General features: G+C 30.9%; 2 protein-coding genes across 12 annotated transcripts; both read right to left on the minus strand.

Annotated features, from left to right (window-relative positions):
* Positions 1-6054: 6054 nt before the first annotated feature.
* On the minus strand, positions 6055-109553 carry PAN3 (Poly(A) specific ribonuclease subunit PAN3). Of its 11 annotated transcripts, XM_065502935.1 has the most exons (16): positions 109420-109553; positions 101188-101349; positions 95874-96239; positions 23786-23862; positions 15717-15806; positions 14653-15093; positions 14081-14576; positions 12759-12875; positions 12567-12687; positions 9707-9829; positions 9504-9633; positions 9310-9446; positions 8781-8972; positions 8432-8594; positions 6505-6621; positions 6055-6244 (listed from the first exon to the last, which is right to left on the minus strand). In XM_065502935.1, exons 3-15 carry the CDS (start codon positions 95905-95907, stop codon positions 6511-6513), a joined length of 2232 nt encoding a protein of 743 aa, XP_065359007.1. In that variant the 5' UTR covers positions 95908-96239; positions 101188-101349; positions 109420-109553; the 3' UTR covers positions 6055-6244; positions 6505-6510. The 11 variants fall into 11 exon arrangements, with proteins under 11 accessions (XP_065359007.1, XP_065359008.1, XP_065359013.1 ...); XM_065502936.1 differs by lacking the exon at positions 95874-96239; XM_065502941.1 differs by lacking the exons at positions 15717-15806; positions 95874-96239.
* A 9913-nt stretch (positions 109554-119466) lies between these two features.
* On the minus strand, positions 119467-129310 carry DopEcR (G-protein coupled receptor DopEcR). The gene is made up of 4 exons (XM_065504434.1): positions 129179-129310; positions 120948-121091; positions 120250-120508; positions 119467-120179 (listed from the first exon to the last, which is right to left on the minus strand). The coding sequence occupies exons 1-4, from the start codon at positions 129183-129185 to the stop codon at positions 119603-119605; spliced, it is 987 nt and encodes a 328-aa protein (XP_065360506.1). The 5' UTR covers positions 129186-129310; the 3' UTR covers positions 119467-119602.
* Positions 129311-144179: the final 14869 nt, after the last annotated feature.

The following is a 144179-nucleotide window of genomic DNA, read 5'->3' on the forward strand; positions in this document are numbered from 1 at the left end:
AAAAGAAAACTGTTTATAAACATATACTTGATGTAGGTTATCATATGGTTCGGGCTTGCCCGACTATACTTACTTGTTTTAATAAAAATTGGTTTTCAAAAATAAATGGTATCTATCTATTTTTATACCCTTCACCTTCGTGAGAAGGGTATATATAAGTTTGTCATTCCGTTTGTAATTTCTACATTTTTCATTTTCGACCCTATAAAGTATATATATTCTGGATCCTTATAGATAGCGGAGTCTATTAAGCCATGTCCGTCTGTCTGTTGAAATCAATTTTCTGAAGACATTAGATATCTTCGGGCTCCAAATCTTCAATAATTCTGTCAGACATGCTTTCAAGAAGTTTGCTATTTAAAATCAGCAAAATCGGTCCACAAATGGCTGAGATATGAGGAAAAAACCAGGACAACCTCGATTTTTGACCTATATCTGGATTAATATAGACAATACGGATATCTAATGATAGATATTTCAAAGACCTTTGCAATGGCTTATATAAAACCATAGTAAGTTGGACCTACAGTGGGTAAAAATCGGAAAATTTTTTAACCCGATTTTTTTTCTCCAAAATTTTTTTTCGCTAAATATTTTTAAAAAAAAAATTAAATAAAATTAAAACAATATTTCGAAAAAAAATGTTCTCCAAAAAATGAAAAAAACTGCAAAAAAAAAATTTTTGTTTACCTAAAAATATTTAAAATTTTTGTTTTGAAGTATAATTTGGTGAAGGGTATATAAGATTCGGCACAGCTGAATATAGCTCTCTTACTTGTTTTAAGCTAAAATTATGAATCTTGGAACCAATTAAATGAGAATCAATACATATTTATGGAAAATCATGCTTCGGTTTGCATCGCGTTTCTACGATCGGAAAATATTACGACATACTACGATACAACGCTACGACACACGATTGTGAATTGCACAAATCTGTTCAAAATGATAAGGGATCTTCCTATGTTTTGAGAACAACATGAACATTTTCTTTTGGAAACGAAGTAACTGTAATCTAAGCTTTCAGGGGGTCGATTATGGTTCTGTGAAACGGTGAAATGTTTTTTCATATTTTCATTGAGTTTCCGATTCTCGTTTGGTGAAGAATGTTAAAGAAATTCAAATGTTTTCATATGAAAAGAATAAGTGGAATGAAACAACGGGAATCGCAATTTGTTTAATTGTGAAATGATAATGAAAAGTTCTTATGAAAACGATAATGAAAAGTGTTTTTTCATTTAACCTTTTCACAGAACAAGAATCGACCCCCAGGTGTCAAAGATAATGGGATAAATAAACCTACATCACGGCGCGACGTAAATGAACATTTCGAGATAAATCCTATTAGCTTTAAACATGACTCCTTGTCGCTTTTCGTTAAAAATTGGACTCAGGAAATAATCAATTTTGCAAAAGTATTTTATAAACTGTTATTGAAAATCACTCTCTAATGGCAATTAGTTTTAATACAATTTGTCCACAGTTTTTACCTGTTTTTTTAGTAAGGATATACTTACATACTTTTTTTTTCATTTTAAAATTTATTTATTTACAAAAGGTTTTTATTTAGTCGCTTAATCTTAGGAAATGGCAGGATATTTATAAGCTAATTGCTGCGCGCTTCTCGCACTATTTGGTTAAAATTTTTTGTCATAATACCATTTTTAATTCAACACCAATTTTTGATATACCATTTTATAACTCAACAGTTTTATATCTAGATCAGTGGTCGGCATAAAGATAGCATGGAATATAATAACATGTTATGTACTTTCTTTTTCTGATGTAATCTGGTCAGTTATTGATTGTGATATTAGTTTCTTATTTCATAATTTTTATGAAATTCATTGACATTCGTGATTACAGGTAAATAACCGATCATATTCGCGACCCTGGTGCCTACGAATGGTGACCAATAGTCTACACAACACATCAACAAAACCTAGGTATAGATAAAAATAATTTCTTTCTTTCAAAAAAACTTTAAAAGAATCATTTGAATAAACTCCAATTCAAGTGCATTTGATTATCCATATTATTGTTTCAGTAAATGCTTATAGAATTAAAACTGTAAGAAAGTATTATGATTAATTAAGTTAATGCTTTTGTTAAGACATATTCATTTGCCAAATCGATTGAAAATAATGTAAACAAAATATGGAAAAAATGAGAATATAAAACTAAATTCCGAAAATGGAGTTAATCGATTTGTCAACTGAAGCATTCATATAATGGGTACTCACGCAATGTAATTATTAATGCAATCGCACCGGTCAAAGCTAATATTGTTTTAATACGCTTTATCCTTTTTCTACGTCTAATCATATGCGCCGCAGTCTGAAATTCTTGCGCATTTCTTACCAAATTCTCGGAAATTTCATTTAAATCAGTTAAATTATGTTCACGTTCCAATGCTCTGCCAACATTGTCGAATAAGATTTCAATCAATTCATCAACTTGCTCCTGGGTCTGTTCTATTAAAATATTTGTTGGATTTCTGCAGGGGAATTACATTGTTGTATTTAACCATTTTTAAATAAAAGAACACTTACTCCTCGGGGATTTTTTCATAATTACTCATGTTTTACTTTGTATACAATTAAATGTTTAAATAAATTTACAAAGCGTACGCTAAATTTGTATGTTGCAATTGCTTAACATTTCTTTCAACTAAATTAAATTGTGTGCAATATTTATGAATGAACTATTTTAATGCATATCTAAAAGCTTTCTCTGACGGTGTGTGCTTAAATCAAACAAACTCAATTTGAGAGAAAGAGATTGCTGGCAAAAGCTGTTGCCAATTATCTCGATCATTTTATTTGGCTTGGATAACGATTAATATAAAATCAATTTGAAAGAAAAGAGAATCGAAAAACTGCATTCGAGTGCTTTTAAAGCAGTGGGGTCGATAAAAAAAATTACATTATACATATCTGAATCTTGTAAATTACTGTTCCGATTGCAAAATGATGTATGAAGGAATAGAAGTAGTAGAAGAGGACGTAATCTTTTAAAAAATGAGTGAATACCATAATTTTGAACGGTACAAGTTTTTCTTTACTTCTTTAATTTGAGCAAAAAAGTGCCGCTGAAGTACACCGATTGCTCACGAACGCTTATGTTGATGTGTTCCATCGGTTTCAACGAGCAATTGATGGTTTGTTCGATTCAGAAGTGGTGATTTTTACAAAGACCGGCAGCCAAAAAAGTTTCAAGACCAAGAATTGGAGACATTAGTCCATGAAGATTGTTGTCAATCTCAACAAGAGCTTGCAAAAGCATTAGGAGCTACTCAAGCAGCAATTTCGAAACGTTTGCGAGCAGCAGGATTCATACAAAAGCAGGGAAATTGCGTACCATACGAATTGAAGCCGAGAGACATTGAAAGACGATTTTTCATGTGCGAAATAATGCTTGAACGCTATAAAAGAAATACTATTTGTTTCAATCGTTGTAGAACGCTCTCTCTGAGATACGCTTCACTTCAGAACAGAGTATCCGAAATTTGCTTTTCGCGCGGAATCCATATGTTGCCAGAAACATGGGAAAAGGTTATAGCTAACAATGGCCAATACTTTGAATAAATTTATATTGTAAAAATGTTTCAAAGTAAAAGCAAAATCCTCATTTTTATGTCATGCACCTAATAGTATTTCTGGTATTGATTAAGAACAATCTATTAAAATTTCAACAATTATTACGAAAATTTCTGTATGAGCTTTCAAATCCAAAAAATAGTAAAAGAATATTCAAAATCCAAAATTGAATATCTTTTAAACTACAAAAGATAACTTAGTAAAATAAGCAAGCATTTATTTGCCTTCCCACTTGCTTTATAACAAAGTTTCATTCATATTTGTTCGAAGTAAAAGTGATAAAAATGTTCCCTAACCAGAGATGGTTGATTTTGACACTCTGTATTTCACAAATTTAATTTTCTTAAAGATTCACCCCTATCGCAAATCAATATTACACATGAAATATGTTCCCTTTTTCCATTTTTTTCGTTCATAAACTTTGTTCACGTGAAAAAATTTCCCATGTTGTGAAATTTTTAGATGGAATTTTGTAAACAATAAACAACTGTTACGAACAAAATCAACTATTGTGAATGAGAAGTTTAGGGGAATATCACGATAGCATTTTTCCCTTCGAGGGTAATGGATATTTCATTGGAACATAAATTTCACATGTTTTTCACGATAGGAGTGATTATGTCCTCCTCTAGGATTCATTCATTCCGCATTTGGACCCGTAATTTAGAAGATTTAGAGCTACTACCACTTATTTTTGATCGTTAAAAACTAAATTTGGATGCTACCTCTGCTACGTCCAAGAATAAGTAAAAACTCATTTATTTTTCTTTTTTCAAACATTTTATTATTTTTTTTGCAGATTTTCTTCACAATTTTTATTATTTTTTTTCTTTTCTTTTCTTGTTTTTTTTATTTTTTTAAATTTTCTCTTTTGTTTTTATAATTAAATATAAGTCTTACTTTCAAGTACAATAATTATAATTAATTAATAATAATTTAAAATTTCTAAAAAAAAAAGAATATGATGAGAAAGAAACCTATAATAATAAGAATAAAGAAGGGGGAGGGGACAAAGGGAGCACAAAAGGATTAAAGATAGTTACAAATACAATTAGGACAAAGTAATGATTAAAAAAATTAAAATACAAAAAATTACAAGAGGAAGAACACAAATAGTAACAGCAGGAGTAAGAGGAAAAACATGAACATTTTTTGTAACAAATAATAAAAAATATTAAATGAAAATGTGGATTTAAAAATGTAAAGTTTAAGCAACAGTAGCACAACTGATTTCTTTGTTTGTTTGTTTTTTTTTTTTATTTATTGATTTATTTATTTATTACACAATTTTGATTTTCCAAAAAACAATACGACAATATACAATTTTGAGTGTGTTTCACTTAGGTGGTGGGTGCTATTATTTGTTTGGTTTTATTTTCCATTTACCTTTAATTGGTTTCAATAAAACTAAAGAAATTTATTTAATGATCATTAAACTAAATATGTAATTGTATGACAAAATCTTAAACAAAAGTAAAAAAATATAGATAGATAGTAAATTAGCAATTTGCAACAACAATTATAGGATAACATTGTTTTTTAGTTTCTTTTTTTTTTGTTAATTTATGAATTAAACAAAATATTTAGTTTTTTTATCGAGTAAAAAAAAATTAGAAAACGCTTTTTGCTTAGACACGAGCCTTTTTTAAATGATATTTTTTTTCTTTTGTTTTTTAATGCATAAACAAATATAAACTAAATTATAAATATAAATGTAGTTGTTTTTTATCAGGATTTTTGTTACGTTACTTAATAATGATGATGATGATGATGATGACTGACATTAACTTGATCTGATAAATAAATTTCTTTAAGCCTTAATTTGTAAATAAGAATTTATGTTTTGTAAAAATATGTATGTAAGTAGGTTATGTTTCTTTTGTTTTCAAAATAGTGGGCTAGTTTTAAAAGTTTTTCCTTTTGTTTTCTTTTAAAATCAGTTGTCTTTCTTTTTTTGTTAATTAATTTTGTTTTTTTTGCAGTTTTTTTTTTGTTTAATTTGTTATAAAAATAGATACCAAAGTTTAGTGCTAACAATGTTTTAATTTATGTTTTTTAACTGGTTGTTTTCTAAAACTGTTGCCTGGTTCCTTTTTGTTCAATAATATTTTATGCGGAAAGTTCTTTTACAATTTTCTTGAATTCGCTGTTTCATTTAAGAATTTTCGCTTTTCCTCTTTTTTTAATTAATTTATTTTTTTTTTGTACAAATATAGATTTTTCGATTTTTATAACAATATTTTTTTTTTATCGTAAAAGAATTTTTTTTCAGTTTTTTATATATTTTTTTTAAAGAGATTACTATTTTTTTGTGTTTTTTTTCTTTCTTAATTTTTGTTTTATATATAATTGTTTTAATTAATTTCGTTTCGTGTGTGATTTTCTTCTTCAAATCTTGCCTTTTCTTTGAAATGAACAAACTTGTCATGCTTGATACACAATTCACTTATGGGGATTTGTTTTTTTTTTTAAATAAAACTTTTTTACCTTAATTAATTATTTTGTTTGTTTGTTATCCTTTTGTTTTCTAAATAATTTGGATTTTTGTTTCAGAATGGTAACATTTTCGTTGGGGAAGGGTAATTGTTGTAGTTGTTCTTGATGTGTAGAAAAGTAGGAGAGAGAGAAGTGATTAAAATGATAGTCTAGGGAAGAAAATAAACAAAGAAAATCAATTTGGTTTTATTTAAATATTAAGCATAGTATTTTGTTTTAACAATTTACTGTCAATATTTGTAAAACTATTGTAAAATAATGTTCAAACTACAATTTGTAAAAACTGTTTTTGAAACCATAATAAAATAAAGATCATTCTGAAGAGGTTTTTTTTTGTTTAAATAAATTACTTTTGTTTAAATCTAAAATATGTATACAATATTATAATAATAATAATTATAAAGTTTACCTATTATTATGTGGCAGCATTGGCCATCAATTCGGAAAATGCTTTTTCCAGGCAATTCTTGAGCTCAACATAAGTAACAATAAGAACCGATTGCTCATCGCGAGACATTAGTTGAACCTGAAAGTAGAGGAAATTATTTAATATTTGAAATTTGGTTAAAGCAAACACAACAATCCCCTAATTTCTGGACGTATTTGCCTGAAAACCTCTACATGAATTTGATTCAAGCTTGCTTCATATCTTCAATTAATTATTAAATACTAACCCCCATTAACACGAAGCCTGGTTATGGCCTAACTAATAGTTATACTGTCGGTTAAAAATATTTTTGTATGAAAACTGTCAGTTTAACTGTTAGTTAATACATAACCAGACTTCGTGTTACTGGGGGTAAGTAACAAAATATATTGGGCGTATGGCTTAAAAATGCGGGATTTTTCTAAAATTAACTGTTATTTTTGAACATTTGTATTGCGCGCCAAAAAATTACTCATCTTTTGAGGCCAATAACAAATCGAGTCAATTGCGGATACTCTGTTCTTAAGTGAAGCGTATTGCAGAGAGAGCGTTCTGCATCGATCGAAACAAATAGAAGTCGGACACTTCAAACGAATCAGTTGTGTTCAGTACAGTTTCCCTGTGATGGTTCGGTAATTTTTCAGCAGCTCATAATAGATAAGACCCTTTTGCTCCATACAGAGAATTACCTTAGCGTCATGGATATTTGGCTTTGGTGTCGATTTGGCTGGTTGGCCGGGCTTCACATACGATCTCTTACGTTTCGGGTTAACGTAATGGATTAATTTTTCATCGCAAGTAATGATTCTTAGACTGAGTGTGACTCAGTCTACTGAGTGTGAATCCGAGCAAAACTCAACTTGTATTATTCTCAACAAAATACAAGATTCCTATCTTTGTCCTACCTCGATTAACCTTTATTGAACTGACATTCTCGGATATCGCAATATATTTGCATATAATTCTGGACAAGAAACTGTCTTGGAAACTCAACACTTTAACTGAATCATTTAATAAATTGTATTAAGGTATATTGTAATGAATTTGAATTAAAGAAAATTGGATTCAAATTATATTAAATCTATTAAGAGTGAATTCAATACGTTTACAGTACTAAAAAGAATTAAGCCGGACTTAATTCGTAATGAAACGTGATTATTTTGTGTAATTTTTTTGTTAGAGTTTATTTCTACACCATTTCGAATTGTATTTCAGAAATTTCTAATTATATTTCAGAAAATTCCAATTGAATTTCAGAAATTTTAAATTATATTTCAGAATTTTCTAATTCATTTTCAGAATATTCCAATTATATTTCAGAATTTTCAATTTAAATATCAAATTTCTAAACTACACCATTTCCAATTGTATTTCAGAAATTTCCAATTATATATATTTCAGAATTTTCTAATTCAATTTCAGAATATTCCATTTATATTTCAGAAATTTCTAATTGTATTTCAGAAATTTCCAATTGTATTTCAGAAATTTCCAATTGTATTTCAAAATTTTCCAATTGTATTTCAAAATTTTCGAAATGTATTTCAGAAATTTTCATTTGTATTTCAGAAAATTGTAATAGCAATACCAATTGAAATTTTTGAAATAAAATAGAAATTTCTGAAAAACAATTGGAAAATTCTGAAATACAATTAGAAACTTTTTAAGTAAAAATTAAAAATTCTGAAATACAAATGGAAATTTCTGAAATACAATTGGAAATTTCTGAAATACAATTAGAAATTTCTGAAATATAAATGGAATATTCTGAAATTGAATTAGAAAATTCTGAAATATATATAATTGGAAATTTCTGAAATTCAATTGGAAATTTCTGAAATACAATTGGAAATGGTGTAGTTTCCGATCTATGTGTATTTATCTATGGTTAATATTTCGTTTTACTTACTCTTTCTAATGAGCCAGCATCTAATTTATTTAAACATTGTACAATATGTGCGTGATCCAACCATGGTCGACCATCCTCAGTGACGGAATGAAATAAATAATCACGGAATAATTTTAACATGTATCTATCACCTATTTCAGACCAAGTACAATCCAAATTGAAGCTAAAATGTATAAAAAAACAATGTTATAATTTATTTTATATTTAAAAACTCAAATGTTACTGATACCAGCTAATTAAGGGCCTTATTCAGAAACACGAACAGATTTTTTTCTTCAAATAATTTAAATGGAAATTGTTTTCTATAGGTGTTTCTGCATTAAGGGGTTAATATTTAAAAACTACTTACTCTGGCCTCTCGTTAATACAATTCAATTTCACCAATATTCTATAGAGACGTCCATTTTCCATTTCCTTAGCAAGTTCATCTTCTTGCATATCACATTGTGCTTGCAAGGCATCCAATTGTGTATAAAAGCGTGCACCAATCATTGGCATCAAATCAGTCACCGAACGTCTTTGTGTCGTTGTAAATAAGTAACTGCAAATGGATAAAAAGAAAAAATAAAAAAAAATTTACTTAGGAAATTGAAGATGTAATGAATTTATAAAATTTAAACGTTTTCACATATTTTGGTGATCTGTAAAGCGAATCCACAGGATTAGTTCTTTAACTTTCGAGTAAACAAAACTACTTCAATATACATTGGCATCTATTGGTATTAAGAACTAAATTTTCATAAAAATGTAACTTATAACTTGATTTCTAAGTAAATATTTGGAGAACATTTTAATATAGGTTTTAAAATTTACAAAATCACTTTAAAAAGCAACATCTATTAGATTAAATACTCGTACCTACATTCAATTAAACTTACACAATAAAATTTCTCAAATCGGAGGAGTAATGACGTGAGACCATTTCAATGCTTGATTGTACATTATCACGCTGTACCGACTGTAAACATCTGCAAGCCAATGCTAATACTAAACGACCCAAAGCAGTTAAATCCTCCTAATAAAAGCAAACAATTAATAACAAAATCGTTAAAATGTATATAAAAAACATTACCTGCTGGTGCATGCTGACAACAGCTAAAGGATTTGTAGCATTTGGATCAAACTGTGCGATATCACTTGTGCCACAAAAACTAAAACGTACTCGTTTACCAGTCACAATTATTTTTGTTGGATCTAAAACTCTGTTGAGATAATATAAAACATGATATTATTTACACCTTTTTTGAAGGAAATAAGGATTTTATATTAACTTACCTGCAGGCTAAGCCAGCTTGATGAATTGCACGTAAACCAGCTGTTAATTGCATAATTATTGACCAAATTGTTGCCTCTGATAATAGAGGACCATTGCTTGAACGTTGTAAATTGCTCTTATGACTAAAAAGTAAATTTAAAAATTGAAAAGAAATACAAAATAATTTGGTTAAACAGTGAAAGAACTAATATATTTTTAATTACAATGAAAAAATACTCGCTAAGCGAGTAAGTACAGATTTGTAACACAGTTGCTAAAATACATAAAATAAACCTAAACCATTTTGCGTTTTTTTATTTTCTGGCAGTAAAATTTTGAATGTAAGAAAATTTTTCAAAGTTTGAAGGAGATTTTTTGTAATAACTCAAATTCAGTTTTACTAAGTGCCTAAAGAACGTATGGGTAAGAAAATATGGAAAACGTGATATAAAAAGAAACGTTACTGAGTGACTAACTGATTCAACATCGCCCAGCCTAAATGCCAAATAGTAGAAACATAAAATTGGGACTTTGTGTTCCCCTCTCCTATGTAGATTCACTAAGGTATTTTTGGAAATTCTAAGGCTTAAGCTACGTTTCCTCATACACCGCAATCGGCACCGAAAACGAAATTCCATACATTTGCACCGAAAAAAAGTTCGTTTCAGAAATCGGCAACGAAAATTGGGAATGAAACGGCACCGATCAGTAACGAAAAACCTGTAATTTGAATAAAAACAATAAATTTTCTTTATTGGAAGAGGAAAAAATAATACATTTTGTCAAAAATGATAAAATTCTATTTAATGTGCGACATTCAAAATTAAAAAACTGAAACGAAAACAATTCAAAAACGAGACTGTGACGAACACCAACGTTTTCAGTTTCAGTTTTCGTTATCGGCGCCGATTACGGCGTATGCGAAAACCCAGATTTAGGGGGTAAAATCGATTGATTCTGTAACATTTTTTTGTATTTATTTTCAACAACCTAGCCTATAGGCCATAACCGGTTATAAATTTATACTTAATAATAGTTTACATAAAAAAATATAAATATAATTGGTCAATTCACAAGGTCTCTTATCATGTCATAATGTCCTAATATTTCACAATGGTTTTTATTGTTTTTCAAGTAAAAAGTGTCCTAAAATAATAGTACTCTGTATTAGGGATGCCAATCCCGATCCCGAAAATACCGGGATTTTTCGGGATCGGGATTTCCCGGATTAATAAATCCCGGAATATTGTGCGCAGCCAGATTTTTTCATTTGAATCAGGGAGCAGCACGTCTACCTTGCATTGATAGACTTTTACACAATTTACACTTTTACGAAATTTATGTTCAAGTTATTTTCTGAAGGGGACTAGGGGCAAATGTATCCCGATTTCCGCAATACTTTACAGTATAATTTCAGAGTACTTACAACTTATTTTGTGCAAAATTTTATAAGGATATTTAGGACTGCTCAAACAGTACTCCGGGGGACAATTGTATGGAGGTAGGGAAAATCATGGACCATTTTATTTTAATTCAATGCATTAGTTTTTGATTTGTTATATTTTTACTTAAATATATTAATGAAATTAATAGTTTTTATTCTTGAATTTTATGTTTTGACGTTTAACTAAAATCCCGAAAAATCCCGGGATTTACATTTCTAAAATCTCGAATCCCGGGATTTGTAAAACCCAGTCCCGTTTGGCATCCCTACTCTGTATGCTATGTTTATTGTGTTATCGTAACCAACCAGTAGAGACCTTCGCCGAATGCCTAAGTATCGGTTGAGCCGAGCTGCCGAGTCGAGATATATTAAGACATTATGACAATATAACTAATAAGAGATCTTGCGAATTGATCAAATATTTATTCGAAATTATCAATGCAATTTTGATAAAACTTTAAACATTGGTTCCTGCAATCATACAAAATTTAACTAACAGGATGGTGTTTGGATCTCGAATCCAATCCAAATCAATCTGTCATACCAAAAACAAATTTTTAGTATAAAAAAATTAAAAAATCTCAAATCGTTAATTACTTTGTAAATACTGCGATTTTAGGAAAAATAAACTCAATCTGTTATCACTCATATTTTATACCAAAAATCAGTATAAAAAAATCAAATATTTTTTTAAATTTATTTTATTTATTTATTATTTTCAATAACCTAGCCTATTAGCCATAATCGGTCATATTTTATAGACAAATCTTGATAATCAGTTTGGTACTTTTTTAAAATATGAATTAAGGTTTAAATGGTTTAAAATTTTTCCTAAAATATAGTTCATTGAAATCGCTAATTTGTTAACCACAATAAATCCAATCCAGAAAACTTAGTTTTACTTATATCCTTGGATGTGTTGGGTGTTTTTTACATTTAGAAGATTCGAAGTAATCACCCCTATCGGTAATAACATGTGAAATTTATGTTCCAATGAAATATCCATTTCCCTCGAAGGGAAAATTGCTATCGTGATATTCCCATGAACTTTTCATTCACAATAGTTGATTTTGTTCGTAACAGCTGTTTAGTGTTACCTAAAAATTTCACAACATGGAAAATTTTTTTATGTGAAATATTGATTCGCGATAAGGGTGAATAACTTTCCATCCATTCATTAACTTTTGCTATGCAATTGATGAACTGACTAACTCACCAGAATTTAGACAGAATTTCTTCAACAAAATTTTCAAATCAGTTTTCGTTGGTCTAATGTTAGCTAAGATTTTTAATACTTGATTAATTAGAAACGTGGGATTATTTTTTAATAAACAATCTAATAGTTTTTATTTTAATACCGCGTTTACATATTTCCATATTTGTTTACCCAAACGTTACACAAATACGTATTTCATTACACTATGGTTGTAACATACCTGAAGGGGCGTGCCTCGCCCTGGAATGGATCATTATAGCCATTGCTATCTGGCGTTGGTGTAAAATATTTCGTTAATAATGTATGTGAGTTTGGATGATAGTCGTAAACTAATACTAATGCTGTTTAAATGAAAATACAATCAATTATTTTTTAAATATTTTATGAAATGAATTTAATTTTGCAAACTTACAATTATCACCAAATGCTTTTGTTGTGAAGACTTCACGTAATTGTACCACATTTGAATGTTGCAATTTTTTCCACATTTCCACGACTGACATACATTTTGTCGATTGCAAACGGAAACCTTAAGAAAAAAGCGAAAGAATATATAAATATTTGGTTAAAAGTGAGTGATTTTTGGTAAATTCAAAGTAGGCGACCATTAAAACTTGAAAACTTTACCGCCATATTCATAAACCGGTTTTAATTTTATCAAAGGTTCATAAAACAAAATTGCCATGCAAAATTTGATAAATTTAAAAATAGTTTATGAATAAGGCCTATAAACTATAGATAAATACACATAGATGGGAAACTGACCTCTCAAAGACCTAACTCAGTTGTCAAAAGCGTAAGTGGCGGGAATGTATAAGTAAAAAAACTATGTGAAAGCAAAAACAACATTCGTATGTGTGATTATTTTGAGTAATTTTTTTGATTGAGTGTATTTCTCTATGCTTTAAACATCATTACCTTAATATATGTAGATACGCCCTAACTAGGGTTTTTAATTTCCCGACCTTTTTTGATTCCCGGGAATCGGGAAATTTTTTTCTACATTTCCGGGTACCCGGCTATTCCCGAAATATATAATGATACTGTAAATTAGGAATATTATAGCCAAATTTCATAGAAAAACTTAGTGTTATAATAATTAAATATCAGAGCTTCGAATTAATTAATAAAATTTGAGCTTAATTCACTAAAATCTTAATCCGTAATTAAAGAATGTCAGCCTTTCATTCCATAAATCATATTTAATTTTTTAGATTCATTCCAAAGCCTTTGTTTAAACTGAATTAATTTTAAAGTTAATTAATAACAGAATTTATTCAAACTTTGAATGATTAAATTTTTGTTAAATCAAATCATTTACAAAATTAATTGAAAAAATTGTCTTAAGTTTTTGTACTAGATTTGAATTAAAGAAAAATTTAATCATTTAATAAATTTTTTAAGCTATTTTGTTATGGATTTTAAAAATCGGGTAGTGAAAAATTTGCAAAATTCCCGGGAAATTTGTACCGGGAATTCCCGGGATAAAAACTCAAGCCCTAACTCTTGTTTTTTTTTGTAAGCTCAGATTTTCGTTTATTTCGATAAAAATGGTTATGTCTTTGACAGGGGAGTTTCCGATCTATGTGTATTTATCTATGGCTTTATAAGCGTATGTATCGAAAAATATTTGTCCTCGTCATAAAATTGTTATCAACTTAATGATATCTGCTATTTATTTTGTATAAATTCAGCTGTTTTCTTTTAATAATAAAAAAAAAATTAAAAACTCACCATGTAACCTTCTCAGACAATATTTGATACCAGTTGAACTATGTGTTGCTTTGTAGGTGGAAGAGGGCAGCGTTAACTTGGCGTGCAACGGTTGAACGGGCAACGCTTCCAGCGGATATAACGTATGATAATTATCAATTTCCATGGGTAGGGCATGTTGTGCTGCTTCGCTGGCATCTAACATTAAATTCGAGATCACATTGCGCGACAATATTTCGGCTCGCATTTCGTCGGGTAGAAAGAATGCCGATTCCAATTGTGTTTTCGGTTGCATTGTTATAACGTTGGAGGCAGGACCGGGATACACATGACCCGTATACATGAGCGATGGCTGGACGGGCGTTAAGGGCGGCATGCCAACGCCCACAACCGGCGGCCCGCCATGATGGGCGGACGTTGGATCCACAACGCCGCTGGGCACGCCGACGGTGTTGCTATTCTGGCTGGTCGTATGATTGGCAGTTGGATAAAAATATATAGTACCGCCAACATTTTCCTAAATGAACAAAAGAAAAAAATTAAATAACGATTTGAAATATTTTGGGGGGGGGGAGAATGGTATTTCTGCTAACCTGATGAACATTGGCTGGTAATGTGGTGGGTATGGGGGATGCGTGCGGTGTCATGCGTGGCGGTGATTTTTCCCCTATACTAGAGGGTGATTCGTTGCGCAGCAAACTATTGCGTCCACCTTTCAATGGTGTCGTTGTCATGCCTACGTATCCTTGTTGGGCACTCGGTTGACCGATTTGTTTTGTGCCACCGTTGACGAGGCTGTGTTTTTGCTGCTGTTGTAATTGTTTTTGTTGTGCCACGGCAGCGGCTGTTGCTTTTTGTAGACCCAACATAGAGGGTGTACCATTTACCGATTTAGCTGCTGTACTTGTGGGCGTTATACCATTAACGTTACTACCGGCCGCTACACCATTTAACATTGGAGTATGATATGGCGAATAGAAGTTGGGCGATGAATTGATACGTGTTGGAATGAATTCGGGCGATTGTGGTGTTACCTATATGGATTAAATAAATCGTTTTATTAATATAATTTAATTAATGAAAGTGCCCGTTTTTATAAAATGATTCTTTTTTGTTTGCAAAACTTTAGAATCGAATTGATTTAAAATTTTATAAAAACAAGCAGTTAATATTTTAAAAAAGCTTTACATATTTGAAAAATAAAATAGCTAAACAAATAATTTAAGTTGCTCTAATTCGGAAATTCTGTGATTTAGACTATTTCTACATATTTCACTACATACACACACACATTTTAGCCAACTTTTACAACACATTTAGTTTATATTCGTGTTTAAATTTTGATACAAAATTTGTATTTAACTTAAACTATTTCAATATTTACACACTACAAAGTTATTTGATAAGCTAGCTAGCTGCCTTTACATTATCTGAGGTTTACAACTGAGACGTATTTAATGAGTGCTTCTGCTATTTAAGAGCAGTTTACAGCTGCAGATTCGAGGCGAATCTGATAAATACTGTGATTTTTGAAATCAACATGATTTTGTAAAATTCAACTCAGATTAGAAAACAGATAGTGTAAAGTTAGCTTTATTATTTCTATATTTTAGTAAATTGTTTTACTAAATGTTCTAGTTTGTATTTTTTGGTTTACCTGAGACTTAATCGACAAAGGTGAGTCCATGTTTAGCAAAGTAAAGCCAGCATTTATACCGTAAGTAGGTGTTGCAACATTGTGTCGATTCTTTAAAAAATATTGTTGGTTGATGTGTTTTGTGTGTTTTTTTTTTATAAAATAAAATAATACAAGATAAATTGTATTAAAAATTACAATAGATTTAATATAAACTTGAAAGTTTTCTAATTTTAAGTATTTGTGTGGTTTTAATGAAAAATTAATTAAATTCTTTTAATAATAAATTATTGTTTATTATTTAAAAATTGCTTTCATTTCTATACGTGTGTCTATGTTGAATAGTTTTATAAATTCTTATTTTATAATTGTAATATGTAATTAAAAAAAAAAAAACTACTTTGACCTGCATTATTTACTAGATAATATAAACAAATAGAACTTTTACAAATATTTAAAAGAGAAAGTAACAGAAATTCAATAGAATTACTGTTGTAAACTATTCTCAAGCTTTTAATTTAAAATGCAAAGGGCTTTCAAATACATATTTAGAAATATTCTCAAGCATCTAATCAAAAATTCAAAGGTTTGAATAATTCAAAGCTGTATAAGGGGCGAAACGAAAAATTTCTATCAAAACAATTAATTTTTGAGCTTCTGAATACGAAGTATACAAAATACGAAGTATCACTCGCACGTTGCGTGCGGTTCAGAAGTGGTGATTTTGACACGGAAGATAATGATCTCCCAGGCCAGCCAAAAAAGTTTGGCCAATACCAAGAATTGAAAGCATTACTCCAAGAGCTTGCAAAATCATTGGAAGCTACTCAAGCAGCAATTTCAAAACGTTTGCGAGCAGCAGGATTCATCCAAAAGCAGGGAATTGAAGCCGAAAGACCTTGAAAGAGCTTGCATGTCGGAAATGATTTTTGAATGCTATAAAAGAAAATCATGTTTGCACCGAATCATTAATTGCGACAAAAATGGATCCATTAAGATAACCCGAAGCGTAAGAGATCGTATGTAAAGCCCGTCCATCCAGCCGACTCGATACCAAAATCAAAAATCCATGGCGCAAAGGTTATGCTCTGTATTTGGTGGGAGCAAGAGGGTCTTATCTATTATGAGCTGTTGAAATCTGACCAGACCATCACAGGGAACCTGTATCGAACGCAACTAATTCGTTTGAATCGAACATTTTCTGAAAAATGTCGCCCGACGTAATATTCCATCATGACAACGCTCCGCCACATGTTACAATACCTGTTAAAACGTATTTAGAATGAAGTGGTTGGACAGTTTTGTCTCACCCGCTTTATAGTCCAGATCCTGCCCTTCCCAGAACGTTTCATTATGGAACAGAGTATCCAATATTGGTTTGATTCGATCTTGGCCTCAAAACATGAGCAGTTCTTTTGGCTCGGAATCCATATGTTAGAAAGATGGGAGAGGGTCATAGCTAACAATGGCCAATACTTTGAATAAAATTATATCGCACAAATGTTTCAAAATAAAAATTAAAAATTTTTAAAAATCCCGCGTCTTACATCCATTACATAAAGTTTTATCTTTGGACTTCGATAAAGGATTATAAAATTTTAAGCAACTTCAAATTTTGTACCGGTTTTAACCTATTCGGAAAAACAAATTTCAAATATTGGAATGATTCGGTACCATAATATTTAAAAAGTTCATTTCAATATGTGCCCATAGTTTTATAAATTGTAATAATTAAGAAAATCTAATTTGACCTGCATTATTTACTAAAGAATTAATAAAATATACAACAATATAAATATTTAGAAGAGAAAGTAAAAGCAATTCAATTGAATTACTTTTTAAAATATTCTCAAGCTTCTTATTATAAATACAAAGGGTTAAACGATTCACAGAACTTTGACATACACATGTATGTCTCAGGCATAGAGAATTATACATAGAGACGACACTCCGATTTGTCAAACATAAATACAACAAATCATATTTTTCATACAACAACAAAATACATTGACTAACATGTATATTGTTGTTGCAAGAGATAGGTTTTTGACAACAGACTTATGTTTTTGACAATTACGTCTCGTCTCTATTTACCCTATGTTCTCAGGCTTCTTTCTAATTACAAATTCAAAAATTTGAATAAGTCGCAGCCGTATATAAATATTTATGGCCGTATTCATAAACAATTTTTAAATTCAAACATTTTAAAATCAAATTTTGTATTTAAGTTTTGCTTTAAAACATTGTTTAAATTTAAATGTTTTATGAATACGGAGGTTAGAATATAATAAATGTAACATAAATTCATTTGAATTACTTTTTGATATACTCTCAAGCTTCTAATCATAAATTCAAAAGTCTGAATGATTGGCAAATCTTTTACTAATTAAAAGAGAATGTAACAACAGATTACAAACAGAACTTTGAAAAATTTTAAGAAATGAAAATAACAGAAATTCATTTTAAGCTTCTAATTATAAATTCATAGGTTTGAATGATTAGCAGCCGTATACATACAAATAGAACTTTTACAAAAAACCAGATGTTTATTAAAGCGAGTTATTATTGGAGAAATGTTCTTAAAATTATCGAGAATTTTTTTAAAAATATAGATGTTTACAATTCCAGATAATTTATCGAAAGAAATTAAATAGAATTTTGAAAATAACTAATCTTTGTGGCAGTAAACAATCTCTATTGTTATTGCTAATTATTCATTATTGATATCGTTTTCGAACATATCTGTAGCCCACAAACTGGGCGACAGGTGTAGAATTTTTGAATATTAACTTATTCATTATGACTAGGGGGCGGATTTTCATGCATTTATTATTGGAAAATATGCGCCTAAAATATGCTTCAAAAAAATCAAAATATGACCTAAAAATTTAAAAAATATGCACTTATATTTTTGTGCAGAAACATAAAATAATTAAGTATGGAATTCGAAATGTCCAAAAAAATACACAACACTGTTGCCAGCAGTTAGAACTCTTTAAATTATACCAGGAATTAAACAATTAAAGTTCTAAAACTTGTAATATCTTGGTATGAATACTTGTTTAAAGCCATAATCTTTAGAGCTTCTCTATTTTGATCGTGCTGTAAAGTAGCATCCAACCTTAATTTTTATCTCGTAATAACCAAGCAATTAAGCAATTAGTAAATGTATCCCTTATAGAGGGAAATAATATCTGATCACTTGGCTGACTCCAATTTATATATTTTGGGTCATTTGACGTGCTATTTGTAATGCAGAGAGAAGTCAATTGGTTACTTTATACATCCCATGGAATCTAGCATAAAGACAATTATCACTTAAGTGTCTCTATGTAATCTATAGTGTCTCTAAGTTTTCCAAAATCACTAGTTTACGACAGTCTCGTAGAAATGACTGTCAGGAGCGGTAACTGTGTATGTGAATCTTTCGATAACGAAATCTCTTATAAATCGAATTTGCAATTAAAACAAATATGAATGTTTTTCGATACATTTAATGAATTTTTGATACTTAAAAAACTAAACTTTTTTGAAGAAAAATGTTTTGAAATGATAATTTTCAATTACTGTTAAGCAATGAAGAACTTAATGCCAGTTTCTCGATGTCGAAAGAAGTTAGTTAGTAAATGTTGTCTACTGCTATTTCTATAATAAATTCGACAAAAAATATTGTTGTCGAAACAATGTATTGCCCATTAATGACAAAAAAATATATTTTTATTAAAAATTGGCATAATATGCATATAAATATGCATTTTGAAGTAAAATATAACAAAATATGCATTATCAATAAAATATGCAAAAATATGCACTAATAAATCGATGCCATTTTGCAGCAAAATGTGCGATTCGGATAGATAATTGGTCTACATTGTATTTGCACGTTCTAGAAAAAACATGCATTTGCATATATATCCGCCCCCTAATTAAGACCAATTTAAAGGTAAACCAGCTCTTTAGAATTTGACCTGTTTAGTGGTAGACTGATATCAGAGTTTCCAATTAATTAATTCAATTTAATCATATTTCACTAAAATATTGATTCAGAATTAAAAGATAAGAGTGTTCCGCCATCAATATGTGACAATAAAAAAATTGTCTCATGGACCAATCCTCACAAAAGTTGGTCGGATGATTTAGCTTCATATGAAACATTTTTATGTCCAATTCAAGTAATTTTCTGGGAGGGGACTTGTATGGGGACTAGAAACAAATGTTGCCCGATTTTCGTCATACATTACAGGTTAATTTCAGAGTACTTAGAACTAATTTGTGCAAAATTTTATCAGAATTGTCGCATAATCGACATATTTATGACAGCTCAAACAGTATTATGGGTGGATACTGCCCATTTTCAATACAAAACAAACCTTGGGCCTTTTCGGAAATGCATCACTGCTCTGCATTTGATGCGCATCTGTGATTAGTTTGCGATGCTGATGCAAATCAGCTGATGCTGATGCGCAGACAATGCATCAGCCATTTTTGACATGCTTGTTTGATGGTGTTTTGCGCATCATCTGTTTCACTGTTGGTTTTTAGAACTCAAGACATTTGCAGTGTTGCATTTTAGAACGTACTGCTCATCAGATGCAGCGCAGTGATGCATTTCCGAAAAGGCCCCTTATCAACAGCTCTTTTCGTTTGGGCCGTATCGTGTTTTCAACAGACAGACAGGCGGACGGACATAGCTAGATCGATTATTTCTTTAATAGAATTGTTAAGAGATACAATTGCAATTTGGAAATTTGAATAAGGAATAAATTATTTTGAACCTATGATTACGATTTGTTGCTGCTGATAGTTCATAGGGGTAACGGTAGCTTAGCCGTAACGCTTTCGATTCGTTTAGCTAATGTGTTTTCGAATCAAAATAGAATTTACCACTACTTTTTTGTTTTGAATATCAAAATAAAAAATTCGCTGCCGGCAAAAAATTGATAATTTAAATATGCATAAACAATTTCTTGTAATTCAACTAACAAAGTATTTATTCAATACTGTTTCAGTTCATATTTTAGTAGTTGGTCCGCAGCCACATTAATGCCGCCGTTATACATTTTTATAACATTGATCGGCACTGAAAACGATTGAAATTAATATAACAGAGTTTGAATTAATATAAGGCTATATAAAGACCTACGATTGCAGTTAAAAAAGACTGTGTAAATAACTAAGACTGAAGCTAGTAAAAGCCTGTTCGATAGGGTGTGGCATGGTGCGCTCTTCTCGAAACTTATTGCTTTTGGTGTCGGTAACGACTTCTCTCGATTTATATCGAGCTTTCTTAGAGATCGCACTATACGAGTTGTTGTAGATGAGATCTCATCAAATGAGTTCAAGATTAATTCAGGGGTACCGCAAGGCACCGTTCTTTCTCCTACTTTATTCCTTATTTTTCTAAATGACCTTCTAAGTCAAACTTCCTATCTATTCTTTTGCAGATGACAGAAACATCTGCCATTCATATTCATTCAACTATAGGCCAAGCCTTTCGGAGATTGGGGCAATGAGGCAAAACATGAACCAAGATCTTGTGACAATCTCTGAATGGGGTTATGCGAACAGAGTTGATTTTAATGCACGTAAGACTCAATGTTGTATGTAAACACACAAACGCATGACAGATCATGTTGCTTCAACTGTTTCTATGGGTGGTGTAAATATTAAGGAATCAGAAGCTCTCGATGTTCTAGGCATGAGAATTCAGTGTGATGTTCGTATAAAAACCTCCGATTGAGACTAATACAATTCGACTGTTAAACAATTAAATTTGTCCTGCGGCTTAAGTAGTTGGACCGCAGTCAGGTTAATGACGCCGTTAAAAGTTTACGCCGTTGATCGGTACAAGTGGGTAATTTTGTTCAAAAAGGCCGAAAATTAACAAAGAAGTTTTCAAAATTGTATGGGAAAACCATAATTCAAGCCGAGAATGGCGCCAAAATGACATTTTTGAAACAAAAATAGTTCTTGTGAAAGACATATTAGAATTTCCATGAAATAATCATAAGGTACTAATTGAAATTTCAAAATTTAATTGGTGCCTCAGCTTGGACGACAGGTTTGTCATGTGTATAAGTACACTGCTCATACATAATGAATATACATATTCATAGCACTTATACATACAACATATCCATTTAAATATCTGTGTATTTATTATTAATATTAAAAAAAAATAAAAAAAATAAACTGTAAATAACCTGTTGAACAAATAATTTAAATACAAGAACAAAATAAATACAATTTACATACAAACAAACGAACGAACTCTCACTCGTACATAATAATAAATACTACATCTGTAGAAGAGAATAATATACAATAAATTCATTCGTTTATACAATATTTTTAAGATTTTATAATTATAAAATGAAATAATAAAAAAAAAAATAAATAAATTAATACATAACAACAAAATATGTATGTCAAGATTGCTGTTATAAACACAGGTCGTTAAAAATTAATCCACTTTTGTGTAAAACAAAAGTAATGTTAACAATGTAAAGATGTTTGTTTAATAATTTGTTAAACCAATATTTTTATAGTAAAGTTCTGGTACTTTTTATAATAGCGGTAAATTTAATTAAAAAAGTATTGAAATTTAATATTTTAAAAAAAATGGATTAAATTGTTATAGCGATTGCTCGGCGACAACGATAATTTCGGTTCAACTGATGTTATTTGTGGCTTTATATATATATGTAGTTAATGCCCTTCATCTTGTGTGGCAAGGTTATATATAAGTTTGTCATTTCGTTTGTAATTTGACAAAACTAATTTATATATATTTTGGATTCTTATAAGTAGGTGAGTCTCTCTGTTACTTTACAAAAAAAAAAAAGATTCGTAATAGCAACCGAATATAAATACCTTATATAATACTGTATAAGGACCTACGATTGAAGCTAATATAAGACAGTATAAAGACCTGTATAAGACTGTATAAGGACCTACGATTGAAGCTAATATAAGACTGTATAAAGACTGTATAAGGACATACGATTGAAGCTAATATAAGACTGTATAAGGACCTACGATTGAAGCTGACATAAGACTGTATAAAGAACTGTATAAGACTTTAGAAAGACCGACTATTGAAGCTAATATAAGACTGTATAAGGAGCTACGATTGAAGTTAATATAAGAGTGTATAAGGATCTACGATTGAAGCTAATATAAGACTGTATAAGGACCTACGATTGAAGCTAATATAAGACTGTATAAAGACCTGTAAAAGACTGTATAAGGACCTACGATTGAAGCTGACATAAGACTGTATAAAGAACTGTATAAGACTTTAGAAAGACCGACGATTGAAGCTAATATAAGACTGTATATGCACCTACGATTGAAGCTAACTTTACAAAAAAAAAGATTCGTAATAGCAACCGAATATAAAGACCTAATATAAGACTGTATAAAGTCCTACGATTGAAGCTAATATAAGACTGTATAAAGACCTGTATAAGACTGTATAAGGACCTACGATTTAAGTTAATATAAGACTGTATAAAGACCTGTATTAGACTGTATAAGGACCTACGATTGAAGCTGACATAAGACTGTATAAAGAACTGTATAAGAACTATAAAGACCTACGATTGAACCTAATATAAGACTGTATAAAGACCTGTATAAGGACCTACAATTGAAGCTGACATAAGACTGTATAAAGAACTGAATAATACTTTAGAAAGACCGACGATTGAAGCTAATATAAGACTGTATAAAGACCTGTATAAGACTTTATAAGGACCTACGATTGAAGCTAATATAAGACTGTATAAAGACCTACGATTGAAGCTGACATAAGACTGTATAAATAACTGTATAAGACTGTATAAGGACCTACGATTGAAGCTAATATAAGACTGTATAAAGACCTACGATAGAAGCTAATAAAATACTGTAAAGACATACAATTCAATTTAAAATAGAACTGCATAAACCCCTACGATTTAAGCTAAAAAACTCGGAACCTCTAAATTAGTTACTATTATCAGTAATTCAAATTCAACGAATTTAATAATGCTATTAAATTTGAAAAATAAGTTAAATTTTTAACTAAAATTCATTTCAAAACTTACCATATATGTTGCGAGTTTACTTTCAGAAGGTATGCCATTTGATGGGGAATAAAAAATTGGATCCATAGCAGCCGTATCTAAAAATGGTTATAGATAAAAAATAAAATAGAATTAAATAAAATATTAAATATGGTTTAAATTAAAAAAAATGTATATGTAAATATTCTTGCTACGTAATTAAACATCAAAAGAATTTAAAATTTCCTAATACATCAAAAAGACAAACCGTCATTTCATTTCTAAAACAAAAAAAAAAGCTTTTTAAGTGCAGAAAAACCTCATTATGAACTGTGAAAAGTGAAATTTTTTTTTTCGTTGGCAATTACACGTACGGTTGAAATAATTCTCATTTTTATTTTTATTATACGCTAATTGTGTATTTAGAAAGCAATCTTTGGCTTTTAAGCAAAAACAAATATATAAAAATAAAATAAAACTAAATCAAATTGCAATATTAATAATAACATTAAAATATTCCCATAGAACTTTTGCTTTTGTTTGTTTGAATAAACAAATTCTCATAAACTTTAAAATTGTTTTGTGGTTTTGAAATTATTTTTGTTTATTATTGTTTAATTTTTCATTTCAAACACACATTGCATTAAATTTTATTTATTTATTTGTTTAGAGTTGAGAATTATTAACGCATGGTTTTTGCTGCTTCATGTGATAATTAAATTGAATGAAAAATATTTTGTTAGTTGAAGGTAAAAATTTCTTAATTTATAATTTTAATATTGCAAAATCAAATAAGTGATATATATCTCACATTTCAACAGAAAATTACTTCCACAGAAGCGAAAAAATATACAAAATTTAGAAAGATTTTGAAGCTAAAATAAGACTATAAAGACTTACAATTGAAGCTAATATAGGACTGTATAAAGACCTACAATTGAAGCTAAAATAAGACTGTATAAATACGTAGAATTGAAGCTAAAATAAGACTGTATAAACCCCTACAATTGAAGATAAAATAAGACTGTATAAACCCCTACAATTGAAGTAAAAATAAGTCTGTATAAAGATCTACAATTGAAGCTAAAATAAGACTGTATAATGACCTACAATTGAAGATAAAATAAGACTGTATAAATACCTAAAATTGAAGTTAAAATAAGACGATGTAAAGACCTACAATTGAAGCTAAAATAAGACTGTATAACCCACTACAATTGAAGCTAAAATAAGACTGTATAAAGACCTACAATTGAAGCTAAAATCAGACTGTATAAACCCCTACAATTGAAGCTAAAACAAGACCGAATAACCCACTACAATTGAAGCTAAAATAAGACTGTATAAATACCTACAATTCAAGCTAAAATAAGACTGTATAAATCCTACAATTCAAGCTAAAATAAGACTGTATAAAGACCTACAATTCAAGCTAAAATAAGACGATGTAAAGCTAAAATTAGACTGTTAACCCCCTACAATTGAAGCCAAAATAATACTGTATAAACCCCTACAATTGAAGCTAAAATAAGACTATATAAAGACCTACAATTCAAGCTAAAATAAGACGATATGAAGACCTATAATTCAAGCTAAAATAAGACGGTATAAAGACCTACAATTAAAGCTAAAATAAAACTGTATAAAGACCTATAATTCAAGCTCAAATAAGACGGTATAAAGACCTTCAATTGAAGCTAAAATAAGACTGTATAAATACCTATAATTGAAGTTAAAATAAGACGGATTAAAACCTACAATTCAATAAAATAATAGTGTTTAAAATAATACTGTTTAAATAATTAATATATTGACACAGAAGATTTTGAGCCACTTTTGAAGTGATTGAAATGTAGTGCTCGAAGAAGTACTTAAATTTCATTTAGCTTTCTGAAGTTTTCAACTCACTAGAGTTTTTATTTTAATCTATAAGAATAGTTTCACTTAATCAATTAATTACATTCAATTAAAATATCAATAAAATCTTATTTAGATTCTTCTTAGCATACACAGCAATTTGAGTGAAAGGGTACAATGACCCTCCTCTCTATACTCCTCTATATTTCCATTATTATTATTATTAATTATTTTTAATGTGTAACCAACCCCCTTCCCCCTCAAAAACTTGTCTAGAACATTAAGCGTAATCAACACTTTATTGTAACCACATAATTTTCTCATTATCTTTCTCTCTCTCTCGCCTCTTTCAATAATTGATACACTAGATTCTAAAAACTAGATCTATTTGCATTTAATAAATTCTGATACATACGCTTTCACAGCAATTAATCAGTCAGTAATTATTAATTTAATAGATAATTTTACATATGAAATTTAATAAATTAGAACAAATCTAAATTGATTTGTAACGTACTACGTAGTAACACGTGATACACACACACTCAACCATACTTATTTACAAGTATTAGGGAGGCAGACAAAAAACAAGCAAATACTTTGAAATGAAATCAACTGATAAGAATTATAGGTTAAATCGTATAAAAAATGATCATGTATACAATGCGTAGCGGGGAAAATGTTGAAGTTAAAGTTGAATAATCAAATTAATGTATTGTAATAAAATATTGTAAACGAAGTGGTTGATCACATTACCATTCCATTAAATTATTTATAAAGAATTTATTCATACTCTTATTCCTTAGTACTTCAAACGCATTGGATTCATTTTATTGAGAATTCATTCGTTATAGAATTAATTCCTTATTAAATCATTCAAGTTGCCCCAAATATTTTACACAATAGTTTGAGACAATTCATTGAATGAATCCGGCATGTTGTAGCAGGATTGTGCATATTTAAATAAATGAGATTTTAAATTAAGCAGTAAAAATTTACTCCTTATCTTGCATAGGGATCACCATTTAAATCCCCTGTGAAAACCACACATTTATATATACATTTTTATGATTATAAAAATTATTTTAATTTACATTTTTTTTTAAATTTAAAATATTTATTTTTTATTTAGTCATATTGCACATGTCTCATAAATATTTTGAAAATTTAACAAATAAAGATTTATTGTCGTTGGGTGTAGTTCAAATTGTATTGACATTAATACCGTGCTGCTGATGTAAATGAGGTTAAGTCACAATAAATTGACTTAATTTGTATGGAAATAATAACAATAATAATTTGTATTGAAAACCAAAATTACAATGCCTAAACATTTACATTGAACTATTAATGATTGCAGAGATTTAAAAGATTTCAATCTAATTTAAATGATGGGAAATTTAAAAGAATTTATATTTGAAAATAAATCTATCTATATATGTAATTAATATCTATCTAAAATGTTAAAATATACCATTTAAAAGGTATTTATTTACAGATGAGCACAATATATGTTTTATTCAAATCGGTTTAGTTTTTTTAAGAGTTATGAGCGTTCAAATTTGTTGCTAACATACAACTGTAAAATAATAGCAACAACAATTCGACCGTGATTATTTCTCAGCATTAAATAGGTAGAGTTGTAGGAAAAGCTTAAGGAGAAAAAACAGCTTAATTGACTTGTTTATTTCAAAAACCAATCAAGCAACAAAAATTCCAAAATTGAGTTATTGGGCGATTACTGTTTTGTAAAGTTAAATTTGCATTAAACGGCAAACAAAAATTAATATTGCCCCTTATTACGGTGTGACCAAGACGAGAAATCAATGTTTAGTGCAGAAAGAAGTCAAGAGACAGCGATTGACATTGTTTCATAAATGTTGTAAGTCTTAATAAATTTGAAAAAATAAATGAATTACAAGCTCTAAAACTCTACTCGGTTGGATATAAAGAGTTTTATGGGAATATTTTTCAATGGCCTACAACGGAAGCAGAATGTACTGCAGAACGAGTATATGATGGCGAATAGTTATTTCAGAACAAATATGTACATATAAATGTATTCGTCCATATAGTTTTTGTAAAGTAATAGCAACAACAACAATTATTATTATTTTATTTTATTAATTGAATCGTTTATTTCAATAACCAGTCAAGCAACAAAAATCCAAAATTGAATTATGGGTCTATTACTGTTTTGTAAAGGTAAATGCATCGTTTAATGCAAAAAAAATAAATATTGTCCCCCTATTATGGTTTGGCCAAGACGAGAAATCCGTGTTTAGTGCAGAAAGAAGTCAAGTGACAGCGCTTGATAAATGTTGAACATAGGTCTCAATAAATTTGAAAAAAAATAAAAGATTACAAGCTCTAAAACCCTACTTGGTTGGATATAAAAAGTTTTATGGGAACATTTTTCAATTAAACTTTTTAAATTTCAATGTTAAACTCTTTAAAATGTTCATTTGTCATTTAACATTTGAAGTTCCTAATAAAAATTAGAATATTTCGTATGAAATTTACAACAGTGATGGTTGCTATTTTCAGAAACCAGTCAAGTGCAAACTTTATATTATTTTTTAAATATATGTTAATATAGATATCAATAATTTGTTGCTTGACTGATTTTAAAAATAAACGATTCAATTATTGTTTAAGGGTGTTTCGTTTCTGTATTTTACCATAGTTTTTATACCCAACATCAATAATTATTTTGTCATTCCGTTTGTAACATATCAAAATATTTGTCACGACCCACATTAGTATATGGTGAATTTCCTGTCAAGTGAAATCGATGTTTTCCGATCGGGATGAAAATTGCACCAAGGTTAGTCTTATTGGATATTAATTCAGACCAATTTTTCAACAAGATCGTTAGAGAACTCTCTGATTTAGAAGGGGGTAAAAATTGGACATTTTGTCCAAACAGGTGTTTTTTCTCATCCATGTAACTTATTACCTATTGTTCTTAGCAAAATGTGTCCCAAATAATTTAGATAGCTATTTCTTCAATCTTACGAAAAAAAAAAATTCAAAAACTTGTTTGACGTTTTTTTTTTACAAAATGGGCACATTTTTTCTCAAAATAAAGCTCATTTCCTTGAAGACATTTTTGGTCGCTTATTAGGATGGGAGTTGGATTTCTATCAAAATCAATTTTTTTTAACTCAAAACTTTTTATGCAAAATTAAAAACATTGTTTGTTGACTTTTTTATTTATTTATTTCAAAATGGACAATTTTTATACCCTTCACCTTCGTGAGAAGGGTATATATAAGTTTGTCATTCCGTTTGTAATTTCTACATTTTTCATTTGCGACCCCACAAAGTATATATATTCTGAATCGTTATAGATAGCGGAGTCGATATTGAAATCAACTTTCTGAAGCCCCCAAATAACTTACATGCACGAATGATACATCAATATCTCCGAAATTCTGGCTCGGTTGCTATTTAAAATCGAGAAAATCGGTCCACAAATGGCTGAGATATAAGGAAAAAACCAGGACAACCTCGATTTTTGACCTATTTTTGACCCATATCTGGATTACTAAATCATTATTATAGACAATATGGATATCTAATGATAGATATTTCAAAGACCTGTACAACAACGTATATAAGACCATAGTAAGTTGGACCTACAATGGGTCAAAATCGAAAAAAATATTTTTTAAACCGAATTTTTTTTTTCACCAAAATTTTTTTTCACTAAATATTAAAAAAAAAATGTTTAAATTTTAAAAAAAATTTTAAATTTTAAAAAAAAATTTAAAACAATTTCGAAAAAACAACTGGAAAAAAAATATTAATTTTGTTTACCCAAAAATATTTAAAATTTTTATTTTAAAGTATAATTTGGTGAAGGGTATATAAGATTCGGTACAGCCGAATATAGCTCTTTTACTTGTTTTTTTTTAATTTTGGTGCAAATTTCATCCCGATCGGAAGACATTGATTTCAAAAGTTGGTTCACTTGACATGATATCCCCCATATATATTCTGAGTCCTCATAAGATTCTAAGACGATCTAGCTATGTATGTCAGTCTGAATACTCTCACAAATGCTCTGTTTATAAGGTTTGTTTGGTATTGAAAATGCGAAATATCGGCCCATGATTTCACCTAGCCCTCATACAAATGTCCCCCCGGAATATTGTTTCAGCAATCATAAATATATTGACTATTCCCCAATACTGATAAAAATTAGTTCCAAGTAATATTCAATTGGAACTTTCTGAAATAAAATTAGAAATTTCTGAAATTTAATTGGAATTGTCGGAAACATAATTAGAAACTTCTGAAATGCAATTGGAAATGGTGTAGTATAAAAGGAGTTAGGTCAGTCAAACTTGAATACTTTATAAAATCCTATAACTTTGAGCTTTTATTAGACTGTTTTAGAAAACTTAATTTGTGAATTTGAAATAAATTATACTAAAATATTTCATTCTACTGTAAAAACAGGTTTTGTAAAAATTTAGGATTCCAAACTTCTGATCGTGTTACTTTGAAGATCTTCAATATTGTTTAATTGTTTTCTGTTTATTATGTTTAAACTATAATTAAGTTTAGATAATAATTTTGCGACTACAATTTATGTATTAATCTAATAAACATACTATAGTTTGTGAATATCCCTATTTTATTGTTTATATGCCTAATTCTCTCAAAAACTATAAAAATAAAACAAGAAACGAAAGTGTTTTTGTATTTTTTTTTTACAATTTATTTACAACAAATTTAAACAAAATTTGTCTGTATATTTCTAAATAAAAAAAAATTATTTAATTTTCTTTCCTTAATCTAAAGGCAATGTCTTTTACACATCTACATATATGAACGTTTATAAATTGACCTTGAAAATTTGAAAATAAAAACATTTTTACTTATTTATTTATTCATTTATTTATTTTCGTTTTTTTTTGCCTGCTGCTGCTGTTGTTATTATTATTTTCTAATGCTAAAATAAGAATAATAAATTGAAATAGAAATACGTATTCAAAGAGTGTGTGTGCTTGTCTACTGACTGATTAAATTAGAAGAAAAAAAAATATGATTAGATTTTTTTTCGTTACAAATACATTTTAAAAGAAAGTGTTCTAAAAATTGATAAATAATAAAGTGCATTTGTAGAAAATGGTATTAAAAAAAAAACAAAAAAATAGATGAAACATGTGATTTTGAAAACCAAAACATAATTTGTATTGCTTTGTATAATTATAAAATTGTTTATAATATAAACAAATAAGTGTTTAATTCGGCTGTGCGGAATTTTGTATAGCCACCATCAATGTATGACAATAAAACATTTTTCTGATGTATGGATAATATGGAGAGGGGTTTGGGTCAATTATAGACCGATCCTCACAAAAGTTGGTAGAAAGATTTAGATACATATACAACTTGTCCAATTTCATCACGATATTAATTATTACAAGACAATTATGAATGTTCAAGTAATTTTCTGATGGGCACCTTGTATGGGGATTAGAGATAAATGTTGCCCGATTTTCGGCATACTTTACATTATAATTTCAGAGTACTTTTGTACAAAATTTTATCAGGATTTCCGCATAATCAACGTATTTACGACTACTCAAACAGTATTCCGGAGGACATTTGTATAGGGGCTAGGTGAAATCATGAACCGATATTGTCCATTTTCAATACCAAACAAACCTGATCAACAGAGAGTATTTGTCTTTGATTCTTAGGAGGACCCAGAATATATATACCTTTTGATTCTACGAACAATATTTCAATAAAAAACCATTTGTATCCCCTTCACCTTCGTGAGAAGGGTATATAAGTTTGTCATTCCGTTTTTTAATTTCCACAATATAATTTTCCAACCCTATAAAGTATAATCCTTATAGATAGCAGAGTCGATTAAGCCATGTCCGTCTGTCTGTTGAAATTAGTTTTCTGAAGACCCCAAATATCTTCAATAAATCTGTTAGACATGCTTTCGAGAAGTTTCCTATTTAAAATCAGCAAAATCGGTCCACAAATGGCTGAGATATGAGGAATTGGATTACTAAGTCATTAATATAGACAATATGGATATCTAATGATAGATATTTCAAAGACCTTTGCAACGACGTATATAAGACCATAGTAAGTTGGACCTACAATGGGTCAAAATCGGAAAACATATTTTTTAACCCGAATTTTTTTTCACAAATATTTTTATTTAAAAAAAATAAAATTTAAATTTTAAAAAAATTTTAAAATAATTCGAAATTTTTTTTTTCCAAAAAATTTAAAAAACAACTTTGGAAAAAAAATAAATTTTATTCACCTAAAAATATTAACAAATGATGGACCATAAGATTGGAATCTTAAAAACTAAAATTTTTATTTTGAAGTGTAATTTGGTGAAGGGTATATAAGATTCGGCATAGCTCTCTTACTTGTTTATCTGTCATTCAGTTATTGAACATTATAGTGTAAACAACAAAGTATTTTTGCTTCCAAAATGTCGGATTTTGTACCAACATAGCGTCATATGCGGAAAGTTTTGCTTTACTTCTTTAATTTGAAAAAAAAGTGCCGCTGAAGCACACCGATTCCACACCGAAGCTTCAAAGAGCGAGAGATGGTTTGTTCGGTTCAGAACTGCTGATTTTGACACGGAAGACAAATTTCTTCCAGGCCAGCCAAAAAAGTTTGAAGACCATGAATTGTAGGCATTACTCCATGAAGATTGTTGTAAAACTCAACAAGAGCTTGCAAAATCATTGGGAGCTACTCAATCAGGAATTTCAAAACGTTTGCAGGATTCACCCAAAAGCAGGGAAATTGAGTACCATACGAAATGGATCCATTAAGATAACCGAAGCGTAAGAGATCGTATGTGAAGCCCGGCCAACCAGCCGAATCGACAAAAAAAAACAAATATCCTTGGCGCTAAGGTAATGTTCTGTATTTGGTGGAACCAAAAGTGTTCTATCCATTATGAGCTCTGGCCAGATCATCACAGGGAACCAGTACCGAAAGCTAATGATTCTTTTGAAGCGATCATTGGCCAAAAAACGTCCACACATGAAACTGTAATATTCAATTATGACAATTATTTAGAAAGAAGTGGTTGGGAAGTTTTACCTAACCCGCTTTATAGTCCAGACCGTGGCCCGTACGACTACTATTTGTTGTGATCGATGCAAAACGCTCTCTCTGGGATACGCTTCACGTTAGAACAGAGTATCCGAAATTGGCTTGATTCGTTCTTGGCCTCAAAAGATGAGCAGTTTTTTTTTGGCTCGGGATACATGGGCTGGGAAAAGGTCCTCTTTTTCCATATGCCTGATATTATAAATTCCACTGATCTTTAACATTTCTTAGAACAGAGTTTCGAAATAATTAATTCAATTTAAACTTAATTCACTTAAATCTTAATTCAGAATTAAAAATGTCAGTAATTCACTCCATCAAACCATTCCTAACAAAACAAATCCTTTAGCTTTATTCAAAGTTTTTTTCTTTGAATACAAATTCATTTATTGTTGAAATAATTCATAATAAAATGCATTCAACCTTTGAATAAATAAATTTTAAATTAAAATCTAATCCAAACTTAAAGAAAATGGCACATAATCATAGTCAAACACTAAAGTCGGTTCTTTTTAAAAACAACTTTAAAATAAAAACCAGTTTTTTATTAATATGCAACCATAGTCAAAATTAAAGTATGTTTTATATTGAACCGACTTTAACTGGGTGCTACCGCAAATGTAGAAAATTTTTTCATACAATATACAACAAAAAACAGACAAGTGGCAACGTTGAACAGCTGACATACAAAATTAAAAAAAAATCCAAAAAACGTAAACAATAAAAGTAACCGGGACATCTAAAGAAAGAAAGTTGTTTGTTGTGGAAAAGATAAGATTAATATCATAATTACGATATTTTGGTACTAATTTTATTGATAACTGTTCAATAATTGCAAAATCTCTACCAATATCTTGTAACTTAAACATTTTTTACTTTGTGACGAACTTTTTTACTCGGCGAAGAACAGCTGATGCTGTTGTTAAACGAGTTAAAAACAACTTCAGCTAGTTTTATATTTAGAGTCGACTTCAGCGTCAGAAGTATACTTTAACTTGTCTATGATAGACCTAAAGTCCACTCTTAAGTAAAGTCGAGTTTAATTCTCTTAAAATGTACTTTATTTTTGACTATGATTATGGGCCAATATGTTTGCTTTATTTCAATTTGTTTTTTTGTTAAGCTTTTAATCCTTCACAAAGGCGAATTGAAAAAATTGCCTATTTGCAATAGATTTGAATTGAGGAAAAAATCTAATTTTTCAATACTTTTTTTTTTTAAGAATTTTGATAGAATGAGTGGCAGTTTTTTGTTTGTTCAACCATCTTGATTTCTTGTTTTCTATAAAAACGATTTCTTTTGATTTCCTGAGAAGATATACACATCTGCTCAAAATAATAGATACACCTAATTGGAAAAAATTTAAATGGCGGTAACATTGAAAATTTCCTCGCAAGCGTTAAGAATACATCATATTATTAAAATTTCTATCTGGCAATGTCATGTCAGTCAAAAATCTGGCAACTATTTGCTTTCATGTTGATTTTTAAAAACGAATTTATTTGAATTACAAAAAATTATTTGCTCATAAAAATAGATACACATCAGTAATTTGTAATTTGTTTATATAAAATTTTTTTTTGTTCCTATTTACGTGAAACAGTAAGTATAATTTAAATTTTAGCAACAATTTTATAAAAAATAGGACTCTTTTGAAGAAAATGGGACGAAATCATCATTGTACCGAAGATGAGAAAAAAATTGTTCAAACGATGAGAAATCAAGGAAAATCATTACGGGAAATAGCAAAGAGCATAGGAAGATCTTTACATTTTGTCCAAAATGCTTTATCTAAAAAACAAAAAAGAGAAACTCGCGGTAGACCAAAGAAAACCAGTCCAGAAACAGATAGGCGGATCGTCCTTATGATTAAAAAAGACCCTTTCATATCATCGAAAGCTATTTCTGCGGAGCTATGTAACGAAATCAGTCCACAAACAGTTCGTCGTCGTCTTTTACAAGCTAAATTGCCGGGAAGAATTGCCAGAAAAGTGCCACTAATGCGCCAAAAAAATATCAAGACAAGATTAGAATTTGCTAAAGAGCACTTACAATGGTCCGGGTGTGAAGGCGAAAAAAAATGGAGAAATATTTTATGGAGCGATATTTATTATTAATTATGAAATATTTTGTTTTTGTTTTTTACTCTCCTTTTAACTATAAATAAAAATCGACTGAATTTTTTTTATAATTTTACAATATACCATTATTTTTTTTCGTTTTTAAAAAATAAATTTTGGTGTATCTATTATTTTGAGCAGATGTGTACATACATATGTATATCAGAGTCGTTTGCTACACGTGCATGAATTTGTCTATTTTGGATAAAAGCAAATTAGCAAAGTTTTGCAATTTGTAGAGGCATAATTGCTAACTTTCGTCGAACCTATTAATTTACCTTAATTATATTCATACTATACATATATTGTATATTAATGAACCTAAATGGGTGTAAGATCATTGGCTTTTAAACAAGTTGGATTTATTATTCTATCTATAATTTGATAACTCCCAATACATTTTATATACATACCTACATACTTTAAATCCTGTCACTAAATCGCATAAAATCTATAAGCAAACTATGTATTTAATTAAACGAAAAATCAAAATAAAATACAAAATTTTAAAGATCACGATCACGTTCATGAATAAAATAAAAAAAAAAATAATCGAAAACGAAATTAGAAAATAAAGTGAATTAAAAGAAAAACAATAAAATAATTGAAATATAAACAAAAAAATCATTATAAAAACACACGTTACGTCACTTTGATTGAAATGATGTGGCACCATCATCATCATCAACATCAGCATGAGCACATTTTCTTTCGTATCAAAACATTACAACGATGTTGTAAAAATAAATAAATACATAGATATACATTCATATATAACTTAATGTAGTTGTTGCTTATTTTGGTACGAGAGGTATTACAACAAGTTTATACAAAAAATTCACTTTTTATTATTTATTTATTTGTATTAAATACAAATTTGAAATTTCTACTAAATACAAGGAAACACACACAGTATTTTTTTGTTGCAATATTTGCCAATTGAATGTCAGGCACTAAACAACAAAAACATTCAAATTAAAAATTAAATACAAAATTTTGACTCAACACTGACACCAAAGCAAAATTATACAATTCACACATTTTCATTATTTTTTTTTTATTTATTTATTTGTATTTATGTCATTTGGCAGTGGCTATTTAGTGTATTTGATGATTTGTCAAATAGAAAAAATAAATACGAAACACAATTTTTATTATTACGTTATTCCATTTAGTTTTTGTTTTTATTACGCTTCTCTGATAGGCCTACTGCTACGTATTGGGGCCGCCGTAAAATACGAAAATAAAAACAAAATAATGTTTTTTTGTTAAACTCGCTCGCGTTCACGGTTTCAATGCTTGTTTATAACTGAGTATTGTGTATGAAAATAAAATAAATTAAAATCAAAATCAAATGTATGTATGTATAAATTTTTAATTGTTTTCATTCGTATGAGAGATTTTTTTTTCTGCTTCTTCGATTTGGCCATATCTAGAAATAACGTCAGAGAGCTTAGTGAAATCTTTCTTGGTTACTCAATTTTATTTTCTATGCGAGTAAACGTCACACTATTCACTCTCAGTTGATCGCATTAATTATTAATTAATGTTACCAGATCTAGAGGATTGTTTAAGAATTGAATACTTTGGGAATTTTATTAATTCCAATGAAATTAATAGTGTGTGTTATAAACTTTATAAATAAATTTATATTAAGTATTTATACGATCAACTAATATAAATTTTCGGTATTCTGATAACAGTCCGGGCTTCCCAGTTTTCTGAAATCAATTGTAGTCATTGTTCATTAATGCAAGAATATCGGGAAAGTCGTGCAAAATTGGTTAATGTGCCTGAAAACATCAATGGTGAGCGTGAAAAAAAACAATTTCCAATATCTATATAAGTGAAACTGATTTGCAGAAAAAGTATAAAAAGGCAAGTAAGAGAGCTATGTTCAGCTGTGCCGAATCTTATATACCCTTTAAAAAATTATATTTTTTTTTTTAACATTTCGTATTATTTTTAAAATTTTTTTTTTTAAAATTTCTTAAATTTTTTTTTTTAATTTATTAGTGAAAAAATTTCAAGACAAAATTTTTTTTGGTGAAAATAAATCCAGGTTAAAATTTTTTTCCTGATTTTGACCCATTGTAGGTCCAATTTACTATGTTTTTTACGTGTCAAATAAATTAGGGAAAACTTAACAATTCGCTGAGAATTTACCTAGCACTGTTATTTACATTCATAAAAATGGTGTTATGTAGGTAACATGCTTTTTTATGAATTTCTATGTAAGGTAAATTATCAGCGAGTTGTTTAGTTTTCCCTAATTTATTTGACACTTAAAAAACATAAGGTCGACATGTTATATATCAATGGATAGAGAATATTGTCTACTTTTCAAAAATGTATATAACTTTTTACAATTAAAAAATTCATGGAATACTTTTTTGAAAAATATGACAAAAAATGCTTTTTATTGAATTTTGCATAGATACAAATTTTTCAAATTGAAATAAAATTTTTATTTATGAATATTTGTTAAAGGAAATTCCACAGTTATGTAGATTTTTCTATTTAAAATGGAAAAATAAAAACAAATTTTGAAATTTGTAATCAAGTATCCCGCAATTCCCAAAAAAATCTTGAAAAATTCCAAAAATCGGATTTTTTCGTTTTTTGGCTATAATATCCATAATAGGGGCGGGGTTATCGGAACAAAAAGTACAAATTCATTAAACATCCTCTTAGAAAATTTTTAGATAACTTAAAAAGAATAAAAGTACTTTTTTCCCAAAAAAATTGCGAAAAATCGCCTTTTTTAATTTTTCTATATTCAAATGCATGTAACTTTGGACTCACTCATGATTTTTAAACACTTCTTTCATTATTTGATATATAGATCTATTGTTAATCCTATAAAAGAAAAATGGATAAAATCGGGGAATATTTGGAACCGCGGTCACCAAAAAACTGGAGTAAGGTGGGTAAAAATGTTGAAAATTAAATTTTCAAATGCGAATATCTCCTAAGCTATAAGAGATAATTGATAGCTACGAGGAGGTTTTATGTAGTGCTCGACGAGGAGATTCTAAATGTGCAATTTTTTTTAAATCGTAACACAAACGAAGAAATAGGATCATTTTAAAAATTGAACATACCCGAGGTGTCCTACTTTGGGAACCACTGGTCCCGCTCCTGGTGGGCTCATGAGGTCCAAATTCAAAACTTAAACTCGACTACACTTGCTCTTTGCGCATGTGAAATTTCATTCAAAGGGTTTAGAAGTTACAGATTTATTTCCCTCTTTTTTAATTCTCATACCACTGTGCGCTATAAAAGAAAATAATTTTTTGCACCGAATCATTACATGCGATTAAAAATGGATGCATTACGACAACCCGAAGCTTAAGAGATCATACTTGAAGCCCGGACGACCAGCCGAATCGACACCAAAAAACAAAAATCCATGGCGATAAGGTAATGCTCTGTATTTGGTGGCAGAAAAAGAGTCCCATCTATTATGAACTGCTGAAATCTGAGCAGACCATCACAGGGAATCGGCACCGGTCGCAACTGATTTGTTTGAAGCGAGCAATTGCTGAAAAACGCTCAGACATGAAACCGTTATATTCCACCATCACAACGCTCGGCCACATCCGCCTATAGTCCAAACCTTGCCCCATCCGACAACTATTTGTTTCGATCGATGCAGAAATCTCTCTCTGTGATACGCTTCACCTTAGAACAAAGTATCCGAAATTGGCTTGATTCGTTCTTGACCTCAAAAGATAAGCACTTATTTTGGCACAGAATCCATATGTTGCCAGAAAGATGGGAAAAGGTCATAGCTAACAATGGCAAATACTTTGAATAAATTTATATTGTACAAATGTTTGAAAATATCTGCTTAAAATTTGAAAAAATCCAGCATCTTTAAGTCATACATCCAATATGAACTTTCTACCAACTTTTGTGAGAATCGGTCCATAAATGACTCTACCCCCTATATCAGAAAAATATTTTATTTCTCAATAACTAATTTATATATAATGAATGATATAAAGTTTTAAGAAATTAATTATGTAAAGTTCGGACCATAACTGATTCAAGTCCCCATAGATTGTGCGTATACAAGATTCGTCACAGCCGAATACAACACTCTTACTTGTTTTGTATTGAATATCTTGAAGAAAAATATTCACCCCTATCGACAATACCATGTGAAATTTATGTTCCCATGAAAAAATATCCATTTCCCTTGAAGGGAAAATTGCTATCATGATATTCCCATGAACTTTTCATTGACAATAGTTGATTTTGTTCGTAACAGCTGCTATTATAATATGATTGTGAACTATAATTTGATTACAAATGTTTATATTATGATTACCAATGAACAAATTTAGTATAACAAGTGATTAAATATCATATTATCATATTTTTTGATTGGTAATAATATGTCTACAAATGAACAGTAATATTCATTTTGACAGTCACCATAACATCCTTTCATAATAGGACGCCATTATATTATGGTCACCACAACTATATTCTTGCTTTGCATGTAGGAAATATTAATTCCTTTTTTTTTACAATGTTTAATGCAAAAACTCCATAAAATTGTATTTTTATAATGCCTGCAGTATATTAGAGTTTCTGTTGTAGTTGTTGCTGTTATAATTTGCAACACATTAGTTTTTTGTTTGGTTTGTTGCTGTTGTTTTAATTAAGAAGTGTAAACTTTACCTATAGAGAGACATGGTACATTCACCTCAATTCTTTAGCCACAAATACCAAAATACTCGTTCACTGACACATTCATTCATACACGTATACAGTTAGTCAGTCAGTCTATCGAACTGACCAACCATATGGTACATTCATACACTGACTCACCACTCAGTCCCTCACTCACTCACTCGCACACTAAGTGATCATCCATCCAATATGGTAGAATTTCATTGACCTGACATTTTAGTTTGTTCTTGTTTTTATTTATTCATTATTGTTCATGTTGTTCTTTTTCATTAGCCCTGTTGTTGTTGTTTTTGTTTGTTTTTGTATACAGAATAATAAAACAAAAGTACCTAGAGATTATTGTAGTTTTTAGTTTTTAATTAATTTTTATTTGAATATGATAATTGTTATTGTTGTTATGTATTTAAATTTGTTTACAACAAATTATAAAGATTATTCTATTCTATTGTTAGTTTTTGTTGTTAAATAAAATACAATAATAACAAAACTAAAGCACAGTGGTTTGGTGTTAAACTAAATATGTTGGTTATTTTCCCAAAAAAAAAAAAATGTTTTCAATTTTAGTGAAAAAAGACACCTTTAGTCTTTACCACCACCTTTTTTTAAAAATTAAAGTCAAGGTGAGTATATGAAAATAAAAATAATTTGTTTTTTTTATTCATTTTAAAGACCTCACGTCATGTTTATTCAAGTGTATTAAAATTTAAAATGTATGTTTTAATTTAAAGTATGTATTTATATTAAAATAAAATAGATATAAATACAGGCTGTCATAAAAGAAAATCTGCAAAAATATAAATTTATTTTTTAAAATTGTTGAGGTATTTAAGTTATTTAATACCAAAACGTTGCAGAGGTTATATTTATACAAATCTATAAAGTATTTTCCAAGGTTTCATTACCGTTACCGCTAAGTTACCATAATCCCTAAAATACTCTTTTAGCTCGACTACCGTTACTGCTAAAATAGCATTATCGAAATAAACCAAATTAGAATTTATTTATCTTTAAATTCAAATATTTAAGCTACGTCCACTGTTAACTGTTCAAAATACAGAGTGAAATTTTGACAAAATTATTCAAACTTCAAATATCAAAATAGCAAAGGCTCGCTGAAATTTTGTGAAACCAAAGCGTCATATGCGGGAAGTTTTGCTTTACTTCTTTAATTTGAAAACAAGTAAGAGAGCTATATTCGACTGTGCCGAATCTTATATACCCTTCACCAAATTATACTTCAAAATAAAAATTTTAAATATTTTTAGGTAAACAAAATTTATTTATTTTTTCCAAAGTTGTTTTTTTTATTATTTTGAAAAAAAATTTCGAATTGTTATTTTTAATTTTATTTTTTTTAAATTTAAAAAAAAAATTTGTATTTAAAATTTTTTTTTGGTGAAAAAAATGCGGGTTAAAAAATATTTTTTCCGATTTTGACCCAGTGTAGGTCCAACTTACTATGGTCTTATATACGTCGTTGCAAAGGTCTGTGAAATATTTATCATTAGATATCCATATTGTCTATATTAATGACTTAGTAATCCAGATATACATAAGTCAAAAATCGAATCCTTATATCTCAGCCATTTGTGGACCGATTTTCTCGATTTTAAATAGCAACCGAGCCGGAAGAATTCCGTAGATATTGATGTATGAATCGTGTAAGTTATTTGGGGGCTTTGGAAAGTTGATTTCAACAGACAGACGGACATGGCTTAATCGACTACGCTATCTATAAGGATCCAGAATATATATACCTGAAAATTATATTGTGGAAATTTCAAACGGAATGACAAACTTATACATATATACCCTTCTCACGAAGGTGAAGGGTAAAAAAAGTGCCGCTGAAGCTCACCAATTGCTCAAAAAAGTTTATGGTCAAGGTTTTCCATTGTTTTCAACGTGCGAGAGAAGTGGTGATTTCGACACGGAAGACAAATATCGCCCAGACCAGCCAAAAAAGTTTTAAGACCAAGAATTGGAGGCATTACTACATGAAGATTGATGTAAAACTCAACAAGAGCTTGCTAAATCATTAAGAGAGCTACTCAAGCAGCAATTTCAATACGTTTGCGAGCAACAGGATTCATCCAAAAGCAGGGAAATTGGGTATCATACGAATTGAAGCTGAGACCTTGAAATATTATAAAAGAACATAATTTTTGCACCGAATCATTATTTGCGATGAAAAATGGATGAATTACGATAACCCGAAGCGTACGAGATCGTATGTGAAGCCTGGCCAATCAGCCGAATCGACACCAAAGCCAGATAACCATGGCGCTAAGGTAATTTGGTGAGAGCAAAAGGATCCTATCTATTAGAGCGGCTGAAATCGGGCAAGATCATCAGAGGGAACCTGTACCGAATGCAACTCGTTTAAAGCGAACATTGGCCGAAAAACACCCACACATGAAATCGTAATATACCATCATGACAACGCTCGGCCACATTTTGCAATACCTGTTAGAACGTATTTAGAATGAAGTGGTTGGGAAGTTTTTCCTCACCCGCTTTAAAGTCCAGACGGTGCCCTGTCCGACTACTATTTGTTTGTGTGTATTCGAAACAGAATATCCTATATTGGCTTGATTTGTTCTTGACCTCAAAAGATAAGCAGTTCTTTTGGTTTGGATTCCAAATGTTGGTAGAAAGATGGGCATAGATAACAATGGCCAAATCATTTAATATATAGAGACAAAAGTTTGTATTCTAAACTGAAGGTAAATTTAAGGGTGTTTGAGACAGTGAACAGTTAACTGGAATGTAGAGTGGAGTGACTATGCCATTGTGTACGTAGCTTTAAGCTTAATCAAATATAAAGAATTTGTAAACTTTGTAAGTTTTAATATTTTTGTCACAATTGATTTTCGAATTCTTTACAAAATTCTTACTTGTGCGAAGAGCATGGTAGGACCTCGCCAAAGTAATTTAAATAAATTTCCATAATCTAACTACTGGTTCAATTGCAAAACAATGTACATACGAATCGTATAGGAGGATCTAAGCTTCTAGGAAATTCTAAAATTTTTTGTCGAAAAATAAAATTCAAATTCATGTTTAGATGCCGAAGTGTGCATTTAAATACCCACGCCATGAATCATACATGTAGACCAGGTAAGTAGACCTATCCATATGTATTTTTATGCTGATTCCCCCCACCAAGACATGACTCTATTAACCCTATCGAGAATCAATATTTCCCGATAGGGGTTCAGCAACTTTGTTTACGTGAAAAAAATTCCTCATGTTGTGAAATTTTTGGATGGAATTTAGTAAACAATAAACAGCTGTTACGAACAAAATCGACTATTGTGAATGAAAAGTTCATGGGAACATCACGATAGCAATTTTCCCTTCGAGGGAAATGGAAATGGATAAATGGGAACATACATTTCACATGTTATTGCCGATAGGGAGGTGTATGGATTTGCGAAATATTTGGGTATTTACCTACCCATCCTGCATTAATGAGTTAAAAAGGTCAACATTTTCTTTCTCATTTCGAATAAAGGGACACGGAAAACATCAACATTTCTAGAGGAAATGTCAGCGGACAGCTAACAGCCGAAGTTAATAACTTAAGCCTTTACTATTGTGATCTTTCAACTTTTAAACTTTGGTATATATATAAAATTAGCAAATAATAAATTACATTATCAACATTCCAGTTGCTATCTGTAAAACATTTTCATCTTGTTAATGAACTTAAACCTTCAATACAATGAATATTAGTTAATATTTAGTTTTCATTCCCAACATGAATCAATTAATTTGTATATAATGCCAATATCGCCACTCGAAACAACATTAACAGACAACTCAATTAAATTTCAATGTCAATGAAACAACTAAAAAACTACTCATATATTCGTTTTTTTATTTTATTCCTCCATTTTTTTTTTCTGCTTGTAGTTTTTTGTGTAAGTAAACTTTGTTACAAAATTATAGTTAAAAAATATTAATTTAAACAAATGTTTGTATGTACAATTACTGCTGGCTGGAAAAATACACAGAAAGAAAGAAACTTAAATCAACAACGTGACTTTAAAACAAGTTGTCTCACACAGATACAAAATCAGACAGTCACAAACACACACTCACAAGAATAACAAAAACAACAAACGACCACAATTTGACCCAATTTTATCAAAAGCACGTTTGAAAAAGATACAAACTCAAACTCAAGCTTTTTATTTAACAAAACAAAGAATGAATACAGCAGCAACAGCACTGAACTGAACTGCACTGCTTAGCCAGTAGCAGTGACAGTCATCATAAAATAATAAATAAATGTAACTTGCAGCAAGCAGCTGAGCTTTGCTAGCAGTCAGTGTCAGTCAGTGTTTATGTGTGAGTAAGAGGCGAATAATAAAATATTTATTAACTAATAAGTATTTGAAATTTTAATCCGTTTAAAACTGTATATGTTTGGAAAAAAAAATAAAAAACTGGCGCTTAATTTAAAATTCGTGGATACATATTCATTTAAACACTCAGTGTTAGTTATTTATGCAAATTTGTATTTGAAATTTAAATTTGTAATTACGTTGGCTTTTTTCTTGTTTAAAGCTGTATGAAAACTCCTACATGTTTAACAAATATGAGGGTAAATTAATTTTAACAGTAGTTTTACAATGTTATTTATAACACAGGGTTAGGCTAATTAGAGGTGTTTTTTAAATTATAAATTTAAAATTTAAATTATAAATTTTCCGCAAGCTGTAGCAATTTGTTGAAAGATGATGCTCATATATTGAGGTATCCTTTATGCTCGGGGCTTTGAAAGATTGATTTCAACAGACAGAAGGACTGAGGATTTCACTGTATCGACTCCGCCATCCAATATGTCGCAAATTGCTCATATAATGATGTATAATTTATGCTCGAATGATATTGCGGGGCTTTCACAAGTTGATTTCAACAGACGATTAGATGGACATTGATGTATCGTATCCGCTATCTAGAGTGATCCAGAATTTACTTTATGGATCTCTTGGATATTGCGGGGCTTTAAAAAGTAGATTTTCACAGTCGGTCAGACGGACATCGATGTATCGTATCCGCTAACTACAGTGATCCAGAATTTACTTTATGGATCTCAAATTAAATTCAGTTCAGGTTGCCTTATGAACTGTTTTTATTTTAGAAAGAACAAGTCAAAAATGGACCTAATACCAGTAATCGGTCAAAATTTTAATAAGGGTCCAACTATTATGTGCAGGTCAAGTTTATAGCAAGATACTAGCAGTCATAATACAGAGAAGGCTTCAAAATAAAAAGGTGCACAATCTACGAAATGAACAGGCAGGTTTTCGACCAAACAGGAGCTCCGTAGGCCAGGATAACACCCTACGCATTATATTAGAACAATCCGTATAATGGCGTACTCCCTTGTATCCACTGTTTGTAGATTTCTAGAATGCCTTCGATACCATCAGACGGTCTGCCATATGGAAAACATCGAGAAGAATATGAGTGCCCAGAAAATAACTCGAATCATTAGAGCTACGTATGAGGATGCAGAATTCTCAGTTCTACACAACAGAAATATAAATATAACCATTTCATACAAACGCTGGAGTAAAACAAGGAAGCCCCATCACCCCTGATAGTCACTATAGTACTGGATGAATTCTGTTGAGAGAGAAGAGGAATCACATGGAGTCTCTCTTCGATACCATCAGACGGTCTGCCATATGGATAGCATTGAGAAGAAAAGGAGCACCCAGAAAATAACTCAAATCATCAGAGCTATGTACGACGATGCAGTACACTCATTTCTTCACAACGGTAATATACAGTGGTGGCCACCAATTTAAGACAAATACTTGAATTTTTTTCATCAACTGAATTTTAAGTGCGATAGAGCCAAAATAAAAGGACCTCTAAGGGTATGAAATTTATTATTAATGTTTCTAGTTTCTGAAAAATGTTAGGAAAAATCGGTAAAACATATATGGACAAAGATATGTGGAAATACGTTGACCCACCTCAGCGAACATCCGCTGTTAATAACATGATATGAGCGAAACTAATGGAACTAAAAATACGAAATTTGGTCCGAATATTTTGTAATAATAAAAATATAATGATATAAATGTTAGAAAATATGTTTATTTAAAAAAAAAAATTTTTGGTCAAGTTGCAGAAAAATTTTATTTGTTCATGGTGAATATGTATGAATTGACACAGTCGAATAAAACACACTTGTGTGTTAAAACAGTCCTCATGCATACATATTTGTGGAAATATTTGAAAAAAAAATTGACAATTACATGGAATTTAGCAAACAATTTTTGTCTTAAATTCCTGGCCACCACTGTATGTAAGTCAACCATTTCACACAAAGGATGGAGTAAAACAAAATTGCCCCTATTACCCCTGCAGTTTACTATACTACTGGATGACGTTATGAGCGAATTCTGTTGAGAGTGAAGAGGAATCACATGGAGTCTCTACTTCAACTCGAGGATTTGGATTATGCGGATGATATTTGTTAACTTTCGTACAAGATCTCCAACATGCAAAGCAAAAGTAAAAGAAAGGTTAACACGCAATGTTGGACTTGAGATAAATATCATGAAAACCAAAGCTATGAGAATTAACAACGTTAGCACTGATAACATCATTCTACAACGCCAACCAGTTGATATTCTGATACCTAGAGTAGGCTAGAATCGAAGTCCCGACCTACTTATACTTTGCTCCCGGGTAACAAAGTATAATTAGACGAGAACTAAATTCTTACTTCGTACTAATACCGTAGTTAGCCGACCGAGAACCGAAGCATTTATCTCGTCGGATTCTACTCATTAGCAAGTCATAGCCAATAAGTTGTAGTTAACCGATGAGAGCTGAAGAATTTATCTCTTCGGATTGTCGTTAGTCGACCGAGAGCCGAAGCATTAACCTCGTCGGATTGTACTCGTTAGCTGGTATTTGCCAATAACTCGTAGTTAGCCGATGAGATCAGAAGAATTTATCTCCGCGGATTGCATCCATTATCCATAATTAGTCGTTAGCCGAAGCATTTATCTCTTCGGATTATACTCAGCAGCTAGTTCAAACATATAGAGCCAACCAATTCATATCATTGGATTGCATCCATTGCTTTTACTTTATAATAAGTCGTTAGCCGACCGAGAGCCAAAGCGTTTATTTCGTCGGAAGCTTCGCCCATTAACAAAGATACCAGACAGCTCTGTGGTAAAGAAGATTTCAAAGGAAGCAGACCCGGATGGAAACAAAAACTACATCACAATATTAGAATATTCAACGCATGTGTTGTACGGACGTGAAATCGTATCGAACACCATCCCGAAAAAGCTACAGGTATTCATCAACAAGTGCTCCAGAATCATATGCAGAATATTCTGACCTAACAACTTCAGAAACGCGGATCTCTGGAACCTTACCAATGAGGAACCCATACCAAAACAAATAAAACGTAGGAAATGGAGATGGATCGGTCATACTATCACAAAGAATACTGATAGTATAGCAAGGATGGAGCTAGAGGGGAATCCTCAAGGCTCAAGAAGCCGTGGTCGGGCAAAGAATACATGGAGAAGTACGATACTCCAAGAACTAGACGAGACTAAAACTATACTTTTTGCTTCCATTTAAACACTTTAAATCAAAAAATTAACACAAACGAACTTCAAAATCAATAACAAGAAAAGATGTTTAAAGTGGAGCCTTTCTAACCCTTTGATAAAATTGAGGGTGAAAAATGTAGCATATATTCGGGGTTTTAGGGCAACATTATTTGAAAAGCTACATTTAATTCTGAAAAGAACACAATGAAGGGTCAAAGGCAGAATAAAAACATCATTTATGCCAGAAAAGAAAATATCCTCAGTCGATATATAATTCCCTATATATTTTCTTCAACATGTACAAATAGTTTATTATTTATTCACTTCATTTTGTTTTAATCCAAAAAAAAAAACACTTTTAAGTTCAAACACCCCCCTTCTTTATTATTTATGATCTGCTACATAAATTTCAATTTGTTTGCCTTGTAATCCTATCAAAGAAATTTAAAGTGAATAAATTTGAAACCACATTTTTGTTATTTGATTATTTTTGTATTTGTTAAAATATACATAAGGAGTGAGATCGAAAAATTCTTAACACACGTTTTTCATTACATTTTTTAACCCAAGTATTATTTGAATTTTTTTTTGATCAAGTTACCTTTGAAAAACATGTCAGTTATTATGTGTAATGTCAATTATATTAATTTTTTTGTTAATCTGATTAAAATGAGTGACCAGAAAAAAGTGCGTACTGAAATTATTAAATATTTTCAACAAAACCCAACTTGGTCTTACAAAAAGTTGGCCAAGCATACAAAGGTCTGCCGTCAAACTGTTTCCAATGTTATTAAACAGTACCGGGAGAACTTGTCAGTTGATAGAAAACCTGGTTCAGGTAGAAGGAATGGTCCACATGATGTTTCTAAAGCCAAAAAAATAGAACGCATTTTCAAAAGAGCTCCCAACACATCCGGTAGGAAAGCAGCCCGGTTAGCTCAGTGCTCGGACTATTTGGTACGAAAAGTTAAAGCTAATGCAGGTTTAAAAACATACAAGGCTCAAAAAGTTCCTGACAGGAACGCTACTAAAAATTTAGAGGCCAAAAACAGAGCACGGAAATTGAAGTCAAGTTTTATAAAAAAATATTCTTGCTGCATAATGGATGACGAAACGTATGTTCTGGCAGATTTTTCGCAACTTCCAGGTCAAAAATTTTATGTTGCTGATGCTCGAGGGAATGTTGAAGAAAAGTTTAGGACCCAAAAGCAGACAAAATTTCCCAGAAAGTTCTTGGTATGGCAAGCAATATGCAGTTGCGGCAAAAGAAGCCACTCATTTGTTACAACGGGCTCTATAAATACCGAAATTTACATCAAGGAATGTTTACAAAAAAGGCTGCTTCCATTCATAAGACTTCATAATGTGTCCACTTATTTTTGGCCTGACTTGGCATCCTGTCACTATGGCAAACAAGCCCTTGAGTGGTACAAGAACAATAATGTGGTATTTGTACCAAGAGAGGCAAATCCTCCAAACTGCCCGGAGCTAAGGCCAGTGGAGAGATATTGGGCTCTTGTTAAAAGAGAATTGAAGAGTACAAAAAAGGTGTCCAAAAGTGTGGTAGATTTTAAACGGAGATGGACTACATGTTCGAGCAAAGTGACAGAAAGCACTATAAAAACGTTAATGGAAGGGTTTCCGAAAAAGGTTCAAAATTTCATCACTAGTGATTAAAACTATAAAAATAATTTTTTTTGTAAATTGTAATAATAATTTCAATCAAATAAAAAAAAAATTAAAGCTGTAAGTTTAGTGGTTTCTTTTTTATAAACATATATGTATGTTAAGAATTTTTCGATCTCACTCCTTATATTTTTTTATGGATTTTACAAAAGAAAACACACAAAGTATGGTGAAAACAAACACTAATGTGAAGTAAAAACTTTTGCCATTTGATAGCTCAAGCGAGAAATAAGAAGAAAAAAAATTTAACAAACAAAACGAAACGAAAGAAGCACCTCAGCAGAAAAGCATCATGCAAATATAAGAAAAAAATTTCAATAAATTGAAAAATATGAAGAAAATAATATTTACACAAGCAAAGTGTCGAATGAAAGCAAATAAAAACAACAAAAAATATAATAAAATATAAAAAATGTTGTTTATAACAACCAACGTCAATTGTTTTGCATTATTTCTGCACCATGAATGTGAATTATTTGCCTCCTTTTTAATATAAAATAAATGTTTTAAAAAGTAAAATTTCGGATGTATTGTTGCGTAAAATACTGTTGAATACCCCAGCAGTTACACGTGAAATTTATATTCCCATTTCCCTCGATATTTCCATGAACTTTTCATTCACAATAATTGATTTTGTTTGTAACAGCTGTTTATTGTTTACAAAATTCAATCAAAAAATTTCACAACATGGGTAATTTTTGTCACGTGAACAAAGTTGATGAACGAAAAATGGGAAAAGAGAACATATTTCATATGAAATATTGAATCACGATAGTGTTATTGTCACTAATGTCTGACCACTTGGCTGACTCCAATTTATATATTTTGGGTCATTTGACATGTATTTGCTCTTTGTAGTGCAGATAGAAGTCAATTAGTTACTTTATACATCCCAGGTAATCTAGCGTGAAGCCAATTGTCACTTTAGTGTCTCTAAGTAATCTAAAGTGTAGTCACTTTAAACGATTATTTTGTACTGCTCTATTTTGTTATAATTTTTACAAACTTGTTTTATATGAATTGTGTTGATATAATTCTCATACAGTTTATTTTCCTGTTATATTGACATGGCATATGTAACCTAGCGTGAAGTCAATTGCCACTTTAGTGTCTCTAAGTAACCTATATTGTAATCACTCTAAACGTTTATTTTGTACTGCACTTTAGAATGATTACACCAGAAGAAATCTATTGGAGAGTTGACGGAGGAAGGTTTGTTTACAAGAAATCGGTTATTGGACTGCCTATGAGATGTCTTTTTAACTGACTTCAATTAGAGTTCAATTATCACACGAACATGTTGAAACTAGTTATGTATGTAGCTGATCAAGTTACCAGTTAGGTAGCTATAAGGTATCTAACTCTATGTAACATGTTTCTGAATCCAATGCGTTGACTACTTTGGACCAGCTACCAGACAGTCTCATTGTAATCATTGAAATAACTAGTAACGTAGCTAGTTACGTTACTAGTTGCCTCCAGAAATGATAGGTAAAAACACTAGTTCGGGATAGTCTCCGAGAACAGCAGAGAAGTTAAAGAAATAGTAGAAGAAATTATCTTTGAACCGTGATTAATATGCAAGATCAGAACGCTATTTGCATTAAAACTCCAATTACAACGAATTTTGAAATGATCGATTTCATAAAAGGGCAGAACTACTGCCAGAATAAATTCCCATGAAAAAGAAAAATTAAAATTTAACGTGAAAATTCGAAACTTCTATAAATACCTACCACATTTTATTATTATTGATAAACTCAAAATTTTAATTAGATTTTTTTTGGATATTATAAAATTTTTTTTATTTTTTTGTACTAGATTTCCTGACAAATACAATTTACCTGTTGCAAAAGTATTTTAACACATTATGTTGAACCACATTTCATTACTATTGACAAAATTCAGTACTTCTATTAACATTTTTTTGACTATTTTAACTCAGAATTTTGATTTTTTTTTTACTTTTTTTTTAGATTTCATGACAAATATAAATTTACTTGTTGCAATAGTTTTTTCAACACATTATGTTGAACATCATGTTGCTCAATCAGAATGCTTTCAACCCAAACACTTATATTTTATAAGTCTCTATGTAGATATAATTCGTCAGATAAGTATTTGTTGCCGATGTTGTTGAAGAAGATGATGATGATTAATCCAATTTGAACATTTAAAAAATCATAATCATAAAATCTATCTTTTATTTTACGTTTTATTTCACTTATGTGTATTTATCATAATTTCAACACTTTCATTTTTCTTTATTTCATTTCGTTTACACGTTCGTTCACTCTCTGCTTTTTTTTGTTGTTCCTTTTTGTAAATTATAAAATTTCTCTTTAGAAAAACAACGCAAAAAATAAATGTTTTGATTTCTTCTTGTTGTTTGACTCGTAACACACATGCACTAATACAAACAAACACTGTACAGTGGGATAGATTGGCAAATGAAGGGTAAAAATTAATAGTCTAGAATTTGGAAGTTACAATATCAGTCAGATGCCTTAACGTACCGAAATTAAGTACATTAGTACTGAATCATATTTTTTTCAGGACATTTGCAGACTTTTTAATCGGCAATAACATGTGAAATTTATGTTCGCATCAAGGGAAAATTGCTTTCGTCATATTCCCATGAACTTTTCATTCACAATAGTTGATTTTGTTCGTAACAGCTGTTTATTGTTTACAAAAATAAACAACATGGAGAATTTTTTCTTGTGAACAAAGTTGATGAACGAAAAATGTGAAAAGGAAACATATTCAATGTGAAATATTGATTCGCAATAGGGATGAATATGTTTTTTATTTCTATATTTATTGAAGGGTCAATACAAATTTAAGAAAATATTGCAATTTGTTGGCCTTCTCTTTATTGAAATACGAATTACATGTACATATTTAAATTTTTTTGACGTTTGAAGAATTAATTGGATTCTGTCAGATCCACTGTGCATACGCACTATTTAAAAACAATCAGGAAGGGGAATAAAACACGTTACCAACTACTCGACTACTGCTACTATTGTAAGACTATGTACATACGTACGTACATACATATGTATATAAGGGTGGCCCCAAAAAAGCTGCGCATGTTCCTAATTGCAATAAATTTTTTAATTTATTCTAAGTAAAAATGAGCTGGATCCAAATATCTTTCAAAGGAAAGACGTGAAAGATCATTGGAAGGCACATTCAATACCCCATCTGAAATGATCATCTAAGCTCAAAAATATTCAAACTTTTGGTTTTTTTTTTTGCAAACATTTTATATTTTTTAAATTATTATATATTGTATTTTTAGATTTTATTTTGAAACATTTGTAAAATATAAATATACTGAAGTTATTGGCCATTGTTAGCTATGACATTTTCCCATCTTTCTGGCAACATATGGATTCCCAGCCAAAAGAACTTGAGGCCACGAAGTCAATATCGGATACTCTGCTTCGATCGAAACAAACAGTAGTCGGACAGGGCAAGGTCTGGACAATAAAGCGAGTGTGGCAAAACTTCTCAAACACTTCATTCTAAATAGTTTTTAGCATGTATTGCAGCATGTGGCCGAGTGCTGTCATGATGGAATATTACAGTTTCATATCTGGCAGCATATTCTGGGCGTTTTTCTGCCAATGTTCGCTTCAAACAAATCAGTTGTGTTCGATACCGATTTCCTGTGATGGCCTTTCCAAATTTCAGCAGCTCATAATAAATAGCACCTTTTTGGTCCCACCCAATACAGAGAATTACCTTGGCGCCATAGATATTTGGCTTTAGTCGAGTCGACAGCTGGTTGACCGGGCATCACATACGATCTCTTACGCTGCGGGTTATTGCAATGGATCCATTTTTCATTCGGAGCAAAAATTTATTTCTTTTATAGCGTCCAAGCAGCATTTCGTATATGCAAAATCGTCTCTGGATTTCAATTCGTATGTTAACCAATTTCCTTGCTTTTGGATGAATCCTGCTGCTCGAAAACATTTTGAAATTGCTAATTGAGTAGCTCCCAATGATTTTGCAAGCTCTTGTTGAGTTTGACATGGAAAACAGAGATCGCCTAGGCTAGCCAAAAAAGTTTTAAACAAGAATCGGAGGCATTGCTCCATGAAGATTGTTGTCAAACTCAACAAGATCTTGCAAAATCATTTTTCTTGCGGCAATCTAAAAACGTTTGCGAGAAGCAGGATTCATTTAAAAGCAGAAAAATTGGGTACCATACTTATTGAAGCCGAGTGACCTTGAAAGACGATTTTGCATGCCCGAAATCATGCTTGAACGCAATAAAAGAAAATAATTTTTGAACCGAATCATAACTTCCTGTGAAAACTGGATCCATTACGATAACCCGAAGCGTAAGAGATCGTATGTGAAACCCGGCAAACCAGCCAAATCGACACTAAAGCCAAATTTCAATGGTGTTAAGGTAAAGCTCTGTATTTGGTGGGAGAAAAGTTTCCTTTCTATTATTAGCTGCTGAAATCTGTCGAGGCCATCACAGGGAACATAAATCAACTGATTATTTTGAAGCGAGCATTTGCAAAAAATGCCAAGAATATGCTGCTAGGCATAAAATCTTGATATTCCATCATGATAACTTTTGGCCACATTATGCAATATCTTTTAAAAACTATTTAGAATGAAGTGGTTGGGAAGTTTTACCTCATCCGCCTTATAGTCCAGACCTGAATATCTCTTCAACTAATAGAGACGTATTTTCTGTAGACCTTCTCAAGGACTATTTATATTTAAAATTTCAGCTCATTGGGATCATAAATGGATTTTTGGCGATTTTTTTAAAAAAATTCAAACCCGAGGTGACCAACTTTGGGGGGCTATGCACTGGCCACCATTATCGCTAGGAAGCTGAACAAATGTAAATCAACCCCTCAGCTGCAACCATGTGAAATTTCGTAACAATGTGTCTAATAGTTCGAGAGATACCGAATTATTTCCAAAAAAAAAATTTTAAACCACTGTGCGCATTCGAACACGAATGAATACTTATCCGAACGCGCTATTTTTTTATTTTTGGGATTCTCTTAATCGATATCGAATAAAATTTATAGGAAATTATAATGATTATGCTCGATAACGAACGAGTTTTAACTCCAGCGCTAATAAGCGTTCAAACAAAATAAAATTTCATTTTAGTTGGGAACATCAATACCTAAGATTTCCTCCATATAAACGGGACCAGCCTAATGTATATAAACATATGTACAATTGTACATATGTTCGTTTGTATGTAATTGAAGTATGTTTGTACATTTGAAGTATGTAACGTACCTCTTTCTATGTACGTGATGGTTACAAACTAATGTAAATGTACTACATACATATATCTAAGAAATACATAAGTACGTTTTTGTTTTTTTTTTTCATTTATTTATTTGTTGTTTTTCTTTATTTTTTTTTTATTTCACTTCTTTTTTCTTTTCAATGATCGTAAGCAATAATGTAATGCACAATGTGGAACAACAAACAACAACAATAATTGTTGTTGTTATTGTTGTATATGTGAGGTTATTGTTGTTGTTATTGTGGTATACGTAGTATGTACTTATGTACTCGTCGTATTCATACTCGTATTTATATACAAATAACGTTTTGTAACAACAAACAGGCGTGTTTGATTTGATACTCGACGTATTTGTTAGATACTCGTATTAAAACGTGAAAGCTTAAACGTAGTAAAATAACAAACAAACCACAACAACAACAAATAGTAGTAAAAATAATAATCGTAAGCGCGAGGAAAGTAGAGTTGCTTGTTACAGTGGTGTATCGTTGATTTTGGTTGTCAATATCACATAAAATGTTGCTGTATAGTTGTTTTTGTTTTTTTTCTTGTTTCATAAAATTTTATTTTTATGATTTCGTCTTTCGTTAAACAGCTGTTAAAATATGATGACGAATAGAAAACTTTTAAATATGTATGAATAAAAACCACGACGACAACAAAAAAAAAAACACAATGTTGAAAATTAAAAAAAAAAAACTAAACTAAACAAATTAAAGGCGCAACAGACGGACGAGGGTAGCGTTAAACAAAACACAGCCGTTTGTTAGAGAAACCGATGAATGACTAAAGTAGTCAAAAGTTTGGTTAACATCAAATACCCCACCATATAAATTCATATATATAAACATACATATGAGATTTGTAGATACGAACACACACAGAGATACATACATACATATGTATTTACTGAGGAGAGGTGCCAGATAGTTTTGACTAAAAAGTCGGCACAATTTAACAAAAAGTATTGGCATTGATGGCAATTTAGTTTTGAAAATATCGAAAAAACTACACAAAATTATATATAAATCACAGGTATACAAGTATTGGCCATTGTTAGCTATGACCTTTCTCATCTTTCTGGCAACATATGAATTCCGAGTCAAAAGAACAGCTTATCTTTTGAGGCCAAGAACGAATCAAGCGTTCTGCATCGATCGAAACAAATAGTTTTGAACTATAAGGCAAAACTTCCCAACCACTTCTTTCTAAATAGTTTTAAACAGATATATCAACATGTGGCCTAGCGTTGTCATAATGGAACATTACTGGTTTATGCCTGGCCGCATATTCTGGGCGTTTTTCGGCAAATGCTTGCTTTAAACGAATCAGTTGCATTCGGTACATATTACCTGTGATGGTCTGGTCAGATTTCAGCAGCTCATAATAGATAGGACCATTTTGCTTCCGCCAAATACAGAGCATTACCTTGGCGCCATGGATATTTAGGTTTGGTATCGATCTGGCTGATTGGCCGGGCTTCACAAACGGTCTCTTACGCTTCGGGTTATCGTAATGGATCCATTTTTCATCGCAAGTAATGATTCGGTGCAAAAATTATTTTTTTTATAGCGTTCAAGCATCATTTCGGATATGTAAGGTCTCTCAGCTCCAATTCGTATGGTACCCAATTTCCCTGCTTTTGGATGAATCCTGCTGCTCGCAAACATTTTGAAATTGCTGCTTGAGTAGCTCCCAATGATTTTTCAAACTCTTGTTGAGTATGATAACAATGATAACAAAAACTTCGTTCTAAAGATACGCCATCTATTGTAAATACCAATAGCATTTGCTAAACAATGGAAACTTTTAAACATCTTCAAGGAAAAATTATATTTTTTTTGGATAATATCTTAGTCGTACTGCTCGTATACAATTTGCATTTCAACAGGTCGAGACAGAAATGGAATACTATTATCTTTTCTGACGAATCCAAATACAATTTGTGAGGCAGTGATGAGAGAGCACTTGTAAGACAGTCGAAGACTGTGAATACCTTCAGTAGAAGGTATTCATGTTTTCATATCATAACATTTACTATGACTAAAATTGGATACAGATCTATTTGAAACATTGTTATGTATCCATAGGCTGAGGAAAATGTGACCTTCTTGGGTTCTAATCGAGTGGTTATAATCCAATCAGATACGTGTTTTGAAATGGGCTGCCCAATCGTCAGATCTCAATCCCATAGAAAAGCTATGTGAAATTGTAGATCGCAAAATAGTGACTACAAATTATGCCACGAAGGAAGCTTTATCACTGTGAAGCATTAACAAAAAACAAGGGATATCCAAACAGAAATTTTTTTGAACATATTTTTTCCAACAAATTTTTTTCCTCAAAATTTTCTTTTTCAGCTAATTTTTTTACCAACAATTTTATTTCACCGAATACAATTTTTGGTAAAACAAGTAAGAGAGCTATATGCGGCTGTGCCGAATCTTATATACCCTTCACCAAATTATTCTTCAAAATACAAATTTTAAATATTTTTAGGTTAACAAATTTTTTTTTTCCAAATATGTTTTTTTAATTTTTTGGAAATTTTTTTTTTTCAATTGTTATTTTAAATTTAAAAATTAATTTTTTTTTTAAAAAAATTAATTTTTTTTAAATTTAAAAAAAAAATTTTTTTGTTGAAAAAAAATTTGAGTTAAAAAATTTTTTTTCGATTTTGACCCATTGTAGGTCCAACTTACTATGGTATATACGTCGTTGCAAAGGTCATTGAAATATCTATCATTAGATATCCGTATTGTCTATATACAGTGACGGACAATACAATAGAATCACTACATATGAATTTGATTAAAGGGTAAAACTACAAAATTTGATTTCAAAATTTAAAATTTGTTCATTATATATTAATGCTCATAACGTAAACAATAAATAGAAAAAAATAAAATAAAAAAATAACACATTCTTATGTTAAAAACGATGTCAAATCTAAAAGACTAAATAAAATATTCGACATTCAAATAGAATCAGTCTTAAAATGATTAAAAATAAAAAATCATCATAAGAATTCGTTGTTTTCTTAATATTTTGTTGCATATCAATTATTTCTAATAACAGCATCAAATCTTTTGGGGATTGAATTTAACAAACTTTCGCATGTAGATCAGGAAATTGCATACCATATTTCCTGAATTTTCTGCTAAAGTTCTTCCTTGTTTTTCAATTTTTCAGGTCCGAGTTTGTCTTTTACTATTTTCCATAGGATTTAAGTGTGGTTATTGAGACGGCCATTCCATAACATGAATTTTGTTATATAAAAAACATTTTTTGGCAAGACCTGACGTGTGCTTTGTGTCATTATCTTGCTGGAAGAGCCATTTTAAGGGCATATTCCATTCTGCATGTGGCTTTATAACATTCTCCAAAATATTTACATACAAGTGCTTATCCATATTTTCTTTAATCCAATAAATTGGACCAACGCAATACCAAGAAAAGCATCCCCATATAATATTTCCCCAACCATGTTTAAACATTTTTGGTATTTGCCATTTTTTGGACGTCTAACCCATGTCTTATCATCACTACCAATTAAATTGGTCGTTTCGCCCGTCCACAACACATTTTGCCACTTTTTTATATTTTCTGGCCCACACCAATCCTTATGATTGCTCCTGGTTTTAAATGAAATATTGGTAGTGATTCTATTGTAATGTCCGTCACTGTAAATGACTTAGTAATCCAGGTATTTTGAATAGGTGAAAAATAGATCAAAAATCGAGGTTGTCCTGGTTTTTGTCTCATATCTATCTCAGCCATTTGTGGACCGATTTTGCTCGTTGCATTCGAGAAGTTTCCTATTTAAAATCTGACAGAATTATTGAAGATTAGGATCCCGAAGATATCTGGGGTCTTCAGAAAATTGATTCAAGAGATTTCAAGGATCCAGAATATATATACTTTATAGGGTCGGAAAATTATATTGTGGAAATTACAAACGGAATGACAAACTTATATATACCCGAAGGTGAAGGGTATAAAAAATAAAATTTCTATATAACTTATTTGGTGGCTTCGGAAAGTTGATTTCAACATACAGACGGACATGGCTATTAGGGTGGCCCTTAATAAACGAAAGTTCGATTTTGGCCATTCTCACCCCCCAGTTTGGTGAACATTAGTAAAAAAAAATCACCGTGAAAAACTTTTAGGTAAATCGGTTGGGGTTAAGACGTGCTTGCGGCACTCTCAAGTTTTGAGATGCATTTACAAGGGGAAAAAAATAATTTTTTCCAGTTTTTGTAAAAATTTTGTCATGAAAAAATTACTTTTCCAATTTAATTTAATAGAATAGAAATGTGTACGCAATTGTCGTTCTAATGAGACATAAAAAACAGAAATTGGTCAAAAAATGTTAAAGTTATTAAAAATTCGCCAGGCCATTAACGTGTCTCAGGCAACTGGAACAAGAAATGTAGCAAAAAATTTAACATAACATATAAAATAATTGCATTAAGAATTCAAAAATGCTAAATTACCATTAAATAAAAATTTAATATAAACCGGTTAACCGGTTTTTTTGAAGACAAAAACCGAAACTGATTAACCGGTTTCTTTTTTAAAGACAATAGTCGAAACCGGTTTTTTCAAAAACACAATTTTTCGGTTAAACCGAAAACCGGTTTTTTAAATATTTGGAATAGTTTCTAATGTATTATCGCAAAAGAAAAATGTGGAAATAACAATCAATATGACAAACTTATATATACCATAATTATGAAGGGCATTAAAAGAGTATTTTCTATTTAATTCGAAGCTTGCTTAAATTTTGAGACAACCTATATTTCAATTGAATCGTTCCACATCCTTTAAAGTTTTTAATTTCTATCAAAGTTATAACAAAATACATAATGCAAGGTATTTTGGGACAATTCTAAAAAACCGGCATGTTTGAAGCAAAAATCGTCTAATCTGGCGTTCTCGCTCATAAAGTTAATGATGTGACTGACTCTCACTCTCTCTCATTAACAGTATCTAGCAAAACACTAATAATAATAAAAGCAATATTGAGATATCACTACACATACATCCATATATACATTCATATGTAGGTATGAGTTTATGATCATAGTCCAAGAGGTGGAGAGTTGTTTGTTACAACAAACAGTTAATGTCAAATCTTTATGAAGTTCTTTCTTAAGTGAAGGTGTTGGGGGGAAATTTTCTCATTTCTTCTAAATTTACCTTTTCTATAAATATTTGGAAACAGTGTCATGGTAAAATAAGTAAAAAAAATTGTATTGTAACTAGAAAGTGAAATCAGCTTAGAGATCTTGGACGATGAACAAGAACGTGTTTCTTGGAACATTTTATTAAGCGTTATACAAAATTATTTTTATTATATTATTTCATCATATTTATTATTTTTACATATTTGACTCTATCAATTAATCTATTGTAATTCCATGAATACAATTTTATGAAAGTTCTGACAAATTAAACTTCTAGTCCCTTTAATTTTACTCTTTTAAATGATTGGTGATCTTCATTATTTATTAATTACAGAAATTGGTAGTATACATACTGACAATTTGAGTAGTTTTATATTAAACCGAATATTAGGTTCGATTTGGTTCAGAATTGAAAAACTAAATTTTTATCGAACTGAAAAAATTACTTATTATAGTCTTCATTGCGTCCAAAAACGTGTTAATTCCCTATCACGTTTTAATGTTTATTGTAAGATTAGAGATAATTGTGTAAATATTTATTAGATTCTAAAATCAGCATTATGTTGTTGTCAGCAGTTAGTTGTTGAAGACATATTACATTTCAAAATTGTTGTTCCAATAAAAAAAAAAACAAACAGATAATTTCGTTAACTTTGAAAATATTTTATCTATAAAAGACTTTTAATGTACACAGAATGGAAAAAAAGGGTCAAGCCCGACCATATAATACCCTATACTGAGTATATGAGCAAATTATGAACCGATCGCAAAGTTAGTAACATGATTTCTGTGCATATAAAACATAGCTGAGTTAAATTTTATCTCGATATTAATATTTATATGGGAGCTATGTTTAATTATGGACCGATCATCATAAAATTAGTTGTCACAATTTGTTTATACGAGTACAGTGCTCTCGCGATAATATGAACTAATTAAAACCAGGCCAGTTCACTTTTGCAAGATTGTTCATATTTGCGAATGGCATCTAATACCCATCTACAGCTAGGGAAGTCCAAAAATTATTAAACAGTTGAATTAGAATTTAGCCACTACCCGGTTGATTTAGATTTCAACTCTGTGTAGATAGATAAAATACGATAAAAAACAAAAATAAGCTGTTCATATTTTAAAAAGCTTTAAAATAGGAGCAGCTTTGTTTACTATGTTCATATTTTAGAGTACCCTATGGAAGTAAAAAGTGTTCATATTTTGGGGTGTTCATATTATCGCGAGTGCATATGGAATTTATTTGTTTTACATTTTATCTAAATTCCAACATTTTTAAGACATTTATGCTTGTTAAAGTGGTTTCCGTAAGTGGGCCTTATATGGGAGCTATGACTAATTATGGAGCCATCGTCATACAATTAAGTGACATGACTTTCCTATATATAAAAATAATTTGGAGCGATGTTTTTGTAATCTATAGTATATAAATTAAACATTTATTAAGTGTTTAACTTAAAAATGCGAGATTTACTATAGAAAGCGTATCTTTCGAACTCGGTTTTTGTTTTTAATAATTTATATGTAATTTTGAAGGGTACATATCTGTCATTTATTCTCACTTAGTTCTTAACAAAAACTTAGTTGTTTACACGAATTAGTGTGCTGAATTCCCAATAATTGATAAATTCACTGAAATTTATTGTTGGGGTATAAGCTAGTTCCTATGTGCATTTCACTGGTTGCTTAGGCCAGATCATCAGGAAACCTTTTCCCAAGAGGCTTTAGAAAAACTAAATATATTATACAAATAAAACACTAGAGTGAATGAGAATTGCAGACACTCAAGTTTTATTTGTAAAAATATCAAAGCTTAAACAAAACACCAACAATAAACAGTGAGTTTGCTTCGAAAATGTCGAATTTTGTGCCAACAAAGCGTCACCTGTGGGAAGTTTTGCTTTACTTCTTTAATTTGAAAAAAAGTTCGGCTGAAGCACACCGAAGCTTATGGCGGCTCAGAAAATTTTAAGACCAAGAATTGGATGCATTACTCCATGAATATTGTTGTCAAACTCAATAAGAGTTCGCAAAATCATTGGGAGCTACTCAAGCATCCAAAAACAGAGAAATTGGGTACCATACGAATTGAAGCCGAGAGACCTTGAACGACGAGTTTGCATGTTCGAAATGATGTTTGAACGCTATAAAAGAAATCATTTTTGCACCGAATCATTACTTGCAATGAAAAATGGACTCATTACGATAAACCCGAAGAGTAAGAGATCGTATGTGAAGTCCGGCAAACCAGCTTAATCGACACCAAAGTCAAATATCCATGGCGCTAAGGTAATACTCTGTATTTGGTGGACCAAATGGCTATTGTGAGCTGATGAAATCTGGGCAGACCATTACAGGCAACCTGTGCCGAACGCAACTGATTCGTTTGAAGCGATATTCCATCATGACAACACTCGGCCACATGTTGCAATACCTCTTAAAAACTATTTACAATGAAGTGGTTGGTTAGTTTTGCCTTACCCGACTTATAGTCTAGAACTTGCCCCGGCCGAATACTATTTGTTTCAATCGAAGCAGAACGCTCTCTCTGGGATTCGCTTTACTTTGGAACAGAGTATCCGATATTGGCTTGATTCGTTCTTGGCCTCAAAAGATAAGCAGTTCTTTTGGCTCGGAATCCATATGTTGCCAGAAAGAAGGGAATAGGTCATAGCTAATAATGTCCAAAACTTTAAATAAATTTATATTGTACAAGGGTTTCAAAATAAAAGCCAAAAACAAGTAAGAAAGTATGGTCGGTCAAGCCCGACCATATAATACCCTACACTAAGAAAAATAGCAAAAACATTTTTCTTTTAAAATATCAATAATTTATATTATTGAATGATTTTCGGAAGTGGGCCTTATATGGGGGCTATGACCAATTATGGACCGATCACCATCAAATTAGGTCGTGTGATTTATGTCTATATGAAAGTTTACTATGTTGAATTTTGTGAGTATACCAACATTATTAAGCGATTTATGCACGTTAAAGTGATTTTCGGAAGCGGGTCTATATGGGAGCTATGACTAATTATAGACCGATCGTAACAAAATTTGGTGACATGAATTTTGTATATATAAAACATATTTGTAGCGAATTTTGTGTAGATACATGTATAAATTAAACATTTATGACCGATAAAGTCCAATTTCGGGAGGACATTTGTATGGGGGCTAGGTGAAATAATGGACCGATTTCAGTCAGTTTCAACAGAAAAAATTATATGTACCAAATTTGATCGAAATATCTTCAAAATTGCGACCTGTACTCTGCGCACAAGGTTTACATGGACAGCCAGCCAGACGGACGGACATCGTTTAATCGACGCAGAGAATGATTCTAATATTTTTGGGCGTTACAAACATCTGCACAAACGCACAATACCCTCCCCACTATGGTGGTGTAGGGTATAATTAAAAAAAACCCTCGTTTTTCAAAAATTATAAAAAAATCGTGAGATAAGTTCTGTAAAACTCATCAATTGGGGAAAAATCCTCGTACAACTAATACAAGACAAGTCAATAGCAAGAGCGTTTAAAAAATTCCAAAAAATTACTGCCCATGAGGTTATCAATAATCTAAAAATGGAATCCGTCAAATCCTATTTAGGAAAGACATTTGTATGGGGGCTAGGTGAAATAATGGACCAATTTCAACAGTGAATTTTATAGAAATATCTTCAAAATTGCGTCCTGTACTTTGCGCACAAGTTTTAAATGGACAATCAGCCAGTTAGAAATTGATTCTGAGGTGTGTTTCAGAATAATATTTGTGGGCGTTACAAATTTCAGCACAAACGCATAATATCTTCCCCACTGTGAGGGTGTAGGGTGTACAATTATTAGTAATCAAACAAAAAGTAACTACATAATAAATAAACAATGTTTTAGATAAGAGAATATCACTTCAGTTGTTCGGTACATTCTATATATAAACTAAAGTCATAATTGTGGGTGCTATTTATTAGATATTAGAGAAATATATACAGTGGGACCTCGATTATTGGTCGGGACCGGAAGCATTCTGGATAATCAATTTTCCCGGTTAATTGAGTACCAATTTTGAGTAGTTTTTTAAAGGATTTTATGTACATGTTTAAATAATATAAGGATTTTATTAAATTTCGGTTATATGCCCACAGCATTTCATTTTCTGGGCAGAGTAAGTTATTCTACGCATTTTTCAAAACTGCAGAAGTAACAGCGTTCCAAGCATTATTAATTGACAACAGTGCTTTCTTGATGTTAAACGCTAGTTTTTGCACTATAGTTTTTCGATAATGACATTTAAAGCTCCATATTGCACATCGGTTGGATCAAAGACGTGACATTTGGTTAGGAAAATTGTATAAATCGTTCATTGCTGAGTTTTTCTATACTATTGATATGAATTGTGGCAGCTATATAATCAGCTGAAGATTTTTGTCCAAGTTTGTGAATACCATGTCGCTTTTTTGTTTAATTTTGAGTGAAATATTTTAGACTTTTTATTCACTATTAATCCAGAACTTTTGTTTCTTCAGTAGTCTTTAAATATTTTCAGTTTCGAATGGGGAATTCCTCTTTCGTTTTATTCACATTGTTTTTGTTGTTCAAAAATAATCGAAAAAAATGTTGCTTATAATCCCGGATAATTGAGGTAATTACGGTTAATCGATACAAAAAAGTTGAAATCGATCCAAAATTTGTTTCTTTTTCTTTCACGGATAATTGATGTTGCCGGATAATCGAATCACGGATAATCGAGGCCTCACTGTACATTAATCTAAGACGAACTAATTACTATATATTCAATCAGTAAATTGAGGTGATGTCATCATTATCAATAAATAATTTCATTACTTAAAACAAACAATGTATGATAAATATGTAGCTGTAAAAGACAACATTATGATTAGGTGACGAGTTAAGGAAATATCTGTCTGTATAAATAACAATATACGATCCAACAATTTTCAATTTCTTAAAATTATCGAGAATTTTTCAAAGGGTAAATCCAAGAAATTGTAGAGAATTTTTGAAATAACGAATCTCGATCAATTTTGCTAATGATTTGATGTTGTCAAATCTTCGAGAATGAGATACATGTGAATCGTGATAAAATATTAAAAACTTCTGACATTTATATCCTGAAATCATATTAATATCTAATTCCGTTAAACTACGTTTTCAATTTGTGCTAAAGGAGTTGAATAACTGAGAGAATGATTATATCTTGATCAGCTGATTCATGGAAGCTGCTCAGAGGTAAAGTAAAGCAAAATCATATGAATTCCATGCTTTTGGATCACTCATATGCACCTTAACGGCTTCTTAAACTGTCATGACATTTAAAATACCATCCGTCTAACAAAACTAAACATGCTCCTTTAGTTCTATGTACGAACTTGAAGAAAAAAAACCCTGAAACAAGATAAGACAATAAAAAATAGCAACTGATAGACAAAATAAAAAAAAATATGTTAATATATGTATTTGTTTACTTTACTTTTTTTTCTAAAAAAAAACAAAAAACAAATTGCGCCGTTTAAATTTGTATTGGCAATTGTTGTCAGTGTGTATTTGATGCGCGGCCGATTCTGGTAAAATCTGGAGTAATTTTATAAAACAATTTTAACTACGCATAAATGTTTAGATTAATTATAAAATGAAGAAGAATAAACCAATAATAAAATAATTTTATATTAAAGGTTTTGAAAAAGATAAAGATACAAAATGGAATTGGGCAAATCTTGGCCAAATGCTCTAAAATTTACAACATGAAATTATTTGGGAAATTGGAAGTACATACCTTTACAAAGGTGTTGGTTCATTTTAAATTAGTTCGAATATTGATTTGTTTGGAGGATTACAAAGTTTGGTTTTGATCTGAGGACCTTGAAATGCATTTCATATACTATTGCTCATATAAAGAACGATTCAGGACAAAACCAAATAAAAGTCTGTAAATTTATGCGGCAACGGTATTTTATTAAATTCCAGATTGAATTGTGATGTAGTTTTTGTTTCCATCAGGGACATGCTTAGTCCACCCAGGTCCAAAGGTCTTTCTTTGAAATATATTTTACCACAGAGCAGTATTTTGTCTTCGGAATACGATACCTATTTTATAAGTTTACTAGCTGACCCGATGCGCTTCGCCACCCCAATTAGAAGAAAGAAATAGTACTATCAATTGTAAATCTCTAATTTCATATTTCTGGGTCCATTATTATAGAAAATGCAAAATGTGTTCCTAATTTTAAATTTTTAGGTTTATTATTATAAAATATTCAAAAAGTACCATTGCAATAAGGAAATCATTGATTATCACTTTTAAATTCGCATTCACTAAACCATAACCCGTCAAGTTTGAATTTTAGATTTGTATATCATTTCCTATATTATCAACTAATTTTGTTTCTATAATACTTAATATTTAATAAATTATCACAAAACCGAAACCGATCGGTTTTTAATTTTTTAAAACCGAAACCGCGGTTTTGAAATTCTTCGATTTTTTGGAAACTCTAGGTCCATTATTATAGGAAATTCAAAAAAGTACCATTAGAATATATAAAAAGTTCCAAAAATCCCCCACTTGTGGTTTCCCACTCACTCGGGTCCATATAAGCTTAATTTCATGGCTTTAGGTTCATTGGTGAAGAAATTACAAAAAGTACCATTCGAATAAAGAAAAAGTACCAAAAAGTCTCCCCCTAGAATTCTAACTCACTTAGGACCATATATGCTTAATTTCATGTTTTTATGTCCATTGCTATAGAAAATTCAAAAAAGTACCATTAGAATAAACAAAAAGTACCATGAGGTATCCGCTTGAATGTTCAATCACTTAGGACCACATACGCTTAATTTCATATTTCTATGTCCATTATATTATAGAAATTTCAAAAAAGTACCATTAGAATAAACAAAAAGTACCAAAAAGTCTCCCCCTAGAATTCTCACTCACCTAGGACCATATATGCTTAATTTCATGTTTCTAATTCCATTGTTATAGAAATTTCAAAAAAGTACCATTAGAATATAGAAAAAGTACCAAAAAAGCCACACTTGTGGTTTCCCACTCACTCGGTTTATATATAAGCTTTATTTCATGTTTCTAGGTTCATTGGTGAAGAAATTACAAAAAGAAATTACAATAAAGAAAAAGTACCAAAAAGTCTCCCCCTAGAATTCTCAATCACTTAGGACCATATATGTTTAATTTCATGTTTCTAAGTCCATTGTTATAGAAATTTCAAAAAAATACCATTAGAAGAACAAAAAAGTACCTATAGTTCAGTTCACACATTTTGGTACCTAAATATTATCCCCTATTCCTAACACTAACTTCACTGAGATACGCTAACTTTAATGTCGATAACTGAAATAATTTAAAATATTAAAAAAGTACCATTAGGAGAAAAGTACCAATTTCCCTTTTCTTCCTTGAACACCCCTCAAGTTTGAAAATTAAAAATATTCCATTTTGCCAAATTGATTATGCTACAGGCATGTCTCAAAATATTAAAATCTGTGTTAATGTGCCCAAGAATAAATATGTTTTAAAAAAGTACCAAACTGTTTACCCGGATTTGGCCGAATATACACCTTGGTACTCGAGTTCCAAATAACACCCTGTTAGTTAATTTTTGTATGAATCCAGGAACCAACGTTAAAATAATTATCAAAATTGGCTTAATAATTTCAAATATAATGTATTTTCCCGATTTTATCCTCTTTTTGGTACCTTTTTTATCCCCATGAGGTGGTACAATTTTATTCAAATAAATTTCTGTAACGTGTTGGGAGCTCATAATAAAATATTCGTATGTCTATGTCAAATTATAGAAAAACATATTTTATGAAAAAGTACCAAAAATAAACACAATTTTTATCCCTTAAGGGTTCGAATTTCAAAATAGTACCAAACTTATATTTTTTATTTTTTGATAAGTAAATAATACGATTTAAAATTTGGTTCTATGTTTATTGGTTTAAAAGATACATAGGGTGCCAAAAAAGTACCAAAATACAGTTTTTACCCGTTTTCTCCCCTAAATGTTTCGAATTTCGAAAAAGTACGAAACACCTGTCAGCTTATTTTTTGAGTGGAGTAACATGCAATTTTAAGTTTTTTTGTATCTTTATTAGTTTTTAAGATCGAATTTATCCGTTTTACCCCCTAAACGTTCGAATTTCCGAAAATCCCTTCTTATCGGATCGTTTTGGGGAGGGAGGAACCCACAGTTAAAATTTCATGATTCTAGCTTCAGTCGTTTGGGCTGTGCGATGATGAATCAGTCAGTGTGTCAGTAACGTTACTCTTTTATATATATAGATTATACCCTTCACCTTCGTCATTCCGTTTGTAATTTCCACAATATAATTTTCCGACCCTATAAAGAATATATATATATTCTAGATCCTTATAGATAGCGGAGTCATTTAAGCCATGTCCGTCTGTCTGTCCGTCTGTCTGTTAAAATCAATTTTCTGAAGACCCAGATATCTTCGGGATCCAAATCTTCAATAATTCTTTCAGACATGCTTTCGAAAAGTTTCCTATTTAAAATCAGCAAAATCATTGGTCCACAAATGGCTGAGATATGAGGAAAAAACCAGGACAACATAGATTTTTGACCTACTATATCTGGATTACTAAGTCATTAATATAGACAATATGGATATCTAATGATAGATATTTCAATGACCTTTGCAACGATATATATAAGACCATAGTAAGTTGGACCTACAATGGGTCAAAATCAGAAAAAAATATTTTTTAACCCGATTTTTTTTTCACAAAAAAAATTTAAAAAACAAACATTTTTTTTTTAAATTTAAAAAAATTAAAATTTTAAAAATTAAAATAATTCGAAAATTTTTTTTCCAAAAAATTAAAAAAACAACTTTGGAAAAAAAAAATTTACCTAAAAATATTTCAAATTTGTATTTTGAAGTATAATTTGGTGAAGGGTATATAAGATTCGGTTCTGCCGAATATAGTTATCTTACTTGTTCAAGACAATTTCGGATACTCTGTTCCAAAGTTAAGCGTATCCCAGAGAGAGTGTTCTGCATCGATCGAAACAAATAGTAGTCGGACGGGGCACGGTCTGGACTATAAGGCGGGTGAGGCAAAACTTCCCAAACACTTCATTCTAAATAGTTTTTAACAGGTATTGCAACATGTGGACGAAGGTTGTCATAATGGAATATTACGGTTTCATGTCTGGCCGTTTTTAGGCCAATGTTCCCTTTCAAACGAATCAATTGCGTTCAGTTCAGATTCCCTGTGATGATCTGATCAGATTTGAGCAGGTCATAATAGTTAAGACCTTTTTGCTCCCACAAAATAAAGAGGTTTCCGGGCTTCACATACGATCTCTTACGTAATGGATCAATTTTTCATAGCAAGTAATGATTTGGTGCAAAAATAATTTTCTTTTTTAGCGTTCAATTATAATTTCGAACATACAAAATCGTCATTCAAGGTCTCTCGGTATGGTATCCAATTTCTCAGCTTATGGATGAATCCTGCCGAATGATTTTGCAAGCTCTTGTTGAGTTTTACAACAATCTTCATAGAGTAATGCCTTCAATTCTTGATCTTCAAACTTTTTTGGCTGTCTTTTTTGGCTCGCTATATATCGATGGTTACAAACTTCTTTTGGACTGAATTGGATGATATGGTCAGAACTGCGCTACGTACCACAAAGCTTATGCCACATTGGACATTCTGCAATAGCGATTTGAGGTTATGTTCATCTAACATGGAGATGATGTGAACTGGCCACCAAGATCATACGATTTGCCCCGTTATACTTTTTTTGTAAACCTAATACAGACGCAAACAAATATGGTACACATCAAAAGGCAATGACAATTATACATACATCCTTGCCCTAATAATATTCCAACTTAAATTACTCAACATTAAATTCACAACTTCATTTATACAAATAAATCTTTGATTATAATTTATTACTATTTCAAAAGTTCTTCTTTTTCATAATATATTTGCTTAGAACAACAATAAGAGCAGCAGTAATACAAAAACTAAAAAACTAAGTCACATAAAACAGATGGTCAGTCATTATGTTTAAGAATCACAAACAGAGGAGACAACAAAATCATGTGGTTTCAATTACCAACCAAATTTGTGGCTCGTCTTCTTCACACTACTGCACAATTTGGGTCAACGGTTTTGGCTTCGTTCTTTTTTTCATTTCAAATTTTTTTTTTTTGGAAAAATGTAGCTGTGTCATCAACAATGCCAAACTAAAAATTTAAAACATAAATAAAAAGAAAAATAAAAAAAAACATTACGTTGGAATGGAGGCACCACCATTGACCATTTAAAATAAAGTTACAAAAATAACAGTAAACAGCTTAACAAGCTTTACAGCTAAAATGTCAAAATTTAAACGAATACTGACACCACTTAACAGTGTTTAAAATCTTAAAATTTAGCTACTTTTTTAAAGAAATAAAATTAAATGAAGTTGATTTAAAAGTTTCTTAATTGTAAAGAATTTTATTTGAAGCCCATCGATTGCTCACCAAAGCTTATTGTGAATGTGTTTCATCGGTTTCAACGTGCGAGAGATGGTTTGTGCTGTTCAGAAGTGGTGATTTTGATATGGAAGACAAAGATCGGCCAGGCGAGCCAAAAAAGATTGAAGACCAAGAATTGGAGGCATTACTCTATGAAGAATGTTGTCAAACTCAACAAGAGCTTGCAAAATCATTGGGATTTATTCAAGCAGCAATTTCAGCAGCAGACGATTTTGCATGTTCGAAATGATGCTTGGACGCTATAAAAGAAAAGTAATTTTCCAACGAATCATTACTTGAAATGAAAAATGGATGCAATACAATAGCCTGTAACCGTAGAAGATCGTATGTGAAGCCCGAACAACCAGCCGAATAGACACCAAAGCCAAATATCCATGGCGCTAAAGGAATTCTCTGTATTTGGTGGGAACAAAAAGGTCCTATCTAGTATGAGCTGCTAAAATCAGACCAGACCATCATAGGGAACATCAAACCGCAATATTCCATAATGATAAAGCTCGGCCACATGTTGCAATACCTGTTAAAAAGTATTTAGAATGAAGTGGCTGGGAAGATTTGCCTCATCCGCTTTATCGTCCAGACCGTGCACCGTCCGACTGCTATTTGTTTCGATGTTCTGCATCTCTCTGATATACGCTTCATTTTAGAACAGAGTATCCGATATTGGCTTGATTCGTTCTTGGCCTCAAAAGATGATCAGTTGTTCTGGCTTGGAATCCATATGTTGCCAGAAAGATGGGAAATGGCCATAGCTAACAATGGTCAATACTTTGAATAAATTTATGTTTTACAAATGTTTAAAAATAAAAGCTAAAAATTTGAAAAAAATCATCATTTTAAAGTCATACACCCAATAAAAAGTACTTCTTCCTTGGATTCTTAATTTTTTTTTGGAACATTTTTATTACACAGTCTAACATTCCACCCCAACTGACCTAAAAGTTCACTAACAAATCATGCAAATTATGGCGGCTGACTTTCTTTTTATTAAAAACATTGTATTTTTACATAATCTTAGCAAAAGTCTTTAACAGCCAAAGCCTCTCTCTCCAGCTGTGCACTTAAACACAGAAAAATATGATATAAATTAAATAATATTATATAAATACAATATGTAGTATATTTTAACGAATAAAATTATATACATAAATACAGCGAGAATAAAAAAACAGGCGTTAAAAATCCACATTAAGCTAAAAAGCCTTTTAAAATATTGCTTTCGTCTGCCAGCCAACGCACTCTGGGCCAGAATTTAGTATAATATTTTTAACACTAGAGGAAAGTGACATACTACATACATATTTGCGGTAAATTTGTGGCAACTGTTTTAAAACGAAAAGTTTTCATATAAACAAGTAAGAGAGCTATATTCGGCTGTGCCGAATTTTATATACCCTTCACCAAATTACACTTCAAAATACTAATTTTAATTATTTTTAGGTAAACAAAATTTATTTTTTTTCCAAAGTTGTTTTTTTTAATTTTTTGGAAAATAAAAATTTCGAATTGTTATTTTAAAACTTTTTTTTTAAATTTAAGATTTTTTTTTTAAATTTAAAATTTTTTTTTTTTTTTAAAAATAAAAATTCGGGTTAAAAAATATTTTTTCCGATTTTGACCCATTGTAAGTCCAACTTACTATGTTCTTATATACGGCGTTGCAAAGGTCTTTGAAATATCTAGCATTAGATATCCATATTGTTTATATTAATGACTTAGTAATCCAAATATAGGTGAAAAATCGAGATTGTCCTAGATTTTTCCTCATATCTCAGCCATTTGTGGAGCGATTTTGCTGATTTTAAATAGGAAACTTCTCGAAAGCATGTCTGACCGAATTATTGTAGATTTGGATCCCGAAGATATCTGCGGTCTTCAGAAAATTGATTTCAACAGACAGACGGACATGGCTTAATCGACTCCGCTATCTATAAGGATCCAGAATATATATACTTTATAGGGTCGGAAAATTATATTGTGGAAATTACAAACGGAATGACAAACTTATATATACCCTTCTCACGAAGCAGAAGTATATAAAAAGGAAAAAAGGAAAATGTAAAAATGTTTGGAGAACTTATCACAAATAATATTCAAACAAAAAAATCAATATGCGCCCTAATTAGCATGTTTTAGCTAATTTGTTGGATGATGCTTTTAGATAGTGGACTTTAGCACAATTTCCACCTTGCATATTCATTTTGAACAGAAGAATGTTTTTCTGGGTATCTATATATATAAAAGTCAAAGTGTGTGGGTCGACTCCATACTCAATAAAACTCGACCGAGAGCCAAGCCCATTTTGTCACTGATACCACCATTCCAATACATTTCCTGAACACTGAACCAATTGCTATCTGCTACTTGTAATCGCCCTGTTGAGTCAGCAACAGCACCTAGTAAGATAGAATTGCTTGACCGAAGTTTGTCACTATGACAAATATCAGTCATTTAACCAGCGATCTTCTACGCGCTTTGGGTTTTAAACCACAGCCTCCATGTGTTCACCGAATTCAACATGAATTCAACGAATTCATCCATTCAACAGGACAAGTCCTGGGGCTCAATGAATCACCAAAGGCACTAGAATGACACTCTAGTCAGCTTCAAATTTAAATTAATAAGCTGGAATAAGGCTCGTGCAATCCTGGATGCAGGTTTTTGGTAGATATTTACCTTTGGAACATAACATGAAGGAGTTATGTTTTATTATTATAAACTTTGCGTAATTATAAAAACATATTTCATCCGATTTTTTTTTATTAATTTTTTTTTTAAATAAAAAAGAGTGGTAACACTCAGGCAATTAATGCCTATATATTGTTACGAAATTGTACTTGAATTCAAATATAACGATTTTAAGGGCTGATTTAAAAGTAGCATAATTCTTTCAAATAGCAGTGCTGTAATAGCAAACTGTAATATATCTATTATTAACATTGAATAAAAGCTTTCAGTTGACCATTGATCGAATTACACCACAGATGGCGTATGTATTAGAAAGATCTAGAATATACGACCTTTGACAGTTAAAGAACAATCTAGAGTGCAGATGGCAGTGTTATAAATAGTGGCAGAGGTTGCAGTCGTTATTTATCAGAGATGCTTTTCGAATAAACATCAACTGAGTGCCTTAAAGTGTGCAAGTGAATTCGTGTACATTATAAAGTGTGTCTGTATTTCTGCGAATTTATAAACGTGTATAAAAAAACATTGATTGACTATTTAATTCTCTTGTTGTACATTTTAAATAAATAAAGAGTTTTCAAATTACTAAACGGCTTTTATTTGCAATCAAAAGTATCCGGTTTATTTAAAGGAAATAAACCAACATTTTGAAAAGGTTAAAACGGAACAATATTAATTATGTTACTTTCATTTGGAAAGGGAACAAAGAAAAGCTTTTTTGTTTGACAACTCTGTAATTGCATAAATGTTCGCAGATGGCAGCGCCTCTGTTGGTGAGTAGGTGCATTATTCAAGACATTCCATAGCCATTATTTATTTTACTTCGAAGTCGTTTCAATGCTATACCGCCGAAGAAGGCAAAGTGCCCAATACAATAGTTATTAGTAAACTAATGTTTGCAATCTGATCTTCTAGCTTGTGTAAACTAATTTTTTTTATTTAATCAAGTTATTTTTATAAATTAGTTTTAGACCTTTTTCTATTTAATATAATTATGACCAAAATTACATGACTCTGGCCCAGAGTGCAACAATATGAAAATCTATGCAAAAACACAAAATGTTGCATACTTTTCAGCTGTTATACCATGAGAACTATAATTTGTAATAGTGGGGGAAAAAAGTAAAACCTCTATGAAATTAAAGCAAATGAAATAAATGTAAATATCAATTTTATTTCAATTGAGTCTTAAATAGCACTTAGGCATAATATTTACGAGTGTTAATACTTATGATTTGAACTATTAAAGGCCAGGATATACAATTAAAGTTAATTGATAGATCTTTCAAAAATATGATAAACTGAGAAAACGTAAATATGATTAAAAAAAATTATATTCAAATAAAATGTCTCATATTATTGGCAGTCCCTGCTGATGTTTAGGTAGGTTCAATAAAAAAACAATTAAGAAAGTATGGTCGGTCAAGCCCGACCATATAATACCCTACACTAAATAAAATAGCAAAAACATTTTTCTTTTAAAATTTCAATAATATATATTTTTGAGTGATTTTAGGAAGTGGGCCTTCTATGGGAGCTATGACCAATTATGGACCGATCACCACGAAATTAGGTCGTGTGATTTATGTCTATATTAAAGTTAACTATGTTGAATTTTGTGAGTATACCAACATTTTTAAGCGATTTATGCACGTTAAAGTGATTTTCGGAAGCGGGTCTATATGGGAGCTATGACTAATTATGAACCGATCGTAACAAAATTTGGTGACATGAATTTCGTATATATAAAACTTATTTGGAGCGGAATTTGTGGAGATACACATATAAATTAAACATTTATGACCGATAAAGTCCAATTTCGGAAGGACATTTGTATGGGGGATAGGTGAAATAATGGACCGATTTCAGCCAGTTTCAATTGGGCCGAAAAAATAACATGTACCAAATTTGAATGAAATATCTTCAAAATTGCGACCTGTACTCTGCGCACAAGGTTTACATGGACAGCCAGCCAGACGGACGGACGGACATCGTTTAATCGACTCAGAAAGTGATTCTAAGTCGATCGGTATATTTTAAGGTGGGTGTTAGACTAATCTTTTTGGGCGTTACAAACATCTGCACAAACGCATTATACCCTCCCCACTATGGTGGTGTAGGGTATACAACTAGAAAATCTAATATACCCAAAGTATATTTTAAGATAAAAAAAATGTTTATTTAAATAACTACAATATATCCAGATTCTGTATTACAGAATAATTCGAAAAATGTATACAAAAATCCAAAATATGCTTTAAAAACTAATAAATGCAAAAATATGCTCTTAAGGTCAAAATATGCATATCGATGCAAAAATTCTCAAAATGTACTAAAACGAACAAATACGAATAATGCACAGCATCATATAATGAACAAGAATAATCATGCATTGAGAAAAGGTTCGTGTAAATAGGTTCCCACGTTGATGCTGTGTGGGAACGGCGGCTTGAAATAAAAAATAAAAAATCGCGCGATTTTTTATTTTTTACACAATTTTTCGCCTGTGGCTCTTGGTTGCAAAACATTACACTAACTCAAAATATATTTACAATCCAATATTTTCACAAATCTCATTAAACCCAAATATATTTCGTATTCAAATACAGTTTTTATTTCATCCATAACTCTTAAAAGAGATTTCAACACAAAATGAGAAAGCTACAAGCATTGTTTTCATTCCTTGCAAACATCTCAAAATATGCACTTAATACGATATGAAGCTAATGGTAGATGCTATTTCAAATGTCTCCTAAAATTGCAACTGTCCATGTTGTTGGATTACAGTTTTTATTTACAGTATTTTATTTTGTCAAAAGTAAATACAAACATTTGGGATATTCAAACGGTCTGATATTAAGTTATATTGTCATAAGGTCCTAATATATTATGATAGTTTAAACAAATTGTTGTTGTGCTTCAAACAAAAAAATTGTTATTTTATGATAAAACAATCAAAATAGTTCAAAAAGTTTTATTAGTTTAAAACTTTTTTGTTTGAAAAACAACAAAAATGTGTTTAAACTATAGGATATTATGACAATATGACCCAATAGCAGACCGTCTGAAAACCCCAATTGTTTTTGATCACCTTCACTGTGTTTGGGGAGTTATTTCATTTTAAAAATTGGTGTTCTATTTCATATGAAATAAGTCCCCAATAGTGGGGTGTTATTTCATTTCTGTTTGGGGCATTATTTCATTTCGTTGGGGTCTTATTTCATTTTCAAAATTGGGGTTTTATTGCATATGAAAAATGGCCCCAAATTTTGGGGGGTTATTTCATTTTATTTTTGGGGCGTTATTTCGTGGGGGGTTATTTCATGCCGCCTGTGGGAACTGGTATTGCAAGATTGTCGAGATCGTGACTGATCGTAAAATTGAAACAGGCTGAAGGATTATTTTCACCATGAAAGCAAAATGTGGTTAAAAGAATTGTAGAACAAATTCCTTGGGAATGCTTAGAGAGACCGTCGACCAAGACATTACGACAAAAAAATGTACTCAAAACAAAGTTATACTTCTATGACTGCCATGACTTTATGATGAGTATAATCATTTTTGTTTGTGAGTTAAAGTGTTGGATGACTATTTTACTCTACTGTACTATCACTATTGTATAGTAAGTAGTAGACTTTAGTACAAAACAAAAACTCATTGAGAGAGTGGGTTCAGACTTAAAACACAAACAAAAAAAACAAAACATTTATGGCAGCTCATGAAATAGTTAGTCTGGCCATGGTGGCTTGGCCAAGTGGGTGTTTTTGTTGCTGTTGTTGGAAGTACATTTATACCTCTATAGTGTAGATTTTTTTTGTTTTTTTTTTTAATTTTGCTTATTATTCATTTAGACCAAACATCAACGTACTATAGAGTGAGTAGTGCTCGTACAACTCATAGTTGTTGTGTGTTTATGACGTCGTCGTCATGTCTGCTAAATGTTGGCAAAGTGCGTTAATTCAATTTACAAGTCACACAATCTTTAACCATTTAGCACACTTAGGCCACTGTGGGTTTTGTTTTTGTTTTTTTATGTTTTTTTTTCTTCTCACATTTACATTGTGAAGAGGAGGCCAAAGCTTGACAAAATTGGTACTAAATTTAAAACCATAAAATACAAAAACAATTAATGCAACAATTTAACGCTAGTATAAATGAAAATGTACTTGGATGTCAGCATTACAGGGATGGAAAAGCAAAAATGTATTTGGCATCAAAATAATATTCAAATAGTACTTTTGAAAATTTTAATTTATATTCATTACAGTCAACTCAGGATTTTCTATAGATTCTCTCTGAATTTCCCACCTCTTAACTGAAAGGGCAACATTGCTTCTGTCAACAGGCATCTGTCAGTTGACTCCTGTCAAAATTTGAACATTTAGCTTGTGTTTTATTGCCACTAATATCAGACTACCGGGTGACTTGAGGAGAAAATGGAAAAAAGTGAATTTCTTGTCCTCATTAAGCGGATCTTCTATAGATTTGAATTTCCTACCTCTTAGCTGAAACGGCAACATTGCTCCTGTCAAAATTTGAACAAGTTCCGTTAGTCATTTATCATGTGTTTTACTGCCGCTAATAGCAGACTACAGGGTGACTTGAAGAGAAAATGAAAAAACAATTTTTTGCGAAAAAAAAAACATCACTCAAACCAAGGCTAAGCTTGGTGAATACTATGGGAACTCTACAATCTCAATTTCAATGGTAAAAAAGCATGGAATATGCCAATCGTTTTGGACGCCCAGTTGAGTTCTCTACACCCGAAATAATTGGAAAAAACACGATATGGTGTTGACCGATCAGAGATTTAAAGTACGAGAGATTGTGGAAGCCATAGATATCTTGTCACTTGGGTATGCGAAAGCTTTCCTCACAATCGATAACAAACTCAAACGTATGACAACTTCGCAGGAGAGTTAGGCGTTGTTCAACTGCAATATCGACGAGTTTTTGTGTCAAAACAGTGGGTTTCTCGGGGTGAATCGGCGACAAAGAAGGCCAAGGTGGGTTTGTCAGCCAATAAAGTCATGGTGAACGTTTTTTGGGTTGCACACGGTATAATCCACATTGACTACCTTCACACAGAGAAAACAAATTCGTGATAGCAACCGAATTTGTTGCCAATCGAATGATTCTACCTTTGTGACCGAATTTTGCAATTGTGGCTATAGAATTTTAAAAGGGGTAACAAAAGTTTGGTTGCTTTAATCGAAATTCTTCTTTGTCAACTGTCTTTCTGTTGATAGAACCGAAAAATTCTATGTGTACAACCGAATCATTCGATTGGCAACAAATTCGGTTACTATCACGAATCTCTATTCTCTGTGCATAAGGGTAAAACAATCAATGGCGAATATTATGCCAAAACGACCGCATTTGGCCAACAAAAATTTCCCTTTCACCAGGACAATGCAAGAATGCACATATGTGCAGTTTCCAATGCAAAAATCCATGAATTACGCTACAAATTGCTCCCTTGCTCACCCTATTCTCCGGATTTAGCCTCGAGTAACTATTTCTTGTTTCCAAATCTGAAAAAATGGCTCGTCGGAAAAAGATTTGAATCCAACGATGAAATCATCTCTCAAACAAATATCTACATTGTTGACCTCAACAAATCTTATTTTTAGGAAGAGATACATACATTTGGGAACCGTTGGACAAAGTGTATATAGCTCTAAGGAGAAAACCTGTGTTTCATTCAAAAAATCACTGACTCGTATCAAATAAGTCTCGTGAACAACATGATACTTTTATAAAATGTTTAGTATCAATAAAGTAAGATCGTATAAATTTTTCCATCCCTGTTCAGTTTGTATGTTGTAATTGGTTGTGTAATTAGCATTTTAACATAATACTAAGTACATACATGGTAAATGTCAAAAAACAAATAACAAAAAAAAAAAACAAACTAAGGAACTGTGGCATTTGGCCAGGATTAACGTTAAAGCAGACGTATATTTTAGTGTACTCGTATGTCGCTAAAATTAAATAAAAATAATCACATACTTTGAGGGATTTTGAGTTTTATTGTCAACTAGCAGACCCGGTGCGCTTCGCCACCCCAATTAGAAGAAAGAAATAGTACTATTAAGTCTCCGTTTGTGAATCTAATTGTAAATGTCTAATTTCATATTTCTGGGTCCATTATTATAGAAAATGCAAAATGTGTTCCTAATTTAAAATTTTTATGTTTATTATTATAAAATATTCAAAAAGTACCATTGCAATAAGGAAATAGTACCATTGATTATCACTTTTAAATTCGCATTCACTAAACCATAACCCGTCAAGTTTGAATTTTAGATTTGTATATCATTTCCTATATTATCAACTAATTTTGTTTCTATAATACTTAAGATTTAATAAATTATCACAAAATTGAAGCCGATCGGTTTTTAATTTTTTAAAACCGAAACCGCGGTTTTGAAATTCTTCGATTTTTTGGAAACTCTAGGTCCATTATTATAGGAAATTCAAAAAAGTACCATTAGAATATATAAAAAGTACCAAAAATCCCCCACTTGTGGTTTCCCACTCACTCCGGTCCATATAAGCTTAATTTCATGTTTTTAGGTTCATTGGTGAAGAAATTACAAAAAGTACCATTCGAATAAAGAAAAAGTACCGAAAAGTCTCCCCTAGAATTCTAACTCACTTAGGACCATGTAGTATGCTTAATTTCATGTTTTAAGTCCATTGCTATAGAAAATTAAAAAAAAAGTAAAATTAGAATAAACAAAAGGTACCATGAGGTATCCGCTTGAATTTTCAATCACTTAGGACCATATACGCTCAATTTCATATTTCTAGGTCTATTATGTTATAGAAAATTCAAAAAGAAACATTAGAATATAGAAAAAGTACCAAAAAGCACCCACTTGTAGTTGCTCACCCACTTGGGTCCGTATAACCTTTATTTAATGTTTCTAGGTTCATTGGTGAAGAAATTACAAAAAGTACCATTTGAATAAAGAATAAGTACCAAAAAGTCTCCCCCTAGACTTCTCACTCACTTAGGACCATATATGTTTAATTTCGTGTTTCTAAGTCCATTGTTATAGAAAATTCAAAAAAGTACCATTAGAATATAGAAAAAGTACCAAAAAGCAGCCACTTGCGGATTCCCACTCACTCTGGTCCATATAACCTTTATTTCATATTTCAAGGTTCATTGGTGAAGAAATTACAAAAAGTACCATTCGAATAAAGAAAAAGTACCAAAAAGTCTCCCCCTAGAATTCTAACTCACTTAGGACCATGTATGCTTAATTTCATGTTTTTAAGTCCATTGCTATAGAAAATTAAAAAAAAGTACCATTAGAATAAACAAAAGGTACCATGAGGTATCCGCTTGAATTTTCAATCACTTAGGACCATATACGCTTAATTTCATATTTCTAGGTCCATTATATTATAGAAAATTCAAAAAGTACCATTAGAATATAGAAAAAGTACTAAAAAGTATACACTTGTGGTTTTCCAGTCACTCGGGTTCATATAAGCTTTATTTCATGATTTTAGGTTCATTGGTAAAGAAATTACAAAAAGTACCATTCGAATAAAGAAAAAGTACCAAAAAGTGGCCCCCTAGAATTCTAACTCACTTAGGACCATGTATGCTTAATTTCATGTTTTTAAGTCCATTGCTATAGAAAATTAAAAAAAGTATCATTAGAATAAACAAAAAGTACCATGAAGTATCCGCTTGAATTTTCAATCACTTAGGACCATATACGCTTAATTTCATATTTCTAGGTCCATTATATTATAGAAAATTCAAAAAGTACCATTAGAATATAGAAAAAGTACCAAAAAGCACCCACTTGTAGTTTCCCACTCACTCGGTTCCATATAAGCTTTATTTCATGTTTCTAGGTTCATTGGTGAAGAAATTACAAAAAGTACCAATCGAATAAAGAAAAAGTACCACAAAGTCTCCCCATAGAATTCTCACTTACTTAGGACCATATATGCTTAATTTCATGTTTCTAAGTTCATTGTTATAGAAAATTCAAAAAAGTACTATTAGAATAAACAAAAAGTACCAAAAAGTCTCCCCCTAGAATTATCACTTACTTAGGACCATATATGCTTAATTTCATGTTTCTAAGTCCATAGTTATAGAAAATTCAAAAAAGTACCATTAGAATATAGAAAAAGTACCAAAAAACCCACACTTGTGGTTTCCCACTCACTCGGTTTATATATAAGCTTTATTTCATGTTTCTAGGTTCATTGGTGAAGAAATTACAAAAAGTACCAATCGAATAAAGAAAAAGTACCAAAAAGTCTCCCCCTAGAATTATCACTTACTTAGGACCATATATGCTTAATTTCATGTTTCTAAGTCCATAGTTATAGAAAATTCAAAAAAGTACCATTAGAATATAGAAAAAGTACCAAAAAACCCACACTTGTGGTTTCCCACTCACTCGGTTTATATATAAGCTTTATTTCATGTTTCTAGGTTCATTGGTGAAGAAATTACAAAAAGTACCATTCCAATAAAGAAAAAGTACCAAAAAGTCTCCCCCTAGAATTCTCACTCACTTAGGACCATATATGTTTAATTTCATGTTTCTAAGTCCATTATTATATAATTTCAAAAAAGTACCATTAGAAGAACAAAAAAGTACCTATAGTACAGTTCACACATTTTGGTACCTAAATATTATCCCCTATTCCTAACACTAACTTCACTCAAATACATATCAGCTAACTTTAATGTCGATAACTGAAATAATTTAAATTTTAAAAAAGTACCATTAGGAGAAAAGTACCAATTTCCCTTTTCTTACTTGAACACCCCTCAAGTTTGAAATTTAAAAATATTCCATTTTGCCAAAATTGTTTATGCTACAGGCATGTATCAAAATATTAAAATCTGTGTTAATGTGCCCAAGAATAAATATGTTTTAAAAAAAGTACCAAACTGTTTACCCGGATTTGGCCCAATATACACCTTGGTACTCGAGTTCCAAATAACACCCTGTTAGTTAATTTTTGTATGAATCCAGGAACCAACGTTAAAAAAAATTATCAAAATTGGCTTAATAATTTCAAATATAATGTATTTTCCCGATTTTATCCCCTTTTTGGTACCTTTTTTATCCCCATTGAGGTGGTACAATTTCATTGAAATAAATTTCTGTAACGTGGTGGGAGCTCATAATAAAATATTCGTATGTCTATGTCAAATTATAGAAAAACATATTTTATGAAAAAGTACCAAAAATTAACACAATTTTTATCCCTTAAGGGTTCGAATTTCCAAAAAGTACCAAACTTATATTTTTTATTTTTTGTTAATTAAAGAATACGATTTAAAATTTGTTTCTATGTTTATTGGTTTAAAAGATACATAGGGTGCAAAAAAAGTACCAAAATACAGTTTTTACCCGTTTTCTCCCCTAAAAGTTTCGAATTTCCAAAAAGTACGAAACACCTGTCAGCTTATTTTTTAAATGGAGTAACATGCTATTTTAAGTTTTTTTATATCTTTATTAGTTTTGAAGATATAAGGTTACCGAATTTACCCGTTTTTACCCTTTTTTACCCCCTAAACGTTCGAATTTCCAAAAATCCCTTCTTATCGGATCGTTTTGGGGAGGGAGGAACCCACAGTTAAAATTTCGTGATTCTAGCTTCAGCCGTTTGGGCTGTGCGATGATGAATCAGTCAGTCAGTCAGTCAGTCAGTCAGTCAGTCAGTAACGTTACTCTTTTATATATATAGATTAGTGAACAAATTATACTCTGGCCTATACTTATTATTTTGATTGCCTTGTGTTTTGTGTTGTTGTTCTAAGGCCTTGTTTAATCATTAGACAATTGCCTAAAATAAGCAATTTTGTCAAGAGGTTACACTTCAATCTTGGTCCAAAATATGGATTTCATTTAACCGTAATTTCTCATAATCGCGATTACTATTAAAAAAATAGCTCCGTTAATCTCGATTATTGATTATTTATCATATTTTTATTAAAAACTAGTTGTGGCTTCGCCCGGTGGCATTTACTAATGTTAGTTCTTCAAGTTTCTCCAACCCACATACACCTGCCTGTTCTTATTTATTTGCAAATAAATTTCTCAGCGAGTTGTGTAGTTTTCCCTAATTTATTTGACACGTAAAAAACATAAGGTAGACATGTTATATATCAATGGATAGAGGAAAAAAATTCATGGAATACTTTTTTGAAAAATATGACAAAAAATGCTTTTTATTGAATTTTGCATAGATACAAATTTTTCAAACTGAAATAAAATTTTTATTTATGAATATTTTTTAATGAAATTTCACAGTTATGTAGATTTTTCTATTCAAAATGGAAAAATAAAAACAAATTTTGAAATTTGTTATCAAGTACCCCGCAATTCCCAAACAAATCTTGAAAAATCCCAAAAATGGGAATTTTTCGTTTTTTGGCTATAATATCCATACCAGGGGCGGGGTTATCGGAACCCTTTACAAAATAATTAAGAACTTATTGGGCCATCTAAAATAGGTTACTTTATTTTGATATCGAGTATGCGATTTGAGAATTTTTGCCCTAAAGTTGAATTTTACATAAAAATAGGCATTTTTGGAATGGACCTGATCCCGTCGGTATCAAAAATTATAAATTTTATTTTCATTTAAAATATTTGGCGTAATGTTAGCTTTTCCAAACGTACAAAATTCATTATACATCCTCTTAGAAATTTTTTAGATAACTTAAAAAGAATAAAAGTACTTTTTTCCCAAAAAAATTGCGAAAAATCGTCTTTTTTAATTTTTTTAAATTCAAATGCATGTATCTTCGGATTCAGTCATGATTTTTAAACACTTCTTTCTTTATTTGATATATAGATCTATTGTTAATCCTATAAGAGAAAAATGGATAAAATCGGAGAATATTTGGAACCGCAGTCAACAAAAAACTGGTGTAGGGTGGGTAAAAATGTTGAAAATTAAATTTTCAAATGCGAATATCTCCTAAGCTATAAGAGATAATTAATAGCTTTTTTGTAGTGCTCGACGAGGAGATTCTGTATGTGTAATTTTTTTTAAATCGGAACACAAACGAAGAAATAGGATCATTTTAAAAATTGAACATACCCGAGGTGTCCTACTTTGGGAACCCCTGGTCCCGCTCCTGGTGGGGTCATGAGGTCCAAATTCAAAACTTAAACTCGACTACACTTCCTCTTTGCGCATGTGAAATTTCATTCAAATCGGCGTAAAGGTTTAGAAGTTACAGATTTATTTCCCTCTTTTTTTTATTCTCATACCACTGTGCGATGTCTTCCGATCGGGATGAAATTTACATCGAGGTTAGAACTATTGAGTAATTCAGACAGAATTTTTCAACAAGATCGGTCAAGAACTCTCTTATAGGGGGTCAAAATTTGACATTTTGGCCAAACATGTGATTTTTCTCATCCATGTAACTTAGACCCCTTTCACACTAGTCAATTTAGTTGCGCAAGTCTCTTGCCCAACAACAAACCAGCATGCAACATTTTCTTCTCCTCAACCCGACATTACCTCTGGCATCTAGAAACACAAGAGACTTGCGCAACTAAATTGCCTAATGTGAAATGGGTCTTATTACCTATTGTTCTTAGAAAAATGTGTTCCAAATAGTTTAGATAGCTATTTCTCCAATCTTTCGAAAAAAAAAAATAAAAAAATTTTAATATTTTTTTTCCGAAATAAAACTTTTTTTAATTTTTTTTTTTAAATGGGCTTCTTTTTTTAGGAGATCGTATGTGAAGCTCGGCCAACCAGCCGAATCGACACCAAAGTCTAATTAATATCCATGGCGGTGAAGTAATTCTCTATATATGGTGGGAGCAAAAGGGTCTATTATGAGCTGCTGAAATCTGACCAAACCATCACAGGGAACCTGAACCGAACGCAACTAATTCGGTTGAAGCTATCATTGACCGAAAAACGCGCAGAATATGCGGCCAGACATGCAACCGTAATATTCCTTCAAGGCAGCGCTCGACCACATGTTGCAATACCTGTTAAAAACTATTTAGAAAGAAGTGGTGGGGAAGTTTGGCCTCTCCCGCCTTATAGTCCAGACCTTGCCCCGTCCGAGTACTATTTCTTTCGATCGATGCAGAACGCTATCTCTGGGATACGCTTCACTTCAGAGTGTCCGAAATTGGCTTGATTCGTTTTTGGCCTCGCTCAGAATCCATATGTTGCCAGAAAGATGGGAAAATGTCATAGCTAATACTTTGAATATATTTGTATTCCACTAAATATTTCAAATATACACCCATTATGTTCTTTTTGTTATTGTTAAAATAATAAAAATTTCATAAGAATTTTTTTGGATTGTGACTTTTTAATTGAATATTTGGAAAAGTTTCCATTGCATATTCAAAATTGCGAACTGTAGAGTTTTGGGCAGAAAAAGGGCAATATTTTTCTTAGGAAAGTTTGACGTCGTGTGCTCTCAGATGTCGGCTCAAATAGGTTAGTTAGATTGAGTAGAGAGGCGGCAAATATCCCATACACGTTTCTGGTAGACACATATGACATTTCGACATGTTGTGGGGTCTTCCTCATATAGTCTAGGTTAAAAAGCTAATCCCTGGTCTATTTAGATTCTGAATTTTCTTTGTATTCTACTGGTTTGGGTTTCGCCATGGAATGACGGTCGTTCTGCCGGTTGTAGAGGTCTGCCATTTTGACACTGTGGTAAGGATTTGACATTTTCCAGAATGATGCATGATCCCATATCTTCTCAAATAAGAAGGCTATCTTCTCAAATAAGAAGGCTATTTAGCACTCAAAACTTAAATCAGATATGACATCTGCTGATTTGTAACTTCTTGGAGTAGAAAATTTTTTTAAAAAAAAAACTAAGATATTTTAATTTCATTTGAATTTCTTTATAATAGTATTTCTGATTATATCACTTTAAAACTACCTAAACTATCTAATAACAAGAAACTCTATACAATTCTTTAATTTTCAAAGCACAGCACTTTCAATTTAGTTGCACAATTTTAATGGCATTATATTCATTCATAAATAAATACGAAATGTATAAAAACAAATATAAAATAGTTTTACATTTTGCGAATTAGAATAAAAAAGTAATACATACATAAATAGAATAAAAAAATACAATTCTAATATTTCAATTTATACATGCATGCATGTATTTAAATCAAAATAACATGATACCACCATATTTTCCAAGCAAACAAACAAATCTGAACGAGGTGGGTTTGAAAGACAAAAGGATATGGTGGCATGCCTTTCATAAGTTCCATCATGTAACTCAATAAATATTTGTTTTTCATTTGAATGTAAATGCAAAACTTCCACTGCTTCGTTCCCATTGCATACTTTACCATAAACCTAACCTATAAACTTAAATTTTTACACAGACCTCGTTTAAATTAAACTATTTATTTATGTAAGTGTATGCAAAAATGCAAAAAGAATGCAAGACCTACAATAACAATATTGTGTACTGAATAAATTGTATCTATATACAACGTACTATATATAAAGGGTCTTCCAATAGGGTCTTACGAACTTTCGCAGTTGATAGCGGCTATATATGCTGAAGCTAAATCTGTGGTAGGTAAATTCTCAGCGAGTTTTTAGTTTTCCCTAATTTATTTAACACGTTAAAAACATAAGGTAGACATATTATATATCAATGGATAGAGGATTTTGTCTACTTTTCAAAAATGTATATAACTTTTGACAATTAAAAAAATCATGGAATACTTTTTTGAAAAATATGACAAAAAATGCTTTTTATTGAATTTTGCATAGATACAAATTTTTCAAATTGAAATAAAATTTTTATTTATGAATATTTTTTAATGAAATTTCACAGTTATGTAGATTTTTCTATTTAAAATGGAAAAATGAAAACAAATTTTGAAATTTGTTATCAAGTATCCCGCAATTCCCAAAAAAAACTTGAAAAATCCCAAAAATGGGATTTTTTAGTTTTTTGGCTATAATGTCCATAATAGGGGCGGGGTTATCGGAACCCTTTACAAGATAATTAATAACTTATTGCGCCATCTAAAATAGGTTACTATATTTTGATATCGAGTATGCGATTTGAGAATATTTTGCCCTAAAGTTGAATTTTACATAAAAAATAGGCATTTTTTGAATGAACCTGATCCCGTCGGTATCAAAAATTATAAATGTTTTTTTCATTTAAAATATTTGGCGTAAAGTTAGTACAAATTCATTATACATCCTCTTAGAAAATTTTTAGATAACTTAAAAAGAATAAAAGTACTTTTTTCCCAAAAATATTGCGAAAAATCGCCTTTTTTAATTTTTTTATATTCAAATGCATGTAACTTTGGACTCAGACATGATTTTTAAACACTTCTTTCTTTATTTGATATATAGATCTATTGTTAATCCTATAAAAGAAAAATGGATAAAATCGGAGAATATTTGGAACCGCGTTCACCAAAAAACTGGTGTAGGGTGGGTAAAAATGTTGAAAATTAAATTTTCAAATGCGAATATCTCCTAAGCTATAAGAGATAATTGATAGCTACGACGAGGTTTTATGTAGTGCTCGACGAGGAGATTCTGTATGTGTAATTTTTTAAACGAAGAAATAGGATCATTTTAAAAATTTAACATACCCGAGGTGTCCTACTTTGGGAACCTCTGGTCCCGCTCCTGACGGGGTCATGAGGTCTAAATTCAAAAAATAAACTCTACTACACTTCCTCTTTGCGCATGTGAAATTTCATTCAAATCGGCGTAAGGGTTTAGAAGTTACAGATTTATTTCCATCTTTTTTTATTCTCATACCACTGTGCATCGGTCAAATTCAGCCTGAGTGATGGAAAATTAGACATTTCGGATGCTAGTCATCCAGCGAAGCCTCGTGGACATTTGCACGATGTTATATTCCATACATTATGACATCCAATGTCTATGATAACTTTGTTTTATTTAAATTTAAAGATATGTAGCGCTTAATGAAAGACCCTTTACAATAAATCACACATTTTATTTTTGTTTTTGTAAACTCTTTGTCAGAAGAGAGTTTTATTTGTAATTTTCCGGCAAAACAAATATATTGGAGGAGTGGATTCGGTTGGATTGGAAAAGTAAAATAATTTCAAACAGGATAGAATAAATATGTTTATTTGTATGTTAATTTTATATGTATATATTTGTTTATTTATTTGGTTTGCATTTATTTAAACGTATGTTGTGGAAAAGAATTTATTTACTTATAAAATTACAAATGAAAAATAGCAAAGGTTTTAAAATGTTGACCATTTTGGCTTTTAGATCACTTTAAATAAGGAACTTATATAATCTAATAAAATATATTGGGTGTATAACTTTAATATGCGGGATTTTTTAAACTTTGTAGCTTTTATTTTGAAACATTTGTACAATAAACATTTATTCAAAGTATTGGCCATTGTTAGCTATGACCTTTTCCCATCTTTCTGGAAACCTATGGATTCCGATACAAAAGAACTGCTTATCTTTTGAGGCCAAGAACGAATAAAGCCAATTTCGGATACACTGTTCTGAAGTTAATCGTATCTCAGAAATAGCGCTCTGCATCGATCGAAATAAATGATAGTCGGGGGGAGCAAGGTCTAGACTATAAGGCGGGTTAGGCCAAACATCCCAACCACTTATATCTAAATAGTTTTTAACAGATATTGCAACATGTTGCGTACAGGTTCCCTGTGGTGGAACCTGTACCGCAAAATTGTCTTTCAAGGTATCTCGGATTCATTTCGTATGGAACCCAATTTTCCCTAAAAGAAAATAATTTTTGCATCGAATTATTACCCGAAGCGTAAGAGATCATATGTGAAGCCCCGCCAACCAGCCGAATCGACACCAATGCCAAATATCCATGACGTTATGGTAATGTTCTGTATTTGGTGGGTCCTATCTATTATGAGCGGTTGAAATCTGACCAAACCATAACAAGGAACCTGTACCGAACGCAATATATTCCTTTGAAGCGAGCATGCGCCGCTAAATGACCAGAATATACAAACAGACATGAATTCGTAATATTCCATAATGACAACTCTCGGCCATATGTTGCAATACCTGTTAAAAACTATTTAGAAAGACAAGTTTGGGAAGTTTTGTCCCACCCGCCTTATAGTTCAGACCGTGTCCCGTCCGATTACTATTTGTTTCGATCGATATCTCTCTGGGATACTCTTCTTTTTGGAACAGGATATCCGATATTGGCTTGATTCGTTCTTGGCCTCAAAACATGAGTAGTTATTTTGCCTCGGAATGCATATGTTGCCAGAGATATGGGAAAAAGTCATAGCTAATAATGGTCAATACTTTGAATAAATTTATATTGTACAAATGTTTCAAATTAAAAGATAAAAATTTTAAAAAATCCCTAATTTTTAAGTCATATACTCAATATTTTTTTTTAATTATACCCTACACCACCATAGTGGGGAGGGTATTATGCGTTTGTGCAGATGTTTGTAACACCCAAAAATATTAGTCTAACACCCACCTTAAAGTATACCGATCGACTTAGAACCACTTTCTGAATCGATTAAACGATGTGCGTCCGTCCGTCTGGCTGGCTGGCTGTCCATGTAAACCTTGTGCCCAGAGTACAGGTCGCAATTTTGAAGATATTTCGATAAAATTTGGTACATGTTATTTTTTCGGCCCAAGGACCAAGCCTATTGAAACTGGCTGAAATCGGTCCATTATTTCATCTAGCCCCCATACAAATGTCCTCTCGAAATTGGACTTTATCGGTCATAAATGTTTAATTTATAAATGTATCTCCACAAATTGCGCTCCAAATAAGTTTTATATATACAAAATTCATGTCACCAAATTTTGTTACGATCGGTCCATAATTAGTCATAGCTCCCATATAGACCCGCTTCCGAAAATCACTTTAACGTGCATACATCGCTTAAAAATGTTGGTATACTCACAAAATTCAACATAGTAAACTTTCATATAGACACAAATCACACGACCTAATTTCATGGTGATCGGTCCATAATTGGTCATAGCCCCCATATAAGGCCCACTTCCGAAAATCACTCAAAAATATAAATTATGGAAATTTTAAAAGAAAAATGTTTTTGCTCTTTTATTTAGTGTAGGGTATTATATGGTCGGCTTGACGGAGCATACTTTCTTACTTGTTTTAACTTGAAAAAAAATTTATTCGTTTCGACATTTATTGATTAAATAATTTAAACAAAAAATATATTTTTTCCTTCATTATTCGAATAATTTTTATTCGAATGACATCTCTACTATTAAATACCAAACATCAATAATTAATCTAACGACAACCTTTTCCATCGCCTGAATAATCGGTTGAAACATTGTTGTGAAGTTACTCTGTTGAGGGTTTAACAAAATATCAAAAAATCGTTATATACTATCTAAATACTATGCATCTTATGACAACGTATTAAATACGATCATATCAGATATCATAGCAACACATATCATATCACATATGACAGCACATACATATATCTACGAGTATGTAAAATATTTTTTTATGTCAAATAAATACGAAACAAGCTATGTTTATAGATATTTTGTTGCATGTACAACAAAAAAAAAAAAAAAACTTGAATTTTTTTTCTTTTTAATTTTATTTTCTTTTGATTTGTTTTTGTTTAAAGTTCAAGTTTTATTTTGTAGTTTAAAACTGTTCTTTGTTATGATTTTGTTGGCAGGTACGAATACGAGTGTTGCATGCAGCAAATCGAACAACCATACAACATAAATTCATACGTCTTTCTGTTTCTGGTTATTTTCTTTACCTTTGCTGTTATTGTTTGTTATTGCTGCTGCATATAAAACAAGTTTAATGTTGCAAGTTTTTCTGTTATGGTTTTTAGCACAAGAACAACAACAATAATAATAAAACAAAAACTTCAAAATAAAAGAAAAATACAACAATAAAACTAATAATAATAATTATAAAGATAATGATGATAATGGAATGAAATGATATGAAAGAAACTCAAATAAAATTACAATTACATACGATCAAAACAAACAACAGGTAAATTCTTATAGAAATACGCACACACTCACTATCGTACCCCATGTTCAAGTTGAAAAAAATTGTCATTTCCGGTTTTTGTGGTTACAGGTCCACGCAGTGAGTGCCAGTGTTTTTTTTTTTTTTTTGAATTAAAACCAAAATACCTATATAAAACTGGAATTGTAGTAAACAAAAAATTTAAGCAAAAGAAGTCAACAACAATCAACCACCACAAAAAAAAAAACAAAATAGAGAAGACAGAACCAGTTCTTAGTTAAAATTATAATAAACGAAAAAAAAAAGGTTTTCAAAACAAGGTTCCAATTTCAAAATATTATAAAGATTTGGTACAATAAACATGAAAGTACATACTGAGGTACTGTAAATAAAGGGTGTTTATTTTTGAAGCCCGATAGTACTTGAAATTGTAAAAAATAATGCAAACAATTAAATTTTTAATCAAACAAATTTGTTTATTCGAAAGACAAATACATGGCATTAACATTTGAAAATGATTTCGGGCATAAGGCCACCCGAAACTATTCTTGACAAAGCGCATTCTGAACGTCCAATATTGGGACACTTTCTCTAGCATTGCTGGTCGTATGTCACGAATAACTCCAAAGTGTTAATTGTTGCTGGTTGTTTATCAGCATAAACCAGTGACTTCACATGGCCTCACATCGTGAGTTGTCAAATCACACGACCTAGGAGGCCAATTGACAGGTCCATTTCTCGAAATCAAGTTATCGCCAAATTTTGATTTCAATAAATTAATGGCTGCGGTTGCGAAACCACATTTCGCCCGCATCAATCTCATCGATATTTTCAAACAAAAAATCCTTGATCATGGTGCGGTAACGATCTCCATCTTTGAGAACTTTGTTTACCGAATTGTGTATTGAACTTTGGTCTCATTATTATATATTTCTTATTAGGATAAAATTGCTGGCTCGGAAGTGATGTGTGTCAAGTAGTAACGTAATGCCGATAGCTTCATATTCAAAATGATTGCGAGAAATCCTAATTGGTTTCTAGAGATTCCTTTTAGAACAACCAAATAAATTAATGCCTTTGTAAATCCATTACATTTGAACATCACTGATGTATTGATCTAAAAATGTTTATAACTGGAAATAGTATTATGTGGTGGTTGCAAAAATCATAAATGTTTGAAGCTAATCTGTGAAGACAAGTAAGATATTTGAATATTTACGACGGTTATTGCTTATGTTTCGAGGTTTTTCCACACTGGCGTAGCTACATCAAAGTTCCCACTTGACCACGGCTGTCGATAATGAAAACATTCGAAAACGGCTATCGAAAGCGACAAGAAAATGTACTCCTAGAGCTCACCTGACGCTCAGTTTTTTTTTTGTAAAATGAACCTTCGAGAAATTTTGAAGCATAGATAATTTCTCGAACATTTTTGTTTCGAAATTTTAACGAAAAAAACGTATTATCGACAAATTATCGAGGATTCTAATTTTTTTTGAAATTTTCGATGTTTTCTCGAACATTTTTATTTCGAAATTTCTTCATTTTAGTGAATAATCTTTATTTTCGAAACTCAGTTTGGGTGGGTTGACATGTTGACACTGACCGTAACGCAAGCTTTGACTTCATTTTTGAGGAAATAAGGTCCTATGATGCCAGCAGCATGTAAACCACACTAAACGGTGCATTTTTCTGGATGTAATGGAGTCTGTAGGGTATGATGTGAATTGATCTTACTCCATATGCTCCAATTTTGTTTATTAACAAATCCGTTAAGCCAAAAATTAGCCTCATCGCTGAACACAATTTTGCGATAAAACAGTCGTCTATACGATATTGCCATCAGCTCCAGTCTATTGTTATTCTGTCTTGTTTCAGTTGCGTTAAATGGTTGTTGTTCCAGCTAAGTAGATGATTGCTCTGCTGTAGCAGGTCCTAGGATAAATGTACGATGTTGAAGCCACTTAATTTTTAAAACTCGAAAACCATGATGAGAAAATGTTTTGTCCTCTGCCAGGGATCGAACCTAGGATTGAATCGAATACTAAATAGAGTGGACAAGTTAAACCAATAGTTCAAAACCTATTCGCACAAAGCTAAAAGTGTTCTCCTCTACGTAAACAATAACGAAACCTGAAATGTAAATGTTGGTGCAACTCAGAGTAGACGTTGAAATCTTGTGCTGTTCGGGAAGCCTAAAAGCATGTTTACCAGCAATAATGATATCCAAAATAGGCGAAACAAACATTTAAAACTTTATTTTGTTCGTTATCAATGTGAAATCTGTGCTCCACTAGACTAGGCACACCTAACCAATTTTTTAAAGCTTAAACAAATTAGAATTGTTGAGCCACACGACGGTTTAGTATAATCCTCAAGGTTCAAGACGAACTAAGAGGCGCGATAGCGCCAGGAAACGCCAAAAAGATTTGTAACTCCGAGAGCACAGGTGGTGGGCGATCTCCAAGTACGACATTCAAACGGTATTCTGCTACCGCTGTCATATACGAGCTGCGATCAAATGGATCCTGGACATAACTCGTATTTTCTTAGGTCCCGTATGATATGCCTCGGGGGAGACTTCAACTGTGTGATGTTGAAGTTTCGATGACTCCTCCGCTGACATTCCAGAACGAACTGTTGCGTCAACATGACGTTATGTTCCCTGAACGGAAGAGACTAAGTTTCCTCGTGAAGGTGGTGTTCGAAAGTAATTTGGAGGCAGTCTGTGACGGTGCTAGTTAACCACTGACTGGCCAATCGTCTTGTAACTTGCTAGCAAGGTTTCTTTGTCCATACCCCAAGCGCTGTCGGCTAGTGCTTATTTTTTAAAATTTTTCAGTTGTTTTAATAGATAGTCAAATAAAATGCATTTAAATGATGTTGTAATTTGCAATATTTAAAGGTATATCTTGTTGATGGATGAGTATCAGGAGTATAACACGATCTTCTCAAATTTTCGACAATTTTTTGAAAAATGTATGTTTTTTGTTAGTTTTGTAAACCTAATTTCTTTATAAATGAAACAAACTAGTCGGAAGGGAGTTCAAACATACTCAATCGTCTCCATCCTACGATTCTCCCTCTTGTTGACGCCCGTGGTGGTGCTGCGGTCAACGGAGAGAATCCTTGTTGTTGTAACTGTTCCGCTGTTGGAAGTTCTTCCCTGCGGAAAAAACTTCCGGTTGATACAGCTGTTGCTGGGTTGACAATCTTTGACCGATTGAGAATCGGGTCGTTCGTGGGAACGTGGAATCCTTGTGGCTAAAGACGTTGTAGTCGTGCCTCACCGCGTGAAATGAAAAAGTGGAAATAAATATGTAACTTCTAAACCAATAGTCCGATGTTAATAATAGGTCTGTTCATTTACTTTCCCAGTAAATACTTGCAACGAGAGAATAAAATCAAAATTTTAGAAAATTACTCTCTTAAATTCTCAAAAATAGTAAAAAGTAAATGAACGCTTTTTCCATAGAGAACATAGAGCGGAAACTAGAAATACACTCAATCAAAAAAATTACTCAAAATAATCACACATACGAGTGTTGTTTTTGTTTTCACATAGTTTTTTCTACTAATACATTCTCACCACTTATGTTTCAGACAACAGAGTTAGGTCTTTGACAGGAGAGTTTCCGCTCTATGTCTATTCTCTGTGGTTCAAACATTATAGTAATCTTATGAACAGGGCAACCAAAAATATGCTCTAAAAAAAGTGTTTTATGCGCATAAAATATGCACTTAAAAACGAAAAATATGCTCTTAAAATATAAAAAATATGCACTTAAAAATAGTTGGTTATTGTTTGATTTCAATGTTTTATTAAAAAGAATATAAGAAGTAAATAAAAGTTTGTTCAGTATTTAGTTGTATAATATTGTAGGGAGAGGATATCAAGAATTTCCTTAAAATCTACTTTATTATCATTTGCATTATGTTTCGAAATCACTATAGAGAGCGTTTGTAATTGTTTGGTAACAAATTGCATTGGATTTTGGAGCATTCATGAAGATTAACATCTAAATTTGATTTCCAAAATTTAAACAGAATTATCAAAAAGCCTTACAATAGTGAAATGATTTGTTTTCTTTAAAACTGCGGAAAAATAAAAAAAAAACATTTTTGCATTTTTATTACTGGACTCAAAATACCGTGACATTTTCTATGTTTTTTCCTTTCTCATCAATTGATTGTTTTTTAATGATTTCCTAATATCTTTGTTACAATTTGTGTAAATCTATCAACGTGATTTGAACGTGATATTTGCGATGGATCTTAATATTCTGAACATTTGCTGAAAAGTTGTTTAATTCTGCATTAGTGGTAAACTGTTAATGCCCAACCATAACTGTCTCAAGCCACCTTAAGTTTTTTTAAATGTATCCAACATTTTGTTAAGAAGTTGCCCATTTTCTTTTAATTTTTTATGTATTTTTTACTATTTGTTAAATTTTGATATTTGTGTGTGAATATTATTAATTTAATTCAAATATATTGAAACTAAGATCCCTTAAGTCAATGAAAATTTAATGAAGATAAGTCGATTATGGGTACTCAAATTTTTTCTTTAAGTAGCTTAGGCAAATTATCATTGGACCTTAACAAAATTGTAAAATATAGAAATGAAAAATTACAATACAAGCAATAAAATTATATTTAGAAAACAAAATAATGGAAATAAAGAAAATATGCCACAAAAATATGCAGTTATGAGTTAAATATGCAAAAATATGCTATAAAACGCAATATATGCAAAAATATGCAGTAAAGAGCAAAATATGCAAAAATATGCACTAACAAATCGATGCCAAAATTCTTCTAATTGTCTGAAACGGATAAATAACTAACTCATATGTTTATACGATGCACAGCAAAAAATATGATATTGCATATTTTTGGTTGCCCTGCTTATGAATAACATAGTTTCTCAGCATTTAGAACCTTTATTGACAAACTTATCAAATTATCTATAAAGTAAATCCAAATTCGGTTGAAAAAACCAATGAATTTTATTTGGAAACAAAAAGTCATTCAATACTTTTAACAATAAGATAAGCAAGAATATCTCGTAATTGTATGAAATAAAATTAAACTCTGACTAAACTATTTAATACCAATTTCAACATATGATGAATTTCTGCAATAAAATACGCTACAATAGAATGAAAAAAACTAAATAAAAATAGGTATGTTCTACGTACTACTAGTAAATTATTTTTATTATTTATTATTTTTCTTACCTGCTGGGAAGAAATTATTTAAGAACGTTGACATTTTTTCAAGCAACACACTTGAGAGATGGCCAAATGATTATTCAGAGTATATTGTTTTTATTACGGTTTTCTTTGATAATTTTTTTTCTTATTTGAAATTCTTAATAATGACAGTAATGATGATGATGATGAAATACGGATAATGATGATAATTTTATGTATTAGTTGTTGCTTCAGTAACGAGTTGTATTGCATGTATTGATTGATGATAATGATGATCGTAATTGTAGAGGTTGTTGTTTTATAAAGATTCAATTCGGATCGAGAGTTTAAGGTTGCATTGCACACTCACTACTTCATCAGCTCTTCAAGTGTTATGGAAAATGCTCAAACCTCATCATACAAGATAAAAAATAATTAAAATAATAAAAATGAAAACTTTAAAAATAAACCATGTGTGAGAGTTAATTGCTAATTGATTAAACGAATGAATGGTTGTAGAATGTTGGAGGGAGGATGAATTGATCACCGTACATATGGCAATGGCGACAATAATTGTTGCCTGTAGCTGCTGTTGCTATTATGTTGGTGTCGTTCGTTGGTGATGTTGAAACACCGTTTCGTTAGTTATAGTTTGCTCAATATATATAAACTCTCTCACTCAGTCACTGGGTTTCTTTCTTTTATTTTCTTCTATGTTTTGTTTCTTTAATTATTTATTTTTATATATATGTATGTAATATGTCTGTATGTATGTTGAGTTGTGGTTTTGTTTATTATTATTATTACTTTTCTTTTACATACTCTTCTTCTCAACCATAAAATATTTTACACAAGAAAACAACACAACACAAACATCATCATACCACACCAAACACAACACAACAACACACTGTTCGTTCGTTTGTTCGTAGGTTGTTCGTTCAATGTTTTTGTTTGTTTTCAATTTATGTTTTTGGTTGTGTGTGCGTTTGAGTGAGTGTTTTTGATTATTATTATTTTGTTTTTTTTTTCGGAAACTATACCAACAACAAATCAAACAATACAGGTTCACATAAAAACACACACAAACAATCGAACAGAGTACACTTTTTTACCGAAGGAAGAGTTCGCTTTTCGTGGAGGGAGCCAAGCAAGAGGTGGGCAAATAATGTTGTTGCTGTTGTGGATGGGAGATGGTAGAATAAAAAGAAAGTTATATAGAGGTCGAAACAGATGGTTGGTTGACTGGTTTAGTTTGTTGGTTGGTTACTCTGCTGGTGAGGGAATAGGTATTTGTTTTGGTTATAAACTTTAGAAAGAAATCAAGATAAGAATAAACAAACAAGTTTTTTATTTTTGTTTCTTATTTCTTTCTATTTTGTTTTTTATTTTTTTCATTTACACCAAATTCAAAGAGAGTTTATTTACTATTTTTTATTGTCATGTAATTCTTAACTCTTTGCTGTTTTGTAAGTAGTTAAATTTAATATTTACTTTAATTTATTTATTACAATTTATTTTTAAGTGTTATTATTAATTTCTTTTACTTTATTTTTTCGTTTAAAATGTTCGGAATTGAGATTATTTGCGATTATTAAGAGGTGTTCTGTGTGAAATAAAATGATAAATAAGGGAATTAAAGATTTATGCTAAAAGTTTACATGTTAAGGGTTGCCATTTTCAAAAATTATTTCTGGTAGAAATTTGTATTCAAATAAATCAATCCCCCTGTCACAGAATTCCATTTCTATTGTGTAATGAATTCCGAAACGAAAATTCCTTTCGGAATGAAACTACTTTCAATTTTCTAATTGGAATTGACAGTTGATAGCGGCCATATTGTTGAAGCTACATCTGTCAAATTGGCTGTCATTTATTCGGTTTGTTTAGACAAATCACCAAATAAATCAATCCCCCTGTCACAGAATTCCATTTCGATTGAAAATGTAATTAATTCCGAAACGAAAATTCCTTTCGGCATGAAACTACTTTCAATTTTCTAAGTGGAATTGACAGTTGATAGCGGCCATATTGTTGAAGCTACATCTGTCAAATTGGCTGTCATTTATTCAATTTGTTAAGAAAAATCACCATGGACGGATAATGCGTTCTGTTCGGGCAACGTTCCGCGCGATGAGATCAATTTCTGGATGAATGGGTACGGCAACAAACAAAATTGTCGAATTTGGGACAATACAATCCACAATAGATTCAATAGTGTCCAATGCATTCCAAAAGTCAGTTCTTTGAGAACGACGTTGGCCAGGCCATCACTATTAACGGCGACCGCTATAGGTCGATGATTACCAACATCTTTTGGCTGGAACTCGATGATATGGACACCAACGACATGTGGTTTCAACAGGACGTCGCTATGTGCCAAACTGCTCACGCCACTTTGGACATTCTGCTCGAGCGATTTCAGGACATGGTCATCTCACGTTGGGGTAATGTGATCTGGCCACCGAAATGACACAGCGGCCCTCAGCAAACATAACCCATGCCATCGGTCAAATTCAGCCTGATTAATGCGCCAGAGTCCTGGAAAATTGGACATTTCAGTCCTTTCAAACGAAATTTCGTTGATATCTCACACACACATTGTTTTATTTAAAAAGATTCTTAAACTGAAATCAAATCCGAACTCTAATATGTCAGAAACTTAAATTACAACCGATTTTGAAGATATCTTTGAGAGCTTTGTTTACCGAATTGTGTATTGAACTTTGGTATCATTATTATATGATGTGTGTCAAGTAGTAACGTAATGCCGATAGCTTCATATACAAAATGATTGCGAGTAAACCTAATTGGTGTCTAGAAATTCCTTTTAGACATATCAAATAAATTAATGCCTTTGTAAATCCATTAAATTTGAACATCACTGATGTATTGATCTAAAAATGTTTACAACTGGAAATAGTGTTATGTGGTGGTTGCAAAAATCATAAATGTTTGAAGCTAATCTGTGAAGACAAGTAAGATATTTGAATATTTACGACGGTTATTGCTTATGTTTCGAGATATATCCACACTGGGGTAGCTACATCAAAGTTCCCACTTGACCACGGCTGTCGATAATGAAATCGCCAACGAATTTTTCCCAATAATTTCTCGGGTAAAAAATTCGAAAACGGCTATCGAAAGCGACAAGAGAATGTGCTCCTAGAGCTCACCTGTCGCCCAGTTGTTTTTTTGTAAAACAAACCATCGAGAAATTTTGAAGCATAGATAATTTTTCGAACATTTTTGTTTCGAAATTGTAACGAAAAAAACGTATTATCGACAAATTATCGAGGATTCAAATTTTTTTTAAATTTTCGATGTTTTCTCGAACATTTTTATTTCGAAATTTCTTCATTTTAGTGAATAATCTTTATTTTCGAAACTCAGGTCGGGTGGGTTGACATGCGAATCGTAATGTTTGTCTTTATTATGGGACGAATGTTCAGAAAGTTCTGTATACGAGTGCTATTTGGGTTTTTGACAAAGACTTGAAACTTAAATAAATTAAACTCTCTGGTCAGATTAGATTTAATTCTCCATAATCGACATATCCAATTGGAATTATTTGCGGATAATTCTCCACTTTGGCTCTCTGTGCTTCGCTAAATTCTATCGTGGTGTTTGTTCACTGTTGAGTGGCAACTTCATGACGTAGTCGGTTATATTGAGCAAGGGTTACAGCAAAAGGAATATACAATGGTGGAATTATCCGATATAGAAGGGGCTTTCAATAATATTGATATTGGGGGCAATCAGAGAAGCCCTAATGGGACTTGGAGTTCAAGAGTTCCTAGTAAAATCCGCAAGGAGTGATCGCCAATACTGTGGTTGCTGGTGGTTAACGTCATCCTATAATTGTCTGAGAAACGTGGCCGGAAGAGTGTTGATACGCTGTAGTAATACTGATCATGGGTAAATTTCATCCCAGCATGCAAACAGCCGAACGTGTGACGATTCCCAAGAACTGTGGTTCAAACCAAAGCTGGTTTGAAGAAGGAGATATCTAGTCAACTGACTGGTAAATAGAAGTAATCAGAATTTTTCATAGACAGTAAATTATAATAGAGAAGAAATACTACGCCTGCAGGAACTCTATAGGTAAAAATTGGGAATTGCGATATAAAAAAAGACACTGTCGAAATCTAAAAAAATTATCTCAAATCGGAGAATTTCTTGAAATTTGTCTACACTTACTAGCTCTCAAGGAGTATGTAATGAAAATGGCAACATGAGGCTTATCAGCTCTGTTAAGGTCATCGCACATCGATTCTCAGTGATCCGTTTGTCTGGAACTACATGATTACGGAAATCAACTTCGGTAGTACATCCCCAATTAAGATGCCGGATAGGAATGTACTGAAGGATCGAAGATGTAAGAAGCCAACGACACTCGAGTACTTTTAGATGTGAAGATAGTGTATTTAAGGTGGAAATCCTGTTGGTGTTGAAAGTTTCAGATCTCTTGTTGGAAAATGTTACCTGGGATAATACTATGACTTTTTATGTTGACAGTTAGGCGGCGTTAAAGACTCGAGTGAGTCATATGGGGAAATATAAGTGGGCGGAAGACTAATTTTTATTGTTTTGAAGAGAAAACCATGAGAATTTCTGTGCTTTCCAACATGTTTTCTTTCGTATCGATTTATAAATTATTCAAAACTATGTTAGGACACTAGAATAGTGAAGGAACCGATATGGAAGAAGAAGAGTTGTAAACTGTAGAACACATTCTCTGTTACTGTGGGGCTCCAACCTCACAGAACTAAGTCCCTGGGTCGACAATTCCATGATGGATTAGTATATCTTCTGTTTCATCTGGAAAGTGAAGTGGCATAAATGGAAGATAATAATAGGATATTTATAGAAGGATGTTTCTTTTAATTTTCAATATCATGGCAAATTTTCAATGGGTCAACAATTCCATGATGGATTAGCTGATATATTCGGTTGTAAGCCAAAGTATATATTTTGCTTCATTATTAAGATACTTACAGAAGGATTTTTTTTCTTTTAATTTTTAATATTATGGCAACCCTTGTACAAGTAACAAGGATATAGGAAAATACAAATTAAAAAAAAAAACATAGAGAGAAAATTCGGAGTTTTGAGCATAATTTTTTGAGCACTCTCTTTTATTGGTATCTTTTTCACTTGGATGAGGGGGAAAAAACATAAATTTTTATTGTTGCTTTTAAAGTCTAGCACAATGTAAATTAAGTTGGGAAGTTATAACATGATTTTTTTTTTGTTTGATATTTTGACATTTTCTTTTTATTAATACATATAATAATAATGATTATACGTAGGTAGGTAATTTAAACACTTTAATTATTTATAAAATTATTTTACATACTTTTTCTTATTGATGGGGTACACTTTTCTATATGAACTTTTTTTTTTATTTTTTTTTTTTAATTTTTAAGGATATGAGGGATAATTTATTTTTGCTTTTATTAGTTTATTTTAATATTAATTTATATTGAAATGTTAATAAAAAAATGACCACATATTGAAGCTAAAAAAAAGAACAAATTAGATATTTTTTAAGGCTCATTCCAGGGAAATAAATTTTCTTAATTTCAACATTTAATGCAAAAATTATTTATTTTCTTTTTTTTAATATTTTTCCTTGTCTATTTTTTTGTAGAACTTTTTGGAAATTACATACAAGCAAGTATAACAAATTAGAACTGAATTTGGTTGGATTTCTGTGGAATTTCTCTTTTACTTATACAACCAACATTCTCCTGAAAGGTACAAACTCAAACTAAAATACAATATGAAATATTTTTTATTGCGTTGTTGTTGCTTCTAGCTGTTTCCAACATAACAAAAATAATTGCAAAAAAAACAAAAACACCACACACAGTTAGGGGATCATCATCATCTTCATTTACTCCATCCAGTGTACAGGACGTTAATTTTTTTTTATTATTCTTCACTTTATTTCATTTACTTCACTTTTAGTTCACTTTAGTTTTGTTTTGTTCTTTGTTCCTACATTTCCTTTAGCCAACCAGCCAGTCAGACAACAACAACGAAATCAAATTTGAAGGAAAAAATAAGCCAAACAACAACAATAAGAAAACAACCAACAACTACTGCATGAAGAATATTGGTTTGACGAACAAAATAAACACAACATCTACACAACTGCACAAGTTAATACAAATAAAGAAAGAACCAAGAAACGAACGAACAGAAAAAATATAACAAAAACAATAATGTTAGCAGTCTTCTTCATGCATGTGTGTTTGATTATGTGCAACAAAACAAATCAAAACATTGAAGAAGTCTGTATGTCTGTCTGTCTATTTGTCTGACAGCAGAGTTTTATTAGTATTGTTTGTTTTGCAAAATATACAAATTTCTTTTTTCTCATGTCCTCACTTGTAAATCTCCATGGGAGCAAAAATCGAAAATTTATTTAACAACTAAAACAACTACAAATATAAGGAATATACCGTGAGGGTATATGGATGAAGGGAGATATTTAAACTGAAAAATAAGGAAGAGGAAATTTCTGTGTTTGTGTGTGTGAATATTATTGTAAAAATGTTAATAGAGAATTATCAAGTAATAAGCAATAATTGAAGCGGAATTCCGTAAAGGGTTGCCAATCTATACGAAATGTTAAACGAACATCTTCGTTGGATATCATTCCAAATCCTTGTGCTGCATAATCCAGCAGAAACCACTGAAAAAGGCATGATATCAGAAAATTAGATTTGGAGGAGTTGGTAGTATGGAATTTATGGTTTCAAAAATGGATAGGCTTGTTCATCTGGACATTCTAAAAATAAATATAAACCAGTGTTGAGAAATTGGGGTTGTCTGATGATTTTTATTTTCAACAAGACAAATCTCCTAAGTACACTGCTGAAATTGTTATGCTTTGGCTGCTGTACAATGTCACAAAAGAATTGCCTGCTCCTCCACAATCTTCAGACATTAACCCAATACAACACCTATGGGCATTGCTGGAGAGAAAAACTTCGTCAGCGATCAATAACGAGTAAGACAATCCTCAATGATGTGATAATTTCATTTCGTCAATTCTATGAGAAATTTGTTCAGAGAGGTTCTTAATTAATAGTCGGGTTTATCCTATCCGATATTATGTTTTTGGTTTTACAATTCATGTAATTTTAATGAGTTCAATATAAATTTTTTATGAGCGTCCAATTAATTTTCAAACTGAATGGATATTTTTTGTCGTGCGGTTTAAAACTAAGAATTTCAAAAAATTCTTAAAAAACTTTTGTTAGTGAAATATATACCTACTAGCTGACCCGGTGCGCTTCGCCACCCCAATTAGAAGAAAGAAATAGTACTATCAAGTCCCACTTTGTGAATCTAATTGTAAATGTCTAATTTCATATTTCTGGGTCCATTATTATAGAAAATGCAAAATGTGTTCCTAATTTTAAATTTTTAGATTTATTATTATAAAATATTCAAAAAGTACCATTGCAATAAGGAAATAGTACCATTGATTATCACTTTTAAATTCGCATTCACTAAACCATAACCCGTCAAGTTTGAAATTTAGATTTGTATATCATTTCATATATTATCAACTAATTTTGTTTCTATAATACTTAAGATTTAATAAATTATCACAAAACCGAAACCGATCGGTTTTTAATTTTTTAAAACCGAAACCGCGGTTTTGAAATTCTTCGATTTTTTGGAAACTCTAGGTCCATTATTATAGGAAATTCAAAAAAGTACCATTAGAATATATAAAAAGTACCAAAAATCCCCCACTTGTGGTTTCCTACTCACTCGGGTCGATATAAGCTTAATTTCATGGCTTTAGGTTCATTGGTGAAGAAATTACAAAAAGTACCATTCGAATAAAGAAAAAGTACCAAAAAGTCTCCCCTAGAATTCTAACTCACTTAGGACCATGTATGCTTAATTTCATGTTTTTAAGTCCATTGCTATAGAAAATTAAAAAAAGTACCATTAGAATATAGAAGAAGTACCAAAAAGCACCCACTTGTAGTTGACCACCCACTCGGGTCCGTATAACCTTTATTTAATGTTTATAGGTTCATTGGTGAAGAAATTACAAAAAGTACCATTTGAATAAAGAAAAAGTACCAAAAAGTCTCCCCCTAGACTTCTCACTCACTTAGGACCATATATGTTTAATTTCGTGTTTCTAAGTCCATTGTTATAGAAAATTCAAAAAAGTACCATTATAATATAGCAAAAGTACTAAAAAGTATACACTTGTGGTTTTCCAGTCACTCGGGTTCATATAAGCTTTATTTCATGATTCTACGTTCATTGGTGAAGAAATTAAAAAAGTACCATTCGAATAAAGAAAAAGTACCAAAAAGTCACCCCTTAGAATTCTCACTCACTTAGGACCATATATGCTTAATTTCATGTTTTTAAGTCCATTGCTATAGAAAATTAAAAAAAGTATCATTAGAATAAACAAAAAGTACCATGAAGTATCCGCTTGAATTTTCAATCACTTAGGACCATATACGCTTAATTTCATATTTCTAGGTCCATTATATTATAGAAAATTCAAAAAGTACCATTAGAATATAGAAAAAGTACCAAAAAGCACCCACTTGTAGTTTCCCACTCACTCGGTTCCATATAAGCTTTATTTCATGTTTCTAGGTTCATTGGTGAAGAAATTACAAAAAGTACCAATCGAATAAAGAAAAAGTACCACAAAGTCTCCCCATAGAATTCTCACTTACTTAGGACCATATATGCTTAATTTCTTGTTTCTAAGTTCATTGTTATAGAAAATTCAAAAAAGTACTATTAGAATAAACAAAAAGTACCAAAAAGTCTCCCCCTAGAATTCTCACTCACTTAGGACCATATATGCTTAACTTCATATTTCTATGTCCATTATTACAGAAAATTCAAAAAGTACCATTAGAATATAGAAAAAGTACCAAAAAGCAGTCACTTGTAGATTCCCACTCACTCCGGTCTTAATTTCATGTTTTTAGGTTCATTGGTGAAGAAATTACAAAAAGTACCATTCGAATAAAGAAAAAGTACCAAAAAGTCTCCCCCTAGAATTCTCACTCACTTAGGACCATATATGCTTAATTTCATGTCTCTAAGTCCATTGTTAAAGAAAATTCAAAAAGTACCATTAGAATAAAGAAAAAGTACCAAAAAACCCACACTTGTGGTTTCCCACTCACTCGGTTCCATATAAGCTTTATTTCATGTTTCTAGGTTCATTGGTGAAGAAATTACAAAAAGTACCAATCGAATAAAGAAAAAGTACCAAAAAGTCTCCCCCTAGAATTATCACTTACTTAGGACCATATATGCTTAATTTCATGTTTCTAAGTCCATAGTTATAGAAAATTCAAAAAAGTACCATTAGAATATAGAAAAAGTACCAAAAAACCCACACTTGTGGTTTCCCACTCACTCGGTTTATATATAAGCTTTATTTCATGTTTCTAGGTTCATTGGTGAAGAAATTACAAAAAGTACCATTCCAATAAAGAAAAAGTACCAAAAAGTCTCCCCCTAGAATTCTCACTCACTTAGGACCATATATGTTTAATTTCATGTTTCTAAGTCCATTATTATATAATTTCAAAAAAGTACCATTAGAAGAACAAAAAAGTACCTATAGTACAGTTCACACATTTTGGTACCTAAATATTATCCCCTATTCCTAACACTAACTTCACTCAAATACATATCAGCTAACTTTAATCTCGATAACTGAAATAATTTAAAATGTTAAAAAAGTACCATTAGGAGAAAAGTACCAATTTCCCTTTTCTTACTAGGGGTGTTCACCTCAAGTTTGAAATTTAAAAATATTCCATTTTGCCAAAATTGTTTATGCTATAGGCATGTATCAAAATATTAAAATCTGTGTTAATGTGCCCAAGAATAAATATGTTTTAAAAAAAGTACCAAACTGTTTACCCGGATTTGGCCCAATGTACACCGCGGTACTCGAGTTCCAAATAACACCCTGTTAGTTAATTTTTGTATGAATCCAGGAACCAACGTTAAAAAAATTATCAAAATTGGCTTAATTTCAAATATAATGTATTTTCCCGATTTTATCCCCTTTTTGGTACCTTTTTATCCCCATTGAGGTGGTACAATTTCATTCAAATAAATTTATGTAATAAAATAAATTTCATAATAAAATATTCGTATGTCTATGTCAAATTATAGAAAAACATATTTTATGAAAAAGTACCAAAAATTAACACAATTTTTATCCCTTAAAGGTTCGAATTTCCAAAAAGTACCAAACTTATATTTTTTATTTTTTGTTAGTTAAAGAATAGGATTTAAAATTTGTTTCTATGTTTATTAGTTTAAAAGATACATAGGGTGCAAAAAAAGTACCAAAATACAGTTTTTACCCGTTTTCTCCCCTAAAAGTTTCGAATTTCCAAAAAGTACGAAACACCTGTCAGCTTATTTTTGAAATGGAGTAACATGCTATTTTAAGTTTTTTTGTATCTTTATTAGTTTTGAAGATATAAGGTTACCGAATTTACCCGTTTTTACCCTTTTTTACCCCCTAAACGTTCGAATTTCCAAAAATCCCTTCTTATCGGATCGTTTTGGGGAGGGAGGAACCCACAGTTAAAATTTCGTGATTCTAGCTTCAGCCGTTTGGGCTGTGCGATGATGAATCAGTCAGTCAGTCAGTAACGTTACTCTTTTATATATATAGATGACACCAATCTACAGAACTGTCTTGGATCTATCAGCTTAGCAGGGCAAGATAATATGATTGATATTGGCTACATATCCATTTCAAAAGATGTTAAACTCCATTGCACCCAGAAACAATATTTTTTCATCGATCAAAACGATTGTCATGATACAATCAATGTTGTTCGCTATTGTGCCAAGTTGGAAGATTATTAATACTAGAATTGGTCGACCTTAAGACAGTGAGATGGAGTACATTGTAGGTTGTGCTTTATGATAGTGTTTATGATCGAATTCCCCCTTTTGCTCATTCAATTGGATGCCATTACATTGCCTTTTGTGGAATTACTCTAATGATAACATTGAGGTTGAAACATGTAGCATATTTTCGGGGTTTCAGGTCAACATTATTTGAAAAGATAATGATTTTTGACCTATTTTTTATCTATATCTCGATTACTAAGTCATTAATATAGACAATATCTACCTATATGTATATTAGATATTTCCAACACCTTTACAAAGGCGTATATAAGGCCGTAATATTCGGATCCTAGAATGGGTCAAAATCGGAAAAAATATTTTTTAACCCGAATTTTTTTTTCGCTAATAAATGAAAAATAATATTTAAAATTTTTTTAGTCATAAACCATTTTTCACTAATAAATTTTTTTAATTTTTATTTACCTAAAAATTATTAAAATTTTTATTTTAAAGTAAAATCTTAATTCGGAAATGTATTTGTCATTCTGTTTAAATACCTATAAAATCGGAGAAGTTATGTTTATATCAGAGATACGTTTCTTGTTTTTGTTTTTTGTCAATAACTTTAATAATTGATGAAATGATGTTACATTATTTTGCATTTTAGGTGATGCTATGAAGAAAAGAGAAAAATTTACTCCTAACAATCGATCACATCAAATGAATGTGATCGCCCCTTACTTAAATATACAGTGAGCCTCAAAATATTTGATTTTTTTTAAGATAATGAAAATCCTAAAATATATTCATCGATTAAAATTGTATTGTTTCGATTTGTTGGAGATTGAGTTGAATAATAGATTCGGTAGTGAAAAAAAGAGTTAAGTCGGACTAAATGATTTTCATGATCCCAAAAAAATCAAAAAACTCGCCGGTGTTTACTCACTTTTGAGGCTGTGTGTATTTTGTTTTGCATTGAGAAATTGAACATCAGAAAAATTTGTCAATAAAATATAAATAAAAGTCTTCGAAAAACCAAATTTGATGTTTGGAAATTATTAAAATAGCTCAATAAAGAAAGAGATTTGATAGGAAGTGTTAAAAATTAAAAATCCAAAATTTCTGACTACAAAAAAAATCTCTAAATTTTTTTTATCAAAATATCATAAATTAAAGAAACACATCAATATTTCTCAAAAAAAAAAATTATTTTCAAAAAATTCCACAAAAAAAATTTTTTGATTAGAAATTTAGGATTTTCATATTTTCTAAATAAATGGCAATTCAAGTACAAAAGTTATCAAATATTTCTACTCATTTCTCAAAAACAATTAACTATTTGTAAAGTTATAAATGTTTAAAGGAATTTAAACAAAAAATTCCTATAGGTAGGTAGATTTTTTATGAAAATTATGTTTCCATTAACTCAGTTATTTAGCAAAGAAAATAAATAATCCAATTAGAAAAATATTAAAAGTTCTAATAAGAAGTTTAAATAGCTTTCAAATATAAACGAAATAAGGATAACATTGAATACTTTGTTATAAATCCCTAAACAATTTAGTAAAGAGCTTGGTAACCCTTTAAACATTGTTAAGCTTTCACAATTAATTAAGAACATATGATTAAATTAATTGAAATATGAGCATAAAATAAACAGCTGCAAATTGCTAAAGACGCCATATTTGAATTTAGTAAAAAAAAGGATGAAAATAAAAGGAATCAGAAAAAACAAACAAAAAAATCATAAAATAAAAAAGAGTAAAACTCCTAAGACAAAGAGAGTTATAGAATGAGAGAATAAACATAATAATAACGGTAAATTGTTAAACAAAATTTCAGTAAAATAAGAAAAGTGTAACAAGTGCCTTCAACCAACTAATAAAGAATATTTAAATTTTAAAACCAGTGTAATAAATAAGAAAATTTAATTTAAAACTTAATTACACACATTTTAAATAAATAACTCAAACTGGTTTAACTTGTTGTGTGCTAACGCTGTGTAATTTTATTATTGTTAAGAGATTGACATTCTTCTGATTTTCAATAAGACTTTTTCCATTACGAAATTATAAAATTTAAGACGCAATTTTTGTGTATCGAAAAAACAAAAACTTAACAACTAATAATAATAATAAGCCGGGTAAACAAAATTGTTTGTATTTTTTTTTTACACAATGTGTTTATAACACAATCTATGACAAGGTAAGTTGTTTGTGTTTATTTATTATCACTAAAAAAAAGTATATTTTTGTTTTTGCACAATATAAAAAAAACCAAAACAAATAAATTAAGAGTACATTTTAATGGCATTTATCTCTTTGCATTACACTCTCATTTGTTTGAAAGAAAAAAAAAATAATTTATATTTGTTTAGATTCTTTTGAGCATTTTTTTATAATAAATAATTTTTGCATTTGTTTTTATTGGAATTAAGGAAATTTATTGCAATTTCTTTTTTGTATATTATATTTATAAAAGTCTGTATTCTTTTTTCTTATTGTAAATCTCTGTATTCATTTTATTTTTTTGCACAACACTTTTTTAATGAGATTCTTCTTGTTTAGTGAAAGGGCGCTTTTATTTTGCTTGTTTTTAGGCTTAATTTTCAACATTCTTTTAAAATTTCAATTGCTTGTGTTAGAATACATATTGTTTTATTGGTTTTAGTTAAAATTTGTGTTAAATTTACTTTTATTTGAGGTAATTTTGCATAAATAATCCGCTGTATCTTTAACGAACAGCTGTAGTCTCCATCTTAAAAAATATACCTAATAGTGTTGTCGAACATTTTGACGCAAGTATTCGGTTATTCAGTGTTATATGGAGAAAATGTCAACACATTGGCGTTTTTACACTACTTAGTGGCCATGTCTACATTAGTTAAGAACAGTGATGGTATTTTCTTACTTTTGCTGTTAGTTTTAATGTGTCGCAATTTGTACTTTAACAATTATAATCATTTTTGAAATTGAAACTTAAATTGTTATGGACTTAATAAATAAATAGATAATAATGTAGAATCCATAAACAATTAAATAATTATTTAAATGTTTATTAAATTATACAATATTTTGATATATTTATACAATGTTTTATCTAGCTAGACCATAGGACGAGCTTTAACACATAATCTGTATAAAAAATTAGACGAATTCAGTACTTTATATAACTACAAATTATAATTTGTCATGGTTTTTTACGTTTTTAATATTTACTTAAAAAAACATTTTTTTTTTGAATTTTAATTCTCACAAGAATTAATAAATAACCCATCTTCAAAGGATTAATTCAACAAAATGTAAATTTAGTTTAACAAAAAATTCAACAAGTTTTTTTCTCAACCATCAAACATTGGGTTAAACTAATTCGAGTACGATGAATCCGGTGGTGCTAACCGTTGTTCTAGGTTAGCTCGTGTTTTCGAGATATACCATTATTTCGAAAATGGAGGAGGTTGCGCAACATATATTCGCGTAACTCACACGACATATATTCCCGTAACAGTTTAGTTTATGGAATAAACTAAAAAAAACCGATATTCCACAATAAAATAACCTTTACGAAAGACTAAAACTAATCTGCGCAGTCGTTTTTGAAATATTATTTTTTTTGGGCAAAAAAAAATTATTTTTTTAAAAAATTTCGAAATTTTTATTTTTTAAAGCGGCATCAAAAATGCAGTTCCACACAATACAAGCCCCAAATGATTAAAATCTGTCAACAACTTTTGAGTTTATACGCAAAAGAACAAACAAATATCCCCTAATACCATTTTAAAATTTGTTCCCATATTTTGCCATGTTTTAATTCTTTAAAATTTTATATATTTTTGAAAAGAAGTCAGAATTTGCTACACGTTGATATATAATATGTATATTTTATATCTTTGCACAGTCTTTTAAATACAATTTTATATAAAAAACGAAGCGTAATCAGTTTTCTTTCCAAACCCGTTAATTTTCAAAATCCATCCCTGAGCATATAGGTAACTTTCAATTGTTTTGTTTCGAAAACTGTTTTACCACATATGAATACTGCCTTATCGTGAGCACTGTTTTATCAGAAATGTTAACAAATAGCTGTAGCATATTTTAGGGCGTTAGTAAGAACTATGAATTTCTTATTAAACATAATAAAGTTCGTTAATTAAACTGAATTAGGATTTAGAGCTAATTGTAATAATGCTAATGCTTCTACATATTTAAATATAATTAATTCATAAAAGAATTCATTTAACCGTTTAATGTGTGTTAATTCACATTTAATACAAATTAATTTAAAATATTTTTTCTTTATTCAGTTTTGCTTTTAATCATATACAAAATAAATTGAAAACAATTTACTTTAAGCCTTTTTGTAAAATAGATTTGAACTGAACAAAAAATTTAATCATTCAATACAATGGATTAGAATTTAAGCAAATTTCAATGAGTCAATAAAGAAATAATTTTGTAAAGAATGAATTCTTAAAGGAATGAATTAAATACAATTCATTAACAAAATTGTTAAGAGATCAAATTTAATTTGATTTTGAAAATGGAATCAGAAACTACACAATTTCCAATTGTATTTCACAAATTTCAAATTATATTTCAGAAATTTTCAATTAAATAACAGCTTTTGAGGCCAAGAACGAATCAAACCAATATCGGATACTCTGTTCCAAAGAGAAGCGTATCCCGATAGAAACAAATAGTAGGCAAAACTTTCTTACCACTTCATTCTGCATACTGTTACGTTTTAACCTTTTCAAAACGTTGGTTTATTTCCTTTAAATAAACCGGATACTTTTGATTGGAAATAAAAGCCATTTAGTAGTTTGAAAATGGTAACAACTCTTTATTTATTCAAATGTACAACAACAACAGAATTAAATAGTCACTCAATGTTTTTTTTCTTATACACGTTTATAAATTCGCAGAAATACAGACACAATTTATAATTTACACGAATTCACTTGAAAAATACAACACACTTTAAGGCACTCAGTTGATGTTTATTCGAAAAGCGTCTCTGATAAACTCACTAACGACTGCAACCTCTGCCACTATTTATAACACTGACATCTGCACACTAGATTGCTCTTTAACTGTCAAAGTTCGAATATTCTAGATCTTACAAATACATACGCCATCTGTGGCGTACTTTCTACAATGTTCTTTAACTGAATATTCGAATTCAAACAGCGTTGCCAACCCACAATCAATGGTTAACTGGAAGTTTTTATTTAATAATGCCCACAGATATGTTACAGTTTGCTATTACAGCACTGTTATTTAAAAGCATTATGTTACTTTTAAATCAGCCCTTAAAATCGTTATATTTGAATTCAAGTACAATTTCGTAACAATACTTTTTAACAAGTATTGCAACATGTGACCGAGCATATTCTAGCGTTTTTTCGACCAATGCTCGCTTCAATCGAATCAGTTCGGTACATGATCCATGTGATGGTATGGTCAGATTTCAGCAGTTCATAATATATAGTACCCTTTTGGTCCCACCAAATACAGAGCATTACCTTAGCGCCATGGATATTTGGCTTTGGATGGTTGGCCGGGCTTCGGTTATCGTATTGGATACATTTTTCATCGAAAGTAATGATTCGGTGAAATAATTATTTTCTCTTATAGCGTTCAAACAGTATTTCGTACATGCAAAATCGCCTGTCAAGGTCTCTCGGCTTCAATTCGATTGGTACCCAATTTCCCTACTTTAAACTTTTTCGGTTGGCCTGGGCAATATTTGTCTTCCCTGCCAAAATCACCATTACTGAACTGCACAAACCATCTTCAGCGGCACTTTTTTCAAATTAAAGAAGTAAAGCTACTTCGTTGGTACAAAATTCGATATTTTCTAAGCAAACAAAAAACTATAATGTTCAATAACTAAGTGAGAATAAATGACTGATAAATACCTTTCAAAATGATATAAAAGTTATTAAAAACCAAAGCCGCGTACAAAAGATACGCCATCTATTGTAAATCCCGAATTTTTAAGTCATACACCCAATAATTTACAAGAATACACTGGTATTAATGTTGATGTTAACTCTAACAGCTCCTACGATATACTACTGCTCTGCAACTCGCTGTTAATATTTATATAAACAGTGCCATCTTCTTGTAGTTTCATGAATTATCTAACGTACAAAACCAGAATATTATATTTCCACAATGATCACCTATTAAATCATAATATAAATATACATGTTTATTTAAATTACAATAACTTACCTTTACATTAATTTTTCCCTTATAAAAAATATTTGACATTGATTCATTTATGGAATGAGATAGATGACTTTTCAAAAAGATGTTTATTTATTTTAATTTTGTTTTTTACTTAAATATTACATACTTTTTCTGCTTATTTCACTTATATTTATTATTATTCTTTTTAACAATTCTTTAATAAATACATATTTGGACTAAAATAATAATTGAAAAAAACTAAAAATTAATAAAGGAAATATAAACGCAAATTTGTTTATGTTAAGAAACTGTATTTATCCCACTAAGGATTTAGGATAAATTTTTATTACAAAATAAATAATAAACTATAAGTTGAAAAATTTAATTTTTATATATAAAAAAACAAAAACATAAAATGCGTTTATATTAGGGACTTTTAAGTTATTAATTAAATAATAATTAAAAAAAATAAAATAATTCAACTAAAAATATTTAGTACTCAACAGAGTTGTATTGTACTAAAAGGGATTGATAGTTTTGCACAATTTTGTTAAGGCAATAAAATGGGATTTATGGGAGGTTTAACTGTTTAAATTTTGATTTGCTAAGTTAGAAGTTTTGCAATAAGTGGGGGGAATGGTTAGCTTAAAAACAGTCTTATTTCAGGTAAAAGTTCATTTTATTTTTGTTACAAAATCCCTTTCACAAATAACTACAATTGAGTCCTAATAATAATTAAATAATGTTTTTTTTTTATTTTCATTTTCACCTTCATTAATATAATACCAGTATTAAATAGAATGAGTATAGTTGTGTTAGGTTTTCTTTAAAATGCTTCTTAAATTTTTAAAATTATCAACTACTTAATTAATAGAGTTTTAGATTTAAATTTAATAGAATCTAAATTTGCCGCTTTAAATTTTTAATATTCATATCCTGTTTTTATTTACTATTTTAAGCCTACTTTATCATTTCCACTTTGTTTCTTGTAGTTGATTAAATATTATTTTTGTTTAAATATTGAAATTATTTAATTTTGAGAGAAAATTATTTTTTAGTTATTTGTTTGTTTTTAAATTTACTATTATATAACAATAGTTAATTAAAGAGTTGTTGTGTATTTCTACTAATTTTTAAATATTTTTGTTTGAAAAATTTTTTTAATTGTTTTCTAGTCAAATATTTAGTAAAAAAAATCTTTTTACTTTACTCTTTGGTTTATTAAAAATCTGCTTTAGTTATTGCTTTTTTAAATGTTTTATTATTTTTTTTTTATAATTTTTATTAATTCTTAAATGGTTTTTGGTTTTTGTAACGGAAGTTTTAATTTTGCTTTTAAATTTTAGTTTTTTTCTTTGGTTTTCAAAAATATCAAGTGGAAATTTTAATTTTATTTTAATGTTTCATTTCAAAGTTAAGGTATATTCTCATTGTTCCAATATTTGACGAAATATGCAAAAGTTATGCTTCATACTCAATATTTAAAGCTTATATTTATTTGATCTTACATAACTTTTGTACTAGCAAATAATCACAACTACGACGAATAAATATTTCACAATTTTTCGTTCATCAACTTTGTTCATGTGAAAAAATTCCCCATGTTGTGAATTATTTTGATGGAATTTTGTAAACAATAAACAGCTGTTACGAACAAAATCAACTATTGTGAATGAAAAGTTTTTTCCTTCCAGGGAAATGAATATTTCATTGGAACATAAATTTCAAATGTGATATTTTCCCAAATTAAAGCTTGTTTAATTAAATTATTATTTGTTTAAATGCTAGTCACATCAATTTTCGCTAATTTTGTTAAATTTTGGAACAATGTATTTAAACCTTTAGCAGAGTTGTGAAAATGTATCGTAACATTTTGTTTAAGTGTTTTTTTTTTGTTAATTTCTATTTAAGTTTTTTTATAAAAAAGTGTTTTATTTTGTTTTTTTTGGCAACAATTTATTTTCCTTACTAATATACGCTTTTTTCTTTCTTTCTTAATGCTTTCTAAGTTTTTTTTTTGTGGGGGGGAGTATTTTTCTCGAAAATTTAATAACTTGAGGAACAAAATGGAACAAAATTTTTCTTAATGAATTGTATTTTTATTTTAAAAATTCTGTATTTAATCTAAACAAGTTTATTAGGGATTTTGCTTAACGAAAGTTTAAACCTATTATTTTAATAGTTTAACTATTTAAACTTTCTTCTAATCAAAACCAGAGATGATCATTCTCTTATTTGGGAGGTAGACATGATCAAAAATTAGTTTTTACCTACATATGTTAGTGAAGCTGTCCATATCTTCGAAAGCGAAATTTAATGACGTTTTTTTTCTGACACAAAATGTTACATTTATTTACAATCACAATAAAACAAAAACCATTACTATTTAAGCTATTTTCCTTTATATAGCTTCTAGATATTCTAAAATTATACTTTTTGCTTCCATTTTAACACTTCTAATCAAAACAAGTAGAGAGCTATATTCGGCTGTACCGAATCTCATATTCCCTTCACCAAATTATACTTCAAAATACAAATTTTAAATATTTTTAGGTATTTTTATTTTTTTCCGAAGTTGTTTTTTTCATTTTTTGGAAAATTTTTTTTAAATTTAAAAAAAAATTAAATTTAAAAAAAATTTAAATTTATTTTTGGTGAAAAAAAAATTCGGCTTAAAAAATATTTTTTCCGATTTTGACCCATTGTAGGTCCAACTTACTATGGTCTTATATACGTCGTTGCAAAGGTCTTTGAAATATCTATCATTAGATATCCATATTGTCTATATTAATTACTTAGTAATCCAGATATAGGTCAAAAATCAAGGTTTTAAATAGGAAACTCCTCGAAAGCATGTTTGACAGAATTATTGAAGATTTGGATTCCGAAGATATCTGGGGTCTTCAGAAAATTGATTTCAACAGACAGACAAACGGACATGGCTTAATCGACTACGCTATCTATAAGGATCCAGTATATATATATACTTGATAGGGTCGGAAAATTATATTGTGGAAATTACAAACGAAATGACAAACCTATATATACCCTTCTCACGAAGGTGAAGGGTATAAAAATCAAAATGTAATTAACACAAACGAATTTCAAAAAGAATAAAAGGTTGTTTAAAAAGTGATAAAAATGAGGGTGAAACATTTAGCATATTTTTGGGGTTTTAGGGCAACATTTTTTGAAAAGAACAAGAAAATTTTATTTTGTCAAACTGTTTTGGCGACTAGGTGATAGACATGATAAGCGACAATGTCCTAAATTGCATTTTCTGTCAAACTCGACAATATGAGCGATAAAGAGTCGAACCGCTGAAGCACACGGAGATGTATTATTCGGTTCAGAAGTAGTGATTTTGACACAAAAGACAAATATCGCCCAGGCCAGCCAAAAAAGTTTGACCAAGAATTGAAGGCATTATTCCATGAAGATTGTTGTCAATGTTAACAAGAGCTTGCTTGCTACTCAAGCAGCAATTTCAAAATCAAGGATGCATCCAAAAGCAGGGAAGTTGAGTACCATACGAATTGATGCTGATAGTCCTTGAAATACGATTATGTATGTCTGAAACGCTATAAAAGAAAATAATTTTTGCATCGAATCATTACATGCGATGAAAAATGGATCCATTACGATAACCAAATATCCATTGCGTTAAGGTAATGGTCTGTATGGAGCTGGTGGGAGCAAAAGGGACCTATGTATTATGAAAACTGCACAGACCATCACATGGAAAATGTTCTGAACGCATCTGATTCGTTTGAAGCGAACATTTGTCGAAAAACGCCCAGAATATGCGGCCAGACATGAAACCGTAATATTCCATGATGCTTTCTTTGGCAACAAGTCAGCCAACTCTTTTTTTATATATTAAGATTGGCGATAAAACCGTAAATGTTGACAAAATCTTGAATGTCGCCTGTAAATCTATGATAACGACTACTTGATCGACAAAGTCTAAGAAGTTGTCTTAATTCATTCAACCTTTGTTTTAAATATTGTTTTAACTAAACTGTGTTAATGACAAGTTGATAGACAAAGTCTTAAAAGGTCTATTGATATCAATATGGGCGACAAAGACTTTCATTGAACTCTCTCGTCTACAAGATAAGCGACAAATAGTTAATTGTCGTAAGTACCACAAACTAAACCAACAAATTCTTGAAAGTTATCTCCTGATCTGGACTATATTAGTAGGGACTGGGACTTTTATATCTTGATCTTCGAAAGATTCCAGGACTCTACAAACCAATCCTGGTGTAGTAGGACAGATTGCAGGGTGTTCACGGCTATTTGGCCAAGTTTGGATGCAAAGGCAACTAGGCTACTAATAGGATTGGATAGCAAAAGTCTTAGGTCTTTAGTATTAGTGATAACCGGACACTGCTTAAATGGAGCCTTCATTGGTAATGGGCGTACAGGACTTCTGTAGGTTGTGCGAGGATATTGAGGAATTATAAACAGTGGAACATATTCTGTGTAACTGTTCTAGACTATAGGGTCTCAGTCAAAAATGGCTAAAGGAAAGATTCCATGATGAACTGGATATAGCTAGATATGATCTAAAGGAAATCTATTAGGCTTTATCAGGGGAATAGGCTGGCTACTTTTAGGTAACTGAACTATGTGAATCCCAGTCTATATTTATATCCTGAGCTTTCTCTATTTTCTTATTTTTCTATGGACTGTGTTTTTAACTTCTGACTTCTTTCTTTTTTTCTCCAAATTTTCTTCTTCTCTTTACATCAAGTTCCGGTGTTATCTAAAGGATATCTTAATGGATCCTATGCGTCACCGAGTGGAAATGTTCTTCTATAGTACACACCCTTTCAAATCTATCTATCTATCTCCTGTAAAAGTCGATGGATTTCAAAATGGGCATCAAACTCTATCGACGACAAGATTAGTGACAAAGTCTTGAAATTTATTTGCTATTAAAAACTTTGTTGATGAAAACGTCTTAAGTATAAGAACGACAAGATAAACTACAAATTCTTGAAATTTGTTTACTGAAAAAGTCGGTTGATATCAAGGTGGACGACAAAGTCTTAAGCCTGCCATTAAATTCTGTCGACTTGCAAGTCAGAGTCTAGAAATTTATTAGCTACTGTAACTCTTATTAGCTATTGTGATGCGCGGCCAACCAGCCAAATCGACATCGAAGCCAAATACCCATGGCGCTAAGGTAATCTTCTATATTTTGTGGGACCAAGAAGGTCTGGCCAGACCAACACAGGGAACCTATGCCGAACGCAACATATTTCTTTCAAGCAAGCTGCATTTTATTCCCACTTAAAAATATCACCGACCTTAAATTCAATTCGTTCATTCCAAAAGCCTTATAAAAAGCCCAACCTTGGAGACAAACCCCTAAGACTGGCAAGCGTGATTCCCGTTTCTTTGAAAAATCGTGAATGATGGTATCTCATCCTAGTTTGGAATATTTAGTACCCCTCAGTTCAATTGCAATGATAAATTTGACTGATTTTCAAGGAGAATTAACTCAACAACTGTGATAAATAGCTCACTGACGTTGAGTTCGATAAAATTTATCAACAATTACTATGACTTTTGTTGAATTTTCGAATTCCGTTACCCCGAATTCAAATTTCTTAAAAAGTGATAAACATCAGCATTTTCTTAAATCCAAATTACAAAACCCTTATATTGCCATATTAAAGTTTATAAAAAAATGTTATACATTTTCAAAATATTACTTAACATTTGTTTAGTTTACAAAACTAAAGTTTAAACTTGTGAAGCTAGAAATAGTTTCATTCCATTCGTTCCTCATTGTTCATACTAAAAGCTTAATAATTAGTAAAAATTCAAAATGATAAATTTACTTTTTTTAAATGCAATTTCTCTATAATTTTGTGTTTAATGCTTTTTTTCTACTATAGATCCCCAGATTAATACAATATTAGTTTTAACAATTTCAATTTGAAAATCAACAATTTCTTTTTTTTTTTTTGTTTTTTTGGAATTCTAAACAAAGTTTTTAACCATAATTTAAGCTCTTAAAATTTGTTTTAAAACTACTTATCAAAAATACGTTTTCTGTTTTTATTGTTTTTCTATTTATATTTTTGGTTGTGTTAAATATTAAATTTAATATTAGTTTTGTTTAAAGTTTGGAATGAAATTTTACATAATTGAAGGCTTAAACTACAGCTTAAATACATGATGCCTGCCATACGACCAAATGGATTTTTAGGACAAAATGGCGTTTCGGTTTTTTTAGTTTTATTAATTTGGCTTAAAAACTACTTAATAAATACAATTTTTTTTTAAATTACAACCAATTAGCTTTAGTTCATATATAATTATAATAATAATAAGGTTTAATTCATAAAATATTTTATAAAATTTATGGAATTTTTTAAATGTGTGTGGGTGTGTGTGTGAGAGTATCTGTGTCAATGTGTGTGGGGTGGTGAGAAAGAGTGTATTTAATCATTTTAATGCCTAAAATTTATTCATGTGATTTCATTACTTATTTTTTGTTGTTGTTGTTGTTGCATTTTAGCAATATTTCTCTTTTATTTTTTCAAAATATTTTTTCTCTTTAGCTTTTATTCTCTTGTTGTGTTGAAGATGAACAATTAAGAAATAAATCAATCAATGTCTTTCAATTACAATTCAAGCCAATAAGAAAATCTAACGACTCTAGTCATCTGGGTCTAACCCGATTAGTTCGGCTTGCAAACGGCCCTTAGTCTTACAGCATATTGTTAAGCAAAATACTCTGAGAGCGATACGAAATTGTGGTGACATTGTCGTCATTATGATTATTTTCCAAAATGAGTTTAACACACCAATCCAGACTACGCCAAAATTAATGAGAGTACTTTGTATAACATCACCGGTTACCAGTTCATACGTACGCAACGATATCCATGGTAACCATGACATCCAGAATGCAAACACTAATGCGAATGACATCATATGACTTGGATTCGATAAATTTTCAGCTAATGCAGTAGCATACTCTTTGTCATGTATGGGTTCACCCGATCTAATTTTACGCATCATAATGAAAATGTATGTGTAGTTGTGAACAATGGATATAACACTAGGACCTAAAACTAATATTGCTAAAGTTATGCTATACGCCGCCATATTGCCCCAATCCAGCATACAGATGTGCGCCACCGGATTCTTAATGGGTGCGGTGTAGCCCAGAATCGGTGGACTGCAAAGCAGGGCTGCTGAGATCCATGTAAAGGCCATCCAACATTGGCATCTACAAAGTTGCAGAAGAGAGTAACGGAGATAAATTATTAAAATGTTCGGCATTTAATTGGCCAATTTACCTGGTTTTCGTTTGTACCGTTTCGTAGCGCAAGGGCTTGCGTACCGCCAAATAACGATCAACCGATATCCACATAAATGTATACACTGACACCGCCCACAGTGTTACCTCTATGTAGCCGGTAAAACGGCACAGCAACTCCTCGTGCAGCCATTCTCCCGTTAAAGCTGGATATACTGAAAAGGGCACCACCAACAGACCACACAGCAAATCGGCTACAGCTAATGACAGCAAATAATAGTTGATAACTTCTGTGGGACCTATAGTCGGAAGTATAGTTTTGTTTTTTTGTAAGAAAAAATAAACACAATTATTATTTTTTAACTTAATAAGAATTTCATTTGTTTTAAATAACAAGCATTCATTTCCCTGTTCATCTACAAAGCATTTTATTTAATATTTTAATTTGTGTTTTTTGTTTTTTATAAAAAAAGCTGTTGTTTTTTTTTAGTTTTATTTTGTAAATTGATATTAAAAACTACTACGCATTTACCTTGTTTGTTCCTAGTTTAACAGTTCTATTCACTCTCATTCATTTTCATACAAATTATGTATTAATCTATATTTATCAGATTTGTTTTTAACCATTATATACATAGATAAATAATATTTTGTTGTTTTTTTCTTATTTTTATTTTTTTTGTTTTAATGGGATTTTATTTAAATATCGTTTAGTTTCTCGGTTATGAGTTGACTTACCTTTGAAGTTGGCATAAGTGGCGATTATTAGGAGATTTGAGAGTACAATGGCTACGCCTAGTATGGAGATGAGAACGGCTTTGGTAAGTGCCTCCACTTTGGAATTATCTTGCAGGTAATTCATTTCCTGCATTTTTGTAATATCTGTAAAGAATTGTTGTGTTTAATATTACAATAGTTGGAGAAATTTGTGTTTAACTAAATATACAGTGGTTGGTAATACAATGGAAACTTTTCCTAATATTGAATTATAGACTGATCTTCACACAAATTTAATTATTTTTTGAGGGAGACCTTGTATGGGGACTAGGCACAAATGCTGACCGACTTTCGCCATAATTTGTGTTTAACTAAATATACAGTGGTTGATAATACAATGGAAACTCTTCCTAATACTCAATTATAGACTGATCTTCACAAAAGTTTAATTATTTTTTGAGGCGGGCCTTGTATGGGGACTAAGTACAAATGTTGCCCGATTTTCGCAATATTTTACAGTATAATTTCCGAGTACTTAGAACTAACTTGTCCAAAACAGTATTCCGGGGGCAGATTTGTATGGGGGTTAGGTGAAATCATGGACCGATATTGCCCATTTTCAATATCAAAGGAACCTTATCAATAGAGAGTATTTGTGGAAAATTTAAGCTAGTTTGGAACCTATCGTGTTTTTAAGAGACAGACAGAAGGACAGACGGACGGACATAGCTACATAATCGTGTTAGAATCTATTGAGGACCCAGAATATACTATATACTAATGTGGGTCTGCGATAAATACTTTGATGTGTTACAAACGGAATGACAAAATCCTTTTGGCTTGTCTGCCGAAATAACCGAATTCTTTGGAGGAAATCGCACCCGTAACAATTAGACCGATGGTACATAACACTATCTACTATCTACTCTATCGGAACACCTTACGATGTTATAACATGACGAAAAAGGTTGACAACATAATTAAGCCTGGAAATTACTCTGCCGTTTCTAACTGGCTGATTCGATTGACATGTAATTTCGCAAGGGCGTAGTAGGGAGGAATATTCTGAATTAAATTTTGACGACGGTCCACTCAGACATCCAGGATATTCTTAATGTCCTTATTAAGGCTTATAAAAAGATGCTTGCGTGCGTAGGGTTAAAAGTCCGTGACTTTTAAATTTACCAGCCTCTTAACTGAAAGGGGAATACTGTTCCTGTCAACATGCATCTTTCAGTTGACTCCTGTCAACATTTTGAGCAAACTGCGTGATTTAGTTTGTGTTTGACAGCCATTGATAGCAGAAAAAGTGAAAAAACCAAGGCTAGGCTACAGGAACTCTCTGCACCATCAATTTCAATGGTAAAAAGTGGTTTACTGAATTTCGTACCAGCACGGAAGATGCCCAGTTGATGACTCTACATCCGAAACAATTGAAAAAAATTCACGATATGGTGTTGGCTGATCGGATATTTAAAGTGCCAGAGATTGTGGAAGCCATGGCTCAGTGTTTTTCATTTTGAATTAAAACATGGATATGAGAAAGCTTTCCGCAAAATGGGTGCCGTGTTTCCTCACAAACGCAATCGTGTGACAACTTCGCAGCAGTGTTTGGCGTTGTTCAACCGCAATATGAACGAGTTTTTGCTCCGGAGCAACCACAATACACCAGAGACCAAACAGCAGTCAAAACAGTGGGTTTCTCGATGTGAATCGGCGTCAAAGAAGGCCATGGTGGGTTTGTCAGCCAATAAAGTCATAGCGAAGGTTTTTAGAGGTGCAGACCCGGCCACAACCGAAACAATTGAACAAATTCACGGTATGGTGTTGGCCGATCGGAGATTGAAAGTGCGAGAGTTTGTGGCAGTCATAGGTAACTCACATAGCTCAGTGGTTTCAATTTTGAATGAACACTTGGGTATATGAAAGCTTCCCGCAAGATGGATGCCGCGTTTCCTCACAATCTTGTGACAACTTCGGAGGAATATGGACGAGTTTTTGCTCAGTTTTGTAACCGTACACGAAACGGAGCAACCAAATCCACCAGAGACTAAACAGCAGTCAAAACAGTGGGTTTCTCGTGGTGAATCGGTGCCGTTTTTTGGGATGCAGACCCGACCACACCCGAAACAATTGAAAAAAATTCTCGATTGAAAGTGCGAGAGTTTGTGGCAGTCATAGGTAACATGCCTCAGTGGTTTCAATTTTGAATGAACACTTGGGTATATGAAAGCTTTCCGCAAGATGGGTGCCGCATTTGTCCATAATTGATTGCGCTCGTGCAATCGTATGACAAATTCTCAGGATTATTTGCTGTTGTACAACCGGGGGTGAATCGGTTATTGAATGGAAGATAAAAATCGCTCAGGCGAAGAATTGGAGTTATTACTCCATGAAGATTGTTGTAAAACTCAATAAGAGCTTGCAAAATCATTGGGAGCTACTCAAGCAGGAATTTCAAAATGTTTGTGAGCAGCAGGATTCATACAAAAGCAGGGAAATTGGATACCATACGAATCGATTAGAAGCCCAGAGACCTTGAAAGACGATTTTGCATGTCTGAAATGGTACTTTTGCACTCCGAAGCGTAAGAGATCGTGTGTGAAGCCCGGCCAACCAACCGAATCGACACCAAAACTAAATATCCATGGCGCTAAGGTAATTCTCTGTATTTGGTGAGAGCAAAAGGGTCATATATATTATGAGATGCTGATCAGACCATCACAGGGAACCTGTACCGAACGCAACTGATTCGTTTGAAGTGAATATTGGCCGAATAAATTTATATTGGGCAAATGTTTCAAAATAAAAGCTAAAAATGTTGAAAAAATTCGCAATTTTATGCTAATTGTTCTGAAATTCCAAAGCTGGGATTCCAAAACCCGAAAAAGTTTTAGAGACTATGATGAATTCTTAATCAATGTGGACTTTATGGGCAACATTTTATTTCCACCTTTAGATTTCTGTCAAAAAGTATACCAACGTAAAACATTTCATTGCGATAAGTTAACGAATAAACATTTTATTGAATATTTTATATTTATCAGTTCTTCCATTTCATAATTTTTGTCTTAATATGCTGTGTTTTTAAAATATCGGAGACAATTTTTTATTTAGCTTATTTGTTCTAAAATCCCAAAGCAGTGAATCTTTGGCTTGACATGTAATACTTTTATCAGACTCGGCTGGAAATTCAAAAATCCTAAAATTTAAATGTTCGCGATTTTGTTTGTATTATTTTGTTTAAATAATGAGATGATTTTTCCTAAAAATGTTTTAGTTTTTATCAATAGTAGTAGATAACTTCATTGCGATATGTTGAATAACAAAATTATTACTTTCATATATAAATAACACATCAAATACCACCCACCTCTACTTATATCCATCATCTCAGATTCAGTAAGATAATGCTACGAACATCAAAATTAAATTGAAATTAGATTTATTCCACGAAAAAAGCGTTTTATAAAAGCTACATGATTAAATCTGACAAAATAGAGCTACTCAAGGGATTGAATTTACAATCAACTATATTTAATTATGCAAGCAATCATATATTTTTTCCATGAAGTTCAACTTGAGGGTTTATCAGTTTCAATTTGCTATATTTAGAATATATAGTGAAGGATACAACCAAAATAACCTTTACCTTAAGACAAGCGCAACAAAAATAAATATTCATTCATTTGTATGTATGTAATTACACACACAAATTTCAATAAACCAATCTCAACTAAACAAACTTGGCATACAATGTATTCTAGCCATATTCTAACAGACAGTTACATGGGTTTTTTTTTATTTGTTTGCTTTTTTTTAAGTTTTGGTCGTAACACCCACCTCTCAAAATGCAGAACAGAAAAATGTAAAGAGTGGGGGGTGGGGTCCTTAATAAAGGAAATTGTTAAATACCAAATGCTAAGAAATGCATAAATTTTCACACAAAATACCAAACAAGCAGTCAGAATTTTTTTTTAATTTTAAATATAGTACTTGAATGTTACATGCAAGTAAATATACATAGATAGTTACTACGTATTACATACAAGAGTGGATTTGTGAAACAACCTTTACATACTGTCTACAATATTGTGTTTTTACACTCGAGCAAAATGAAGAGTGGAATTTTAGAAATTCAATACAAATTCGTTTTGATAATGTATATGGGGGATTTCATGTCAAGTGAACCAACTTTTGAAATCGATGTTCCGATCGGATTGAATAGTAATTCAGAAACAATTTTTCAACAAGATCGGTCAAGAACTCACTGAGTAAGAGGAGGTAAAAATTTGACATTTTGACCAAACAGAAGTTTTTTCTCATCCATGTTATTTATTACCTATTGTGTCCCAAATAGTTTAGATTCCTATTTCTTCAATATTTTGAAAAAAAATTTAAAAAAAATGAAAAATGTTTGACTTTTTTTTCAAAATAGACCCTTCTTTCTTAAAAGAAGGCTTAGGTCTTTTCCTTTAAGAGCATTGCTGAATACCATGCGAGTGGGACAAATTTCAATTGTTTCTTGGCTTTACCATTTGATACTTTCACGAACCTTATTCAAACCTAGACAGAGTTTCAAATTAGAATTAAATTTAAGGTTTAGGAAAAAAAAAACGATTGATAAAAGACATTTACTAAACTTGATATCAAATGTTATTGGGTGTATGACTTAAAAAATGCGATATTTTTTTAAATTTTTAGCTATTATTTTCAAAAATTTTTATTAAAATATAAATTTATTCAAACTATTGGCCATTGTTAGCTATAACCTTTTCCGATCTTTCTGGCAACATATGGATTTCGAGCCAAAAGAACTGCTCATCATTAACGAATCTAGCCAATGTCCAAAATGAAGCGTATCACAGAGAGAGAGAAACAAATAGTAGTCGGACGGGGCTCGATCTGGACTATAAAGCGGGTGAGGCAAAACTTCCCAACCACCTCATTTTAAATAGTTTTTAACAGGTATTGCAACATGTGGCCGAGCCTTGTCATGAAGGAATATTACGGTTTCTCACATACGATCTTTTACGCTTCGGGTTATTGTAATAGATCCATTTTCCATCACAAGTAATGATTCAGTGCATTAATTATTTTCTTTTATAGCGTTCAAGTATGAATTCGTATGGTACCTAATGTCCATTCTTTTGTATGAATCCTGCTGCTCGCAAACGTTTTGAGTTTGACAACAATCTTCATGAAGTAATCTCTCCAATGCTTCAATAATCTCTCCGTCTTCAAATTTTTTTTGGCTGTCCTGGTCGATTTTTGTCTTCCGTGTCAAAATCACCACTTCTGAACTGAGCAGACCATATCTCGCGTGTTGGTTGTTTACAGATCTAGTCGATAGAATGCTGGACTATTAATCTCAGGATTGCGGGTTCGATTCCCGCAGATACTCTAGTTTGAGTTTTTGCTATAAGTGGCGATCAATGCTACAAAGAATCCATTTCCACAAAAAACCTAATATCCTAATTTTTTTACGAAATTATTGGATTTGAAATTAATACATATGTATGTATTTCAGTATGTGACAAATCGAAAGTTAAACTTTTATATTGTGATGATGGTTGATAAAAAACAAATTAATGAATCTCTAGGACAAGCACATAAAAAGTGTTAAACGTACTATTACTTTTAACATGATCTTGTTAGCGTGATGTTTTATACATATGTAATTATTCGTACAATTAGCCAACCAACAACTTAAAGCTGTTTTACAAATTTTGTTGCAACTTCTGCCACCCAAATAAGCTAAATTCAATAAATGAAAGTTTTATTACACCATTTCCAATTGTATTTCAGAAGTTTCTAATCAGAAATTTTCAATTGAGTTTCAGAAATTATGAATTTTATTTCAGAAACTTTCAATTGTATTTCAGACGTTTCTAGTTTTTTCTTCTAGGACCAGCACTCAGGGGATGACACCACACCTACTTATGGAAAGCATTGTGTTGGAACTAGGAAAATATGTTATGAGAGGGAGGAAAGAGGGAGTAGTGTGGACATTCGATTTCAACTTTTCTATATTGAAAGTGACAGGTCTGAAGTCTTTCAGTGTGAAGTTTCTTCCACATACGAACAGTACGGCTAAAGAACGAATTTTCCCTGTAGTGGGTTGTGCGGTCCACTGGCCACATGTGTTCTTGACGAAAAACGTGTATTACGTAAAAATCTTCGGGTGTCAGGAACAAGTTCCCTAATTTCATCAGAACGCATTCGATTGTAGTATCGATAGAACTGTGAAACGCAGCCCACATTGCGTCGGTGCTCCAGCGAATCAATAGGGTTGGATACCCTACTGTCACCAATAATCACCTTCGCTCTCTCCTGTACGCGTTCGAGAAGCTCCAAAATAGACTTTGAAGCACCAGCCCATACATGGGAGTTTTATTGCATTTTCTTTCGGATATATAAGTGGTGTAAAAATAGTGAGGAGATCAGATGGAGTGAAGTAATTCATATACCGTTTTAGAAATCATAGACAATTGAGAATGTGTTTAGACCAGCGGACAGTACATTGTATTCTCATGCCCAGAACATCAAGAGCGTCTGATTCCACAATATTTACATCACCCATAAATAGAAATGAAGCGACATGATTTGTTGTTCGTTTTTGTGTCAACATGCAACACTGAGTCTTGCGAGCGTTGAAAGCGACTCTATTCGCACCATCCCATTCAGGGAATCACTCATGTTTTGTCCAAATCCTTATGAAAAATAGGGAATAGCGTAGGAGAAAGAACGGAGCTTGCGGTACCCTTGAATTTATCTTGAACTCGTTGTTTTTTTGCTTTGAAAACGTAGAATTTTGTATCAAAGTCATATGCGGGAAGTTTTGCTTAAATTGAAAAAAACCGCAGAAGCACACCGATTGTTGACGTGAAAATTGTTATGGTGAAAATGTTCCATCGATTTCAACGTGCACTTCAGAAGTGCTGATTTTGACATGGAAGACAAGGATCTCCCAGACCAGTTAAAAAAGTTTGAAGACCAAGAATTAGATGCATTATTCCATGAAGATTGTTGTCAAACCCAACAAGAGCTTGCAAAATCATTGGGAGCTACACAAGCAGCAATTTCAAAATGTTTGCGAGCAGCAGGATTCATCCAAAAGTAGGGAAATTGGTTACCATACGAATTGAAAGACCTTGAAAGACGATTTTAAATATCTTGAACGCTATAAAAGAAAATAATTTTTGCACCAAATCATTACTTTCGATAAAAAATAGATCCATTACAATAACCCGAAGCATAAGAGATCGTATGTGAAGCCCGGAAAACCAGCCGAATCGTCCAAAATGTTCCTAACCAAAATGTTCCTAACTATTATGTGCTACTGAAATATGGCCAAACCATCACAGGGTACCTGCAATGAACAAAACTGATTCGGTTGAAGCGAGCCTTGGCCGAAAAACGTTAAATGAAATATTCCATCATGACAACACTCGGTCACAATACCTGTTAAAAACTATTTAGAACTAGTTGACCGCCCGGTAGCATTTACTTATGTTAGTTCTTCAAGTTTCTCCAACCCACATACACCTGCGTGTTCTTATTTATTTGAAATAAAATATCTAAATTTGTACTGCATACTTTAGGGAGCTTCTTTTATTACAGTTGACTGGACTCAACTGTAATATTTTTGAATTTTTTTTTTATTTACAAACCATCTCCTGAAAATTTCGAATTGAATAAAAAAAAAATCAGCCAAATCGCGGTTCTCACGTGATGCCATTACATACAAGGACCATTTCATTTTTATATATATAGATGAAGTGGTTGGGAAGTTTTGTCTCACCCGCGTTATAGTCCAGACCTTGGCCCGTCCGACTATTATTTGTTTCGTTCGATAATGAACGCCCTCTTTGGGACACGCTTCACTTTGGAACAGAATATCCGATATTGGCTTGATTCATTCTTGACCTCAACAGATGAGCAGTTCTTTTGACTCGGTATCCATAAATTGTCAGAAAGATGGGAAAAGGTCATTGCTAACAATGGCCAATGCTTTGATTAAATTTATATTGTACAAATGTTTCAAAATAAAAGCTAAAAATTTAAAAAAAATAAGGCATTTTTATGTCATACACCCAATAATTTGAAATTTCTGGGAATAATTGGGAATTTCTGAAATATAATTAGAAAATTTCGGAAATACATTTGGAAATGGTGTGGACTAGAAGTATTTTGTGCATGATGGTTAATTAAGAGAAGGGAAAAACAACAAAAAAAAAGTTACCACTTACCGTACATCCGGTCATGACGCTTTGGAAAAATTTATTGTTGTTTCATATGGACGCCAAAGAAAAACACAGAAAACCAGCAGACAATCCAAAGGAACGAGAAACAACAAAAAAAAGTGAACGGAAAAAAATCAAGCGGGAATTGCAATTGAGTTCTTTAAACACTTTCTGGTAGATGTCGAGAAATTCTTCTGCAAACAAACAAGTGTACAAGGAAATGTTGAATGTGGTAAGTTCAATTGTAGTTGCAGCAGTTGTAGTTGCTGTTGTTGCAGGTGTTGCAATGTATGTTTGTTTGTTTGTTTGTTTGTTTGTTGTTGGAGTTTTAGTACATTTTTCGTATACCAATATGTCCTTAAGGTGTTGGAAAGAAAAATCCTTTTATTTTCAACGTTTTTACTTTCTGTGTGAGCTGGACTGCAACACGCGAAGGTCGCTGCTAATGGTTGGGTGTATGTTTTAGGTGTTGGGTGTTGGGGGGTTATTTAGACAAACAGATAGCTGACTTGTAATTGCTGTTGTTGTTGTTTTAAGGGTTATTCAAGAGTTTTGTAGGTTCTTTGTTTTTGTAATTTTTTGGTTTTTAGCCAAAAAAAAAGAAAGAAAGAAATAGAAAAAAAGCCAGAGCAATAATTACATGTCTAGTTAAAGTTGGCTGCCTGTATGCAAGTGTTTGTATTATAAGTGTTGCAAACAAACATTTGTTAAGTTTAAGGTCAAAGGTAAAACTTGAACTAACTGTCTGTCTGTTTGTTTGGTGTGTGTGATTGAGTCTTAATATGTGGAAAGTGTTGGTTTTAAATTTTAAAAAAACTTTCTTTATTTGATTTGCCTTCAAGCTCTGTTTATATTGTTGTTGTTGATTTTGTTTTGGTTATTTTAGAAATTCACAACACTTTTTTTGTAATTAATAAAATTTTTTAATATCACTACTTTTTTTAAATATTTTATTAAATTGAAATCAAGTAAATTTAGTTTTTATTATATTTGTTTTATTAAATATGGAAGATTTTATTGATTAATTAAAAATCTACTTGAATTTAAGAGTTAATTTTTTTAAATATGCACTTTTGTTTAATTAAAGATTTTTATTTATTTAATTCTTTTTTATATAATTAACACAGCTTTGAATTTGTTTTTTTTTTAATTTAATTGTTTTAGTGTTTTTCTATAATCTGAGTATTGATTAATAATTAATAAGATTGAAGCTGTTGAATAAGTTGTAGGGAAATCTGCAAGAAATATAAGAGAAATATTCAATTAAAAGCAATTAACAAACAACTTGTTAAAAGATTTCATTTATTTTATCACTTCCTGAAAAGTAGTTACAGCACTCATTATCATTCTTATATTCATGCTCAATTGAAATTTAATTCAGTTAAGTATCAGTTAAGCTTGTGTGATTAAACGCCATCTAATTTCCAAACTTCTAACACTCGTATTGGTAATAAAAATCTTTATTAAATAACAACATCCCACCCCCATCTTCCCCCATTCCTCCCTCTTTTACTAGAGCGTAAAAACTAAATTTTGTGAATTAATTCTAAAGCTTGTTGTTTGTGTGTTTTTATTGCAAATTAATTAAATATTATGTCAAACATAAGACCCATAATAAAATCTGATACCTGAATATTAAACCATTTTCCATAAAATACAACAACAAATTGTGCCAGGGTAAATACGAGTGTGACGTAGGACGAAAGGAAGGAGGAAAGAGCTTTAATTACATGATGGTCGTTCACTTACAATATTTAATAATGAAAAAGAAATAACAAGTTTGATATGAAACTATTGATAAAATGTCGTCGAAGGTGTTTTTAGATATTAGGATGATGCAAAAAAGGGCAAAAAAAACAATGGTTTCAACTCAAAGGGAAATATATCGTCACCTTAAATGCAAACGGACGTAACTACACAAAAATTTAAAATCATTGATTATGATTATGGTTCATTTTGTCAAACTATGACCCCTAGACCCCTGCGATCAAATGACAACTTTATTAAAGAAATTCAAATGGACTTTGTGACTACAAAATTTTGAATGGGATGACAAAAAATTTGGCTGTTTCCTTCCACCGTAATTTTTCTTTAGCAACTAACTTTCCATTGCTGGAACCGAAAAATTTTATCTGTACAGCAGAATCATTCGTTAGGCAACAAATTCGGTTGGCACTACGACTCGGTTTTTTCTTTGTAAGATAAAACGACGAAACGTTAAACGTTAGACAAATATTATATGGAAAATATTCGAGATTCAATTCCAGTATTTTTCTTCCAAAATGTTTACGTTTTAAAGCGTAAAATATCGTAAAATAACCATATACGGACACCACTACGTGATAAAAGACCGACAAAAAAAAGACCCGTGTCTCCCAGTTTTGCTCAAAGTCATTTACTTTTTCTTATGGGCCCCCAAAGATTAGGGGCCTCGGTGTAATTTTTGCAAAAATGTGATAATTTTCTCAGGCTCATATCTCGCAACCGGTTCGGAATTTTGATTTACTCTCTAAGGCAAAGTTGTAGCATAAAGCATAAAGAACAAAAATTGTGAACATATAAAATCAAAAAAACTTCATCTTCAATTTCAAAATCGCAAAAAAATTTAAAAAGTTCGAAATAATTTTTTATAGCTGCCTAAAAGTATGCTTTAGTTTATAATAATTCAATAGTTTATGGCCCAAAACATTCCTTTAGTTTTTTCTTACTAACTTCATAAGTTGGGCTTCTCTAGCAGCAGCGAGTATGCAAGGCCATGGCTCGCAATGACACGCCGCACAGAGGGATGGCAAAAATTATAAGGAGTGGTCGTAGAGCGCTGAAATTTGGCACCGAGAATTATATGGACCAAACTAAGAAAAAATAAAATTTTATCAAAATCGACCACGCCCAACGCCCACTGCCCATACATTTCAAATCGATTTTTTCGCATAAAATTTTTCCTATCCAAGTAAAAGTCTAGAAATTTGGTACATATATTTTTTGAAACAAAAAAAGAACGCATGCCGAGTTTCAATAAAATCGTTCACGACCACCGCCCACGAAACCCATACATAGATAAGAATTTTTATGATATTTCGTTTATTATTCGACAAAAAATTTTAAATTTTCATCCTGTTCCGAAAACAATTTTTTTTAATCGAAACAAGACACTGCCAACTTTCATTTTATAAAAAAAAACAGCTTGGGGGAAAGTGGGACTACATTTTTTCCCCATGGAAAATCAAAAATAAAAAAATTTTTAGAGGCTTATAGATTTGGGCATATCTTCTTAACGGTTTATGATATCCCATATTTTTTTTTTAATTATGGAGAAATGTTTTATTTTTCAAATATGTTAAAGGTAAATGGTATTATTAGGAAAATTTAGCTGAATGAGTTTCTGAAACATTTTTTGTTCGGAACAATTTTTTTTTTATATGTAGTTTGAGTCTCTCTCTAAAATAGAACGTCAAACTACATATAAAAAAAATTGTTCCGAACAAAAAATGTTTCAGAAAGTCATGGGTGAATTCAGCTTAATTGCCTGAAAATATAAGTAAATTTTTGCTTAACACCCTTGCATGGATTTTACTTAATTTTTTTAAAAATAATATAAAATTTGTCTTAAAACTATAAGTGTACATTTCATCTTTGAACATTTCTCTACAAAACTGCATCATTTGATTTTTGAAATTGTTTCAAACACTCAATTTCAAAAATCAAATCAAAAGTAGACTTTTTGACACCAAAATCCTTCTGTGCGCCGTGTAAAATTGAAAAGATTTTGACATGCGCCTAGAAGTCCTTGTGTCTGCATAATAAGGCATTTAAGAAGGCCTCTTTACTGCTTATTTTTCATGCTGGGGGGATACCCAAAGCTAAAACTCTATTTGTGTTGGTGGGCTACATATAATTTGTATTAATAGAATATTTGTTTTTGCCTATTTTATTACGTTGTTTGGATTAAATTAATATCAAATCTGAAAAACTAGTTTACAGAAGTAAATTGAGGGGAAAAAAATGAAACAACGCTTCAATGATTTTTTTAAGTTCGAAATATATTAAACAATCCAAATATTTCTTTCAGTGGTCATGAAAAAATAGCAATACAGCCGCTTAGCATGTGCCTTCGTCGCTGTCTCAGTAACGAAAGAGAATAGGAATATGTATGTATGTGGATAGCTTGCACAATTGTGCTATGAAATTGGGCATCAATGATTTAAACTTTAATTTTGAGTTGGGAATATCGACTATTATTTTTGGGGCCATCTTAATATATCCGTGTTTTCTTTTAGGGGTGGAGTGAACAAAAACTTGAAAATGATTTCTTGTCTTTACACGGTGATGTTTGCCTCCTTTGTTTGAACTTACTCACTTACTGACTTTGGTATAAAAATAAGTTTTTCGTTGGATTTGGGACATTTTTGAAATTTCATTTATTCTTGTGGCAAAAAAAAAAGAGTTGAAGTTCTTTTTATCATAAAATCTATAAAAACGTAAAATCTTTAAAAACGTTCTGTGCCGAATCTTATATACCCTTCATCAAATACATTTTAATAAATATTGAAAACAAATCTGTTAACAAAATAAATTTTAGGAAAAAAAATTTGTTGGTGAAAAAATTTTTTGATGAAAAAAATTATGGTGAAAAAATATTTTGGTGAAAAAAAAATTGTAGTGAAAACAAATTCTAGTGATTTTTTTTTTAAATCCATGTATTCGTGGTTATAATACATTTGTGGGCCAATTTTCTCGATTTTATAAAAAATTTTGGTGGAAAAATTGAGGTAGTCGTATTTTTTTGCTTATATTTTAGCCATCAGTGGGCCGATTTTCTCGATTTTAAATATGCTACCGAACCAGGACTATTCCTGGACTATTCCTATTGATGTATCAATCATGTTTAAAAGTTATTTGGGGAACTTCGAAAATTGATTTCAACATATAAACGGACATAGCTATATCGACTCCGCTATCCATAACGAGCCAGAATTTAAATATTGGGTGTATGACTTAAAAATGCTGGATTTTTTTCAAGCATTTGTTTAATATAAATTTAGTCAAAGTATTGGCCCTTGTTAGCTATGACCTTTTCCCATCATTCTGGAAACATATGGATTCCGCGCCAAAAGAACTGCTCATCAAGGTCAAGAACTAATCAAAACAATATCGGATACTCTGTTCTGAAATGAAGCGTATCCCAGAGAGAGCTTTCTGAATCGATCGAAGTAGTAGTAGGACGGGACAAGGACTGGACTGTAAGGCGGGTGAGGAAAAAGTTTAGAACCACTTTTTTCTAAATAGTTGCGTTCGGTACAGATTTCCTGTGATGGTCTGGCCAGATTTAGGATAGGACCCTTTTAGTCTCACTAAATACAGAGAATTACCTTAGCGCCATTTGATTCGGCTGGTTGGCCGGGCTTCACATACGATCTCTTACGCTTCGGGTTATCGTAATGAATCCACTTTTCATCGCAATGATTTGGTTCAAAAATGATTTTTCTCTCAATGCACACTGGCCAGAGATCCCATTTTTTGGCCATAATTAGAGCAGTGGATGTATGAAATAAATAAATATCAGATATAAGGTATACATTGCAATGTTACAAAATTTCCCTGCTTTTGGATGAATCCTGCTGCTCGAAAACTTTTTGAAATTGCTAATTGAGTAGCTCCCAATGATTTTTCAAGCTTTTGTTGAGTTTGACAACCATATTCATGTAGTAATACCTCCAATTCTTGGTCTTCAAACTTTTATGGCCAGGACAATCTTTGTCTTCCGAAGAATTGCAAGAGATTATTTAAACCATTCTCGCTTAGAAATAGGGACTTAAATAAGTCATTACTTTGAAAAATTAATTTTCAAATGGAAATATCTCCTAAGCTATAAGAGATAATTGATAGGTATGACGAGGTTTTATGTAGTGTTCGGCACGAAGATTCCATATGTGTAATTTTTGTGAAATCGGAACACAAACGAAGAAATAGGATAATTTTTAAAATTGAACATACCCGAGGTGTCCTACTTTGGGGACCTCTGGCCCAGCTCTTGGTGGGCTCATTAGGTCCAAATTCAAAACTTACACTCGGACTAAGGGTTTAGAAGTTACAGATTTATTTCCATCTTTTTTTCTCATACCACTGTGTGCTGGTTTATAGATTTTACTTGAGTGCAGCGAGCCACCAACATAATGACGAGAAAATCGTAAACTGCTCCCCATCTTCGACGAAAACATAACAATGCATAAAACCGAATATGCTTATATCTAAAAAGGTTTATAATAGATTACAAAACAACTCCTAAGTAATGCATACGGTAAGGGCATTTCATTCCCAGTATTTACTGGGATCATGAACAAATATCTTTTATTATGCTATTAGACATAAATATCTGTTCAGTAGATTATAACAGATTCGACTAAACCCCATTTAAATCCTTAATAGTGTGTAATTTGTTATTGCTTTAATTTACTTCATTAGTGCTGTGAAAAATTTATAAAAATTATTTTTCGTCTTTAACAAGTTGATGAGTTTTTGATTATTTATTTTCTTATATTTTTTTTCCTTTTAGTTACTCCTTATAGCAATAACAAATATTTAGTTAAGTTTGTTTCTTTAACGTTCTTTATTTTCTTATCAAGATTTAGTTTTTAGTAAGTTACTAAATAATATACCAACTAAAGCGGGCATTTAATTAATTCATGGTATTTAATAGTTGTTTCAGGCTGATTTCTATCCTCTTGCAATCAGTCATTCTCTTTCTTTCTTTGGAACTTTCGGACTTTCAGTCATTTAGTTTAGTTTTTGCTTGGGTAAGAAGTCATTTACTCATTGTTTTATTTATTTATTTAAGTAGTAACTAAGCAAAGTTTACATTACAACAAATATTAAATATTGTTAACACCCAGTATTTGTTTAAGTTCTTTCTATATTCTATGTATGTCTGCAGAGTGTGTCTATTAATTTTAATTTCCCATTCGTTGAAAACAAAATGTCAATGACATCGTTATTACTTTACATTTATTTTTGCTTTTGTAACAATTTAGATTTTTATGAAGAAATTTAATGGCCATAAATGTGTGGGAAATCGTAATGTTTCTTAAGTTTAGGGATTGTTATAATCAGGGCAAGTTTTTCAAGCAAAAGTAAGCTTTTGCTTATTTTACAAGTTTTTATGAAAAAAGCTTTTTTAGCTGAACCCTGCAAAAGTATGCATATATATGCACGGTTCTATAATTTCTTTAAATAATAAATATTGCTTTTGAAACTTATGAAACTTAAAGACGATCTAGCTATGTCCGTCGCACAGAGGGTTGAAATGTACCAAAAGTGGCGATTAATTCAAAAGCTGAACTTTATCTGTCAAAGTCATGTTTGGTATTGGGTTAAAAAGTACAGTTGTGAGTAACATACTTTATTGGCAGTGAGCGGTCAAAGTCAAATAATTTTTGCAAATTTTGCGAGCTGTGGTTAAAATTCAAAATTGTGATATTTCATATTTTCTTTTGTGCATATTTTTAACTAGCCCTGGTGGTTTTGTTTTATTTTGCTTAAAGTTTATTTTTATATATTTATGTATTTATTTGTACATTTTATGCATCTGATGTAATAATGTTTAAATACTTTGGCAAAATGTTTGTTTAAATTAGAGTTAATAGATGTAAAGCATGACATTGTTAGGTGGAAAATAGTTTAGTTATATGTAGTTAGTAGTATTACATGTTATTATGAAAATATTAATTGGTGTATTTTCGTAGAATACAAATTGATTTAAAAAGTCGAAAAATATGGGTATTTTTATAAGTGTCAAGGTAAACAAGTAAGAGAGCTATATTCGACTGTGCCGAATCTTATATACCCTTCACCAAATTATACTTTAAAATAAAAAATTTTAAAATTTTTAAGTGAACAACATTTTTTTTTCAGTTTTTTAATTTTTTGGAAAAAAATTTTTCAAATTGTTTTTTTTAAATTCCAAATTTTTTTTTTTTTAAATTTAAAAATTTTTTTTTTGTTTTTTAAATTTTTTTTTTTTTAAAAAAATTCGTGTTAAAAAATATTTGATTTTGACCCATTGTACTATGTATGGTCTTATATACGTCGTTGCAAAGGTCTTTGAAATATCTATCATTAGATATCCATATTGTCTATATTAATGACTTAGTAATCCAGATATATGTAAGTCAAAAATCGAGGTTGTCCTGGTTTTTTCCTCATATCTCAGCCATTTGTGGACCGATTTTGCTGATTTTAAATAGCAAACTTCTCGAAAGCATGTCTGACAGAATTATTGAAGATTTGGATCCCGAAGATATCAGGGGTTTTCAGAAAATTGATTTCAACAGACAGACGGACATGGCTTAATCGACTCCGCTATCTATAAGGATCCAGAATATATATACTTTATAGGGTCGGAAACGAAAAATGTAGAAATTACAAACGGAATGACAAACTTATATATACCCTTCTCACGAAGGTGAAGGGTATAAAAACGAATATCAAAATTTAAACTTAAACTATAAGAGATAACTAATAGGGGGGTCAGACGGCATGTATTGCTTGTGTATTGGGACATGTATTCGATACATATGGAATTCCATGTGTATGTCAAAATTCACGTTATACATACGATTCATAATTTCCACGTTCAAACGTACATATGTAATTGCATGTGACATAACCTCTATTAGTTTATAAGTATGTTGTTTTTAACAATATATTTATTTAAAACGTTTTTAAATCACAATAAATATATTTAATGCAATGAAACTTATTTTGTTATGATTTTTCTTTACTTGTTTTTGTTTTGTTTTTTTATTTTGCACTCACACAGTGTTGTATTTCAAAATACAACACTGTTATACATACGAAAATAGAACATGCTCTAATTGCCAAAAATGTCACGAGTAATACACATGTATTTTACATACACAAAGTTTTATATGGATCACACGGTATGTATATGTTTACATATGGAAAAATGTCCCAATACATGGCACAAAACACAAGCAATACATGCCGTCTGACCCCCCTTTAAGTCTGTTGTCAAAAACCTAAGTCTTGCAACAACAAAATACATGTAAACCGATGTATTTTTGTATCAGCCATACAATTTGCGGCAGAGTAGTTATTTTAACACTCAGCTTGCTCTCAGTTGCTTCTCTAGTTTTGTTCTTTACCGCAACCTGAATAACAACAAAGTTGCATTCATTGAAATCTACATATAAAACACAAAACATGTTTCTACCTAATCTATGTCCCTTATAGACTCTGAATCCATCACACCGATGAGCTCCAAACCGGTTTCATTAGAAAGGCAATTTGGTGAAGATGATTTTAAGTACCTAAAATAAATAAAATATGTGGGTCTATTCGGTATATTTTTGAATTTTCCATAATAAATTGCTTTTTGGCAATTCGAATTGTAAGGGAATAAAAAATGGGTAAAATCTCTACATCTTCGGAACTAATAAAGCTATCTCCAAAAATCCAACGTAGTATGAATTTATGCAAAACAAGTGAGATAGCTATATTCCCTTCATAAAATTATACTTTAAAATACAAATTTTAAATATTTTTAGGTAAACAAAATTTAAAATTTTTGTTTTAAAAATTGTTTTTGAAAATTAAAAAAAAAAATTTTTTAAAAAAAATTCGGTTTAATAAATATTCTTCCGATTTTGACCCATTGTATGTACAATATACTATGGCCTTATATTTGCCGTTGCAAAGGTCTTTGGAATATCTATCATTAGATATCCATATTATCTATATTAATGACTTAGTAATCCAGATATAGATCAAAAATATGTCAAAAATCGAGGTTGTCCCAGAATGTTGATTACAACATACAGACGGACATGGCTACATCGACTTCGCTATCTATATCGATCCAGAATATACATATATGTATACTTTGTGGGGTCGCAAATGAAAAATGTAGAAATTACAAACGGAATGACAAAGTTACACTTGCCACTGATGGCGAAGGGTATATATAAGTATTGATCAAGAAATATTTTTTTCTAAAGAGGGACAAACGTACTTTTTGAAACTTAATGGATCCTGGAATAATTTTCCTTTGCTAATTCGAAAATGGATTTTTTATTAAAATGTCGAATTCGAAATCCGACATATTAGTTTTATTTTTCGGTGTCAACTCAGAGTATATTTCTACTTTAGTAAAAACTGAGTGGCTAATAATGAAAATAGGACGAAAGTGTTAAATAGTTGTTTTTATATTTTTTAAAAAACCGATTTTTTTTTTAAAAATTTAAAAAAATTGTTGAAAAAATCGTATTTGTAAAAACCGGCATGTCAAATTACTCGAAAATATATTGGGTGTATGACTTAAAAAATGGGATTTGCAATTGATGGCGTATTTTTCGAACGTGGTTTTTGTTTTTAATAACTTATATGTCATTTATTCTCACATAGTTATTGAACATTATAGTGTAAACAACATAGTTTTTTTTCTTAGAAAATGTCGAATATGCGGGAAGTTTTGCTTTACTTCTTTAATTTGAAAAAAAAGTGCAGCTGAAGCACAACGATTGCTCACCAAAGCTTATGGTGAACGTGTTCCATCAGTTTCAACGTGCGAGAGATTGTTTGTTCGGTTCAGAAGTGGTGATTTTGATACGGAAGACAAAGATCGTCCAGGCCAGCCAAAAAAGTTTAAAGACCAAGAATTGCAGGCATTATTGAAAAACAGTCAAGAAGCAGTTTCAAAGCGTTTACGAGCAGAAGGATTCATACAAAAGCAGGGGAATTGGGTATCAATTGGCTGAGAGACTTTGACAGATGCATTTCGGCAAAACTGCTGCTTGAACGCTATAAATGAAATAGATGAAAAATGGATCCATTAGCCGAATCGGCACCAAAGCCAAAAAATCCATGGCGCTAAGGTAATTCTCTGGATTTGGTGGGAGTCAAATAGTCCTATCTATTATGAGCTGCTGAAATCTGGCCGGACCATCACAGAGAACCTGTACCGAACACAACTGATTCGTTTGAAGTGAGCATTGGCCGGAAAACGCCCAGAATATTAGCCCAGACATGAAACTGTAATATTCCATCATGACGACTATTTAGAATGATGTGGTTGGGAAGTTTTGTCTCACCCGCTTTATAGTTCAGACCGTGCCACGTGCGACTGCTATTTGTATCGATGCAGAACGCTCTCTTTGGAATACTCTTCACTTCAGAACAAAGTATCAGAAATTGGCTTGATTCGTTCTTGACCTCAAACGATGAATAGTTCTTTTGGCTCGGAATTCATAGGTTGCCAGAAAGATGGGAAAGGGTCATAGCTAACAATGGCTAATATTTTGAATAAATTTTCAAAATAAAAGCTAAAAATTTAAAAAAAAAATATTAATTTTTGAAGCAGAAAAAATCGACTAATTGGTTTCTTGTTATCTGCCAAAAATATTCACAATTTTCTTGTATAAATAATTTATGTTAAGAACTTTATCTAAATTATTGGCACTACTTTTCATTTCAGGCTTCTACTGTTACATAAAGAATATTTTTAATGAACACTATCATTAATTTAAGTCTCTTTAATCTTTCAACGTATTGAATATTCATTCATTCGTGTTTCCCCTGCATAAATAAGTACATATTTCAAATATCTACATATGTATGTATGTATGTAAATAAATAAAAATAAAAATGTTTATGCATTTTAATGTGAGTATTCTTAACTTACATTTCCTTCCTTTGGCAAAAGGCTATTGTTACTTCCGTTTTATGTCAACATAAGTGCGAATACAACAGCATGTACGAGCATGCATGTCTGTACATTAGAAGGGCTCCATAATTTATCAAGGTTTTCTCATATTTGCAGCAAGGGATTAATAGAAAATTTGTGGTATCATTTAATAGATATAGATTTGAAATATTTATTTATATATTTTTGAGATATTATAACTAAAGCTGAAGAAAAATTTTACAGCTGCTGGTAATTCCTCCTAACAAATGAGAACCATCCTAATGTATATGTTTGAGTTTAAGTACGCATTATGGGGGAAAAATCTTGATTTTTCATTTTTCATTTTACATTTCCTTTTTAAGTTTATTTTAAATGATTTTTACACGTTTATCGCTGTGACATACATACAAAAAGAAAACAACTGCTAAGTGTTGCCTTAAGGGCTTAAAAATATTAACAAACGTGATTGTGATCAAACATACTTTTACTTCGTTCACACGAGCACAATCATTCAATGAATAGTACAGTGAGGCTGCTACATCAAAAAAGTAGAAAAAAATTAAATAGTTGCTTTTTATGCCCTTCACCTTTGTGAGAAGGGTATATATAAGTTTGTCATTCCGTTTGTAATTTCTACATTTTTCATTTCCGACCCTATAAAGTATATATATTCTGTATCCTTATACATAGCGGAGTTGATTAAGCCATGTCCGTCTGTCTGTCTGTTGAAATCAATTTTCTGAAGACCCCAGAAATCGGTCCATAAATAACGGAGATATGAGCAAAAAACCGGGACAACCTCGATTTTTGACATATTTTTGATCTACATATGTATATCTGGATTACTAAGACATTAATATAGACAATATGGATATCTAATGATAGATATTTCAAAGTCCATTGCAACGATGTAGATAAGGCTATAGTAAGTTGGACCTACAATGGGTCAAAATCGGGAAAAATATTTTTTAACCCGAATTTTTTTTTCATCAAAAAATTTTTTTGTCATACATTTTTTTTCCAAAAAAAAAATTTAAAAAAAAATTTGGAAAAAACTTTTTTTTAAAAAAATTAAAAAACAATTTCAAAAAAAAAAATTTTGAAAAACAATTAAAAAAAAATTTAATTTTGTTTACCTAAAAATATTTAAAAAAAATTATTTTAAAGTATAATTTGGTGAAGGGTATATAAGATTCGGCACAGGCGAATATAGCTCTCTTACTTGTTTTAATTTAAAAGTCCTCTAATATAATAAAATTCTTTTAGGAGATAGAGAACTGCATACAATTATTTTCAAATGAAATTTGTTTCCGAAACTTTTAAAGAATTTTTTTTTCTATACAAAAAATAAGAATTTTAAACAAAATTTTTATAAATTTTTTAAATTCCATTCACTGTCACATTATTGGCTGTCTAGTTGCTTTTATATCACATCATCCTATCATGGAATATCACCATACTGCCTTTTACTCTTACATAAAAGGATTATCCGTACATATTCATAGATACATACGAGGATGTATTTTTGAACATCCATGTATACATACTTGTGTGTTGTATATTATATATGTATTTATGTACATAAACATATACTTTTTTTATTATTAATATCATTGAAAAAAAAGGTCAAAGTGGAAAAAAATGTGTTTTATTTTTTTAACATCGTTAAAAATACATCTCGTTGCGAGCATATATTTTGTGGCCTGTGTGTCAAACATTTAAAATGCATAAAATGTTTTGGATTATTATCCAAAATGTTTTAGCGGTCCTTTAGGTATAATCCACACAAAGAAATACAATATTTTAGTTTAAAATTTTTTAATTAAAGAATTTTTGTTTAATGTTCCAGCTCTTAGTTTCATTTATATTTGTGTCGTAAAAGGTCTTTTGGTATAATTAGTGTTTTAATTAAATGAAATAGATTTAAATGGAGTAATTTGTAAGCAAAGGTTTTTAAAAATAACAAGAATTTTAGGGAGATTAAGGAATTTTTATATTATTTTTTTTTTAAACTCATTTTATAAATTCATGGTGAATTTGACATGGAAGACAAAGATCGCCCACGCCACACAGTGGTATGAGAATAAAAAAAGAGGGAAATAAATCTGTAACTTCTAAACCCTTACGCCGATTTGAATGAAATTTCTCATGCGCAAAGAGGAAGTGTATTCGAGTTTAAGTTTTGAATTTGACCTCATGAGCCCACCAGGAGCGGGACCAGGGGTTCCCAAAGTAGGACACCTCGGGTATGTTCAATTTTTAAAATGATCCTATTTCTTCGTTTATATATAGAATCTCCTCGTTGAGCACTACATAAAACCTCATCGTAGCTTTCAATTATCTCTTATAACTTAGGAGATATTCGCATTTGAAAATTTAATTTTCAACATTTTTACCCACCCTACTTCAGTTTTTTGGTGACCGCGGTTCCAAATATTCCCCGATTTTATCCATTTTTCTTTTATAGGATTAACAATAGATCTATATATCAAATAAAGAAAGAAGTGTTTAAAAATCATGGCTGAGTCCAAAGTTACATGCATTTGAATTTAAAAAAATTAAAAAAGACGATTTTTCGCAATTGTTTTTGGGAAAAAAGTACTTTTATTCTTTTTAAGTTATCTAAAAAATGTCTAAGAGAATGTATAATGAATTTGTACTTTTTGAAAAGCTAACTTTACGCCAAATATTTTAAATGAAAAAAACATTTATAATTTTTGATACCGACGGGATCAGGTCCATTCAAAAAATGTCTATTTTTTTATGTAAAATTCAACTTTAGGGCAAAAATTCTCAAAACGCATACTCGATATCAAAATATAGTAACCTATTTTAGATGGCCCAATAAGTTCTTAATTATCTTGTAAAGGGTTCCGATAACCCCGCCCCTATTATGGATATTATAGTCAAAAAAAGAAAAAATTCCATTTTTGGGATTTTTCAAGATTTTTTTGGGAATTGCGGGATACTTGATAACAAATTTCAAAATTTGTTTTTATTTTTCCATTTTAAATAGAAAAATCTACATAACTGTGAAATTTCATTAAAAAATATTCGTAAATAAATATTTTATTTCAATTTGAAAAATTTGTATCTATGCAAAATTCAATAAAAAGCATTTTTTGTCATATTTTTCAAAAAAGTATTCCATGAATTTTTTAATTGTCAAAAGTTATATACATTTTTGAAAAGTAAACAAAATCCTCTATCCATTGATATATAACATGTCTACCTTATGTTCTTTACGTGTCAAATAAATTAGGGAAAACTAAACAACTCGCTGAGAATTTACCTAAGGAGTGAGATCGA

This window comes from Calliphora vicina, chromosome 3 (genome assembly GCF_958450345.1).
Source record: "Calliphora vicina chromosome 3, idCalVici1.1, whole genome shotgun sequence".
NCBI classification, from domain to species: domain Eukaryota; kingdom Metazoa; phylum Arthropoda; class Insecta; order Diptera; family Calliphoridae; genus Calliphora; species Calliphora vicina.

Coding starts and splice junctions, on each gene's coding strand:
- PAN3 (XM_065502935.1), bottom strand. CDS start 95,907: ATGTCAACGTTCTTAAATAATTTCTTCCCAGCAG. Junction 9,830..12,566: donor GGCGAGGCACGCCCCTTCAG/GTATGTTACAAC, acceptor TTTACTTTTTAG/TCATAAGAGCAATTTACAAC. Junction 6,622..8,431: donor ATGCTGGCTCATTAGAAAGA/GTAAGTAAAACG, acceptor CTCTACTTTCAG/GTTCAACTAATGTCTCGCGA.
- DopEcR (XM_065504434.1), bottom strand. Junction 120,509..120,947: donor CACTTATGCCAACTTCAAAG/GTAAGTCAACTC, acceptor TTCCGACTATAG/GTCCCACAGAAGTTATCAAC. Junction 120,180..120,249: donor ACGGTACAAACGAAAACCAG/GTAAATTGGCCA, acceptor GCAACTTTGTAG/ATGCCAATGTTGGATGGCCT.